Here is a 132,240-nt window from a genome sequence, read left to right as displayed (position 1 = left end):
AAACAAATTACAACACCGCATAACCAGCCATTTTCACTGTAAGAACACAGATCAATCACCAAAATTCCAACAATGCCAGAAAAAACAACCGACACCCAGAAAAATTTACACAACAATCAACAAAAATAAGCAACACCCACAAAAATTGATCACGTAAATCGACGAAATTGAAACAAAAAATCAAACAAAATGAGCACAAAAAAAAATGAAACAGATCATAAAAAATTGTATAAAATGTGGAAACAAAAGATTACCTTGAATTCCGAGTAACAATCTGATGAAATCAAAGAGGAAAACAAAGGTAAAAGAAGAGAGGCAATTAGATCTGAGGTAGGAGAAGAAGAAGCAGAGAAGAAACGGAGAGAAAAGAGAGAGAGAGAAGAGTTAGAAGTTGTGCCGACGAATGAGGAGAAGTAAGGCAAGTGCGAGGTGTATTTATATATAATTGTCCGTAAAATTCAAGTTTTGTTTTAGTTTTTTGCTATTATAAGCAAAGGCCCTTATTTATTTAACACGTTTTGGTGCTTCATTTTATGACTATAGAGTACTCTTTTTGCATAAAATATTGGGTTTTTATTTTATTTGTTAACCACCGTCACCTTATATTAGTATAATGATTTCATGTCTAAACAATAATTAATTGTCGTTTCTTCATTTGTAATATAAAATTAAATCATATCTCACCAAGAAAAAATTGGTTTGGAAAATGCTATATGTTGTTGATTTAGTTTATGTATGAAATTGTGTTGGTAGTGAAATTTCTGATTAACGTGTCCCTCAAATAAAAATTACTTCGTAGTATTATTGATAATATATATTTTGTAACAAATCATGAATAATAAAATGGGTGGGGTATGGCCTATGGGATATAAATAATTATTTCTATTAACTTGGGATTGTTCTCTATATTTATTTATCCTTCATACAAAAGAAATAGCCTTTATAGAAATATCTTATATGATTTATGTCAAAATTAGATTGTTCTACTAAAATGAGATTCTTCTACGAAAGCAATTCATGATTTCATGGTGCATGGCATCCGATATACTTTTATTTAAATGGTAAGATTTAGGTTTTGTTCTCCTTTTAGGTTAATGATGTATAAAGTCCTAAATTCCTAATACTCCATCCGTTCCTAAATTAGAGACCTATTTCTATATTTCTAACGTTTATTACTCACATATATAATTAAGAGAAATGAATTTCTAATAAAAGGACGGAGGGATTAGTTGTATTTAAGGAGTTGAAAGTAAAAATAATACGCTTTTAAAAAAAAAAAAAAAAAGTAAAAATAATACACAAACTTTAAAAAAAATCGGGTGTACAATAATTATTGTACATCCACTATAAAGATAGACTATATTGATCAAAAGTTACCCCTAAAATAAATAAAAGTTACCCTAATATGCATAAAAGTAATCCAATACAAATAAAAATTATTAGTAAAGAATCACATTTTAAATGACTAAAAATCAATTATTTGTGATTAAATGCAATTAAATTACCATTATAAAACTTTTTCTTATTGTCTATTTATATAGAAATTGTATTATGTTAAAAGTTACCCAAAAAAGGCAAAAAGTTACCCTAAAATTAGGTAAAAGTTACCCTTATACGGCTCGATGTACAGTAAAATTAGTGTAAACCGGGTGTATACAAAAGTTTTTGAAAATAATAAGTGAAATAAAAAGTTTATTACCAATTGATGTGTGTTTTTGTCATAATTTCTAAATTTAATTTAATTAAGATTTTTTTTTTGAAGAATTAATTTAATAATTGACATTGTATATGATGGATTGCATACATTATACTTATTTATCTTTTTTAAAATAAATGATGAGCTCCTACGAGTTTAAAAAGTCAAGTTTGTAGGAAAAAGATAAATTAAAAAGTGGTGGAAAGAATAGACATACAATTAACATTTATTACAACGATTTACTCGAGAATTATCGAAAAATTTCCAACTTAATACTAAAAAATGAAATATATTAAATGCTTATAGCATTACCCTATAAGTCAATAGGACTAGTTCTCATCAAAAATAAAAGAAAAGAAAAAACGGTTCATATGGGGGAGTTTTTTTTTAGAGGGTTTCAAAAAGGGAGAAGCAATCAAATTCCTCAATTCCCTCTATTTTTATTTTTATTGTTTATTAATTAGGGCGTTTATTTTAACTACTACCTTCGTTAAATGTTATGTGCAACTTTGCAATATTTTATATCTCACAAATAATACCCCAAAGTTGCACATAACATTTAACGGATGTAGTATTTCTTTCTCCCATTATTTCCCTTCTTGGTTACCCACCCCAAGAGATCATTTTAACTCCCAAACTCCTCTACATCCAACCAATCAACTTTAACCACCACTTTAATCATTCTTTCACACTAACACCACTACATCAACATCCTAACCACTAGCACCCTCCCCCCTCCCCCCTCCCAAATCACTAGCACCATCCCCCTCCAATCACCGGAGTTGCTTCACCTAACCCACGAGCCACCATCCACCACTAAGGGCCTGTTCACATTTACTGAATTTAATTTATTAGAGCTGAACTGAACTAAATTGATTGGAGCTAATTGAACTTAGCTAAAATGAATAATTTATGAGATTAGGAAATTAGGAGCTGAACTGAACTGAGCTAAGCAGAGCTGAACTGAACTGAAACTAAGCTGAATTGAACAGACCCTAAAATTCCACTCAACCCCTCGAACACCACCTTTAAAATCACCATCACCTCCACGCCCACCCATTCCAAAAAAATTCAATCCACCAATCATGAAAACCACCTACTTACCTTAAAAACCATCCACCCTCTTAGAAAAATCTACCTAATAACTCACCCACACAAATTAGCTTAGGTTAAGAGTAAGACCCAAAAAAAAAAAGTAGAATTAAAGATGTTGGTCATCTGGTGGTGATGATTTGCTCATTGTCACGCGAAAGAGGGTGAGTATTTAGTTCTTTGACATCCTTAGCTTGTTGCTAGTGGTGGTGGTACAATGAGAAGATGGGGGTGGTGGTTGTAACCCTTTCATAGATATATGACAGATTCACTCAAATAAACATCATTATTAGAAATTCCAAGGTTTTCATCACCTTTGTTTTTCCCTTGTAACCCTTTCTCTTAAAAAGAAACAACTTACCAATAATTCCATGCATACTTCATGCAATTCTTGATATTATCCCTTTTTAATTTCATACTTCCAATGTGACTATCTTAATATTTTTAATCCATGTATAAACAAAATCATAACAAGTTGATATTTTTATAACAAGATCGATTTATCCAATAACATAGCATATCTTGATTTGTTGTATTTATTGATAAAAAAACATAGTTAAGGTTAGTAAACAATATGGCCAAAGTTAATTTAATATATAGTTGATTTTATTTATTTTTTATTTTTTTTTAAAAGTTCCTAAGTATTAAAAATCATTCGAGTTAAGTTTAGATAAACAATTAATAGGTTTAGATAAGTCTATGGGCGTGTTCGGCACTGGCGTTTGAGTAGCTTTTAAAATATAAGTGTTTGACAAAGTAGTGATTAGGGTAACTTTTAGTGGTGAAAGTAGCTTTTACAAAAAGTTAGAATTATTAGCTTTTGAAGTTAGAGGTAGCTTTTGACGTAGCTGTTGAAAATTTAATCTATAAGTATTAAATATGAAATATTGATTTTTAAATGTAACAGCTAGTCAGCCCGAACATTCATACCTAAATTATCTATCTTCATAGCTAACAGCTTGTTGACAGCTAAAAACTACCTACACAGCCGACAGCTAACTTCACAACTATATTTTTCCGAACACGTCCTATATAACGTAAATTATAAATATGTGTTTAATTAAGACAATTTCAGATAAATAACACACACGATCAAAGTATAATCGGAATTTTCAAACATGGGGTGCACACACGATCATTTTACCATTTAAAGCACTCTTTTGTTGCGTTCACGGGGGTTACATTGGTGTTTTGGTACATGGGTATGGTGATGGGATTGCATCGAAGATTCAAAGGTATGTAATTTTCTCTTAATTGACCGCCAATTAAGCAAATTAGCCGTGCTTTGCCATTTCTCTATAACGCACTTGAGATTTGTTATGCACTGCTTGAGAAGTTGTGCTTGTCCTCGTGGGCCGCGTGATTTTTTTTTCGTTTCTTTTTTTGGTGAATAATTGGTTGCGTCAATTTTTTTTTTTTTTTTTTTTTTTTTGACAACTGCGTCAATTTATTAACAAACAAAATAAGCCACCAGGATGACTTCAATTTAGAAGTTCATACACTATTATTCAGAAGCTTTAACAAAGAAGACTAGTAGAGTCGATGAGTCGTAGCACAATTTGATTTATTTTCTTTTAAAGTTAATAAAATATTATCTTGAAACTCCAAAGAGCACAACCCGCTCTTGTGTGGGTTTGAAATCAAGACCTTTCCTAAGAAAGGTGGAATACCGAATACGTACCAATCTGGATATAGAGTACCCTACAGGTTTCAATTTTTTTAAAAAATTGAGAATCGGAACCTATTGCAATAGGGTCTCCATTTTTCTACCGGCAACCATCCCGATTTTTTGAGCTTATATGTATTGAAACTTAATTGAGCTTCAATACATAACTAATAATAAAGATAAGTAACTCCTTTGACTTATAAAAGTTAGTTTATTCTCCAACATCAACATGTGTGGAACAATACATTAATGCACAAGTTTACACATTTATGTGGTTAATAATGTGTACACAATTCATAATTTCATATCTGTAGCAATTTTGTAATTTATAATTATAGGTTGGTGACAATTAGATCATTTAATAACGGTCCTAGTTATGTCATACAAGTATTATCGTGAACAATAATTTGGTCATATCAACTTGGACTAATTCCAGATGTATAGTACGCCAATTAGCTTATTATGAAAATTATACTGCATATATAACAATTTGAACAATTTTGCCAACTTTGCCAATTGTTGTTTTTATTAACCATGCATATAGTCAATTTGATGTATGAATGATAACATAATCATTGTAAATTTGTTTAGTAAACTTGTTGTTGGGAGTTATTGGTGCAATTAATATGTAAAATGACCAAATTAAGTTTCATTTGGAATAAGTTGCTCCATTTAATTTTTCTTAATTGCTGAATTTAACACTAGTCAACAGGCAATAGAATGAAATTCATCATACTACGTAGTACGTACTAAAATAAAGGTTCTCCTTTAATACAGAGTTAGAGTTATCTATTATGTTTTTTTTTGGTGTTTAGAGAGCCACAAGGGCGGGGTGAGAATCGATCTCAGGACCTCCTAAAATCAGAAGGGAAACTCTAACCACTTGAGCTATCTATTATGTGAAACTAGGTTAGATCCCGTGCCATGCACGGTGGTCGTTATACATAATTAATAGATAAATATTATAATCATAAATTAGTCGAGGAATAATAAAAGTATGTGATGTGTTAAATTTTAATTGTAGCTTCTAATACAAAATTAAAAATAAAAGTAGGCAAAAAATCCGACCAATATTTTTTTTTTATGTAAAACAAATCACAAAATATTTTTAAGAATATACTCCGTAATTTTTGGTTTATAGTTGTTCAATTTTCTGTTTTAGAAAAATTATTTGTGAAATCTTTTTATTTTAAATATACCACATTAATATGGAATATGTACAACAAATAATATTATTTTTGAAATTGATTTGTTTCCTTAATTAATAGTTTTTTTATATAAAAAATAATAACAATATAATTAAGGACACACCAGGAGATGACACGTGTCATTGCTGGTGTATCTTTTAGTATATAGTATTGATTGATTGATGATTATGTCAAAATTTTACAATACCAAAATAAAGGTTCTCCTCTCCTTTAATTACAATTATCTTGGTTATATATGAAATAAGATTGCTTGCCATTCCCAAACTATTTGGAGTTCAAGTAAACTTTTCAACTCTAATTAAGATGGTTGATGTCCTATATTTGGCCTGGCTTCCACCTCTAGTTTTAGTGTATGAATTCGCTATAAAATAAAGAAAAAAAAAATACTAGTTTGATAAATTGATAATACAAGGGTTTTAGTATTAATTCACTACGGAGTATAAAATAAAGGGGAAAAAAAAAACTAATTTTAAACTTCAAAATATTACATCAAATTTAGACTATATATATAGTTGCACCCTCTCATTGCATTATTACTTTATTATATATAATACATACGTACTAAATTTATTCATGAAACTTAATTGAGAAATATAACGAAATAGAAGAAAACTTGAGAATTCAGGAATATAACGTTAGCATGCATCAAGATCGAAGTAAAATGGCGGTTGTGGCATATGCAAAGAGGCAGAAATTGAGTAGGAGCTAAGTCAAGGCACCAAATATAATTAAATGTTTAGGACTAAGTAACATAATTTGGTGGGTCAACGGTCATTAAGTAGATGCATCATTATTCATACTCCATCGCCATTTAAGTTAGCTCATTTGCATTTCAAATAAGCCATAACATACAAGAAAATTAATCTAGGTTAATTAGGCTTGATTTGTTAGGGTCGTTATTATTATTCCTTGTGAGGAGGATTTAAATTCGTGTTATTATAGACTTATAGTGCTAATGTTGTAAGTAATTAATAGGGAACGAAGGAAGTAATTTTTTCGGTTTTTTAATCTATTGTTGGAGTTTTAGTTTCATGCTTGATTCTCAATGCACATTTACACCATTATACATATCTTTAATATGATTAAATGAAAATTGTAAAATTTATATTTGAAAAATATATATCAAAATGAATCAGAAGATTTTACATTACTATATGTTTTTCCTAAGGTATAAATCACAAAAGGCAATATTGCAGATTTCCAATGTTAATTGTAATCATACAAGAATAAAGGAGTGTAAAATCAGGCCCAGGTTGTGTATGCTATGAGTGTGTAAAATTAATTTCATATGTATGATTAGAGCTGTCAAAAGCCGACGCGAACTGAAAATTTTACCTGAACCTGATTATGACTTGACGTAGTTAAACCCAAGAAAATGGTGACCCAAAACTAATATGACCAGACCTCAAACCAACCCCAGACACGAGTTAACCTAAGAATTTGAGATCCGAACCCAAACATGTCCCGACCTAAATATAATCAGTAAATTATTGACCTGAACCGTACCCGACCTGATCCGAGATTGACCCAAACTTGTTTTAACCCCTCGAAACCCGAGTTTAACTCGAACTATTACTAACTCGATTGGATTCAACCCGAACTATAACTAATCCGACACGAACTCAACTCGACTGGTTACTATGAGAAGTTCAATAGTCCATACATACTACTCCTTAGCCTAATTATAGCTATTTGCTCATTTATAAGTGTTAGATTGTATCTATCTTAACCCGATCATGACCTAACGTGTTTGAACCCGAGTAAATGGTGAACCGAACAAATATGTCCCAAACTTAAACCAACCTAAGACCCCGGCCAAGTTAAACCAGGTTTTTGAGACCCGACTCGACTCGACATAAGTGTTAATGGATAGTATATGTGGGGGATTTGTACCTAATTAGCTATCCATTACAAAATGTCAAGTTGATTTACAAATATACGAGTGAGTACTATGTATCTCCAATACTTATGTACTACATATAGGGTATCTCCATTGACAAGCTAATTGTCAAATTAACCTGTATTGCTACATGATACTTTAACCTAATTTACTATCTAGCTAATTTGTACCCAGTTAAGGCATGTTCTTATTGACTGAACTCAGCTGAACTGAACTAAACTGAATATTTTATAAGAGAAGGAAATTGGGAGCTGAGCTGAACTGAACTGAAAATAAACGTATGAGAACAGGCCCTTAACTATTGCAAATTTGCAATAGTTTATTACTCCGTATTTAATTGTGTCCCACACGTTAATAAAATTATTGGGTAGCATTCTTCGCCATTTTGTCAGGCTAATTAGCTTGGACAGGCAATTAAGTTAATAAACTTGGTACAACTAATTTCCATTTTTTTACTCCAAATGGCTAAGTTAGTACCCCTAAAACTTAGGATTGTTTAATTTTCAGTTTTCTATATATAGGAAAAGAAAAAGATATTTCCATTTGTTTGTTGTCAGTTTTCGAAATTATTATAATTTTAATAAGTTTTGTTACATTTTACTTTTTTTTTTTTTGACAGTCGGGAAACAAAGGTAACAAAAGAGTGACCCCTACACCCCCTCCTAGCTCTAATAGCCCGGTCATGGGCTTTGGAGGTTACACTCCAAGGTACATAACAACAACATAAATAAACGAGATTGCTAAAAATTAAAAGGATATCTTCGATCAGATTCTTCATGTCCTTCAGTGCTAAATGTGGTTCTTTCATAGCCTTCACCGCTAGCTTTCTATACGTCCTGATCTCGACTTGGTTATGTCTTGTAGCAGCCTCTTTTATCCCTTCCCTGATGGCCATTAGTTCACATTGCAGGGCTGAAGATCCCATCACCCGCTTGCCTTCTTTCCTTATAACAAATCCATCCTTCTCAATCATCCATCCAATTGCTGCTTCATCTAGCTTTCCATTCTTCCTTTTCCATGCTCCATCCACAGTGACTATTGCAACTTGGCCTGGGTCATGGTTTCTTCTTTGCCAGTAGTTAAAGTTCTCTGCGGCATGTCATGCAGAGTCTTGGCCTTGATGAAAATCTTCTTTTCTCTTTTGGTCCCTACAAACCTTCGAAAGATTCTCTCTACATAACTCTAACATCCTGGTGAGCGAGCAAGAACCCCCCTGTGGATCCAAATGCTCCATATGGTTGCCAGGATTGCCCCTGGGAGCATGGGATTCTCGGAACTACATCTCATGGCATAGCTTATAAGGTTTTTCATCCGAACCTCAATAGGTAGAGAATCACTATGGTTCCTTTTTCCTAATTGACCACATTACCAAACTCTTATGGTTACTTGACAATCCCTAAAAAGATGTGCTGTGGTTTCACGTTCCGCATTGTAGAGGACATACATAGGGTTGACATTCACACCACGTTTCTCAAGTCCTACCTTGTTGCTGCACGCCCTTTGCATTATCCTCCATCCAAGTAGTAGCCAAGTTGGTTTGACATTCAGCTTCCAGTAATCCCTCCAAAACCTAGTCTCACTCCCGTCATTCAGCTCCCCCGATAGCCATTTATACCCAGACTTAACCGTGTAACCTCCATTATCTGTCTCACCCCATAGAATCTCATCCGCCCTCTCTATGTTCGGGGCAATGCATAGGATTTTTTCAGCATCTTCAAAATCAAACAAGCTCCAGAGCTCCCTAACTTTCCACTCCCCTCTCTCATTAATAAGATCAGCTACCTTCCTGTATCTGATCTTGTCATCCTCACTAATCCCATCTTTCATCTTGACCATACCTGGTCCATCTGCCACCTTCAATCCACACATTTCCTCCATTGCCCACCCTGTACTAGAAGGCATTTGTCATTTGACTTGCTGATTTTGTCATTCCCCTGTAAGCCCACGAGCTCTTATGTGGCAAGCTATCCTTTGCTGCTTTCTCGATTGGCGAGTTGTTGTACTTTCCAATTAGAAGTCTACTTACAAGCAAATTCCTCCGATCGTGAATCCTCCATGCTTGCTCTGCTAGCATTGCCTGGTTAAGCCTCCATACATTCTTAAGTCCCAACCCTCCTTCTGCCTTATGCTTCCTTCTTAACCCAATTAGAAGTCTACTTACTACATTTTAATTTACTAGTTGTTGGCCCGCGCGCTACGCGCGCGGTCCCCCAACGTTATTTTGTTTCCGTGATTAGTGTGTGATTAGGCGTAACTTATGTATTCATGTAGGTTAATTTGGCTAATGATTAGCTTAGTTGTAGGAAAATTTTTAAAAGGTTAGCCTGTACAATATCAATTTATTCATTATTTTTTTTTTTTTTGCATTTTATTTAAATTCTATAATAATGTCTATAATATTTTTGTTGCTTAATACAAAAATATTAGGCCCAAAATATTAGGCCCAAAGGCAACTAATAATCCTACAACATGCAAATTTTGGAAATCATGTTACTTTGTAGTATGATACTCCTTATTGATTAAGATGATTTGTGGTTATCTTAATATTAGCTTAGGTGTGAGTAAACTTAAAATATGAATGAATGAAAAGAAACTTAAATTGTAGGCAAATTGTAAAGTAATTCAATAATAACAAAGCACTATCAAATATTTTTGACATGGATAATAATTGCAATAAAGTATTTTTTTTTTCTTTCTGAAAAATGCACTAATTATCGAATACAAATTTATATTGATCGTAAAATACAAATTCTTCATATTCCATACAAAATCTCTTTCATTTTCTCCAAACATGCAAATTCCTCAAAATTAAAGGTTTTTACATGTTGCCGCAATTCTCCCAAGTTTTTTGGTAGGAGTCGGGTGAATTTGATGAAAGTTAATTCCATTTGTTTCATGTAAACACCGACTCCATTTGCTTTAACGCTCAACTTGGGCGTTATTAATAAATTCTAATACAAATATATTGTTGACGAAGTCAATTTAACCGGTTGCAACATAATTGTACTAAAGAATATTTTTAGGGAATACGTTACCACGAACTTTGGTGCTAACTCCCTATTCTACCACTAACTTTGTTGCTAACCGTTTATCCAATGATTTTATGTAATGGTATTTTGAGGTAAGCTGAAATTGATCTTTGATTGATGAGAGGAAGGTGAGAGTTATTATTTTGTTTGATTATTTTTTGAGTATTTTGAAACTTAGGTAATGTGAAGGATATGTGTATGATTTAATTTTGGCTTGAGGCTTTTCTTGTGGCTATGTACTTTGTTATTGCATTGTTGTGAATAAGAAAAGCAAGTGTTGTATTTATAGTAAGAAAATAGTCTTCCCCCCCCCCCCCCCCCCCGTCCCTTACATATACTACATTGGCATTATTTGATGGTTAGTTTTTTTTTTTTTTTTTTTTTTCAAAGTTCTTGATTTTATTTGTTTTTTGTGTATAGCTTTGTCTGTCAAAGTTTTAATGAGTAAATGTGCTTATCTACATGAAGTGTACCATTGTGGAGTCAATCATTTATTGGTTTTTCCTATTAAAGCACTATTTTTTGGTGTGGGTTTTTTTTGCTTTTGCAGTAGCTTTAATAGCTTTTTCATTGTAAGAGTTATGCTTGTATAGATTTTAAGCATGTTTGTTTCATTTTTTCTTTGAAATGAAAATGGTTTGTTCTTTCCTAAAGCTGCCTTAGAGATTTAAAAAAAAAAGGTTTAAATTAATGAAGAAAGAAAATCAATTAATTTAGTGTTTATATTTTAATTAGTAGTAGTGTAATAGACTAATTGGACCCAATTAAGCTAAGTCTTACTTAATCTTTATTTCGAATATACGTTAAACTTGAACGTAACAATATAATGAGATTAGTAACAAAAAAATTTGTCTATGTACACAATTGTAAATATTACATTCTTTTGCTAAAGTGTTTATACATAATATTGATAGAATAGGCAAGTAGGGTATTTTATATAGTTGTTTAGTATGAATTATTGAATAATTCAAATAAAACATATCTTATATTCTGATTAGGGGATTTATATGTACATGATTTTTCGACATTGCCTCCACCGTAGCTTATAAGTCTCTTTCATAATTAAACACTAAGAATGGTCTCTTGAACTACTTCTCACCTCTTCCTTTTTCCATTGTCCAATAGCATCTCTCTCTCTCTCTCTCTCTCTCTCTCTCTCTCTCTCTCCTCTTCCTTTTTCCATTGTCCTATAGCATATATATATATATATATATATATATATATATATATATATATATATATATATATATATATATATATATATATATATATATATAGTCTTGTCCTCCTGCTCCCTCTTTAATGGATTTGACAATTATAGGTCATACTTGCTCCCCCCTTACTTAATCCTTCCTTTAATGGCTCATATTCTTTCTCTCACTTTTTTTTATTCCTTCTGATCCTTATTACATCCTGTAAAAAGCAATGAAAATTATAGGTTGCACTTGCTCCTTATCCCTTTTTTGTCCCGCGATCCCTCTTATTTTTCTCTCTCATATTATCTCTATCTCTAATTTTCTTCCAACGTCCCTCTCTTGCTTTTGTTCTCTCGTGGTCCTTCTCTCTACCCATCTCCCTCTTTATCACACAATCTCTTTATCGGCTACTTTCTTTTTTTATCGCCATATTTCTTTCTCTTTCAACCCCTTTCTCTCTCATCACCTGTCCCTATTTCTCTTTCTTTCCTTCTTTTCTCTCCAACCCTTCCAGCCATCCCTCTTTTTTCTTTCTCTATCTTTTACCGACCCCTTTCCCCTCTCTCCTCTCTCTTATTTCCTTCCTATCCTTTTTTTCTCTCACATTCTCTCTTGCCCCCTCCTTTCTTAGCCCCTTTCCTTTCTCAGCATGCCCTTGCCCTTTCCTCTCCTGACATGCCCTCTCTCTTTTTCGACATGTCATCTCTATCTTCATTACTCCTCTTTCAAACCATTTTTTTCTTGATTTCCTCTCATTAGGTCCCTCCCTCTCTCTCTCCTTCCCATTCTCTTCTTTCTCTATCTCTCTCTTTCTCTCCCTCCTTTTCTCTCCATTTCATTCTCCTAATGTATCTTCCTCCTTTTCTCCCTCTCTTCTTCCCTCGTCTTTTGCTCTCTCCAGCTCCTCCTGCTTTCCTCCCCATCCTCTCTCTCTGTCTCTAAAGCAATTCAAAGTATGATTTTACAAACATAATTAAAAACAAAAAAAAAACTGATCAAAAGTGGTCTCCCAATTTCGTGATTTCGCCTCGGTGATTAGTGTGTAATTAGTCGTTGTTTAGGTGTTAATGTAGTTGGTCGCATTTTGATTATTGATTTTTCTTTGCTTTGATTGGTCATTGTATAATGATCACTTTAGCTATAGTTAATAAATAAGTGCACAAAACTAATGCTTCAACTAAAATTGGAGCAGTTTATAACGTAATGTCAAAGAATTGTGTTTAAATTATACGAATTTTGCATAATATACAGCATTTCAGAGTGTATTAAACCAAATTAAGTAATGATGGGAAGTAATACACATAGCTTATTATAAGTAAACAAATAAGTAATGTTACGGAGGGAAAAGATGAGAGCGCGCGGTCCCCTTATATGGTGATCTACTCGGTACGCGCGCGGTCCCTCAATTTGGTGATCTATACTTGGTGATTAATGTGTAATTAATCGTAGATGTATGTGTAGATCTACTCAGTACGCACACGGTCCCTTAACTTTGTTTATGAAAGAGGTCTTAAGGCTTTAACCAGTAAAGTAACACGTTAATATATATACTCCTCCTTCCGCCCTTATTTTATTGGTCTCCAAGATACAATTTAAAACGTACATATTTAATTCCATGCCCAAAAAAATTATAAAATTTTGATATTAATAAAATACACAAGACAAATCAAATAAAATCCCTCGTGACTATATGATCTTTTATACCTCAATGGCAATTAATGGGCTAAAGTATTAAAAGTTTGTCCCAATTCTCCCAAATATTGGGAATGGAACCCAAAAAAAAAAAAAAAAAAAAAAAAAAAAGGATGGAGGGAGACAGGGAGTGCATCTAAAAGCAAAATAATTTCAAATTGGAAACTGTTCTTTTTAATGAGGTTAAATTAAACTTGAACTAATAAAAATTGTGAACAAATATAGGCATATAGCCCAAAAAATTACTTAAATATTAACTTAGCCTCATGTATTAAACTAAAGAGAAACCAACAGACCATTAATTATATCAAAAGAGAAATAAAGCATCAACTAAGGGCCTGTTCTCAGCGACTGAACTCAGCTGAACTGAACTGAGCTGAGCTGAAATGAATATTTTATAAGAGAAGGAAAATAGGAGCTGAGTTGAACTGAGCTGAGCTGAATTTCATCGTAAGAGAACAGACCCTAAAATAAAAATAGCATTATGAATTAGATTCAGGCATTACAAAAATAAAAATAAAAAGAAGGAAAGATCATGGATTATAATGAGGTATTAAGGGAGTATTATTGAATATTTGCAACATGTTAAATATACATATGACATCATTATTCTGTTGCAATAAACATCAATAACCAGTTGCATTTCTGAACTACTTAATCAAACACCCATTACCTATACCAATATATATTTTCTTATCAGACACTGCTCTAAATTGTATGCCAAGGAAGCACGACTCATTGCTACAAAATCCAACTCTTACAATAAATCATACTTTAATTGTTCTCTCAATATTTGCTTCAATCGTAGAATCCAAGAAGAATTTTCACCAGGCTCACCTGCCAAATAATTAGGTGAAAAAAGTCTATTAAATTGACAACAGAAAGTTGTGCCGTTTAAAGCTTTCTTAAATAGTGAAACAAAAGTATTTAAGCAAAGGAAATACGACACCTTAAAAAAGAGGATTGACGGTACGTTGAATGGCTTTTGAGAATTGTATCCTTAGCTTTTTCTAAACCGGCATTAATTCCCTCCTTAAGAACCACGCATATAACCAGCAAATTCAGGACCACCTTGTGGTGGAGAGCAACGCCAACTGCCGCAGTCTCCAGCACCCTTTCATCAGCCTGGTTGCATGTCCTCTCAGGTTCTCAATAATTTTAACAGAATTGGTCTGCACCAAACAAAAAACTTCTTATATGTATAATGGTTATTTTATAAGCACACCATCGATCACTCTACCCAATCATTACAGTACGAGTTCAGTAGGTCCAGAATAAACTCATAGATTTAAACTTTTAGATTCAACCCAAGCTACCTGTTGCATTTGAAGTCATAATTGTCATCGATCCGCTTGATGCAATGAGCTGCAGTTGCTGGCTTAGTATTAAACAGAAAGAGTCAGACCAGAATTCCAATTAAACAAAACCATATATTTTAGTTGAAAGTCATATGACCATTAATTATATCAAAATAGAAATAAAACACCAGTTAAAAAATAAAAATAACATTATGAAGTAACATATTCAGGCATTAAAAAAATAAAAAATAAATAAAAAGAAAGAAAGAATGATCATGGATTAAAATGGTGTATTAAGGGAATAAGAGGATTAATAGTGAAGAGCAAGCTAGATATGACTGAATTACTGCTAAATACAGTCTAGCCAATCTTTCAAGTGTATTGGCACTCTCCCAAAGCAATAAACTAATCAGTCATCACAATATTCAACATGACTCCTCTCTATCATTAGCTCTATTTATAGAGCTCTCTTTCTAACTAAATAGCTTATTATTTAAGACAATGACTCATGATGTAACTACTTAAAATGCCCCCACCCTATCATTAAAATGCCTTCCCTGGCTCCCCTATTACTAATTCATAGCAAGTGGTCAGATTGGAAAGATAAAAATAAGATACCAGTTATAACGAAAACTAATGAGCAAATGAGGGGAAAAAGAGATAGACTTTCTAGTTTTTATAAGCAGCATTTAAGATACTAAAAAATCTAGCACAAAGAAAATCACTAAGGAGTAGTAAGGACAGCTTCAGGGATTCATCAATGCATATATATCAGTGTATTAATGTTCAAAAACACTGAGGACCCCGCAGAACTTAGTAGGCTTCAGTTCATTGAGATCCTCGATATCACATCCTGTAAGCAGAATGCAGAATAGAGGTGTTGGTTGAAGGTGTGAAGGATCGGAAAAAAGAGCAAAGAGTACTTAAGAAGTTAACCAACACTAAACTGATTGACTATTAGAATAGTAATAAAATTTTCACTTGAACTCGAAATCAAATGAAAATTGTTGAATGTAAATAAAGAACATTGTCCTAAGTGAACAGATTCAGCTCTTTTCAAAACTTAAAGGTCAATAGATAAAATAAGAAAGCACTTCAACTTTTAGTAAATCCACGTTCTTCATAAAATTAAAGTCCTTCAATGTCTAAATTGTAGACAAACTGTAAAGTAAGGGCCTGTTCTCATTGACTAAACTCAGCTGAACTGAACTGAAATGAATATTTTATAAGAGAAGGAAATTAGGAGCTGAACTGAACTGAATTAAGCTGAATTGAACTGAATTTCAACGTAAGAGAACAGGCCCTAACTCAATACAAGAAAGCTCCATCAAATACTTTTGATATGGACACTAATTGTAGCAAGAAGCAATAAAAATAGTGGTCATTCCTCACTTAGAAGCTATATGACTAAAACAAAATACCCCTTTCACTGTCACATGCTTCAACTATCATCCTAGATTTGATAATCACGGCTTCCAAAGAAGCAATCCTTTACCTCCCACTTTTTCTCTCTGAAGTGACTGTATTTTCAAGAACCTAGATTATGAATGGATAGTCGACTAAAAAAATGGAAAATCTTAAACGCTAAATCATATTACAAAGCCTAAACCTAATATAGACGACAAATAAATTAACAACATGCTCTAAATATTTTGCATTTGTGTAAATTGATGACGTTGAGTATAATGCATTGACACGCCCATCCTACATTTTTTTAAAAAAATTATACCAAAGTGAATGCAACATTTGGAGCAGATATAAGCAAAAGATGAATAAAATGCTCGATACAAATCCACTGAGCTAACACTGGCACTTGTCTTTATAGGGAGAATACAAATACGAAGTATATACCAAATTAACATAATGGATAAATTTGTCCATCTGTCTAAACCAGGAATTGGCATACTGATATCTAAAATCTTCACCCATGGTCCACATGATATGTTCTGTCCTAGTCACATTAGCCTGTAGGAAATAGGAAAATAATAGTAAGTTATCTCCTTGATTGCTTAACATTATACAAATGCACGATACAATACAATACAATACTGAAGAAAATACTACTTTGCGTGTTAGTATTTGATCAGGCTCCAATAACGATGGTTAGAGAATAATTGCTATCAGAATATGAGAATTAACAAGATGGCTGGCTTGTAATTAAAATCTTTTAGAATTATAAGAGACTACAAATCAAATTACCTTCTTAAGTCTTCACTATAAGTAAGAAATGCCAAAGGATTAAGGACTTCTATCACTTAAGTTAAAAGTCTTAAAACAATTGTTGTAGAGGTCATTACATTATCCTAACAATAGAAGGGCTATAAACCCCCATCCCAGCCTAAACAAGAAAAAAATATCACTTACATTTTTTGATGATGAAGGAAAGGCAATTAAATTTACAATGGATGGAGATAAAAAAATAAATGAATAAAATAAAATAAAAACTCTTTTTAACTACTCAAATAACCTTCGGATGAAGAACAATAAAGAAAAATTAAAGGGTGTAAGAGCCACAATTGATGAAGACCTCATGAAAAAGTACATTTGCCCAACAAATTATGCACATTCAATTAGTCTAGCAATTTTTTCTCCTCCTTTGTTATGCTAAGCATCAGATTCTTTTCTTTCTTTCAAATGAAGATATAGTTTAATAAAATGTTAAGCAGCGGATATGGTTTAAGGACCAGAAGCTCTTTATCAAAACTGAAAAAAGCTAATAAAACAAATGTGATGCAAAATTGTCCAAACACCCCCACCATTATGAACCTTAAGCAAAGCAAAGAACATTACTTAATCCCATCAACCAATCAGAAGCTACAGTTTTCTAATACATTTTCCTTAGCAGCACTAAAAGACGCTTCATTTTAATAAGGACTCTTTCAATTTTGAAGAAATACAGAGCACCAAGCCAGTACATTACCCATGAACACATAATCTAAGACTTGTTAACATTTTTGGTTGAGATCTCTTAAAAACTAAAAACTCAAGATCTCTTGAAAATCAAAGACGTGTTGATCCTTCACACAAAGGAGACTGCCCTCCCCCCCCCCCCCCCCACACCTCAGAATTACCCCTCCAAACCCTTCATCCCAACAAAGTCAGATACAAATCATCTTAAGTCCTATCTATCCTTATTGTTGTCACATCACCAATTTTAAGTTAGTTTTTGAATATTATTGAAGAATGAGGATGGTGTTGAACAAAAGTATCCTATTGCCATTTGACCAGCATCAGGCAGAAACAATTGGTCCCTTATGCTTTGGAAGGCTATATACAACTTTATTGACAAGAACTGGCTTAAATTCATCATCTTAAGTGAATGGATCATTCTTAAGTTAAAAAGTCTTAAGAATCATAGCGTCTTGACTCGCTCTTGGACATTATAGTCAAATAGTAGTGGATCATCCTTCAACCAAAAAAAAAAAAAAAAAAACTTGTATAAAGAAGACTTTGAGTGCAGCTAAGTAACCTTTGAAGAGTTTGAACTACAGTCAAGAAAGTCGGTAAGATAGAAAATTTCAAAAAAAAAAAAAAAACAATTAAGTTACTGAAAATTTACATACCTGAATAGGAGTTGACACATCATTTACTTCAAATTGAAATCAATTCCAGATCATAGAAAAAGGGGAAGAAATTATTTCACCAGCAAATAAAATCTGGAAAAAAAAATCGAATTGAAAGTAAAAATCAATGAAAGAGCAAAGTCACAAACAACCCAAATTCATCAGAGTTTCACTACTCTTTCATAAAAAATAGTCCAAAAATTACATGAAATCCACCTAAGAAGAACCCTAATTTGACTAAATCAACGATAGAGTGAAATTAAACCCTAGATGGTGAAAATTATATAAGATATTGAAAAAAAGAAAAAAAAAAAAAAACATTATACCTCAGAAACTGATCCAATGGAGGAAAGAAAATTCAAATTAGGCTTCAATGGAGCTTAGAGTGTTCTTTAATGGAGAACTCAGTGCGCTTCAGAAACTGATTCAATGGAGGAGAGAAAACTCAAATTAGGCTTCCATGGAGAACTCAGAGTGCGCTTAATGGAGGAGAGAGAGAGAGAGAGAAATTTGAGGATGCTTAGAAGAAGAGTGAGGAACTGAGGATGAGAGGAGCAAAAGTAGGAGAGAGAAATGGGCAACTCGAATAGACCAAACTACTCTTGGAAATCTGGTCAATCAGGGAGGAAGGGTGCTAAGGGCAGGGGAGGGCAGTAACGTCAATTTCCACCCCTGAAATTTTGGTGCTCCAGCAAGGGAAACAAAGGGCAAAGGCGCCATTTCTCTGTTCCTAATGAACAGTAAAATTGGAAGCAACTTTGGTGCAACAGTAAGTTGCTTCGGGACTTTTATAAGAGTTAAGGATTACACGACCGAACAAAAACATAAAAAATGAAAACCACAATAATGTAAAACAAGTTTTTAGAGTTTTAAAATCACAAATAAGTCTTTGACAAAAATGAAAGCAGCCAAATAGCATAGTTTCACGTGGCAACAAATCATTGAACATAGTGGAAACTTTCCACACCCTCCCCAAAAAAATTCACCATCTTCTTCCTCCTTTTCCCACACAAACAATCACAATCTCCATTTCCATTTCTTCCACTTTCTCTCTCCTCTGACCAAAAATGTCAACTCGAAAACTCATACACCACTCTCTCCGCCGCACCCACCACCACCCCTCCACCGTCCGCCACCATGCCACTCTCTCTCCTTCCCCTGCAACCCCACCTCCATCAACCCCCTCTCCTCCTCCTCCCACCGCCATGATCTACGATCGATTAGCAGAATCCGTCAAATCCAAGCTCAAAACTCTCCAAAATCCCGACCCACGATTCTTACGCTACACCTCTCCACACCCAATTTCCGCCGATCATTCCCAGATCCTTCAGTTTCCTGCTACTCAGATCACTACTCTTCCTAATGGGCTTCGAGTTGTTACTGAGTCACGACTCGCTTCTGGGTCGGGTTCTGTTGGGGTGTATTTGGATTCTGGGAGTCGATTTGAGTCTGATGAGAAGAATGGGGTTGGGAGTTTTTTGGAACGCGTCGTTTTGACGTCGGAGAATGAAGATGCGGCGAATATTGGGGCTGAATTGGAGGGGTTTACAGGGAGAGAGATTTCTGGGTTTTTGGGGAAGGTTGCGGCGCAGAATTCTGGGAAATTGGTTGAGGTTTTTGGGTCTTTGTTGCAGAATTCGGATTTTAGTGATGAGAAGATCGAGAAAGTTCGGAATGCTATTCTCAGAGAAAAAGAGCTGGTAATTTTTCAAATTCATTATTATTTAATTAATGTTTATTTAAAATTTTTGATCTTGATTGAACAAAGTTATGGATTCTGGAATTGTTGATTGTGCTATAGTGGAATGTTTTAGTATATTAGGATTGGATATTTTTAGATATATATTGCAATTTTAAGATGATGTGATTGTTGTTCTGGGATAGAAAGAGAAGCTATTTCGTCTTATTTATGGAAAATTTGTTTCTGTAGCTGTGGCTGTAGTATAGGGGCAGGAAGTGAGGCAACTGTAAAAGTGTCACATATGTTGTAAATCATTCTCTTCGTTAGAAATGGGGCTTTGAATCTTTGAGAGTGTGATATTCGGAACTGGTTGTAGTCGATTTTGGTTGGAAGGGTGAGGATTGAGAAGGAAGAGGAGGAGGAGATGTCCCTGACAGTTAGGTGATCACTATACGATAATTGTGAGTTGGGGAGAAATTTTGGCGGTAAATGGTCTTTTACATGTCTTATGTTTGCAAATGTTCTTGTGAAGAGGAATTGCAGTTGACTTGATGGATTTGTTATACATATTTTGATTGTTTTACTTTCAGCAAGATTTCCATGAGCAACTCCAATGGCGCTTGTCATGCCCCATAAGCTTTTAAGCTAATTATCACTTTAGCTACTTTTTGCTCCAATGGCTAGCTATTAGCTTAATAGTAGTTGTTGGATAGAAAATACCTGGAAAGAGCTGAATTGGTGTAATGAGCATTTTATTTTGGCAAGTTTAATTTTCAAGCAAATTAGCTTGGCAAAGCTAATTTGCTTAGCCAAGCTAATTGAGTTTTCTAACTCCAATGGTCAAGCTAGTAGTTAGGAAATTATTGAAATTGCAATCAAGTCCCTAGCTATAACCATTGGAGTTGCTTATGTGGTGTATGTTTATGCTACCTCCTTTTGTTTAAGTACTTCTTAGATTTGCTACTTAGATGAACTTGGTGATGCTTGAAGGAAGACATTGCCGTGGGGTAGTTATTAACTTATTACCCTCATTTAGAGGCAATCTATTAACCTTGGAGAGATTGAAAATTTGCTTTCATTTCGAAACATATTACTTCTTCTCCCTCTTTCCTTAACTGTAGCTCTACTCTGTTTAGGAGTTATATAAAATACTAAACTTTGTAAAAAATATCAATTAAGGTACTGAACTTTCATTTGTATCAAATAGAGTACTATAACCTTGATTGTAGGTAAACTTTCCGTTTGCCACCGATTGTAACCGGTTTAATACAATTGCCTTAAATTTTTTTTATTTTTTATTTTTATTTCTGAAAATAAACCAAATTACAAAAACAAATTAAAAAAAAAAAACTCATACCTGGAAATGAACCCAGCTCCTTCAATTTTCTCTTTCTTTCCTTTTATGGTGGACAAGCCATTCCTAATACCATACTTCATAATCTCACAACCACCCACAATGGTCTAAAATTGAAAACATTAGATTCGAAAATAAACAAGAAATTAGCCACAAAATAAAACATTAGATCTGAAAATAAACCAAATTACAAAAAAAAATCTAAAAATATGCCCATTGTAATTTGCAAACCAGCCCCGCCCCACCCCCACTCACCGCATGAACCACGTACAACCGCCGACCCTCCCCTACCCCTGACCCCTTTATCTTCCCCCTTTATTTCCTCCCAAAAAAAAAAAAACTATACCCACCTCAAATTCCAACCATAACCACCAAAATTTCTCCCCATATCTACCCAAAACCCAACCCTAACCACTGAAACTCACCCCAGTCGCTCCCAATCAACCCAAAACCCTAAAACTTGTAAAATATAATTAGAAAGAGGAGAGGAGTAGAAGCGGCGGCGGTGTACATGGTCAGTAGGGTGGGGTTGTTCTACGGTGGGGGAGGGTGACTTTTTAATTTTATATAAAGGAGAGTGAATTTGAAGTTGATGATGAATGAAGATGAGAACCCAGAAGTTGGAAGTGAGAGAAATTAAAAAGATTTCTTTTTTTCTTTTTCTTTTTTTTTTTTTTTTAATTTTATTTACAATGTTAAGTGGTTAAAGAGAGAGAAATAAAAAAGATTTTGTTTTCTTTTATTTTGTTACAATGTTAACCGGTTATATTAGGTAAAAGGGAGAGTTTACCTGTTTCAGTACTCAAACTGATACAAATGAAACTTTAGTACCTTATCTGATACTTTTGCCAAAGTTCAGTACTCTCTAGTGATATGAATTCCTCTGTTTAGTGTAGAGCTATGGCTTGTGTAGCAATCAGGTAGGAGCTCTTTCAATACCAAACCTTTGTTTGATTATATACTAATATGAATGAATGTATTGTTACCCCACTCTAAGAATATTTTTATTGTAATAGCTATGCCTTTTGGTAACTGGTGATCCTGGTGAGAAGACACGGCTTAGCTATAACTGTTGTGTGTCCAATTGGTTGAATTGTAAGAAATGGTAAATAAACCGAGTCCCATAACTGTATTTTGCCATAAAATTGTCTATAGCAAAAAAAAAAAAAAAAAAAAAAATGGAACTATAAAAAGTACTTTGTAGTTGCCATCTTTATGTTGTCAATTCGGAACCCCTGATGTTCTGTTTCCATGTTTGTGCTGTGGCTTCTCATCTCCCTTTTGAATGTTCACCAATTCCCACCTTGATCCACGGAGTATGTTCTTTGTATTTAAATTTGTAAAATATCGAAATAAGTAATCGCTTGTCCATTTTGAATACCAATGTAATATTCAACAAATACTTGATCTGTAAGTGCTAACCTTAGCGAACTCTATAGATTAGTAGAGTATGTATTTTTTTCCTAATTGTAATTAAAATTAGTTCTTCTACAGTTGTTGGTGCTTTGATGTTTAATGTAGTTGCTGTTTCCACATTTCTTCCAGATGGGTGTAGAAGGTGACCAAGTTATCATGGACCAGTTACATGCTACTGCATTCCAGTATACTCCACTTGGTAAAACCGTTTCGGGATCTGTAGATACTATAAAATCCATTACTAAAGCCGATATTCAAGACTATATGTCCTCTCACTGTGCTGCCCACAGAATGGTAATTTGTTTTGTCCACTGGATATGTTTTGCTTTTTTAATTTCATTTAGTCTATTTTAGAGGAATCAGTCATAGATGTTGATCCACAAGTGAAAAATTCTGTATGATGGATGCTAGATTAATTATGAACGGTTCCAATTTGATATTCTTGTTAGGTGATTTCTGCTTCAGGAGGTGTTAAGCATGAAGAGGTTGTGGAACAAGTGAAGAAGGTCTTCACTAAATTGTCAGCTAATCCTATCACAACTTCTCAGCTAGTTGCAAGTGACCCAGTTAATTTCACTGGATCAGAGGTTTGTGCATGTAGTTATTTTCCCTACGATGTGCTTTTATAGCACATGATGACCTATCAGCTGCCTTCTCTCTTAATCATTCCAGCAATGAATTTAGGTTCGCATGATTAATGATGATCTTCCCCTTGCACGATTTGCGGTTGCATTTGAAGGAGCTTCTTGCAAAGATCCAGATGCCATTGCTTTAATGGTTGTGCAGACTATGCTGGGTTCATGGAGCAAAATGGAAGAAGGTGGAAAGCATGTGGGGTATGCATATCCATCATGATGCATAAGCTCTTTAGCATGTTATTAGCTCTGAGTGAAATTTTCTGTTTATCCATTTTGCATGACATTGTGATTGCAGTTCAGTATGAAGAAATTGGATACTTAGTTTCTTATTTATTAATTTGGTAACATGTGAACAGGTCAGAGCTTGTTCAAAGGACCTCCATTAATGAAATTGCTGAGAGCATCAAAACATTCAATATTAACTACAAAGATACGGGTCTCTTTGGTGTCTATGCTCTGGCTCAGGTGTGTATACACTTAGTAGCTTACAATCAAAGATATTTTATGAGGTGATACCTTTACTTATAGCTTCTGGTGTTGTCTTTGGGAATTTGGTATTTATAGCCTCTTAAAGACAGCTTATTGCCATCATTGTAGAGTTTTGAAGTGTTTGCTGATGTTTTATAAATGAGATTTACATGTTTTCATTATCTTACACTGACAGCCTGACTGCTTGGATGATCTGTCATATGCAATTATGCATGTAATAAGCAAGTTGTCTTATCGAGTTTCAGAGGAGGATGTTATCCGTGCACGTAATCAGGTACTTGAATTATGTTATATTCTAAGATTTGCCATCCCCACCCTCCCCCCAAGGGCCTAAAGAGTTCTGCAGCTGTTACTTGCTGTTGCCATGCAATATTTATTATTTGTTTTCCTATTTAGCTCCATTAGTCCCTCTTGAGTAGGGTCTCTGAATGTTCCTTGTTATTATGTATGTATACATACGCGAATTCGGGATGTTATTAAAAAGTTAAATATTAGGGAATTTTCTTTAGTGGTCCATATAACTCCATAAACATCAATTTTCTGTCATAAATATGTGTGTTAATGTGGCAAAAGCCTGATTGAGCTACATTTTATTTATATTTCTCAGCGATGGTAACTTGTTAATTTATCATTGGACTCTTAATTTTTGAAGTCAGTTTCCTCCTACCTTTTAGTTTGTGACTTTCATGCATGTCATCAAACTTGTTTATCAATGTTTGTTTCTATATGACATCTTTAAGGACGTGAAAATATTTTCTCGTTCATTTGAATTATACTGTTTTATTGCAGAGATAAGTCATTGCTCTTGATAATCAAAGAAGGTTTATAACTCCTTACCTTGTATTCATTATCAAGATACCATTGTGAATTAAATATGTGCTTATATGCAGCTGAAGTCCTCTCTTCTTGCTAAAAGTAATGGAATCAGCAGGGCTGCTGAAGATGTTGGGCAGCAGGTAATATTTCTCGTCTTTTTCTCCTTTTTCACATGTTCGTAGGGAATGGGATGTTGGTGCATAAGTACATCATAATGCTGTATTGACTGTTTGGCAAGCTGTATATGATAAATGCTTAACTAAATGAGACCATAGAAAAGCTACCGTTTCTAAGTCTGCAAGACTTTTCTTGATTAAAGAGTTTAAGCTTGTATGGTTTTTTCTTGCTCCACGATTACTATTTCATGAGCTAAATTAGAGTTGCCAACTTTCTCAATGCTCCTTTTGGTGGGTTATTTGGCATGCAAATTGTACTTTTTCTCTTCATGTTTATAACACACGACAATGATTTGAAGAACTCTATAGGTCTGTAGAGTGTCCATGGGTCAGATATTTGGATTTTATTTTCTTAATAAATTTAGACAGGTGGCCATACTTAATTTTTTTTTTTCCCAACTTACTGACCCAGATAAATGTCACCCTTATTTTGGGTGATTCTAAAATAAAAAAAAGTAGTATGATCTTTTAGTGAAAATTCCTCAACAAAAATTTATAAATAGAAATTCTTTGCACTTTCTCAATTTGAGATCAAAGTTAAGAATTGAAACTTAAATCTTGTGGGATATATATATATCAAGTGGAGATTCAATCTGTTGGTGCTACTCAATAGCCATGAGGTTGGTGGCTGCTGCCTTTTGGCAGCTTTCCCTGCTGGCCATTTCCATGAATTGGGTCAATTGCTTTGGTTTTGCTCTCTCCAATTGGGTCTTTTGTTTAGTTTTGATGGAAAAAAAAAAAAAGCAATCGCTGTTTGGGAAAGGACTTTGTTTCTCTCTGATTCCCTCCTCCCTATTTTGCGTCTTGGCCTCTTGCTATGATTCTGACTAATTTCTTTGATGCTATGATTCTGACTCCTTTCTTTGATCAAGTCAGTGTGCAAGTGCAACTAATGGCTATTGAAGTAACAGTTAAATGACTTGGTTAAATTTTATGCTTCCTGATTTATCTTATGGGAACTGTAATTGTGACAATCTGAATTATTAATTCCTCAAAGAAGTTTTTGTCATAAAGGGAAAATTAGAGAAAAAAAACTTGATAAATCCTTTTAAATGAATTAAACTTCTGAAAATACTGTATTTGTGAGATGTATGATCATATTGCACTGAATTTCTTACGATGTTTGTATGAATATATATGAACTAAAATTTGCCAACTGGATTTAGCCTAAATTTAGTACCCTATATCTGAAATCTGCTAGTACTTGATAGCAATTTGCAGGTATGGCTCCCATGATCAATCTTAAATTTTCTTATTTTAATTGCAGTTGTTGACCTATGGAAGAAGAATACCCTTCGCTGAATTATTTGCAAGAATTGATGCAGTGGACGCCAGTGCTGTGAAACGTGCAGCTGACCGTTTCTTATTTGATAAGGTAAGTCTAGTTTTTTTTAAGCTGCATTTTTTTCATTGAGCTTTAGGGGCCCAAAATGTATCTTTGCCAGTTGCCACCTCATCCTATCCATCAGAATTGGTTTCTGAATAGATCTTTCCCTTGTATGCTATGATGGCCTTTTTTATGTGATAAATTAACTTGTATACCGTATAATTAATTATTGGAATCCCTAGTTGTTTATACTCCCTCTGTCACCTTTTTTCTGCTTCATAACTCATAAGGGCGAACTTTTTAGTTTTTTGTTAAAAGGAATTGATGAGAGAGAAAAGGGGTAGGAATACATGTAGTGGTTGTGAGAGTAAAGGTTTGGTCCCCTACAATCAGAAGTGTTATGGGTGCAAGCTTCAAGGGGCAAACTAAAAGGAAAAATTGGGCAAACATCAACGTTTTGTTTGGATAGTAAAGAAGGAAGGAGAGGAAGGAGAGGGAAAGAGGAGGAAGGAGAGGGAAGAGATAGGGAGGGGAAAGGTGAGCTCCATTTTCCCTCCAAATCTCTACAATTTTGGAGGGATTATGCTTATTTAAGAGGGGCGAAATGGATCCATTCCTCTTCTTCCACTTCCTTCCCCCGATCCTTTACCCAAAAACAAGATAAATTGTCTTCCCTTTTCTCTTCTCTTCTTTTCCTTCTATCCAAACAAAGTGTAAGTAATGGAGGGAGTAGATATGCTTATTATGCCTTTAAGCCAGACTTCTGAAGCTTGCTAGTGAGTTGAGCAAATGTGCAGTATATTTTCACAGAATGTTTTTCTCTCAATATATTTATAGGTCTTCCATATTTGTATACTTATCATTATTTTTTTACTACCTTTTAGGATATTGCAATTGCTGCTATAGGACCAATCAAGAAACTACCCGACTACAACTGGTTCAGGCGCAGGACATACTGGCTACGTTACTAGATTTATTGTGCATTTTGGTTATTTGAAAGTGTAAGGAATCCAATATTTGTCAAGTTCAAAATAAGTAATATTTGTTCCTCTCTAATGCTATATGATTATTTTATCAGATATGTTACACCGTCGTGGTTGGGTGAGAAAAATTGGTCATCACTGACAGCCGCTTCAAGATAAATAAGCTTGAGAAACATTTTATGTACTGCAGTGCTTGGACACTGTCTGATATGAGTACACACTATTTTTTGGTAGATTATGGGCTCTGTGCTCTAAAATATCTGTACATTTCACTAAAACTACTGTCAAGACTCAAGAGGAATGATACTGCCTCATTTCTCGTTTTTTGCTTTTCATCAATAAATGCGAAAAACGAAGGCGCAATTTTGTTGTCTATTTTGATCTTACACCCTATATACAGCATTCATACACTAATTGGATTATCTTTAGGACGAATTATGAAAGCATTTTGATCTTCAATTCTTGCAGCCTTCATATTGCAGTTCAGGTTTTTCAGATTTGTGGCCAATCAAGATGTGTAGCTGAGAAGTATGCATATCCTTCCTAAAAAAGACGAATTTTGTAACCTTGATTAGTACATGTTTATAGTACTAACAACCTCTATTATGCACCTAGTTGTCTAGCTATTTACTCCCCGATAGACTTATAGTCACACTGTCGCAGAATATGCTGCTCATGCACCATTGCTGCCGGTTAGGACATAATTGACTATGATGAATTACCAAGTATGGAGTATACTTAAATATTTCAATCTCAAACTTGCCTATAACTTTTTCACTAGACATAAACGCGAATACTTGAAGATGATTTTAATTACTCCGTTTTACTTAAAAAAAAAATTGTATCTTCCATGTTGAAGCAAAAACTATTTATGCTACTATTTCTTTTTTATGCGGTAAGATGCGGGGAGTCTCCCACCCTATCACAGGAATGGGGGATGATAAGAATCGAACCCCCAACCACTTGGGGGAGATCCTCCATTTCTTATGTCCTTGTTTATGCGACTATATGCCAACTACAAAACGACTAAAGTTTTATTGAAGGGCAATATAAAAAGAGGTCCTACCGGGAGTCGAACCCAGGTCGCTGGATTCAAAGTCCAGAGTGCTAACCACTACACCATAGAACCTTTGATGCTTAATTTGGCATCTAAAATTTTATATATAAACATTAATAAATTACATGCATATTTTAAAACAGTATCTTCTCAAAGCAGGAATAAAATTTACAGTAGATAGGAATTAGTATTGCGCCTTACAAATCTATATCTATACTTAGTTAGTATTTAAAAACACAAATCATAAATTTTTCATATGACACATCATCACAAGTCACTCACTACCATATATGACACATGTCACCTCTTTTAATCTTTTGTTTAAGTCTTTATACATTCTATAACTTGCAAATTCAATTAAGAAAATGAAATATTTCATTTCCATCATAATAAAATAATGTTGAACCAATTAATATACATCACATAAACATATGAATTGATTCATACAAAAATTGTCTTTTCAACTCCTAGACTTAAAATATAACTTAAACCAATATGTCATTTCATATCCTACATTCTTCATGTAACTAAATTCCTTTATCTTTTTCCACAGTTCTACCCTCATTCTTTTTTTTCCTTTTAAGTTTTAGCAATGAAACAATTACTTCGTATTTCATATCAAAAGTTTCAACTATTAGAAAACATACCTACATATGAAATAACCTAGGTAAGAAGCCGTGCATCGAACGGGCCAAAAGGCTAGTTAGAGAAAAAAAAGAAAACCGTAGCTTCATAATTTTTACTCTCTGCTCAAATTACTTGTTCAATACATTTTGTGACATTATATGATTTCTATCTTTACATTTTTTTCTATTTATTAAAAAAAAAAAAATTGTGTTTTTATAGCATATCGAATTTTGCGTCTTTATCCTTTCACGCTTCACTTTTTTAAAACATGTGATCTATCGTAAACGAATCAAATCGTAGTCTAACCATTAGATCAAAACCTTGTTATTACATTATTGATGGCTTACAAACTTGCAAAAATGTATGCTAGCTGTATAGAGTTGGTAATTAATCTTGGAAGTATTAACCTATAAGTTTACTCTACAATAAATATATATTAAAAAAAAAAAAAGCCAAAAAATAAGGATTATTAGTTATTAGTGATGCAAACATATTCCTAAGAACTCAATTAATTATAGAACAGACAAATGACTTACATAAAAATCAACTTGTCTTTTATGTATACAACTTATGCCAGCAAAGTCAACACTTAAAAAAATAAATAAACACTTATAATTTGTTACAACTGAATTTCAACATTAACCCCTTTTTTTTAAAATCATTTTACAAGAAGCCAAATGAAGTTACATAGTTATATGAGTTAAAGCTTTAACTGATTAGAAGACTTTCTGTTCCAGTAACCACCAATTTCATGAGTGAATTCTGTGAAGTCACAACTTTGTTCCTATTTCTCCTACAATATATTGGTACATTAAATGTTTTTTTTTTTTTTAAACACATTAATTAAGGGTCTGTTCACTTCAACTTAATTTCAGTTCAGTTCAGCTCCAGTCAATTCAGTTCGGTTCAGCTCCAATCAGTATCAATTCAGTTAAGCTTAGTTCAGTAAATGTGAACAAACCCTAAATGTGTATTTATAATTTAACGTATGTCAATCAATTTGTTTTATTTTTCTTTGATTTGTGATAGACTTTATTCGCTTTACCTTAATCTTTCCTTGTTTGAACTAGTTTATTTGTACCCAATTGAATTTGATAGAAATTCGAAATTTATGAATCTATATTTTAGTTTTGTACTGTGTATTATATTGAGCTTGAATATAATTCTAATATGAAATTTATGAATCTTTCCTTGTTTGAGCTTGTAATGCAATTGAGAGTTATGAGGAGAGTAATTTTTACGAAAAATAATCTATCTCTACGGCATTGTGCTAACTTATACGTAGTTAAAAATTAAATTATATTTTAATTTTAAATTATAACTTTTTTTGTGTTTCAATCATCATTCTCCATCAGGAGTCCAGGTTATCATATCACCAAACTTGTAAACCATATACATTGATCTGTAAGATAAAAAGCTGTTATATTAATTAGATATTAGATTCACAGTAATTTGTACTTGCTTTATATAAAGTGTTCATAATTTTTATGCGATGAAAATAAAGAATTTTTAACGATTAACAAAAGCAAATAAAAAAAAATGATCGTTTAAGAACAAATCATTTATTTTTTTCCAAGAGTCACACAAAAAATAATGTAGACAAAATTCAATTTATTAGCTGACGTCAACTTTTGAAAGCAAAAAATTTAAGGATGTACAGCTACTTGTTAATTAACATTTTGACAAAAAAGGAAACGCATCAACTATAGGTCACAAGTGTTTCATTTTTTTTTTCTCCCTTATTAATTAGGAGTATCAAGAAAATTTTGATTTTCCACCTAGGTAAGCAAACTTGTAAAGCAATGTGTCTATAAATACTTTGTTTACTTAGAGACATTTCTACACATGACATATAGAAAACTTCAAATAAAAAAATAAAAACTAAAGAGAGAGAAATAAAGAAAAAAAAAAATGGGTGCTAAGTTAAACATCACTTTAGTCCTTATGCTACTTACAGCCATATTTGCTATTGATGCTAAAATTGAAAATGAATGGGAATCTGCCCATGCAACCAACTACGGTGGCATGGATGGACGTGAAACCATGCGTGAGTTTTTCAATTCCTTATTTTTTTCTTTAATAATCCATGCCTTATTTTATTTTACTTAATGTTAATTAGTAAAGTTGACACGTTGTGACTGAGTGTAACAGTTCCGCACAAATTATCAAAAGACGTCAGCATTTATAAACAAGATTTTATGTTTTAAAATTGAATTTCATTTAAAGTGTTAGATTGGAACTTTTTGGGAAATATTGGATGCATGGTAGAATTAACATTTAAAAGATATAGCCAAAGATAATTGGATTGTCACGCCTTGTCATTTTTACTTTATATATATATATATATATATATATATATATATATATATATATATATATATATATATATATATATATATATATATATATATATATATATAATTTTTCCAATTTGCAATTTTGCATGACTTTTTGAGTTTTTCAATCCCAAAAAAAAATTCCAATGCGAGTATTTTTTTTTTTAATGTCTATCATTTATTAATGTTTGAAAAAAATCAAAGATATAGAAATGTAATTTCTTAAAGCTTTAACAACCCATGCATGAATTTTATCTAACTCTTTGCTTCAATTTCTTAAATATCATCATCGATAAGAAAATAACAAATTGATTGTAGAGAACAATAATGTTACAATTATAGACTTTATTTGCATGCATGCATGCATCATTCTAGGCAATAATTAAGTTATACTCTCAATTTGATTTTTGTTTGATTATATATGCTACAGGACACCCTAATCTAAATTTTAATATGTTAAAATCTACACAAAATTAAACTTGGCTTTTTTTTTTTTTTTTTTTTTTTTTTTACTATGTACACAAATTGGCCTGGTGATCATATTCTGATTTATGTGCACTACTTGCAGAAGGAGCTTGTGGGTATGGAAATCTCACAGAGCAAGGCTATGGACTCGAAACGACAGCATTAAGCACGGCCCTCTTCAACGACGGTCTAACATGTGGTGCTTGCTACCAAATCATGTGTAAAGACTCAAAATGGTGTCTTAATGGTACTCAATCAATCCATGTAACAGCCACCAACTTTTGCCCTCCTAACTACACTAAGCCTAACGAAAATTGGTGCAACCCTCCCTTGAAGCACTTTGATCTAACACAACCAATGTTTAGGAAAATCGCGGTGTATGAGGCAGGCATTGTCCCTGTGGCTTATCGCCGTGTAAATTGTGTTAAACAAGGAGGCATTACGTTCGAGTTTAAGGGAAACCTGAATTGGATCGTTGTACTCGTTTATAATGTGGGTGGTGTAGGGGATGTTAAGGATGTTAAGGTTAAGGGTTCCAACACTACTAGTTGGTTACAAATGAGGAGGAATTGGGGACAAAATTGGGACACTAATGCTACACTTGTTGGACAAAGTTTGTCGTTTCAAGTGACTACTAGTGATGGTAAAATGGTGCAAGCTGATGATGTGGCTCCTGCTACATGGAAATTTAATCAAACTTATGTTTGTAAAAGACAATTTAATTAGGTAAATAATATTACCTTCTTGTAATTTGGTTAATATGTATTATGTGCAATAGGATGAGGGCTCTAGATGATGTATAATTTGAAGTTAATATGTATGATCGAGCTCTAGATAAATCAAATTTAACCGAGTTATGAGAAAGTTTAATTATGTTACTGGGTTTATGTATTTCATGAGGTATGCATTTAGAATCACTTCAATGAATCTCGACTCTTAAATAAAAAAATAATAATAATATGGTCAATCACTTTTGAAATAACTAACGGATTGATTAGTTAACCCCCTCAAACATTCTGCTGGAATCTTTAATTTTTATTATGTAGACAATGGATTGTATGACTAATTTTCACTCTTTGATATAACAATCAAAGTTTCTTACTACTCCGTATGTATTTGTTAGTCAGTAATTGTGTGTGATGGAAAGCAAAACTTAATGAAATGGTATTGATTGCAACAAAAATCTTTTAAGGGTTGATCTGCTGATGTGATGTAAAAATTAGTTATGTGTGTTTAACCCTTTACCTATGTATATATGTTGTGTTATGGAGTGCGGACGTGTGGTCATTCTATATGTCAATTAACTTAGTTGGTTAAAGTGTCTTGGAAGTGGTGTCAACCAAAAAAAAAAAAAAAAAAATCATGATTGGAAAGTAAATATAGAGTGCAAAATAATGTGTAAGATTCAGATTTTATCAGTACAAATACAATTGGAAGAATATATAGTCACATAAACACCCTTTGTTATTTCTTTTCAATATTTCATTTGAATATTTCACAGTTTCAAATTCAGTTTTCAGTCCAAATTAATATATACAAAGAATGGTTCAACAAGCTAAGAAGTTCTTAAACCATTGAACAGAATTCTTGGCATATCTCTTTTGATTGTTCTGGTAATCCACATAATAAAGACCAAATCTAGAAGTATATCCTGCTGCCCATTCCCAGTTATCCAGAAATGACCATGCAAAGTATCCTTTCACATTACACCCATCTTCCCTGCATTTTTAACAAACACTCAACCTTGTAAGTGATTCGGTCCGAAATGTATTAGACTTAGCTAATTAACAACATGATGTACTTCCTTGGATATGATCATTGTCACTTACTTGATAGCTGCAGCCAAATTTTCAAGATAGCCTGTGTAGTATCGAATTCTTTTCTCGTCTTTAAGCGAGTCATTCAAGGATCTGAATATATTGTTACCATCATCCATCCCTGCAACAATTCAGATTTTTAGTGCACTATATTTCAGAGTTTTAAGTGGTGTAGCAGTATGTTCTGATACACTGAGATAAATATTGGTTATTTGACAACGGCGAGTACTTGACTCCCTGACCAATCTCAGGGGTCCGAGGGTAGCTCCAACCACTTGAGCAGTCCGCACACTCTATCTTATAAGAGTTACATCATGTTTTAAAATGATGTTACAGAGGACTGTAACACATATATATAGCAGATTGTATGTATGCTTACAATAAGCCAAGCCCAACTATTTTGCTAGAATAGCAGATTTAAAATGCTAGTTTTAGTATGTACCATTTTCAGTTATGATGACCATAGGATTTCCATATTTGTTCTTGATATAATTCATCAATTCTCTCATTCCTCGAGGTACAATGTACAACCATATCGAATTAGCCCTCTCTCCGATAGGTTTACCATCATGACCAAATGCTGAAAATGAACCAAAAAAAACACAAAAGGTTGAAATTCTAATATAGTCAGATCAAGTAGCAGCATAAATTGGTTAAGTAGAGTTCAAGAAAGATTTACGCGAAGTCACAGTGCCAGAATCAGCAAGAGCATCATTGAGCAGAATCCCAATGATATCAGTCTTGTTGTTCCTTGCATAATATGTAGTGTAATGATTTATGCCAACAAAATCTAGTGACCCTTTGAGAAGAGCTGACTCTGCTGCAGTGAATTTTGGCAGACGGTCCCCTACTCGCTGCCTCATTGAAGCCGGATAGTCTCCAAACATCAATGGATCAAGAAACCTAACAATGTTTCATTCCACTTAGTTATCTCATTTTATTCGAAAATGTAGCAAAACTTATACTACCTCCATTTCATATTATTTGCAACGATTAGACATTTTTCCTCTCTACTTTATGTCAAATCGTTGCAAATAATATATAGCGGAGGTAGTAGCTAGAATAAATATAATACTCCAAAACATTATCAATCATACCAGCCAAGCTGAAAATCTTGTGCTCTTTGAGCTGCTTCAATATTTTCTGTTGTGTTGGTTTCAGGCTCATACCACATCACATCTAACGCTGCTCCAATTGATCCACGTTGTTTTCTCTGCCAATGTCATGTAATATATTGAATTTAAACGACTAATTAAACACATCATTAGTACTTGAATCAAGTTAGCTCATCATTTACATGTACATGATATTGTTAAAAGCTGATCTTTACATCAAAACGAAGTAGATAATTCAGAATAGAAGTACATGTACCTGGTACTTTCTCCTGTAAATGTCGACTGCATTAGCATGAGCAAGAAGCAGGTGATGAGCAACAATATAAGGCTCAGTAGCAGAGTTCCCTGCCCTGCAAAACAAATGGAGGAGGATGGAGCATCGCCCTGGAGCGAAAATGCCTATGTCATAGCCTTGAGATGCAACTGTATGGGGCTCGTTTAGTGTTATCCAGCGCTTAACCCTGTCCCCGAACTTCTGATATAGAGTCTCCGCGTAGATTCCAAAATCATTTCTGAAAACAACATGAACAACATGAGCAACATAAACTCACCATATTTTAAACAACTACTGTAAAATTTACATAAACATGTATGAACTTCAAGTTGATATATGACCGAAAATTACATGATCTGAGGGCTAAGCCAACTTTTGTAAGCATCCTCCAAGGCTTGAGGAGTGTCCCAATGGTACATTGTCACATATGGCTGAATTCCTATAACACACAATTAAACCACATTTCAGTATATATAATAGCATTCGAAATCTATGATAATCCTATCAAAATCGATTAATAATTATGTACCATTAGCTAGTAATGCATTGATTAGATTGTTGTAGTGATCAACTCCGGCTTGATTTATCTGGCCAGTTCCATCTGTTAATCAAAAAATTTTGTATGATTTAGCACTAGGGTTCAAGGACTAATATTTGCTAATCAAAAGGAAGTTTCATTAGTAGAGCAATGAATTACTTGGAAATATCCGAGTCCAAGATATCGAAAACCTGTATGCATCGACTCCCATGTCCTTCATAAGTTTTACATCTTCCTGTATATGTGCATAAAGTTTAATTACATATAAAAACATAGAACAACATTTTTGATTTTATGTAATGAACATCAAAGTGAGAGTGGTTCTTACAAGGTATTTATGATAATGATCATTTGCAACATCAGCGTTACTAAAATCAATGACTTTGCCTGCACAAAATTAACAAATTTTATTAACCTGATTATTGACTATTGAATTTGAATCTTATCTCATGAATAGTTTATCCTTGTTCAAAGACTAAATTTTGTAGGAGGAGACAACTTCAATAGACGGCATTGTACTTGTCTTTTGACTCGATTGCTCAATACTAGCCTGCCTAATGGCTCTCATTCGATGGGACTAATGGGACTATATGATACGAGTACTTAGTTCGGCATTGTACTAAAAATATATTTACTCCATTATATATATACAATCACAATTTATCTTGAATACATGAGAAAAAAGTATCACCATAACTATTCAAAATATCACCACAAATGTATCTATAATTATTTGAGACGCGCCACACGTATCTCCAATGGCAAATTTTGGCTTGTTTAGCAAATCCCGGAGATATGAAAGCTTTCAACATGCAAAGTTCTTAACAACTTAAAAAGTGTTGCAAAATGTAGTTATGACTTTGTGTGTTAGACGAAAGTCACGTTCATACTTATACGAGAATAACGTCCCAAATTAAGATTAGTCATCATTTATATGTCATGATTCTTAGAATTTGAGACTTTAATAAATCACCGACTCCTCCTATAAAAAGGGAGTGCGACTTTTTTTATTTATTTTTTATAAATAAAAGGTAAGAAAAAGAGAAAATATTACGACTTTATAGGCCAATGTAAAAATGAATAAATGGCCTAAATAGTGTGATATGTATGTATTCTACTACTACTTCCATTATATATTAGATTATTAGTTGCAATTTTAAAATATTTTATATCTCATAAATATTATCCCCAAATTTGCAAGAACGTAATACGAAAAAACGAAAAAAAAAATTTACCAAATTGGTGTGCAAATTTATCCCAGACAGAGGGTCCCCTGCCGTCCTCTTTTACAGCTCCTTCGTACTGCAAAATTAATATGCACCCAATATTTCAAACTTCATTAAAATCATCCACTTTGTGTCAAATGCCAAATACAGTATATGGCTAAAAGCAGCATCTTAGAAATTAGAATAGTCAATATCGACTGTATTTATTTATTGAATGAGTTATAAGGAAAAATTTAATTAAGGGGTTTGAACCTATGAACTTACTCGGGTCTCTCAATTCTTTGAACAAATGACCTTTGCGTTACGCTGATTTTTATACTATGTTAAGACATCAACCCAACCAAAAACTTGACCTGATAGTTGAGACTCGGGAATATGTTTTATACACTATCACTTTTGATTGTAACGGAGATTATTTAGTGGACACAGGACCTAGCTAAAGCCCAGACAGCCCATAATTCCACATTGACTTCTCAGTTTTTCACATCTCTTCACCTTTTTTTTCCCATCCAAACACATTACCAACCCACTATACTTAGTGCAGTAGATTAAAGCAATATTCTTCACTTTTTTTTCCTTGAAAAATGTTTATAGAATTGAAAATTACTTGTATATTTAACAAAAAAGTTTATATTCTGAAATGTACACGAGTACTAAACATTAAATTTATAAAGTATAAGACTTCAATCTTCATATTATAGGGTACGTTCTAATAATATGATGTACTCGTATAAAAAACATACAAGTAGTAATTACTCATAATAGACATTCAAACGCTAAAACCGTACTCAACTACGTTATTTTGTATGGAGTATGTTATGTGATATGTAGTATGAATAATCCCAAAGTACTCCACCACCTATTTCAGGCATACTTTCTAGTTTCTACCCTAATTTCTGCGTTACGTCTTATTCACCAACTTAGCTATTGTGCCTTGAAGGAACTATTTATAACTATATAAGGAATTTCTTCTAAACAAAGCTAAGTTTACACCACCATTTTAGAATTAATTATCATTATAAGGTTGGACCCACTTTGCTTTTTTGCCCTCTAAGTGAACATCCACATCCCCATTGTTTAAAAATAAGTCAATAAATTAATACATAAAAATAAAATATTTCTAGATTCAACACTGCTTATACAAGTATATTTTAACAAAAAGTCTAAACTAATTCGTACTCGTACTAATTATACCATAATTATCAATTAATAATCAATGTCATTTGTTAAAAAAAAAAAATATCGTTTTTTTGCCTTTGGCTTTATGCTTTAGTTTCTTTTAATTGGCATTCTCCGTTTTATCATCAACTAGAATAAGCTAGAAGCAAGGAATAAAACTCGCAAGACTTCCTCCTTTAAAATTTTAAAGCTTTTGTCTCATTAACAAAGTTTATCCTTTGTTTCTAATTTCCTCCTCTAATTATTCTCTGTCATCTTACATTCTCTCTACCACATATTTCTTTTTTTTTTTTAACAAAAATATATATGTATATATATATATATATATATATATATATATATATATATATATATATATATATATATATATATATATATATATATATATATATATATATATTCTTCTACGACCTATTTTGTTTTTTTATTTTTTTAATTACTCGTAGTTGTAATGTTAGTGACATTTTCAGTTGTTGTGGGATTTTATTAGACAAGTCAAATTCATCATGTATTTACGATATTTAGTAATCAATACAAAATTCAAATATATTAATAGTTGAAATTACGCGACAAAGGTTGATAATAGATTTGAAGAAAGTATTAAAAAAAAGATTACAAACATACAAAGACGTATCACATGACTAAACTAGCTATCTCCTGCAATTTCCTTCATTTCTTGTGACGATTAAAAAAAAAAAAAAAAAAAAAGCAGCGTACCTGATAGGCAGAAGATGCAGTGCCAAAAACAAAGTTCTTTGGAAAACTCTTTCTACTAACATTTGTAGAACAATCACAATTTATCGGTTTAATAATCGCGATTAATACAAGAATCAAGCTTATAATTAGCCTGTTTCTATGATTCATAACCATGATTTCTGAATGAAATTCAAAGAATGTATGTAGTCTTGAAATTGAGAGGAAATAAAACAATAAGAGAAAAGAATAATAAATGGGATACTATATACTTTTATAGTAACACAAACAATATGGTTTTGGGAATTAATTAAGGCTAGGATAAGGAGAAATGATTAAATAATTTGACTAAGTTAATTATAAAAGGTAAATGAAGTTGTGGTTGGAAAGTTGAAATAAAATTGAAAAATGGAATGATTATTATGATATGATATTAGTGAGTGCTTAATTAACTGTTTAGATTGGAGTTTAATTTTGTAAGAGGAGAGAGAAAATGAGAAAAGTTGGAACGGAAAAGAAGAGTGGTAGGAGTATTTATAAGTGTAAGAGAAATTCAAGGGGTTGAGGAATGAAGGTGATTATGCGTGTGAATACTATAATTACGTTTACACGTTATCTAGTTTATTTTGTTAGACATGTTATACAAGCATATCAACTTTGTGTTTTAAGGGTTTTTTTTGTTTTTGTTTTTACAAGTTTAGCTTTTACTACTTTTGTTTTTAGTTCGAATGTATACTCAGTGTATCGAAATGAATATATGATTGTGAATTTCAGAATTTGTGAATTGTGATTCAATTATTTGAACATCGTGTCATGTTGAGTTTTTCTGTTTAAATAATGATGTTTGAATTTTCTTGTTGAACTTGTAAGGCGTTATAGGTCAAATAAATACCAGTATCTTAAATTGACCGGCAAATTTACCAATTAAAAACCCTTGCATTGGCTATATATATATCATGGGTTAAAATAATGATTGAACTTATTCTAAGGAGTGTTAAGAATACAAATGACTAATTGTATAGTGTAACATTTTTCTAGATTAATTAGTCAAGACACATGGTGTATATTCATATAATATCAATGTTTTTATTAAAATTTTAATTTATTATTAAATAATTAAAGATATTAATAAAGGTCAAAATTATACATTGACATATATATCAGATAAACTGATATGGAGTACATTTATTTTAAAACAAACAAGGTATGATTTTTTTTAATGTGAAGGTTTGTTTGATTCATGTGCCAACCAAATAATATGGCATATTTGCAACTTTGCATTGGCTATTTGGCTTTGTTTAATCCATGTACCATCTCCCATCCGTATTAATTAACATGTTTGCATTTGGTTAATTCATATGTCAACTCTATTAATTTTTCCTTTTTTTCCAAGATAAAGAATAAAGAATAAAAATAATGAAAATCAATGTAGCTTTCCATTTTATTTTACTTTTTTAATTTTTCGTCTCTTTTATAGAGTTATATATATATTTTTTTTTTAATTCTCCTTCTCTTTACCCTCTTTGGCTAATGGCTCTATCTAATTCTACATTTCTACCATCTCTCTTCTGTTTATTGATACAACGGACTTGTGCATTGCATGGACAACAATTATTAGGGATATTATTGAGCATCAAGATTTTGATAATAAAAAAAGTTATTACTACTAATATTGCAATTGTATCAAGTCAAAGATAATGGTATTTTCCCCTTCTAGTATTGATAAATATCTATTCTTGATTATCAAAATCTTCATGCTTAGTAATATCCTTGATACACAAGACAAAGTAAGGGTCTGTTCTCTTAGGTTGAAAGTCAGTTCAGTTCAGTTCAGCTCAGTTCAGTTCAGCTCAGCTTAGTTCAGTTCAGTTCATTTCAGCTCAGTTCAGCTCAATTTAGTTCAGTTCAGTTCAGTTTAGTCAATGAGAACAGGCCCTAAGTTGGGATCAATTACGGGAAAGTTTTCCAGACGACATTTAACTCAAAAGTGGTAGCCTCTGATGCACGGAAACGTTAACATTCACTAACGTATCGTTTCCGAAACGTACTAGGTTTCGAAACGCGTTTCGAAACGCCTGTGAGAGTTTCCTTCCTTCACGATACGTCTCTTACAATTTCGAACTGTGGAAACCTTTGGAAAACTTAATTAAGGAATAGATAAGCGTTTCCCCTTGCTTTGCCGCTGTAGCCACCTTGCCAAAACAATGTCAACGCAAGTACCATCAACCAATTTCTCTGATTTGAGGTTAATTTTGGTTTTAATTTGAAGAAATAAAAGAATTCCTCCATCTTATCGTCATTGGCCTTTGCTTGACTGCATAGTAGAAGATTAATTTTGGTTTATGTTTGCAATTGAAGTGTCTGCATAAATTATTGCTTGAGAGGAAGATGAAGATATTGAAGGTGGGGTCGTGGGGAAGTGGGGACATGTGAGAATTAAGGAAATTTTGGAAGCATTTTTGTTTTTTATTTTTATTTTTTATTTTATTTTTATTATTTCTCACAATTGGTATTTTGTTCTAATTAAAATGTATTTTATTTATTTATTTTTCCGTATCCCCGTTTCTCAATATTTTAAAATATCTGTTTCCCCGATTCCCCGTTTTTCCGTTTCTGTTTCCGTTTCCCGTTTCCGTGCAACCTAGGTGGTAGCCATTGTAACGATTTAATTTTATTTTAATTTTACTAAAGTACTTATTATATATATAATCTCTAATTTTCAATTTTGTTCATCTTTTAGTAGTCTTATAAATTATTAATTACTTTATCTTCTTATTATATCAAAATGGGACATCACTTTCATATATTGTTTGAGAATGTTATTTCTTTACAATTGAGAAAATAAAGTAGGACGACAAATTACACTTATAGGTGGGAATTGGCCTGTCCAATTGTCCATGGATTTCTGATTTCATTTCATAGTAGCCGCAACCTCTACAGTGTGAAATGAGGAATAACGAAAACAAAGATTAATGATAGATGGCTGTTAGCTTTGTCATTCTAGCTACTCTTGTACATACTTTGGCAGACATATCCAAGTCCTTTTTAATCACAAGAATATTATAAATTATCAATGAAACGGGGAAAGAGATTTCGAATATGTGACATCATACATATGTTTTCCGATAATTCTGATTATCTCATGTCTCTAACAACAATAGAGTTTATTGTTATATATATTTAGATAATTTCTTCCATTTATACATTTCCTGGTTTCATTTATGATGTCGGACCATTATTAGTCTTTAATATAATTATTGACCATACATAGTTTGACTCATTGAGGGAGAATTAGAGATCCAAATCATCCAATAGTAACTATCCAACTATCCAAGTGGAAGTAGACCTTTTTTTTTTTTTTTGTTTTTTTTGGGTTTGGAACGGAAGTGGATGTAGACTTTTGTCAACTTAATTAGGCTATATTTAAATCTGTCATAATTAGTACTAATCTGCTTTGATCATCTTATGCACCACTCAATCGTTATTTGGGTCAAAAAAATGGTGGCCGAAAACTGATTGCTAAACACGCTATAAACCTGCTAACAAAATAAGTACCAATTAAGGATCATATGTTATACGGAGTATAAGTTAGTTTCTTACAACATAATCAATGCAGATTGCATTAAAATTCATACGTATATCGGTATATATATATAAACAACAAATTGATACATACAGAGTAGTAGTTAAAAAAAAAATAGCTAACCTAAGGTCCTAAGGCACATTGAATGATATATGGTTAGTTGTTTTCTACGGTAGAGGTTAAGTAAAAGCATTTGATATAGAGTAGATTGTTTTTGAGCTTGAGGCGGAACTGATTGTTGTAGTAATGTCTGAATGGTTTCAAAATCCTTGTTTAAGTTTCTCTTGTGATTCTTTCTTTGTTGTTATGAGTTGTTTAAACTTCTTGTAATCCCTAATTAATGGCGTTATATGAAAGGTAGTCTACCTTAATTTGGAGGGTACTTGCTATTCATTTCATATTCCCAACCTCATTGATTATTTATTATGAAAATTGAAGCATCTTGTTGCGGTTACAAACATTCTACTTGTATATATATATTACATAGTCATCAATTACTTTTATTCTCATTAAGTAAAAATTATAAAAATTACGTTGTAAGATAGTATAGTAAAAATATACGGAGTATGTTTTTTCCTACATAAATTCACTAAAATGGTCAAAGAAAAGGGTATGAATAGTATAAAGTCAAAGTGGGTTAAGTGTAAACAAATGGAGAAAGTATAAGTTTTTCTTTTGGCTTAAAAAAGTTATCTCAATGAGGGATATCGGTTAACATAATTGCCAAAGTTAATTCAACTTATTTTTAGATGTGCAAAAGAACAAATTGTACGTGCAAGTCTTAACTTTTGATATATAACTAGTTTTTGGGTCCGGGCGATGCCTCGGATTATTACATGGAACTGATAAGTAATATATGTTGTAATTTATGATTCAGATTTCTTCTAATTAAATTTGTTGTTCATAATGTCATATATTATATATTAATATTTTGTATTCAAAAGATCATATAAAAAATCACATAGCTTGCATGGTGACGTGGCGTAATAAGGTTAGTTTACGTGACACGTGGACGTTGTTATAAACGCCTTTTAATATATTAGTATAGATGTCATACTAGTATTTTGACTCCGTGTTAGCTAACCAAAAGATTTGTCAAAATGATAGTTCCATCGCATGAGTCCGTTCTACGCAAAAGCTTCTCACGCAAAAGCTTCTCGATTATAAAAGATATATACATAACGTTTCATTTATTAATACAATGCAATACATCCTTCTACCATTGTGTAATGTTTTATTTGTGTAAGTTAAATTAAAGTTGTTAAAAAGGTCACATCAATTGTACAAAAGCAAAAAAGGTAGAGTTGAGCATGGAAGAAAGGAAATTATTCAACTCGATTGCTTGTGTAATCTGTTCACTCCAATCTGCATCAATAATATAAATGTATATGTACTAATGTACTATATAGAGTATATACACATATAAATGAGGGAAATTCAATTTGATGTTACATTCTCTAACGACGTGTATGTTCTTGTTGTGTCAACTTTGTTGAGAGTTATGGCAACCCATGCAAGGCAAAGCATACATGGGTTTGTAATTGTAACGAACCAACTCGTTGAGTATAGGATTACTTACGAGTTTGTTGTTGATGTCTTGCTCATAACTCCGCGAATACAAGATCTATCATAACTTGCTATTACGAACAAAAAAAAAGAATTTTTTTTTTTTTACAAAATCTACTTTCATTTATTATCTAGGTAAAGAAAATAAATTCATAAAACGTTGTTGTCAATAATAATAATACTCCGACACTCCGTAATATAGAGGGTAAAACCATAACTAGCTAGTAGAAAAGGCAATAATTTTGCTAACATCTTTTAACGATCATTGCATTTTAGACATAGATCTTTTTGAGCTAACGCTGCGGTAAAAACTATAATCTGTCAATGCATGGAGGGTATTGTGGAAAATCTGCTTCGTCAAATTTAAAAACGTCGCCTGAGAGATTCGAACTCTCGCGGGGAAACCCCATGTACTTAGCAGGCACACGCCTTAACCACTCGGCCAAAGCGACTTGATGATGACAAGCAACATAACATTTACTAGAATTAAAATAAAGAGGGTAAGAATTCTCCATGCTTTAGAGAAGTTTATTTTTTTTTTATTTTTTTTTTCAGGTAAGAAAAAGGAAAAACATTACTTTAGAGAAGTTGATAGATTGTGGCCGTGTTTGGGGAAAAGTTGAAAGCTAAAACTAATTGTGTTAGTTGATTTTAAGTAGCTGATTGTATTAACTGATTTGACTTACTTATTATATTAGCTTATTGTTGAAAAGTGTTTGGTAAATAACTGATTGTTTAAAGCTGATTGGTTATGTGAAATGACCAATAAACTAATTATGGGGTAGGTAGTTCATAGAGGATTTTTAATTAAATGGGGGTATAAGTGTCATTTCACCATAAGAATTGAATAAGCTAATTGAAAAAGCTCCTTAAAAGAGCTTATTCCACTAAATAAGCTCTTTAAATAAGCTTCCTACCAAACACCTTGAATTAGCTTATTTAATAGTCAATAAGCTAATGTTGATCAAACAAGCTAATTTTGCTCAAATAAGCTAGTTGTCAAACACAACCTGTATTATTATTGTAACATTTGTAAGAGAAGCTATTACTATTCTACTCTGTATAATTATGATTATCGTTTAGGTTGTGTGAATAACATTATCATTTAGGTTGTATGAGTAACATATCTCTCATGATGTTGCATATAAAACAAGATTAATTAATGATATTTGAGAAGTTAAAATCTCGTCTCTCTTGTCTCCTTCTCTTATCTCTCATCTCTCTCTCTCTTCGTCTTTCTTTTCACTTACTTATTCATTTCTCTTCGCTCAGCCTGCTCTAATTTATATACTTCATCCGTTTTTTTAGTTGACACGTATTGACTTTTATTTTGATACTATTTACAAATTTTATTTTGACTAACTTTTGTAATTTATAAGTACATTAAAACATATTTATTTAGAATTTTGTTTAAATTGTTGCAATATATTACCTTTGTTCCAAATTAGATGATGACATGTATATATAGACTTTTGACTTAGGGCATGTTCACATTTACTTAATTTCAGTTCAGTTCAGTTCAATTCAGCTCCAATCATCATCAGTTCAGTTCAGTTCAGCTCCTAATTTCCCTCTCTCATAAAATATTCATTTCAGCTCCAATCAGTTCAGTTAAGTTTAGCTCTAATTAGTTCAGTTCACTTCACTAAATGTGAACATACCCTTATTCTTAAGCATTGTTTTGACAAACACTTGTGATTTATATAGATATATAAAACATAGTGATCATGTCGATCATGTTAAATTTGTTTAAATCGGTCGGTAATTAATTAAAATTTGTTATGATAATATCTAAATATGGATGACTATTATCCCATGTACAATCTAGAATATTCTAGAGTTGGGTATTTGGTCTTATCCATTGATGGAACCCTAGGAAATGTACTTTATATATATCCAGTACTACATGGAATATGAAATACAACGTAACAATCTTCCCTCATCTCTCTTTATTTTCTCTTCCATATTTAACATGTTATCAGCACCATTGCTAGTCAACTGAGTAGGATTACCAAACATTTTTCTAGAATCCCATATTATTATTATCATGTAAGTATGATCGTAGCCCATAACAATTATGATTTAACATTTATCTAATTTTGCATGCTTATTTATTGGAATATCAACATATATAACGAATACAGAGCATGATAAATAATTTAAGGTTCCATTCTTATTTTTCTCCATGCTAACGTTCTCATCTTCTATTTCGTTCTTATTTATGCATGACTTGTATCAGGATTATTTATGAATGATTATAACGTTTAGTACATATTTTGGATACTATTTATATATACTTATCTTTTAATATTATTTTGTATAGTGAAAAATGTTGAACCTTGCCAAGCTCGAATTTGTGGCCCTTGATATTACCGGAAAGAATTATTTATCATGGGTGTTAGATGCTGAAATACACGTAGATGCTAAAGGGCTTGGTGAAACAATAAAAGAGGCTAATAAGGCAACACCTCAAGATAAGGCTAAAGCCATGATTTTTCTTCGCCATCACCTCCATGAAGGGCTCAAAAATGAATATTTAACTGTGAAAGACCCACAAATCCTTTGGAGTAATCTAAAGGAAAGGTATGACCACCAAAAAACAGTGATACTCCCTAGAGCTCGTTATGAATGGTTGAATTTGAGATTACAAGATTTTAAATCTGTTAGTGAATATAACTCAGCTATGTTTAAAATAACTTCTCAATTGAAATTATGTGGAGAAAATATTACTGATGCAGAAATGCTTGAAAAGACATACTCCACTTTCCATGCTAATAATATTGTCCTGCAGACACAATATAGAGAAAAAGGTTTTAAAAAATATTCTGAATTAATATCTTTTCTTCTTGTGGCTGAGCAAAATAACGAGCTATTAATGAAAAATCATGAATCACGTCCTACTGGCTCTACTCATTCCCTGAAGCGAATGTGACAACCCATAATGGGAAAGAAACTAAAAACAGAGACCATTCCAGCAGTAGTGGTAGAGGTAGAGGTCGTGGTCGTGGCCAATGGCGCGGCCGGGGTCGTGGACGTGGATATGGTAGAGGTCGTGGAGGTCATTTCACAAACTCACATTCCCACCAGAAGTGGGAACGTAGGGATGAAAAAGAGAAAAGTGATAACAATATATGTTACCGTTGTGGAGGAAAAGGTCATTGGTCTCAGGTTTGTAGAACTCCAAAGCATCTTATTGAACTTTACCAAGAATCATTGAAGAAAGGAAAGAAAGTTGAGGCAAACCTTGTTCTTGAAGATGGTGAAGGTGATTTTGATTTTGGCAATGCCAATCAATTTGATGTTGGTGATTTCCTTACTTCCCCGGAAGGGAATAATTTTGATTTTGGCAGTACAACTCATTTAGAAGTTGCCGATTTCTTCACTGCCCCAGAAGGGAATAATTAAAATTATATTGTTTTATGTTAGTTTTAAGTATTAGACTTATGTTTGCTTATTCTAGTGATTTATGTAAGTTTATTTCTTTCGTTGTAATAAGGATTTTTGCTTTATAAATTTATGAACTATTTGAGTGTTTTTATTGATTTATTTGTTTTATCATCTTTATTTTTATGCTTAATATTTTGATATGTATTTTATTTCATGAAGAACATGGATATTACTCAAGTTCAATTTGCTATGAATGGTGAAGAATTATGTCTTGCTGACAGTGCAACTACACATACAATACTTAAAAATAAAAAATATTTCTCTCGTTTGATGATGAAAAGGATTAATGTAAGTACCATATCGGGTAGTACAAATATCATTGAGGGCTCCGGAAGAGCCACTATAAAGTTGCCTTGGGGAACTGAAATTAAAATAATTGATGCTTTATACTCCCCATTGTCTCAAAGAAATTTATTAAGTTTTAAGGATATTCGCAACAATGGTTATCATATTGAGACAATCAATGAAGAAAATAACGAATTCCTTCAAATCACAAATATAACTCAAGGCTCAAAACATGTTTTGGAGAAACTACCTACATTCTCTAGTGGTTTGTACTACACAAAAATCAATGCTATTGAAGCTCATGCTATAGTAAACCAGAAGTTTACTGATGATTTTGTTGTTTGGCATGACCGGTTAGGCCATCCCGGTTCAATAATGATGCGAAAAATAATTACGAATTCATGTGGACATTCTTTGAAGAGCCAGCAGATTCTTCATAATAATTTTTCATGTGCTGCTTGCTCGGAAGGCAAGTTGATTATTCGCCCATCACCAGGTAAAATTAATTTTGAATCAATTAGTTTTCTGGAACGTATACAAGGAGATATTTGTGGGCCCATACATCCCCCATGTGGACCATTTAGATATTTTATGGTTTTAATTGATGCATCAACTAGATGGTCACATGTGTCTTTGTTATCAACTCGTAACCTGGCGTTTGCGAGATTACTTGCCCAATTGATTAAGTTACGGGCACATTTTCCAGATACTCCCATTAAGACTATTCGGCTTGACAATGCTGGTGAATTTACATCTCAAGCTTTTAATGATTATTGCATGTCCATTGGGATAAATGTTGAACATCCTGTAGCACATGTTCATACACAAAACGGTCTAGCAGAGTCATTAATAAAACGTATTCAGTTAATTGCTAGACCATTGCTTATGAAATCCAATCTCCCAATTTCTGCTTGGGGACATGCTATATTACATGCAACAACACTAATTCGCATTAGGCCAACAAGTTATTACAAGTTCTCCCCATTACAATTGGTTTATGGTCAGGAACCAAATATTTCCCATCTAAGAATTTTTGGATGTGCGGTTTATGTTCCAATAGCTCCACCACAACGCACTAAGATGGGTCCTCAAAGGAGGTTGGGGATATATGTTGGGTTTGAATCCCCGTCAATAATTAAATATCTTGAGCCTACAACAGGGGATTTATTTACGGCTCGTTTTGCAGATTGTCATTTTAACGAATCACTTTTCCCAACATTAGGGGGAGAAAAGAGAGAGCTGGAAAATGAAATTAAATGGAATGAATTATCATTATCCTATCTTGATCCTCGAACTAAACAATGTGAACTGGAAGTTCAAAAGATAATTCATTTACAAAGTTTAGCGAATCAATTGCCAGACTCGTTTGCTGACCCAAAAAGAGTGACCAAGTCACATATTCCAGCTGTTAATGCTCCATTTAAAATAGATGCCCGGAAGGACAAAATAAAATTGCTAATGAGTCTAAACCACGCCAGAAACGTGGAAGACCAATAGGTTCCAAAGATAAGAATCCTCGGAAAAGAAAAGGAGCATTGATTGATGATGGTCAAATTGAAGAAACAATTTCCGAAGGATTTCCAGAAGAGACTTTAGACATGATACAAGAAGAAATTCAGGTACCTGATAATGAAGAAATTTCAATAAATTATATCATGTCTGGAATTACATGGAACCGAAATCAAATCGACGTCGATGATGTTTTTGCATGCAATGTAGCATTAGATGTTATGGATAATAATGAGGATCATGAACCAAAATCCATTGAAGAATGTAGACAAAGAAATGATTGGCCAAAATGGAAAGAAGCAATTGAAGCAGAATTAAAATCTCTCGGAAAAAGAGAAGTATTTGGACCAGTAGTCCGTACACCTGAAGGTGTAAGCCAGTGGGATATAAATGGGTCTTTGTGCGAAAGAGAAATGAAAAAGGTGAAGTTGTAAGATATAAGGCACGCTTAGTTGCACAAGGATTCTCACAAAGACCTGGTATTGATTATGAGGAGACATATTCTCCTGTGGTGGATGCAACTACTTTTAGATTTTTGATTAGTCTGGAAATAAGAGAAGGACTTGACTTACGTTTGATGGATGTTGTCACATCTTATTTATATGGCCCACTGGATAATGACCTTTACATGAAGCTCCCAGAAGGATTCAAGCTGCCGGAAGCAGCAAAATCTAGTTCTCGAGAACATTTTTGTATTAAATTAAACAAATCTCTTTATGGATTGAAACAATCTGGGCGTATGTGGTATAACCGTCTAAGTGAGTATTTGTTGAAAGAAGGTTATAAGAATGATCCTATCAGCCCATGTATTTTTATAAAGAAATTTGGATCAGGATTTGTTATAATTGCAGTGTATGTTGATGATTTAAATATCATTGGAAGTCCTAAAGAGATTTCAGTGACTGTCAATTATTTAAAGAAAGAGTTTGAAATGAAAGATCTAGGAAAGACAAAATTCTTCTTGGGGTTACAAATAGAGCACCTAGAGAATGGAATCCTTGTGCATCAATCAACATACATAGAAAAGGTTCTTAAAAGATTTTCTTTGGATACAGCACATCCATTGAGCAGCCCTATGGTTGTAAGATCACTTGAAGTAGAGAAAGATCCATTCCGACCTCGGGAAAATGATGAAGAAATTCTTGGTCCTGAAGTACCGTATCTTAGTGCAATTGGAGCACTAATGTACCTTGCAAGTCATACACGACCTGATATATCATTTTCAGTTAATTTATTAGCAAGGTTTAGTTCATGACCAACCCGAAGGCATTGGAATGGGATTAAACATTTACTTCGTTACCTTCAAGGTACGAAGGATATGGGTTTATTTTTCCCAAAGTTGTCCAAAGAAAATTTGATTGGTTTTGCATATGCAGGTTATTTATCTGATCCTCATAATGGTCGGTCACAAACTGGATATGTGTTCACATATGGTGGTACTGCCATTTCTTGGCGTTCCATGAAACAAACCATTGCAGCTACTTCTTCCAATCATTCTGAGATTTTAGCAATTCACGAGGCTAGTCGTGAATGTGTATGGTTAAGGTCGGTAGTTCAACATATAAAAGAAGTTTGTGGTTTATCATCTGGGAAGAGAGGCACCAACAACTTTATATGAGGATAACGCTGCTTGTATTGCTCAACTTAAGGAAGGATACATCAAAGGCGACAGAACAAAGCACATCTTACCCAATTTTTTCTTCACTCATGATCTTCAGAAGAATGGAGATATAAATGTATTGCAGATTCGTTCAAGTGAGAATTTAGCAGACTTATTTACTAAGGCTCTTCCGACAGCAACATTCAAAAAGTTAGCTTACGGCATTGGATTGAGTCGTCTTAAAGATCTCAAGTGATGTAGTCATGAGGGGGAGTTAATGCGCGCTGCACTCTTTTTTCCTTAACCATGGTTTTTTCCCACTGGGTTTTCCTGGTAAGGTGTTTAACGAGGCAGCATATTATGCGCATTATAATGTATTATTTTGTACGGGTTTTGTAGTAAATGTTAGTTATTGTTTTATTCAATATATAGTCATCCAAGGGGGAGCGTTATGATAATATCTAAATATGGATGACTATTATCCCATGTACAATCTAGAATATTCTAAAGTTGGGTATTTGGTCTTATCCATTGATGGAACCCTCGGAAATGTACATTATATATATCCAGTACTACATGGAATATGAAATACAACGTAACAATCTTCCCTCATCTCTCTTTATTTTCTCTTCCATATTTAACAAAATTCAATTACTAGTATAATTCTAAATATTTTTGATTAAATTTTGCAATGGCAAACGTGTCATATAATTTGATTAAAGGAATTATATTTTATTAATATAAACTTTTTATAATTTTTAATTATTGCTAATTAGTGATATTAATTGTCAAAGTTGTGCATTGAAAAACGCGATATATATGATGAAGAAAATGTTTCAGCTAAAAATAGAATGACGGAATTATATTTTATACGTTGTACCTAAATTGTTTTTGTTTTATTGTTGGATTTTTTTTTTTTTTTTTTTTTAATTTTAGTATTTGTTTAATGCCATTTTCTTTTCATTATCCTTTTTTTTTAAAAATATTCCTGCAATTCTATAATATTGCATCTACTTCATTTTATTCAATGTTTAAGATGCATAGTCTTCAAGTATTTTAACCATTAATATCTTTAATTTTGCATTAACTTAAAATTTTTAAAAAATGTTACTAAGGTCACGTTTAATTCACCTTTGTATCAAATTAGAAAAAATAAGTTATGAAATACTTTAGCTTTATCATTTTATATATGTGTAATTTTTATCGCTAAATATATTCAATTTCATAATTAAATTTTTTTATAATTACATATTAATAAAATAAGATACTTGTTTGTTATTAATTCCTCGTTATAGTATTTTCTGTGTGTATTCGATTGTCGTCTCTCGTTTTCGTGACATATTTTCCATGAGTATTATTACATAAGATTTATTCATCAAAATTTGATGCTTTATGTTTATTGAACAAACTATTCATTATTTACAATTTATTTAATACAATGTTTGGATGATGATAGCCAAACGAATGATAAAAAATAGTACACGAAGTCAGGTCGGGCAAATATTTTTGGCCATTCGTAGAAATGGTTGATCTAAAACCCATACATTAGAGTGGGTTTTCTAAATCAGGTAAAAAAAAAATTAACTAAAAAGTAATAAAATGCTTCTCTATGACAAGTTTAATAAAAATAATTTTGTTCCGAATTTTTATTTACAAAATCCGCCTAAATTCGGGCCGAACCCATCATGATCACTCCTACTCCACATAAAGATATATTATTTTTGTGTTCATACCATTATCCTTATAATACTGAATTTTTTTTAAGGAAAAACAAGAGAATTAACTTCGATAATAAAAAAAAAAAAAATAATTATTCCAAATAAATTTAATTAAAACTTCCAATTGCTCTCGTTGAGAGTCGAACTCAAGACCTCCCGCTTACTAAACGGGTGCTCTAACCAACTGAGCTACGAGAGCTTTGTATTAAAATAATCCAACAATATTATTTGTATTAAAACAGTTAATAAAACCAGGCCGTAAACCCGACCCGACCCAAAAAATCAAAACTAGAAAAAGAAGCAGAAGAAAGAAGAGAGAGAAAGAACTGAAAAGAAAAATGGAAGACGACGAAGAACCACCGGTAGCCATTGAAATCGATGAAACCATCTCATACCAAAACCTACAAAACGACGAAGTTTCAGTCGTCGGCGTCACCGTCATCACCGGTTACCTGGGTGCCGGAAAATCCACTGTAAGTTACAAACTAATAATTATTATGACTGGTGTTTATTTTTTTCATTTTTAGTAAGAATTTAAAGTTAATATGAATACTAATTGTAAAAATGATGGAATTTAATGTAGTTGGTGAATTATATAATAAATTCGGAACATGGGAAGAAAATAGCAGTGATTTTGAATGAATTTGGGGAAGAATTAGGGGTTGAAAGAGCTATGATCAATGAAGGTGATGGTGGTGCTCTTGTTGAAGAATGGGTTGAGCTTGCTAATGGTTGTATTTGTTGTACTGTTAAACATAGTCTTGTTCAAGCTTTGGAGCAGCTTGTTCAGCGTAAGGAAAGGTATCTTATATTTCTTCTTGTTATTATATAATTTACTTGTCCCGAGGTTTGTTCGGGATTAATAGTCACGTTGATCGTGTAATTTGAACTTGTAATGTGATTACTATACGCGGTTGGATATTGTTTGGTAATTTTGTATTGAATTGTTTTGATATTGGGTATAATTTAAACTAGTAATGTGATTAATATACCCGGTTGGGTATTGTTAGGAAATGTTGTATTGATTTGTTTTGATGTTGGGTATAATTTGAAGTGTTGTAGGGTTAGGTTGATTAGCCGGGTGTTATTTGTTAGAGTGCCAGGGTAAATCATGTATTGTTGATTTGTCTAGTTTTTATGTAAATATTTGTGTTTATGTTTCTTTTGAATTGTTCTGCTGTGCATTTTGTTCTAATGTTACCTTGTTTGAACGTAAGTAATTTGATGAGCGCGGTGTAATAGTTATTTATGTATAGGAAAGTGTTTGTTGATGGAGTCTAGGAAGAATAGCAAGGTCTAGAATCATGCACAACAAAGGACAAAGGACATGAACACTCATAGCTAGGGAATTGTATGTTAGGTTAGAATGGACAATCATTCATTTGTTAGTTACCTTAGCTTTCACAAGTTACGTTCTTGTTGTTTCCTTGTTAGATAAGAGCTTAACCATGATCGATTTGGTAGGAAGTTGCTGTCATATCTCTTCTTTCCATTTTTCGATCTATAAAGTATATGTGTTGTATTACTTGAATACAGTAGTATGAATTGAGTAATTGTTTCTTTACCTCCTTTTGATTTTCATAGGCTTGATCATATATTACTCGAGACAACAGGCTTGGCAAACCCAGCTCCTCTTGCATCTGTCCTTTGGTTGGATGATCAGCTGGAGTCTTCTGTTAGGCTTGATTCGATCGTCACTGTAAGTTCCAATTTGTGTTTTTTGAAAATATTTTGATATCACAAAAGATTTTACTGTCCAGAGTTCTGGTCAATATAAGTAATCTGCTTTCTTTTCTCCCTTAGGTTGTTGATGCCAAAAATCTCCCTTACCAGCTCAAGCAACGAGATGATTCATCTTCTTTTCCTGAAGCTTATTATCAAATAGCCTTTGCGGTAATTGTAGTTCTTCCCACATCGGTTTCTTTATGCCTGGATTTTTCTAGTGTGGTTGCCCTGGTTGGGTGTTCCATAACAGTCATGCCCTCTGCTTTCTGGCTTCTTAGTAGGGAAATAAAATGTACTCACTTAATCTCTGGTAACCTGGAACTTGCAAAGTGATGGAAGTTTACAAAGATTTATTTTATATGGTTGCAGGATATTATTATACTGAATAAGGTTGATTTGTTAGCTCGAGAACAACCTGAAGGTACTCTGGAAGACTTGGAGAAGGGGATACATAAGATTAATTCTCTTGCTAATGTCATCCATTCAGTTCGTTGTCAAGTTGACTTGTCTAAGATATTGGATTGCCATGCTTATGATGCTACAGTTAGTTACATGCGTCTGATTTTCCATACCTTGGTAGGCTATTTCATAGTGATGGCATAGGTTTGTGATGTTTTCTAGCTTATCATTTCAGCATGCCTCTCATTTGGAAGCCTTATTGGAAGAAAACAAATCTTTATCTACTGGGGATCTTCATGATGCTAGTGTCAGGACCCTATGCATATCTGAGCCACAAGCGGTGTCTCTTGATAAGGTACTTTTCTTACCTGTAATTGCAGTTTTTACAGAAGGCTATTTGAACAAACTCTTCCATCTCAGTATTTATACAAATTTCTTTATAAAAGGCCTTCAGAAAAGTTGTTTGAAAAGGAAATAAACAAAACAAAGAGCTTTGTGTAAATAAAATTTGACCAACTATTCAGCAGGAGAAACCAAAATGCAAAATTGAACCTTTTAATGTCCGCTGGAGTGTTAATATGGACATTTATGCTACTTGTGCTGTTCTACTGCAATATTGTTGTTTTTTCTGAACATCTTTGTCAAAAACTGGCTTAGTGGCCTTAAAACTATCATGGATGGGATCTTCGTTGAGTATTGCTGGCACTTGGCAAAGAATATCAGAAGGGTGCTTTTTTTTTTGGGGTGAGGGTTGGGGGGGGGGGGGTTTAGTGGCTTAATAGTTGAACATCTGAACACTTTTTTTTATTTTTTAAATGAATTTACATGAAGATTATATAAATTATTGTTTCCCTTTATATTATAAGTATTAAAAAAAATAGTACGAAGCTAGCAAACTGTGGCAGAATAATTCATAAGAATTTGTGGGCTGCGATAAAGTCATAACGGTGATACTCTGCTATGGATCAATATTAAGGGAAGGGAGACTTTAGGTAGTTAGTTGTCAAGCTTCTTGAATGCTTGAATAGTCAATACTTTGCTGTAATTTCAGTGTATAATCAATCACATCACCTTCTTAAAGCTTGATTCTCACATTCAATCTCTGGATTCACTCCATATCCATGAAAATTATTTAATTGCACTTGATGGTTTATTGCCATAACAAAGACTTGTTGCTTAGTATTGGGCCTATAGGCATTCAAAATTTACTTGTAATATTTGTGAATATTTATCCAGTAATAGTCTAGTAGATGATGAATTGTCAAGTCAGCTAATGAAGAAAGGAAAGTAGCAAGTAGTACTTAAGTTTCTTGAGATGTTGGCTATCAGACTATATAATATTGCACTCCCTCCGTTTCGCAATAATTGTAACACTTTCCTTTTACATCCGATTCATAATAATTGCAATACTTCCTTAATTGAAAAGAACCCACTATTATTATATTGTTTCTCTCTCCCACAAACCCCGCTTTCACAAATATTTTATTAATTTTCTTTTGTACGATCCCCACTTACATTACTTTCTTTTAGTTTATATTATTTCTCACCTCTTCTAGCTATACTTATATTATAACAAATCTTATATTGGTCCCCACCCTATAATTTTCGTAAAACTTTGTGCACACCCTTGTGTTGCGATGATTATGAAACGGAGGGAGTAAGTGTTATTGGGGTTTGCAATATAGCCAATTGGATCCTTTTGATCTTATCTCTAAGATATATTATATTATGTGATCTAGTTTGGGTGCTTCATGTGGATTAGACTTTTGAAATAATTCTCATTGTACCTTGTGATGCTTGATTTAGCTTTGAGAGATGTGTTACTTTCCTACTAGCCTATGAAATAGGAATTCTGCATAAAGGCAAACACTTCTGATATTTTGGTAGAGAAGTTTGATTGATGTCAAGATGGTATAATTAAGCTATGTATGAGCGAGAGAGTGTGAAAGGGAGAAGGATAAGAATATTAGCAAGATTTTTCTATTCTCCCTTCCTCCCTCCAGGCCTGTGCATCTATTTTAGTACTCGGATATATATTTGCTTCATTGCCAACTCGTGAAATGTTACATTATATGACCTTGCAAAAGTGATGGTAATGCGGCTATCATCATCAATAACCAAATTCTCGATTTAGTCTGTACAGCTGTACTGTAAAACTTGTGATTTTCCATCTGATGCCAAAAAATCATGAATACTCTCTTTTTTTGTTCTGCATGTTTCTTTTATACTTTGATTTAGTGATGGATTAGGTATAGGTCCAGTCTCACTTTTCATTATTATACATTTAAGGTTCGCATATGGCTTGAAGAGATTCTTTGGGACAAGAAAGGTGGTATGGATGTCTACCGCTGCAAAGGAGTTTTAAACATTTCAGATTCTGATGAACTCCATACCCTACAGGTAATAATTTCTCATATTATTTATGCCTGTTGGCTTCTTATTCCAGGATCTTGATCTCCTTTGTGACTCACAAGAGTCACAACTCCATATTATTTTCTTTGGATATGACTCATTTAATTTCTTCTATGGTGATCATTAAGAATTGTGTGCTGCTGAATGTCGTGCAGGCTGTGAGAGAAATATATGATATCGTTCCTTCCCGTGCATGGAAAAATGAAGAAACTCGAATGAACAAAATTGTATTTATCGGTAATGGAAAGTCATATCATACAAGACATCTTCAGTATCTCAAACCTTTTCTCACTTTTTCCTGTTTCATGTTCAGGTCAATGCTTAGACGAAGAAATTCTGGCTGATTCTTTTAAATCCTGCAAGGTAACCAGCTAAGATTTGTGTTTCAAGTGTTGCTCAGTTGAGGATGATTTGATATTAAATAGGTTGACTAGAAATACTTCTACAATATGAGTTCATACTTGCTTGACTTGGTAGTTCTCTGCCTTCATTTTGGTTGCTGTAGCCTTGAGTATTGCTATGATCCTTTGCAATACAGTTATACTGTAGCTTTGAATACCATGGATAACACAGAGTTGTACATTAGTTGTTTACCGGAGATAATTGTTGTTGACGAATTTTTTACCTTTTCAACGTCTGCATTGGAAGAACTCTTGGACCAAAATTTCGGAAATGGATCATTTGATCATGCATGATGCATCCATACCTACTTGTAAATAAAAAGAAAATCACTAGTATCCTTATCTACGGTGGCCTTGTAATCTTGTATTAACCAGCTTCTTCAAAGATTAAAAAGTAGTAGTTGTGAACACTTTTATCTTTTTAGGTAATGTTTTGAAAAAAAAAAGAAAACTTTAGGCTGGCTGGTAAATCTTGCTCTGTGTAAGGCATCTCACGTCAAGCAAAAGTACAAAGGTCATGGTTTCGATTCTAATGTGAACCTTGTCTTTTCTTTTCTCGTTTACCTTCTTGCTTCGAGAGGGAGTTTTTGGGTGAAGCTGTATTTGACATTGTTGCTTACCGAGGTACGTGTACAGCTATGCAACACAAATACAGAGTATATAATGATCAATATAATCCTCAACTCTGAAGTCCGACTGTTCTTAAGATTCTTGATTGGCTGGATGAAGTACCTAATGTGTAAATCAATGTGAGCAAATGAATGCAATTTGATTTCTTTATTGCATATTTGCATGATTAGTTATATTGTTTGAATCTGTCGCAAAGCATGAATGGCTGATCAAGGAAGCTGCTACTAATTTTTTTTAGCTTTGTTAGCCTTCGTCACTTGACAAATTCTAATATAAGACGGTTGTTACATAAAATCATGAGCATGACTCCATAGTTTCTGATCATGAAGAACAATCCTGTATTACTTGTATAAGTTGTATTGCACAAGAGTTATTTTTTTTTTGCTTTCTTTTAGTCAACCATATAACAACAAGAAAGAGGGTGATTTCCCTTACCTTCCTAGGTTTTAACTTTTAACCACATAAATAGAAATGTTAACATCTTTGTTTTCTCTTCCATTCCCCTCCATTCCTATCATTTTTTGCCTTCTTAAAAACCCAACCAAGTTGCGGAAGAGCCTAGATGGAGCCACTTCATCAACATCTCTAGAAGTGGATTGAGAAGATGATCTCTGCAGGCGCGATGAGAAAGAGGAAGAAGATAGCCTTCGAGAAGATGGCATTGTAGACCACCGGGCCAACTTCTCCAAGTAGAATGCGTAATCCTTAACACATTCAGGGTCCAACTCCAACTTCAACTTCAACTTGGGTTTAGCCACCTTGGTTTTCTTTTCCCATCTCCACCTTAACCACGACTTAATGGGGAGGCAACGATTCTGACTCGAAACCAACTCAAGTCGGGTCAAAGAAGATGAAGGGAATTCTTGCTATTGGAAGAAAGGCTCATGGACTGAACACTTCCTGTTTGGAGTTCCTGTGATGGTGAAGAAGAAGAGGAGACGAGTCTAGATGATGACGATGATAATAACAATGATGGTGGTTCGGGGCTTTGATGTGGTTGGAACTTGGAAACTCCGGGTCGGATTTCCCAGTTGAATGGGATTGCTGGTTTCTTGATTGAATCATCTACTACAATTGCCATTTTTGTTTCTTTACTCTCCATAAACATAGTTACACATGAACACATATATATAATTCAATAGTTAAGCTATCAACATCATGGTGCTTGCTGTGGTAAAGAAAAGGTTCCAAGATACATGCCACTTTCCAAGTCACAGTCATGCATGGGTAGAGATCATGAATCATTCCACTATTTTTTTTTTTTTTTACTTCATATGTTTATACAACACAATAATTAGAACTCCATATAACATAATAAATAAATAAATAAATAAATAAATAAATAACAACAAACACACACACACATTCTTATATATGGCTGGATACAACGTTTGGCTAGTCATTATGTGGATTACTTCGTTAGTGTTATAGGTGTTAATCGATCAGTGTTAACAAGTGAGTAATAACAATGTTTAAAATAATTAGTAGATGTAATATTCCCGTTACTTGGGCCACTTTTAGTTTAGCTTAATTAAATTAAATTTGTTTATTTAGAAAAATTAAATCAAACCAGACTATTCTTAGAAACGGAGTGAGAGCTATTTTAGATTTTTAGAAACTTCATTTAAAGTATATCAATACCAAAAATAAAATAAAAAAAATTGCAAAGCATGGATTTTTTTTTTTTTTTTTTCAAATAAAGGAAGCATTTCTCTTGTTTTATATGTAAATTGCAATGTTCAGAATTTTACATAATTCACTCAATTTTTTTATTGTCAATAGTGAGAAATAGAGAGTGAGGGATAACTTAAGTGATTAGAGTTTTTCTCCCGATATTACAATTGCTCAAAAAAAAATTTTTTATGGAAAGTTAGAGTCATGCTTAACAAGGATTTCCTTATTATTTGTGCGCTCTATATATTTTTGCTCTCATGATGAATACAACTATACAAGTCACATTTTCTACATTGCGAAGCTATAGAAAAAAGCGTCTCCAGTTCCCTGCTTTCTTTTCAATCTCAGGTCTTTTTCTTGCTCTATTTTCTGTCCATGAATTTGTTCCTTGCTTTTTAATTGCTATTTTCTGTCAATTCTTTCAATTGAGACTTTGTTAATTGATTTTATACTTCTACCCAATTGTTCAAGGTTTCTTTATGATTCTTTTTTTTGTATATTAACCCTCTTAATTTAATTATATCTTTTGTTGAAGCCAGAATCAAATTTGTTGTTTTTCTCCCTTTATATGTTTTTCCTTGTGAAATTTTGATCATATGAAATTTGCATATTTTTCATTTCGTTGTTCTTGATTATCTTTTATCTGTTCATCCTATATTGCTGTTTGCCTACATTTTTGTTGTATCAAATTTGTTTTAAGTCTGAATTTTTCTTGTGTTCTGCAAATTTTAGTAACAGACATTGTTGTGTCAAATTTGTTATAAGTCTGAAAGTTTATCCGGTTTTTTTTCTTGTGTTCTGCAAATTTTACTTACAGACATTGTTGTATCAAATTTGTTTCAAGTCAAGAAGTTAATCCGGTATTTTTTTTTTTGTGTTCTGCAAATTTTACTTACAGACATTGTTGTATCTAATTTGTTTAAGTCTGAAAGTTAATCTTGTAATTTTCTTGTGTTCAGCAATTTTTACCGACAGACATGGGAGACAAAGAGGTGTTGAAGTACATGGATGTTGTTCTGCGGGATTCAGACCTGGACACTTTACGAGGACCTTGCTTCCTCAATGACCAAATCATTGCATTCTACTTTAGCTATCTGTTCTCTAGCAGCAAATCTGATGACATCCTGCTTGTTAAACCTTCTATATCTGTCTTTCTTGCAAAATGCGAGGATGACAAGTCTGTTGAAGAGTTCGCTCAGTCTTGCAGGCTATCAAGCAAGAGACTGGTCCTTTTCGCCATAAATGACAATGATGATTATGGTGGAAGTCATTGGAGCATCCTAGTGTATGACAGGACAAAGAACTCGTTTCTGCATTACGACAGTATGGAGGGAGTGAATAATTTTCATGCCATGAAGCTGTATGATGCTGTTAAAGAATTCATGGGGCCAGGCGGTGAGGTTTCAAAGCCACAAACCTCATCGTCTTCACTAAAGAAGCAGAGGAATAAGAAGAAGAGTGTGCAGTCTGTATCAAAGCCTCTTAGAGCCGCGAAACCTGAATCAGTTGCTGTTACCACACCAGCTGTTTTCGTAGAGTGTAAGACCCCTCAGCAATCAAATGGATACGATTGTGGTCTCTATGTGTTGGCCATTGCTAGGGCAATCTGTCAACGGTGTTCACATGAAAACAACAAGGGCGACGTGATATCAGTAATAGAGAAGCATGTTGATGATTCTGTGGAGATCAATATGCGAAGTGAGGTATTGGAGATCATAGAGGAGTTAGCCAAGAATTGAGTTATTGTACATCTGTCTCAAGTAGGAGTGAGTTACTTATGTTGGTCCAGACTCCAGAAAATATGAGGGTTGGATCATCATAATTTACACTTTGAAGATATGTTAGTCTGAAATCTGAATGATCCTATGATTTCTGCTTTGCAGGATGAGGCACCTGTGTCAACCAATGTGAACAGGTGACGTAGTAGCAACTAGCAAGTACATGGTTTTACATTAATCATTAGTCGATTTCGATTTCTTCGTGCTTCATTAGGAATCTTATTATTTAATACAGAGTATACTAGGTGAAACTCGTGCAATGCACGGTTTGAATTTTTTAAAACCCTTTTTTTTTTTTTTTTTTTTTTTTTGTCATATATTAAGATAAAATTCATAATATCAAAAGATAATACTCCGTAGTTTATATTTAAATAATTTAAACTTAAAAATCTCATTCGCTAATTTTGCTTACATGTCATTTAAATTATTTAATTCTAAAAAAATTAATAATCTCTTAGGGCCTGTTCACATTTGCTTAATTTCAGTTCAGTTTAGTCCAGCTCCAATCAGTTCAGTTCAACTCTTAATCAAGGCCGGCTAAGGCCCTGTGTAAACCGGTCCTCGGCACAGGGTCCCATGACCCAATACATTTCAAGGGCCCCAAATGAAAATGTTTAGTATAATTATCAAGTTTGTAAATTAGTTAATGCATAACCTTGATGGCTTGGTGGTAGAATAGTTAGGCTTTGTTATACTTGGTAATTGGTATGAGGTTCGAACGTAAAGGAAGAATTTTAATATATTTCACTCTTTTAAATTAATAAATGTAAAAATTATTATCATGTACGTGTCTTTTGCCATTGCACACAATTTATCTATTTTTTTTTTATTAACTAGCTGATTTTTTTTCATTACAATAATATAACATTATCTACGTCTTACATAGTTACATAGTTACATGTATATCACTTACAAAGTATATGACCGTATATCATTAAGGCATAAATTCACAGTTAATTTACTTGAATATTTATGTCATTTAATTTTCTTTTCATTATTAGCGATATTTTAAACTATTAAACATTGTAATGAAAATAGCACAGGGCCCCAAATTTGCATGAGACGGCCTTGCTCTTAATTTTCCTCTCTCATAAAATATTCATTTCAGCTCAGTTCAATTCAGCTTAATTCAGTAAATGTGAACAAACCCTTATTTAATTTGCTACCACAAATTTATAATCCTACGTGGCGAGCATTGCACGAGTTTCACCTTGTATACTCTGGATTTAAATTACGTAATAGTAATGACTAATAATAATATTGGTGAAAATGTTTGATTTAGAAAATTATTATTATTTTTTTTTTAAAAAAAAGAAAAAAAAAAAGTAAACAAAAAAAATTGTGATTCTTGTTGAGTTGACATTAGGAATGGCAACGGATCGGATTCGGGTCGGATGTGGCTAAATCCGAATCCGATCCGTTTAGTAAACGGACCCTGGACTCGGATCCGAATCCGAGTCCGAATCCGAAAAATCCAAGTTCGAATCCGATCCGACTCGTAATTTTCGGATCCGAATCCGGTCCGTTTATTCGGACCTCCGAAATGGTCCGAATATTTTTTTTTTTTTTTTTTTTTTTTTTTTGTAATGTCATATACCTATAATTGCTTGTATTGTCATACCAATTAAAGTATAAACATAACATATTTAAATTATAAACTAAGTTACATAACAAAATTTTGCTACAAAACAAGCAAATAATTGTCCCAAGTTATAGAGCATATGCTTATATTCTCGGATTCGGACTCGGATTAGACTCCGTCGGACTTTGCGTAGGGTCCAAGTCCGATCCACCTCCTATTCGGATTCAGATCTATTTTATCGGATTCGGATTCGAACTAATTTTAAACGAATTCGAATCGGATTTTTTCCTTCGGATCGGATCGGATTCGAATCGAACTCGCATTAAATTGTCATCCCTAGTTGACATCTAATGTGAACATTTCTTAATTAACCTGAGACCTGAAGTGACTCGATACAAAATGACCTGTGACCCGACCTGATTAACAATTCTACATGAAGTAATAAAATCATTTTAGATTGTGAAGTATATTATTTCAATCAATTAGGATATATTATAAACAAATATTATGCGTTTTGAATCACTTCCTTTGCAACTCTAAACCAACAATTTTATCCTATAAATCTAAACTAATTTTTTTTATCCTACGGGGTAGTTTTTATATATCCAATTAAAAAAAATACTTTTTAATTCATAAAAAATACATCCAAATAAATCCTACGCATCAAACTAATACATAATTGTTGCATATGTGGCAACACTTGACGGAAAGCGACACTAAGTTGAAACGCCAAGTGTCGTTGTCTCGTGGCTTGACTAAAAGTTTAACTTTATATTTTAGTTATATATGACTAGTTTTGTGCCAGGGCGATGCCCAATAAAAGTTTATGATAATCTTTTTGGCTTGAATGTTAAATATGGTCATATATCCCGTCAAAAAAAAAAAGGTCATATAATCCCTTTTGATAATTTGTATAGTAGGGCACTTTTTGTAGTTTTGTTTGTAAATAAAAATCTATTTTACTGATTAGAACTTATTTTTACATATTTTCTATTTTTTATTGAAAGTATTTTTTTTACCAATATTTAATATTATTTTTTAAAATAAATTAATATATTATAAATGGCTCTAATTTTAAAGAACTTTTTTAAACGAATTTTATGATGGAAATAACACCGAGTTATACGGTATTTATTAAATATTATGATTAATTTTGTATCTATGAAATATTAGAAGTATATTATTGAGCATCATATGTGTCACAATTAAAACTCTATATAGCAATTTTATCTTGAAAAATCTATCCAAAATTCGCTTCCTGAGCATTATATAGATGTGTCACAATAAAACCTAGTTTTTGCCTACATGGCGAATAACTTGAATGTCAAGTGTCATTGTCTGTTGGGCTGGCTGGGAGACCGGCTTTATGTATATATATATTATATTATATTATATTTTTGTAAAAGATTTGTTTCTTTAATACAATTTTATTCAGCAAAAAAATTAAAATAAAAAACATTCAAGTCATATCAAGAGATGACACGTGTCATTAATGGTGCGTCTTTTAGTACATAGTTATTGATTGGTTGTAATACTACTCTTGAATACTGTATTACGTCAATTGTTAAACCAACTCGATTTCGAAATGAACTCGAATTGGTTTAAAATAACGTAAATACAATAAATATATATTATATAATATACTATGAACACTGTAAGAACACCACCCACCAAACTACATATCCATTTAACCAATACAATTGCCGGAACTTCGTGGAAGTTTTCGAGTACATTTATGTTGTAAAATCACTCTCTGATCCAAATACTACCGGAATCAGAATGGAAAAAATGAACGCATGAATGAATTTACCTTTTTTTATCATTACCATGACGAGTTCTGTTATAAAAATGTAGAAAAGAGATTTTCTTACGCTTAAAAACTGAAATTCTTTTCTTACAAATTTATGGATTGAATTTAGGTTGTTAAGATGTTGTTTCTTCAGTCAGGTTTTCTAAATTTTAAATTGCGAAGGTTGAGTGGACAATAATATACTATGAACCCCGTAAGTACACCACCAACCAAACTATATATCATTTTAACTAATACAGTTTCAGATCTTCGTGGAAGTCTCTAGGTATGTTTAGATTATATAATTCACCTTTTGATTCAAAGACTACCGGAATTGGAATGACCGACGAAAAAAAGAACATAAATGCATGAATAAATTTATCTATATTATGGTTGTTGTTTATCATTACCATGACGAAACAACCAGTAACGAGCCAGTGCCGGATCAACCTTTTCAACAAGTGAGTTCAAATCAATTTACGCTAATTCTTAACCAAAAGTAGATAAATTTATTATCCTAAATCATTAATAAAAACATTTATATAAACTTTCATAATGACTTAAAATTCATAAAGACAACACATTATATAATATATTATATATTATACATATATTGCACATATATACAAATATTAGATGATGCCCGTGCATCATTTCTATTTTTTGAAAACGAATATTTTTTGCATCAATGTGATAAAATTTGTTATTTTATTCGTTTTATGTAGTATATCATTTAATATTTTTATTTGAAAATAATAAATTGTGAGTTTTCTCTAAATCATTAAATATTTAGATCAAATTCTTAATCTCAAAAAATAATATTTTATATTTAATTCATTTAAATTTTAAAATCTTATTTGCCAATTTTGCTTATATGTGGCATTTGAATTATTTAATTTAAAAGAATTTACAAAATTCTTTTTTGATTAGCTGTCACTAAAATTTATAATCTTACATGACGCGCTAAGAAAATTGTATCCTACATGGCTCTCTAAAAATTCGGGGAAAAACTTCCCTTTATATATATACTAGTTTTGTGTTCAGGCGATGCCCGTATTGTCCAAATTTTTTTAGCTTGAATGTTAAATACGATCATGTAACCCCTTTTGATAATGTAAAATATTTAGACATACGATATTATATCGCTTATTTATATAATAGTGTAGTTATTGTAGTTTTATTTGTAAATAGATATCTATGTTATTATTAACTTGATATTTTTTATTGCACTTAAATTATTTCAAATGAACTGAAAGTATTTTTGCCAAACTAAAATTATTTTTTCTGATTAAAATTAATTTTCTATTTTTTTATTAATATATATTATAAATAGATCTTTAAAAAACAAATTTTATAATTAATATAGTACTGAGTCATAAGATATATATTAAAAGTTATAATTAATTTTTTATGTATGAAATATTCGAAGTATATTGATAATAAAACACTACACAACATTTTTATCTTAAAAAAAGCTATCGAAAATTCGCTTAGTTAGCATCTTATGTGTCACAATAATACCTATTTGTCGGCTACGTGGCTCGACACGACACTTGGTGAAAAACTGAAATACCTAGTGTCGATATCTTGTGGCCTGGCTGCGAGACCGGCTTTATATATTAGGGATATGATATATTAAATTTTATTTGGTTAATATTTTAGTCAAATAACCCTTTAATTTGTGTTTAAACCTAAGTGAGATTTTTTTTGTTAAAAGTTCAAATAATAAGATGAACTGTTTAATTTTTCTTCTATATTATAGATGTTTATGTATGATCCGATAACCCGGAAACCCGAACCTGAGATCCTGATACTTCTATCGGCAAGCTGAGAACCTACACAATGAACAGAAGTCAGCTAACCCCGGGGTGATCCGGGGATAACCACTCCGATGATAAAGTTAGAAAATGTTTATGAGAAGATAAGTAAGAGAGAGAGAGAGAAGAAAGAGAAAGAGAGAGAGAGAAAGTAGAGAGAGAGTAATTAATGCTTACCATTTAATGAAGCTTAACCTACTATTTATAATAAATTTTGTGACGGGTGGCTATAAGGCATGCAAGGCTTTTCTCGCCAAGTATCAACAAAAAGACTGCCACGTGCCAAGTACTGTAGGGCCCAATATGGCCGATATGTCTTCTTTTTAAAGCTTATCAGCCCTTGCCTGGCCGATATGTTTCCTTTTTAGATGATATCAGCCATCGTCATATATCATCCCATACAACTAGCCCCCCAAGTGAGGACGTTAGATTATCGATCGACGTTCTCACTTTATATCATGCTAGGTTTTTACTTTCTTTTCATATTATAAAATTATGTGATCAATTAATTTAGTTTAGTACTATGTTTCTTGCACTCTGTTAAGTGTATCTATTATAATATTTGTTGTAATTTTCGTGGGCGTTTTACAAGTGACCTTGTGTACCAATAGAACACAAGGTCTACTTAATAAATGAACTGGGAGCGAAAAACTCCGTTTTCCCCCCAAGTGACCTTGTGTGCCGACAGGACACAAGGTCTACTTAATAAACTAATTGGGAGCGAAAAACTCCGTTTTCCCCCCAAGTGACCTTGTGTGCCGATAGGACACAAGGTCTACTTATTAAACTAACTGGGAGTGAAAAACTCCGTTTTTCCCCCAAGTGACCTTGTGTGCCAACAGGACACAAGGTCTACTTAATAAACTATCTGGGAGCGAAAAACTCCGTTTTCCCCCCAAGTGACCTTGTGTGCCGATAGGACACAAGGTCTACTTAATAAACTAACTGGGAGCGAAAAATTCCGTTTCCCCCCCCCCCCCCCAGTGACCTTGTGTGCCAATAGGACACAAGGTCTACTTAATAAACTAACTGGGAGCGAAAAACTCCGTTTTCCCCCCAAGTGACCTTGTGTGCCAATAAGACACAAGGTCTACTTAATAAATGAACTTCTAAAACGCTATCGTTTAGGAGATGAATCGTTTGCTAGGTTTTAAGCGGGAAACATGGTATGGGGTAGGACACGTGTTGCTAATCTATCAATTTGCATTTAAATTCTACAAATTATCCTAGCCATTGGATTTCTGACTCAAACGTCACATCAGTTTCTTCCTTTTTACAAAATTTGCGTTTTATTTTTCACATCTCATTTATTTTAAAAGCGAAAAGTCGGTTTAAAAACTGAGATTTCAGGAAAAGGGCTTCCATCTTCATCTCCATCGCTGTCATAGCAAGCCACCGCCTATTTGTCTGCTCGTTATTTAGAAGCGCAATTGAAGTTCTGCACTCTGGGCGAATAGCTTTAAGGTATTTACATAATTTTAATCATACTTTTTGTTAGAAAAGGATTTACATGCTTCATAATTCGATTTTTTATATCTCCCTTTTTTTTTTTAAGTTTAGGATTTTAGATGTCCAATAGTAGTATTGATGAAGAACTCCCTTCCCTAAGCACTGTTAGGCGTCGTCTTATTAGACAATCATTGGGTAAAGACCTCGGCCGTTCTGGAGGGACAGCTTCTTCCCTATCTGACAATATTGACGATCCGTTTCAGCCGTTATCTCCAGAAGAGCAAAAGAAAGCCTTTTATCGTCACAAATTACTAGCCGACTGTGAGAAGGCTACTCGCCCTGTTAACCCATGTATTCCGGAGGGTACGGAAATTCTTGATATCGAACCAGTTAATGTCCGTTATCATATGAGGAGTTTTGACAACACGCGGTTCGACCAATACGGCTCTAACGTTGGGAACATTGGTGTAAATACCACATTTATGCCGAGAATGAAGCAAACAAGTTATCAACCCGAGGTTGCGGCCAGAGAAGCTGCTGAATCAAGTAAAAAACCTGGGAAAGGTCAGGTGGTAAGTCCTAGCTCTTCCGATTCCGACAGAGAAGAGTGTCCCCCCACCTCGGCCTGAAGACCAACCATCTCCCGTTCATGAATCCGCAATAAATTCGGTTGAAGATGACGACAACTCTGACGGCGAGAGTAGGGACGATGTCATTGACTTAACCACAGAAATAATTCAAGAGGAGAGATTGGATGAAGAGTACAACTCTGAGACCGATGACAATGATTTTCGGCAACCTCTTGTCTTGCCGAGGAGTAGTAAAGTAGGGAAAGCCATAATAAGCGAGAAATTCCGAAAAACCGCAACAGAGAAAGATTAATGTCGTCGTGCCAAGCGATTTTATAATCTTCCTAACGGCTATGACCTTTATCTTCCGGCCGCAGGATCTTCTGTTCTTGATTGCCTTGCTGGTCATGTTGCCGTTTATGCTAAGCATTTTGATTTTGGTTTACGATTTCCTCTTCACCCATTTGTAGCAAAAATTTTAAAAGCTTGGAACGTCTGCTTAGTTCAGTTAACCCCTCCCACAATTCGTGCTGTAATCGCTCTTGTGTGGGTTTTGCTGTATAGAAATTTTCCTCTAACTCTTAATGCTTTTCGGAAGCTGATGACCCTAAAAAGAGATGGCCAATCTGAGGGTTGGTGATCTTTGTATACTGCTTCTAGAAAATATACCGTTCACCCTAAGCTATCTAGTTGTAAAGGGTGGCAAGAAAAGTTTTTCTTTTTATCTGTTCCCGATGATTATCCTATTCGGAGAACTTTTTATCATCCACATCCTCGATTTGACACTATTCCCGAGAGGGAACTCGGTCGCCATGAACTTAGAGTTGTCAATTACTTTGACATTATTGAATCCCAAGATGATGAAGGTAGACCTCGCCTTGCTCCAAAAGTGTGGGTTCCTAATGTGGGATACATTCTCGGCAATGCCCCATTGTCACATGTCGGTTGACAGGGTAAAGTCGTATCCCCTAATAAAAAATAATTACCTAAATCACTAACTACAGTAGATAGGGAAGTAGGGTCGAACTCCACAGGGAAACAAGTCTTTTTAATTCTAATTAATTATTATAATCTAAATTATCCAAGTAACCAATATTTTTAGGTATGAATTCTATACTACGAAGAATAAGTTTAGGGAGAAAAGAATCAATAATAAGGAAGCCTAGGGTCACAGGTTCACCAATAATTAATATTCCGGGATAAAACGAAGTAATTAATAATTAACAATGCACAGATAACATGATTAACAGGTTCTCGCAATTTATTAATCAACATAGATCTAACAGGCTCTCGCAATTTACTAGACCTAAGTTCCTATTGAAAATAGCCTTTAATATTAAATTAACATCTGCTCGAATCATCAATTCAATATTGCTAAACATTCACAATCAAATTACATCTGCTCGATTCATAATCTAATTGCAAAGAATTAAAACAATTCAATAAGAAATTATCATGCAATATCAATAATCAATAATAACAAATTATCCCTTCATATTAATTATGGATCCCCATAAACCCTAGAAAGAAAATTACTCACACATAATTAAATCTAAATTAAACAAAGCAATTAAATAAGACATGATCAAGGAAAAAGATTAAATAAAGGATGGAATTAAACCAGGAGTTGTAGAGAGAGAAACAAAAGAGAAAGAAATACTAGGAGTTTAATTAAGAGGAGAGAGAAAGAAAAGTTAGAGAGAGAAAGAGAAAAGAAAACTAAAACTAAAAAACTAATCTAAAACTAAACTAAAAAAAACTTATGAAAAGAAAAACCTACCCCCCGTAATACTACTACTACTCCTCTTTATAAGGAAGAAAGAATCCTATCCTCACTAAAATTCTTATTTTATTATTCTTCTTAACAAAAGTCTAATACTACTACTTCTAACTCCAAACCCTACGTACTACTACTTTTCAACAAAGGAAAGGCTATTGGGCTTTAAGAACAAAGCCCAATATTAGTAGAACCCCAACTCATGAAGGCAGTAATATCACGCCAGCAACAATGCGGTAGAAATATATGCACCCGATCGGGCCCGGTCACCATAGCAGCGAGTTGGGCCTTTTTGGCTTCGTTTGCCTTTGGCCCGAAGCTTCTTTATTTCATACTTGATCTGCAACACTAATTTGGTTCATGATATTAATTAAACATTGAAACTTTGGACCTCTTTATTGAATCGAGCCCTTAATCACCGAACCAAATTCCTTTAACTCGGTCTTGGGCTTAAATTATTCGATCATAAAATACGATGAAACTCAAATATCTTTGTAGTGGTCTAATAAGCTCTGAAATTGTCACAATTCTGCAAATTCCTACAAAATAATACCAACTCTACAAAAACGCTAGAAAACGTATATTAGTAATAAAAATAGCTTCGCAGAGCTCAAATAAGCACAAATATGACCGTGGGACGGGGAATAAAATATATATAAAATAGACTCATCATCGGTCTGTGCTGGACTGACTATTATGGTACTAACCCACTATTTGTAATTATGTTTATGATTTGATTTTGTGCTGTCTTTTATCTACATAATACCAACTTTATCTTAACCTTAACCCCCCTTTATATGTGTAACAGGTGTTGACAAGCTAGATAATAAGCAGCTTGGATTGTCAGCTGACGGCAAAAGGGTTATTCGGAGGTGTCCTAGAGCTCCCAGCCCCAGTTACGACACACTTGCTTCATATTGCAGTCGCGCTTCCCCAGTCAATCCAAAAAGAAAAGCTGAAAAGATGGCTGATGATCAGTCAAAGAAGAGAAAACTGTCCACTTTGAGAAATCGTCGAGGTGGTAATGTCGCAGCAGCGAACACCAGGGTATCCGACATCCAGGCTGAGAAGAAATCCAGGGCAGATGACAATAAAACCACACGCTCCTCTCAGCCTTCCAAGCCTTCTACTGTCGAAGACAAGACAGTGGTTCAAACCGAACCAATTACCAAAAAGATGGCCGAGAGGGTGGAGATTGAAGATCTCACTCGAACTTCCGAATCTCCCCCGCCGCAACCTACTGAGACAGTTCTACCAGCTGGTCCAAACATCCCCATTACGACTGGTGGATCTGATACCAGCATTCCTGGGTTCATTTACCGATCTCAGCAATGGATCGAGCGCCCAGAAGGGAGGTTTCCGGAAGTTGTTCTGATAGGGTTCTCTGTCCCCCCTGGCCATTCTGGGGATCGATGGCAGCCAAACCTTGACGTGTACCGAAATGAATCTCTTTATACCGACGATCCGATGCAAGGTGGTAATCTCGGATATCGGCTTTTATGCAACTTGGCTCCTCCCCTGGATAGACCGATGGGCGAAATCAGTCCCCTTGCTGCTGTTCATATGCATAATATGATGAAGGTACTTATTTGTTTTACTTTTACCGTGATACTTTATTTGTACGGGTAAAATTGTTATAACTCGGCTACGAGTTTATTATTATTTTTTAATTATTTTTTATTTTACTGTATTATGTTCTTATACTGAGACAACTTTTATACGTAGGCTATCATGTCTGGTACGGAACTAGTTGAGATGTACTGCTACTATCAGGAGCAACATCATCAGTCTTCTGCCAACCAGAATGCCTTACAAACTGCCTTAGACAATGCTGACAAGGCTTTAAATTTGCTGAAAGAGGTCAAAAAGAGAGATGACCTGGAGTTGGCGTCTCTGAAGGACAAAGCTGGCAAGGCTGAAGGACTTGAGAACGAGGTTCAACAGCTGAAGAGCCAAATTTCCGAAAAGAACCTTGCTCTTGAGCGTCTTCCTATACTTGAGAAAGACCTCAACGATTCTAAGGCAAAAATTCAAAATCTTGAATAGAAGGTTCAGAAAATGGAGGCTGACAAGCCAGGTATTCGGCAAAGAGCTGTCGGTCGCTACTTGGCTTCCAAAGAATTTTGCACACGGTTACAAGATCGCTTTGATGGCGGTTGGACAGCCGCGCAGAGATGTATTGCCCAAGCCGCCGGTTGGAAAAAGGAAGACTGGGCTAAGGTTGAAAAAGCCTTTGATGATGAAGCCTTCAAGATTCCTTCCGGCTTTGAACAACAGGAATTTGCTGAGGAGGATATTTTCAACGCAGAGCCAAGCGCCAATGAAGGCCTCAAAGATCCTAGCATTTTGGATTCCCCGACGTCTGATAATAAACAATCTTGAAGGGGCGGGCAGTCATCACCGACATCTTCTTGTGGGTCTTGTGTTGTTGGACCTTATCGGTCTTAGTTTGAAGTGTTTTTTCCGTTTTTATCAAACTATTTTTTGTATATTAAAGCTGCTTTATCGGCATATGCCCTTTTTGTGGTGGTGCCTGTCGATTGTTCTCGTACTATTTCCAACATTTAATCGTTTTTTTCTTTTTAGTAACTTACGCTATTTTTATAACTGCCAACGTTATTTATTATTGATAACTTATGAACTTTATATTACTACTCTACTAGTCTTAACGCCCTAATTTTAACATTCTGAGCTCAATATTTTATTCCCATTTTTATATCCATCTCGTCAGTAAGATAAAAGTTGAGACAAAAGATAATTTGAAGCAGGTGCTTATTAAATTAAGCTTTTTCCATACTTCTTGCCTCCTTAGTGCATATGCCTGCTGTACAGCCATATGCACTACAATATATCATGTGTTACTGATTCAGAGCATAATACCGGTCGCTTGCTGCACTAATTTAGTCAGTCAAGCACCCTCCCGGTTATCATTATCAGAGCTACGCCTCTTGTCGGCGTATACTCGATTTGATTTTACCGGAATTATATTTTGAACCAGCAACCTCGTAAGGTAATGAATACAACTGATCAGGTTGCGTTTTTATTACCCTCACGGAAGTGGTTTTTAGCTGTCCGTCCTACTTAACGATGTTTTGTTAAGTAGAGGATGCCTTTTCAATCGGTAGAATTTACGATAAAACACATATGTATTCCCACTGTAATTATTGCCGTTATTGATACAAAATTTCATTAAACTTATACATAATACTTTTTCAATACCGCAGTATTCCATACATTCTTCAACGGTTTTCCTTCTATTGTTTCTAAATAAAACGATCCTTGCATCACCATATCCCTTATTCGGTATGGTCCCTCCCAATTAGCTGTCAACTTTCCGTCTTCATTTCCTTTCCCTGTGGCCGCTGTTCGTCGCAGCACTAGATCTCCTTTATTTAACGGCCGATATGCGACTCTTTTGTTATAGGCCCTCGACATTCTATCTTTGAAGGCGGCTGATCTGACTGCTGCTTTCTCCCGTATTTCAGGGAGAAAATCCAACTGTTGCCGCAGAAGCAAGTCATTTTGATCCTCACAGTAATGTTGAATTCTGAACGTTGGCAACCCTACTTCTGCTGGTACAACCGCCTCTGTTCCAAACACTAAGCTGAATGGCGATTCTCCTGTTGCTTCTCTTACTGTAGTTCTATTTGCCCACAAAATTTCCGGTATCAAATCGGCCCATAAGCCCTTTGCATCCTCTATTTTCTTTTTGATCGCCGTTATTATTTGTTTGTTTGCCGATTCCGCTTGCCCGTTTGATTGCGGGTGACAGACTGCGGCAGATGCAAATTTCACTTTATACATGGACAACAAGTCCTTGACCGGCTTTCAGTCAAACTGAGTTCTGTGATAAAAAACCATCGCCATAGGCAACCCAAATCTTGTGAAAATATTTTTCCAGATAAATTTTTTCACTTCCGATGCAGTTATCTTTACCACTGGGTCCGCCTCTATCCACTTTGTAAAATAATCCACTCCTACTATGAGAAACTTCCTTCCACCCGTTGCTGAGGGAAACGGACCTACTATATCCATTCCCCATTGTGCAAAAGGAACTGGATTAAGTATGGGTGTTAGATCGTTGGACGGCAAATTAATAGCGGGTGCAAATTTTTGACATTTTTCACATCTCTTCACGTACTTAACGGCGTCTTCATTCATTGTTGGCCAGTAGTATCCCCTTCTCATTGCTTCCCGGGACAACGCTCTTGCACCAAGATGATTTCCGCAGGTGCCTTCATGTATTTCCTCAATTAACTTTACAGATTCTAGATCCGTTATGCACCTTTGTAATGGCAGCGAAAATCCTCTCTTATATAGCTGGCCTTGATACATTATGAACCATACGCTGTCCCTACGTATTTTTCTTGATTCTTCCCTATTTGGTGGCAGAACTTCATAGAGTAAGTATGCTAGTATCTTGTCAAACCATTGTACGCTGTTATCAACACAGCACACCTCTGATTTCTCCTCTATGCTTTTCTGCTTTAAAACCTCAACCATAACTGTTCTTTCCAAGTCATTAAAACTTGAAGATGCCAATCTTGCCAAAGCATCAGCTTGCGCATTCTGTGCCCTTGGCACTAGCCTGATTTCGAAATGTTGTAACTGTGCCGTTAGCTGTTTCATTTTTTCAGTATATTTCATCATTGCCGGCTCTCTTGTTTCATATTCTTCTGAATACTGGTTGGACACTAGTTGAGAATCGGTGATCAAAATTATTCTCTTTGCTTCAGCTGCTATTGACAATTGGATCCCTGCTATGGCTGCCTCATATTCAGCCTCATTGTTGGTGGCTTTAAACTTAAATTTGATCGCATACTCAAAAGTTTTCTGATCTGGGGCCGTTATGACTATCCCTGCCCCTGATCCAGTTGATGTTGCGGATCCATCTATTGATACCTGCCACATTGTAAACTAATATTATATATGTGATATTTCGGTATCTTAAACATTTAACCTTGACATTTATAAAAATTTATTTATTTATTATTTTTTTACAAAATACATCATAAGTATAGGATTATAAACCACTAAAACCTGCCAAGTTCCCAATTCTTCTTCCTCATCATTGTAGGTAGTTTCCACAATGAAGTCCGATAAGGCCTGCGCTTTTATTGAAACTCTCATACTCCGATAGCTCTACAGCCCATTTCAGCAGTCGACCTGATGTATCCATTTTATGCAGCGATTTTTCCAACGGATGGTTTGTCAGGACATCTATTGGGTGTGAATCAAAATACGGCCTCAACTTCCTAGCCGCTATGACCACTGCCAATGCCATTTTTTCTATTACCGGGTATCTTCTTTCAGTTGCACTCAGAACATGACTGACAAAGTATACCGGCATTTGCATCTTCTTTCTTTGCACTAGCAACACTGCAGCTATCGTCTTTGGGGAAGCCGAAATGTACAACTGCAGCAACTCCCCTTTTTCCGGCCTCGCCACTGTTGGAAGAGATCTTAAATGGTTCCTTACCACTTCCAGTGCATCTTTTTGCTCTTTTCCCCACTGAAATGCCTTGTTCTGCCTCAAAGTTACAAAGAACGGAAGTGCCTTGTCAGCTGATTTGCTGATAAACCGAGTTAACCCTGCCATCCTTCCGGTTAACCTTAGAATATCTCGGATTGTTTTTGGTTGTTTCATCTCGATCACTGCACTCACCTTATCTGGATTAGCATCTATACCCCGCTCGCTAACCATAAAACCCAGAAACTTTCCTGACCGAACACCAAAGACACATTTCTCTGGGTTCAACTTCATCTGATACTTCCGCAATGTCTCAAATGTTTCCTTCAAATCGGCTATGTGATCCTTCTTTTCCCTGCTCTTAACAATTGTGTCATCTACATACACCTCAACATTTCGGCCTTTTTGCTTCTCAAAGATTTTGTCAACTAACTTTTGATAAGTTTCCCCTGTATTTTTCAGTCCAAATGGCATTGCCTTATAACAATATACTCCCACATCTGTAATAAAAGCCGTTTTCGGTCTATCTGCTTTATGTAGACTGACTTGGTGATAACCCGAGAAAGCATCCAAAAAACTGAGCATTGCATGACCAGAAGTGGAGTCTACCAATCGATCTATCCGTGGCAGCGGATAGCAATCCTTAGGACAAACCCTGTTCAAGTCGGTGAAGTCCACACACATTCGCCACTTTCCCGTTGGTTTCCTCACCATAACGACATTTGCTAACCACTCTGGGTATGTAAACGGCTCTATAAACCCTGCCGCTAAAAGCTTATTAACCTCCGCTTCTATGGCCTCTATATTTTCCGTAGAGAAATTCCGTTTTTTCTGCCTTACAGGCCTAAAACCTCTGTTAACATTCAATTTATGCTCCATTACTCCAGGATGAATTCCCGGCATTTCACTTGCCGAGAAAGCAAATACATCACCGTTCTCACGCAACAAACTTATCAAATGACACCTCATTTCTACATCCATGTCCGCCCCAACCTTCACCGTTCGACTGGGATCCCTTGGCTGCAACTCTATCTGCACCGTTTCTCCTCCCGGCAACGGCCTAGGTGTTGCTTCTGGCCTGGTATCAAAGTTACTCATTGCTAGATCTCGCACCGTCGGCTCCAACTCTTTCTTGGGGTTACTTACCACATCTTCCCCAGATGGGTTCTTCAAAGCCGTTACATAACAAGACTTTGCCATTACCTGCCCTCCGTGAACTTTTTCAACAGCTCCCAAATTCGATACGTAAGCTATTGTCAGATGGTACGTTGACACAACCGCTTGTACATCATGTATTATCGGTCTGCCGATAATGGCATTATAAGCCGACGGGACATTGATCACCAAAAACTCCGCCATTACATCTCTTGCAGTCGGCCCATCACCCAATCGCACTGGCAAGATTATGCTTCCTTCTAGTCTCACTGTTGACCCATTAAACCCAATAATCGGATAAGACACCTGCGTCAGATATTGCCTTCCAATCATCATTTCGCTGAACGCTTTCATGAACAGGACGTTTGCAGAACTGCTCCCATCCACCAGGACTCTCTTAACATCTGCTCCGTTAATCTTTGTTATGAGTACCAATGGGTCATCATGTGGAAATACAATACCCCTGGCGTCTTCTTCCGTAAACACAACATCTGGGATCGACGCTGGCCGAGGACGATTGTTGGTATCTAGGGCATTGATTATATGTCGGTGCTCAGACAAATGTTTCTTAGCTCCACTAACAGTTCCCCCATGAACCGGCCCTCCAGTTATCACATCCACCCCCCTTCCAGTTGAGAGGGGAGGCATTCCGCCACTTCCCTGTCGGACTACTCCTCCTTGCGACCTTTCAGGCCTTGCCTCCAGCTGCTGCCTTTCTATTTGCCTAGGAGGTGGCTGAGTCCCTCCTGCCCCTAACCGATATTGAGTCAAGTGACCTCTCCTTATCAGCTCTTCAATGTTGTCTTTCAATTGTGTACATTCTTCGGTATAGTGACCCACGTCTCTGTGAAACATACAGTATTTCTTAGCATCTCTTGGTTTTGCCTTCATCGGAATCGGCCTCGTCCATACCTCCTTGCTCTGATTAACTGAGTAAATTGCTGCCCTTGGTGTATTCAAGGGTGTGTACGTACTGTACCGCATTTGCGGCTTTGTAACTCTGAACTCCTGCCGATTTCCCCTCCCCTTCCTGGTAGGGGTGTTCATAAATAGGTCCGGACCGAAAAAATGGACCGGACCACCCCGGACCGAACCCGGACTGGACCAAACCGAATTAATCGGGCCGGTCTTCGGGTCTTGAAATTCATTTTTCCGGTCTTCGGTCCGGTCCGGTCCAAAACCCTATAAAAACCGGTTTTGGACCGGACCAATTTTTTTATAAAAAATATGTGTGAAACCTTAAATAACGTTTAAAATTATCCTTAATAAGCTTAGAATACTTTAATTTTATAAGTTTTTTTGCACTAAACATACAAAAAAAGACGCAAAAATGACGTTACAATATCGTTTTTCCAATATTTTTTTTGTGTTTTCCTTGACTTTATTAAAAATTAATATTCTTTTTAAAAAAATTCTTAAATCGGTCCAAAATGGTCCGGTTCGGGTTTTGGACCGATTCTTTCGGTCCGGTCCGGGTTCGGTCCTAACTTAATCGGTCCGGTCTTCGGTTCTTAAAATTCTAATTTTCGGTCTTCGGTCTTATCCGGGTTGGTCCGGTCCGGTCTTGGACCGATGAACAGCCCTACTTCCTGGGGTCTGAGCTCTCGGCCTCCCGCTTCCAAACGCCAACCCTTCAAACTGCTGCTGACCTTTACCAGTGGTCATGCTCCTACTACTCGTTTTCATCAACTCTTCACTCTTGATATAATCATGGGCCTTGTTAAATGCAGCTGCCAGCGTCGAGAAATTCTTCCGCGTAAGATAACGCTTGAACTCAGAGTCATTCAGACCATTCATTAAAGCCATTACAGCTATCTCTTGTTGCAACTTTGGAATTGTGTTTGCTTCGTTGTTAAACCGTCTGATATAGTCCCTCAAAGACTCATCTGCCCTTTGCTCCACCGCCATCAATTCCCCTGATGTCCTCTGCCGCACACTGTTGCTAACATACTGCCCTATAAACATTTCGGTTAACTTTTCAAAACTATCCACCATTCCATTTTCTAGGTTGTTGAACCAATCGGCTGCAGCCCCAATCAATGTGGTTGGAAAGACCTTGCACCACACAGCATCTGTATTTGTGTAAAGCATCATATGTCCTTCGTAGGACGTTATGAATCTACATGGGTCTCCTCTTCCATCGTACCTACATGTCGGCATCTTGATCTTTTCCATCGGTTGATTCAAGATACTCTGTGCAAATGGCGATGCCCTTAATTGTACCACAGTTCGCAGTACCTGCCCCCCAACCTGGGAGCTCCCCTGCTGATGGGTTCTTGTTATGACAGTACGGCTTGATGATTGCCCCTCCGAGTGACGCGGTGTGGTATGCGTCCTTACCGGCGTTTCTTCATGGCGGTGCCTTGGCGAGCTTATTGCTCGGTTGAATTGTTCACCACGATTGGCTAACGGCACCTCCCCTTCTGCCTGAGCCATTTCTGCCTCTTTTCTTTTTTTGCTCATTGCAGTCATTACTCGTGCTGCCACTTGCAATTCTTCTGGCGTAAATTCAGCCATGGGATCTACTGTCGTTCCCCCTTGCCTTTCTGGGGTTAATGGCATGTGGAACTGATTTTCTTCTAATGTGTGTGTTTCATCCTCTACTTCGATTGTTGGTTGCGTTATAATCGGTCGGTTTACCGTTTTGCTTATTATTGGTGTTGCATTGTTTTCAGCCATTGCTATTGTTACTTTTGTGTGTGTTAGGCTCTTAGGCGATAGAAGTGATCACTGTCCCCTCCTTCTAGCGCCAAATACTTTTTGTTGACACTTGGCGAGAAAAGCCTTGCATGCCTTATAGCCACCTGTCACAAAATTTATTATAAATAGTAGGTTAAGCTTCATTAAATGGTAAGCATTAATTACTCTCTCTCTACTTTCTCTCTCTCTCTTTCTTCTCTCTCTCTCTCACTTATCTTCTCATAAACATTTTCTAACTTTATCATCGGAGTGGTTATCCCTGGATCACCCCGGGGTTAGCTGACTTCTGTTCACTGTGTAGGTTCTCAGCTTGCCGATAGAAGTATCAGGATCTCAGGTTCGGGTTTCCGGGTTATTGGATCATACAGAAACAATAGATCATATCTCAAAGAGTTTTAAAAATGATGTATCACTCTTTGTGTTTATGGTATTAGCCATATTTGGAGCATATGTTTTAAAAGCTCAACAAAGCATATAACAAGCACACCAAATAAAACTAAATTTGGCACATGAATCAAGTCGTGTTGGATAACCTATCGCCTAGCCAACACCAAGGCACTTGAGCACTACCCATCACGAATTGAGCTCTTAAATAAGCAAATTTGTTAGGAAATAGGTGATTTTGTGTGCTTGTGTTTAATTTACGTTGGGAGATTTGAAAGCTTCACTTCCCTTTAGTAGAGAAATGTTGAAGAATAAACCTTTCAAGTGTTACCACATGTAAGTGTCCCATACCTCTCAATTTGATCCTTTCTTAGTTTCTTCATTATCTAGGTCCCAATCTGGTAGGTTTGGACTAATTTGTTGCCTAATGACAATAAACAGAAAGATTTTTCTTAAAGTTTGCTCATTAATGTGACCATGACTCTATGGTCGATTGTATTAATTGGAATTCCATTTATTGTCTGCTTGTCTTGCTGATATTATTTCCTCTTTACACTGCAGCTGAAACTGATTGTCGAAAATGGAATGAAGATCGCAATGAAAAGGGTGAAGCAGCATATGATGAGAATGTCTTTGAAGATCTAGTGAGAATAGATGGGATTCGCCTGCCATTGTAACATTGCTACATTATTTTGTTCACTCTAACATTTTTGTTCAGCATATTTCTGTTATCTCTATGAAACATATTTATTACCACAAAAGTACTGTAATATTTGTTACAAAAACTACAGTAATAGGCAATGTTTCTCAGCTTTACAGGAATACATAGTACGTGCCGGCCCCAACGAGAGTATTCTGTATTCACATGGTTGCGGTTATAAAAACAGCTCAGAATAAGCACCAATTTGGCTGTGACATTAAGAATCTTTGAGCTTTCGCAATCCTGATTCTACCTTTTTGTCTATTTTAATTTTTAAGCTGTACTTGTGTTCTTGTTGGAGTAATGATTTAAGCCTCGCTGCTTTATAATTACACTCCTTTTTGAATAGATAGCGTTGGCATAAACTGCACTAGTTCTTATAATTGCCATCATATATATTTTAACATGACAATTGCATTCACTCTTGCATGCGCGAGCTTGAGCGTATGTGTGCACAATTGTGTGGTTGTGTGGGAGAGTCTATTATGTACATCCGCATGTACCGTACACCTGAGGTCATTTGCTTATTCACTTAACAAATGAGTAAAAATATTACTTGCTCATTTGTTAATTGAATGAGCAAATGACCCGTGTGTATATATCAAAATCTAGTTGTGTGGATTTTCTTTGTATTGTTTAAATGCTCTATACGAGTGTATGAGCACTTGTTTGACATACCCTCATGTACGGTTACTGGTATTATGTAATTCGAATTCGTCTTGAAAACGTTTTTTGCTTCTTTGAAAGTAAATAATTAAAAATACCTCGAAAATGCCTTCAAAAATTGGACAAGTGAACAACTAACCAAAAATAAATAAAGTACAACATTATAAGACAAGATATGCTAGTTAAATTGAAATTTCTCCTTTAAAGTAGAATGATCAATGATCCAATTAAAAAGACAAAGTATGCTTTTTATAAGTTTGAAATTTCTCCCTAATAGGAAGGTTTTGATGTAGAAACTTTAACAAATTGCTTTGGCTTTTAACTTTTTAAAAAGCGAATTCATATCCAAGAAAATACTTTGGCTAGCTTGTTGTAGATTGGCCTACCAAGCTAGTCCTCATTAATATTAATGGATGGTGCATGGAAGAGTGGTTCCATTTTCCATGGCTATATGATGAGCATAGCACAATTAGTGATAATCCAAGCATAATGTGTACTGTAGATTAACAAAAGGTGTAATATTTTCGGGATATAAAAAATATAACGTAAATTATTGAGATTTAATTATACTCCATATATATATATATATATTACAAATTCTTAAATGGACCTGGTTCACACTAATTTATTGTGGACCACTAACATTAGAGAAAGTATGGTTGTTTTATTAATAAAAAAAGGGGTCACTATAATTAAAAAAAAGGTCACTATATTGAAATAAAAATCATTTCGGTAATATATAGGCCTAAGTGGTTATTTTTGTAATGAAATATTTTATATACTGATCAATATGAATAATAAAGACCACTATGTTAAAATTAGGGTAATAGCATCGTATTTCAAGTTCAAAATATTATTAAACGTTGTAGTAGTTTTAATAAAGGTTTTTAGGTTAAAAATAAAGTTACTATGTTAAAAATAATGGTCACTATGTTCAATATAAAGTCAGTTGCGTGTGTATAGATCTCGGGTCCACAATAATATTATTGTGGACCAGGTCCACGCAAGTCTTTTTGTATATTTATATTTGAATAGTAATTATATTCCGTATTTGACAACTCATAAAACTATTGAATAACTGCAAATGGTGTTTAATGGTTCTCAAATTCACATATACTATTCTTTATTTTTTTGTTTTTTTTTTTTTTTAATTAAAGTTAAGTATGTATAAAAATAAAGTACAATTATGAAATTATAAAGTATCATGCAGATTATTGAAATTTAGTTCCCACATTTGACAACACACAGATCTTGAAAAAAGTAATCCGATATTGTATTTTGTTAAAATACCCTATTAATACACCTATTCCATTAATACGCTAAAAAAGAAATAAAAGAAAATGGGTCCCACAAGAATTCTTCCGTTGTGGTGTACCATTTACACACTGTGAATGTGATAGTGATTCCCAGCAAATGGTCCAACGTCTAATAATACACCATTTATTTATTTACGGTTATTATTATTATTATTATTAATTAAAATCTCTTGCTTCTTACTTCACCTACTACTACAAGTAGGAGTATTAGACTGAAGTATGGAATCATAGATTTCGTATTCCGTAAATTACATATTTTCCATATTTGGCGCTAACATATTTCTCATTTTAATAGCATCATTTCCCACTTGTTAATTAACTATCATTGAATACAATACAAGGCTTCTTAGATTTCTTACTAGCTAGCTCCCGGACCACTTCTATTACATCACATTCCAAACAATATAATGTTGTATTCTTCTTTTAGGTATACAAATGGCCTTGCTTGCTTGGTATAGAGTACTACACGTACTATTTATTTATCGGCCTGGGTTTACTAGATTTGTTTAATGATGTTGTTATTTTAGTTATCTGTATTAAATACTTGTAAAAGTCATTTGTTAATTGTTGACTGTTTTACGAGCTAATTAAATATAATAGTTATTTTAGTAATTAACTTTTTAATTATAGCTTAATACGTGTACTTAATTCACAAACATAATAAACAAGGCTTGCGGATGCTAGTATTAAAAAACAATTAAGAAATGGTCTTTAAACCAAGATTTTAGGCATTGATACGTTTGGTTATATAACTCAAAAGCCTCAAATATTGTGAAATAGTAAAAAACCTAACTTATTAGACTGGAATTAAAGTTATGCGTATACCTGATTGGACGTGATCAACCTTAAACATACTCCGTACATGATTAGTTTTGATTCCAAGGATTGTTTTTAGTAACTTGGTAGTATCATTTTTATCAAATCATCATACATCATATAACTATTTATAACCTATAAATACGTTATGTTCCAACAATTAAATTTGCCAAAAACACCTATAAATAATTGATTTGACATTTACAGCACACCAAAAATTAAACCACACTAACAAACATTGAATGAAAAATCACAATCAAAATAACAAATTTCCAACAAATTCTATGCTTTCAATTATATAATCCCTAATCATTCATTAATCAATATTTAATCTCATAATTTTGGCCCTAATCACATTAATAAACAATTAAAATTGAAAAGAAAAAAAAAACAATAAATGTGATACGATTTAGCTAGCTTATTATTATTATTCCCTCGTCTCTCTCCTAGATCTGAAACACGCACACTCACTCACTCACACACTCACACACCCCAACATAATCATAATTCCAACCAAAAAAACTGATTAATCCGATTTTTACTCTTTCTCTCTCCTCCCTTTCTCTCTCTTCGTCCGCCATTGTTGAATCCTAAGCTTTCTCTCTCCTCCATTTTCATTTCTCTCTCCGTACTATCTGTATTTTTGTTTCTGTTTTTTATTTTTTTGGTACATTGAGTTTTTTCGAACATTGATCACTTTTTTTTCGATTTTTTTAAGGATTAATTTGTTCGATCCTAAAAGTTGGAGATCACATTTTCGTGAACCCTAGGCGGAGTTTGAGGTTGTAATGTTTGTTTGAGTAATTAGTGTGATTAAGTGAAGAAGAAGGAAGACTGTGATCTGGAATTCCGCTGATTTTCAGGTTAGATTTTGATTTTTTAAATGTGAAATTTAATGTTGTTTTGGAGATTAGTTAATTTTTACGAGTTTGATTATTGTATGATTAATTGCGTAATTTTGATTGAGATCTGTGTTTGTGGAATTTTTTATCTATTGTAGGTGGAATTGTTGGTGTTTGATTTGAGAGGTTATGCTTTTCGAAATTCTGGGAGATTTGGGATAATTAGAGTATAAATTGAATTTTAGTTTAGTTTTCTGGGAAATTGTTGGTGTTTTCAGATGAATTTTTGAAGGCGAAGAGGTAGAAATTGGACATGAGAAGCTCTTGGTTTAATAAATTGTCGCTCATTTTTGGTCATAGAATTCGGCATAATTGGTTCCTTTTGTGCCTTATTAGTATTGTTGCATTAGTTGTTATTATAGGCTCTTCATCATCGTCATTGAGAGAATTCGATTCGATAGGACCTCCTCGATTTCCCAATGTTTACACCAATTATAGAAAGTTGAAGGAGCAAGCAGTAGTTGATTACTTTGATTTGAGGTTTCTTGCGTCGGGGAGTAATCCTAGGCAAAAGGAGCTTTCCCTTTGTGGGAAGGAGAAGGAGAATTATGTACCCTGTTATAATTTGACCGCGAATTTGAAGGCGGGGTTTAAGGATGGTGAGGAGTTTGATAGGCATTGTGAGTTGTTTCGGAATGAAGACCGGTGCTTGGTTAGGCCTCCGAAGGATTATAAGATTCCCTTGCGATGGCCTGCTGGCCGAGATGTGATTTGGAGTGGAAATGTGAAGATCACGAAAGATGATTTCCTTTCTTCTGGAAGCATGACTAAAAGGTATAAATTTATCTTTATAGTGCTACATTGTGTTAGGTAAAAATGGATTGGCTCACTAATTGTGGTGAACTTATTTAATTCACTAGGATGATGTTACTGGAAGAAAACCAAATTGCTTTTCACAATGATGACGGGTTGATATTTGATGGCGTGAAAGATTATGCTCGCCAACTTGCAGAGTCTATAGGGCTTGGTAGTGACTCAGACTTCCTTCAAGCTGGTGTAAGCCTTCCACTGAATTACTTCTGATGAGATGTGCTTGAAATGAAATGCTTTTATTTGCGCCAGCCTTTTGAATTGAAGGGACTAACTTCTTTCAGACACCTTATAAGTTTGCCTCTCTTCTCAATTACAGGTGCAAACTGTGCTTGATATTGGCTGTGGCTTTGGAAGCTTTGGGGCCCATTTAGTTTCTTTAAAATTGATGCCTATTTGTATTGCTGCATATGAAGTGACTGGTAGTCAAGTTCAATTGGCCCTTGAGAGAGGTCTTCCAGCAATGCTTGGCAATTTCAGCTCTAGGCAACTTCCATATCCATCATTGTCGTTTGACATGGTTCACTGTGCTCAATGCGGTATTGATTGGGATGGAAAAGGTAATGAATGACGTTGTTCAATTGATTACTGCTTGGATTTAAACCTTTTCTCTGTATTTTTGGACTGTTAGTTTGGCCTATTCTTTTCTATGTTATAGTCATATTGGAATAAAAGCATAACAGGACTATACTAAATATATAATTTCTTCCTCCTATAGCCAAATAAAATTTGTGTTCCTCAATTGGAAAAGAATATACTTGAATTATTTTCTGTAGGAGAATGGAGAAACATAATGTTGATGGTATATTCTATTTTTTTGTTTGCTGATATAACTGGTTGCAAAAATTTAACTAAAAGGATAACTCTTTAGAACATTAACACAGAACCGACTTTTCCCGTCTGTATTTTTGTTTGGGGTGTGGGGGCAAGAGGCTGATATACCTTGTTGATGCTTTATTAATTGAGGCATTTTCTTTCTGCTTTGTATGCTCTTCTATTTTCAAAAGTATCTGTATCAAAGATTTATAACAGGACTGTACCAAATATATATATTTAAAAGCATAACAGATATCTGATTATTTTGTATAAGATATCTGTATGGTCTATCTTCAAATGAGCAAAAAATTATTCCATGAGCAGAAAATACCCTTGGGGCTTGGGTGCACCTTACACTCGTGAGTATATAAATGTATTCAGATTGAAGGTGTGAAAAAGGTTTTGCCTGTGTTCAGGCTCTTGCTGCTGTAGAGAGGGAAAGTTCCCTGTTATTAATGTATGGGTTTTAATGTACCTTTTTTTTTTTTTAATTTTTTTATCTCACTGACCTCAATTCAGACTATATGAGATTTTTTTATTAGAAATTTCACTTTAAGCTATATCAGTTGGTCTCCCTAGATTAGGATACAACCTGCTATCTGTGTCAAATATTTTTCTAGTCAAGTGGGTTTATCAAACTGGATGAGGCTCTCATTACAGATCTGTTGTGATGGCAAGAAGTTTAGTGTTGAGAATTGTAGAAGTCAATTCTGAGGACCTTGAGATTGGTAACTAAGATAGTAGTGGCTAATAATGGTATTCCTGTGTGCTTTGTGCTGCATAAATGTTTATGTCTATCTGATGGATGGCACAAATGTGGAACTTGCTATGATAATGCTTTTTACTTTGGGCATATAATGACATTTATTATAACATCTCAAACTGATTTAGTATTCAAAATCTTGCCGGTTTAGCTTCTTTGTCATTACTATTATAAGGGTATGGAAGCCCAATTGTGTATTCCATGTTTGATTGATGTAATTTTAGCATGGTGGAAATTTTAATCAGTGCCAATCCCATAGTGGCTTGTGGTAAATACTTTAAGGTAGACCGTTATCTGCTATCGTTGGAAAGCTTAAATTTGATTGCCTTTGCACAAGTATTGTTCATCTTTCCATCCTAACAATGGCTGTGAACAGATGGAATGTTCATTATAGAAGTGGACCGGTTGCTCAAGCCTGGAGGTTACTTTGTTTTAACCTCTCCTACAACCAAACCACAAGGAAGCTTGTTGGCAACAAAGAAAGGCAATATGTTGACTCCAGTTGAAGATTTCACTCAAAGGATTTGCTGGAGTCTTCTGGACCAGCAAGATGATACTTTAATCTGGCAGAAAACTGCTGATGCACATTGTTATGAAGCTAGGTAAGGGGAAGCTACATTGAAACTTATTAATATTCACTTTGGTTTTTGTGGATTTATTATCAAGTTGTTTATGTCAGATCACGTTAACTTCACACCACTATGCTCATGTTGTTATGATTTCATGGTTTCGTTGACACACCATTCTAAAAAAAAGGCTCATTCTTCTTTTCTTGGATCTATAGGAAACAGGGGCTGCCTCTTTGCCAGGATGAGCATGAAAGTCAATCATATTACCGCCCCCTTGTTAAATGCATCAGTGGAGCACACAGTAAAAGATGGGCTCCCATTCGTAACAGGTCCAATGGTTCTCGGTTAACCTTGGAAGAACTACAAGTACATGGAAAGTATTGCTTTAAATAGATTCTTGCCAAAAGTTGAAACATGTCAGTGATCAGGCATACCGAAATATTGTTTTGCTGACCTTCCCTCCCCTCCTGCAGGTGTTCAATATGGAGAGTTTTATGAAGAGAGGGAATATTGGAAGTCGGCCCTTAGAAACTATTGGTCGTTGCTTACCCCCTTGATATTCTCAGACCATCCAAAACGCCCTGGTGATGAAGATCCATTACCTCCATATAACATGGTACGCAACGTAATGGACATGAATGCTTTTTATGGGGGTTTCAACGCTGCACTTTTGGATGGAAAGAAATCAGCATGGGTCATGAACGTAGTTCCCATAGGGAGTCGCAATACACTCCCCCTTATACTTGATCAAGGATTTGCTGGTGTTCTGCATGACTGGTAAGGCTCTATGTCTACAATCATAATCTCTTAACACTCTGTGGACCAATTTATCATTATCAAAACTATTTATAGGTCAGACTTTGACCTTTTACTGATCTCAAAATATGTTGTTATGATTGTACTTTAAATACAAGTCTTAAGTATGTACTCTGTAGTAGTTTCTATAATCTTAATGAATATATGCTGAGAAGTTAATGGTCAATATTGGACCTTGAATAACATAGTGTTGTCTGTTGTATATGCAAAATGGAAGGAGTGTATCCCTCTGGACTCTGGAGAGTAGAGTCTTGTTATTAATTATTTACAACCCCAAGTCCCGAACTGGCTAACTCCCTTTGCTCTCTTATAGATGTTTCAGTTGCTTTTCATGGTTTTCAATGCCCTCCTTTGACATTTAATACATGTAGCTACATTAAGAACAGTTTTCTATTTTGGTGTTTTGGAAATTACACATCGAAATGAATTTAAGAAGACTTTACATGTATACAGTTTGTGTGTATACAGCTAATACTAGTGCAAAATTAAAATGGATTCATCTATGACCTTGAAAAAGCTACTTTGAAAACAACTATTGGAGAATGTATGAAGGGTTAGTACTTAGTTTTCACAGCTGACTAAAGATTCTTAATTGTGAAGCTGTAATTTTATATAATAAGATTCTCTTACGTGAGGTCTGTTGCTGATTGGATGTAAGTTCTGGGGAGAGTGTTTAAAAATGTTATACGTTACCTATCTCAGTATTAAATCACAAGGAATTTGTTAATATTTGCTTTACTTTTGTTTTGTAAAGTTTTGAATTGCCTTGTAAAGGGATGTTAGCTCTTATGCTGAAATATATGAGCCTGCTTCATTGGAGTAGGATGTGGCTGTTTCTTTAGTATTATATATTGCAACAGATGACAGTAATTTATTTTTAATTTGGGTGCTTATCATTTTAATCGATTTTTCTAGGTGCGAGCCTTTCCCAACTTATCCTCGAACCTATGACATGCTGCATGGCAGTGGGCTTCTTTCTCTCCTCAGTTCAGAGAAATGTAGTATGATGGACTTGTTTCTGGAAATGGATAGAATTTTACGGCCAGAGGTATGCCTTTCTGTTATTGCTTTGTTTATCTGGAAATGAATTTGTTACATTCTTTTCTATTTGTTTGTATTTATACCTTTATAACACTATGAAGAGTGGAGTGAGGATGGAAAGGTTTTCTTCCCTTCCTTTGTTGTTTAGGTATGGGTGGGAAACGTAGTATTAGGAATTGTAAATACATTTTCTCTGTTATTTATGTTCACGTGTATTTATGCAGTAGTTTGTGTAAGCTGATGTTTGTCGATTGTGTTGTTGCTTACGAGTTTTGCTACACACATGGCATGAAGTTTGACAAAAACCTTGTATTTCCTACTAGGGTTGGGTTATTCTTTCTGATAATGTTGGAGCCATAGAAATGGCAAGGACACATGCCACTCAGATTCGCTGGGAGGCCAGGGTGATTGATCCACAAAATGGAAGTGATCAGAGGCTTCTTGTATGCCAGAAGCCATTCTTGAGAAAATAATCACTTTATCATTTAGACTTCCACTGCAGGGGCCTCTACATTGTCAACTCTGGTAATTTATCTGAACTGTTTATGCTTTGTGCCATGATTTATTTTACAATGCAAGTGCATGGACCCTACTGCTAAAGAGATTTTTTTGTAGCCATAAACTTGTGCTTAATATTTTCTCGGCAATATTTTTAGATGAGTTCTATTAAAACATTCCTGATGACTTGAACACTTTATTCAAGGGTTCCTATTTAGTATGGCATTACAACTCTTATATACTTATACTGATGGCTGATATGCCAAAGTTGCTATGTATAACTATTAATACTGGTTGCAACTGTTAATATTTCTGGCTTTGTGCTAAGCTGTGACTGAATTGCTGCAGAAGGATGTTATTAGTGAATGTGTTACTGTTAATTACTCATTTATCATATGTGTACAGATGAATAAATCAATTCTATGTTCATTTTCTTTCCTACTCCGGTATTTAGTACGTCTTCTTGAAAACTATAAGATCTTTAGTTTTTAAGCAATATAGCAGTATTCTTCAGCAGCATAACTGACGCACTGATCTACTCTTTGCTTATTGTAGGGCAGAATTCACATGAATATAGTACAGAAGCTGCTTGGGCTATTGAGTATTAGACGAATTTGGTTGTCTTCATCCTTGACAACGGGCAGGTTGAAGTTGTAGATTAGGAGAATATATATTCATTGCAGAAAAAAAAAAAAGCTGCAAATTTTTTTGGCCTGGCATTTGTAGCAATTCATTCTTTTTTTATTTTTTACCACTCGTCCCACAAGTTTTTGTTTCCGCTCCTGTATCTTATATTTTTCATTGATTTTTTTTTTTTTTTTTTTGGTATTGATCGTTGTAACGGTGAATTATTGTCTATCTGAAGAGAGCATAGCAATCGACGATATGTAACAGGTGATATCCTTTATGATTGGAAGAGCGAAGCTATATCTTTCTAATCATCCTACTGTTAATTGCTCAGAGCTGAATTATAAATATCACAGATTTACAGTTATCATATGATTCCTATCTTATCCAAAATGGTCTCACAAGTCACAATGCTGTGAAACTTTTGTCAAGCAAGCAGACATGATCTCTCTCTCTCTCTCTCTCTCTCTCTCTCTATACTTGTATTTGTATATGCTTACATTTTATACTAGTACATTGTAAGAATTTAAAAGGGTTATCAGTTGACATCCTCGTTGGTGACCGACATACAAGTGTTGTAGTTTATTGTATTCAAACAATCAACCTGGGCAAATTATGAATCAATTAAATGCTTCAGCTTCAGCAACCCAATTGTTATGTTCTGAAGTCCTTAGATTTTTGGAGCGCTACTGTCATTTCCTTGTTCATATTTGATACTTCGTATTTCTTATTCTAGTAGTCATTGCAGAAAAAAAGTCTAAAAATTCCAAAATTGAATTCTAATATCCGCGTATTTTGAGAAATTTTAAAGATTTCGGGGCCCATTGACGAAAAGCCTTGAGATTTTAGGGCATACAACTTGGGGCCATATAATGCCGTTTGGAAACATATATAATCCTTCTATGTTGTCATAAATGTTCGTGGTAGGCTTGAATTAATGAAATCGGTGCAAGTTGTAAATCGGTAAATTGGTCGTTTAAAGGCAAATTAGTTGGTTCCACCTACCCAATTGGACTGCCGGAGAGTATTAAGGACTAAAAATTTCGGCAATTTTTATTTCCAGGCGAAAAAAGCCAAAAAATATTAAAATTGAAGGCTAATATTCACACTTTTTGAGAAATTTCGAGTGTTTGGGGGCCTAGTGTCGAAAAACATTGAGATTTTAGGGGATACATCTCAGGGTCATATAATGCCGTTTGGAACCATATATGATAATCATATTTTGTCATAAATGTTCGTGGTAGGCGTGAGTTAATGAAATCTGTGCAAGTTGTAAACCGGTAAATTGGTCGTTTAAAGGCAAATTGGATGGTTCCACCCAACCAATTGGACTATCGGAGGGTATTAGGGACCATGGTAATGATTTCGGCAATTTTTATTTCCGGGTGAATAAAAGTCAAAAAATTCCAAAATTGAAGGCTAATATCCACGCTTTTTGTGAAATTTTGGAGGTTTCGGGGCCCGGTGTCGAAAAATCTTGAAATTTTAGGAAATACATCTCAGGGTCATATAGTTTTGAACCATATATGATCATTATTTGTTGTCATAAATGTTCGTGGTAGACTTGAATTAAAGAAATCAGCGCAAGTTGTAAACCGGTAAATTGGTCGTTTAAAGGCAAATTGGATGGTTCCACCCACTCAATTGAACTCCCGGAGGGTATTAGGATCCATAGTAAACATTTCGGCAATTTTTATATCCGAGCCAAAAAAAAGTCAAAAAAATTCTAAAATTGAAGACTAATATCCACGTTTTTTGAGAAATTTCAAATGTTTTGGGGCCTGGTGTCGAAAAGTCTTGAAATTCTAGGGGATACATCTCGGGGTCATGTAATGTCGTTTGGAACCATTTATGATCATTATATGTTGTCATAAATGTTCGTAGTATGCTTGAGTTAATGAAATCCGTGCCAGTTGTAAACCGGTAAATTGGTCATTTAAAGGCAAATTGGATGGTTCCACCAACCCAATTGGACTCCCGGATGGTATTAGGGACCATGGTAAACATTTCAGCAAATTTTATTTCAGGGCAAAAAAAGTCAAAAAATTCCAAAATTTAAGACTAATATCCACGCTTTTTGAGAAACTTTGGAGGTTTCAGGGCCCGGTGTCAAAAAGTCTTGAAATTCTAAAAGATACATCTTGGGATCATATAATGCCGTTTGGAACCTTATATGATCATTATTTGTTGTCATAAATGTTCGTGGTAGGCTTGAGTTAATGAAATTGGTGCAAGTTGTAAACCGGTAAATTGGTCATTTAAATGCAAATTGGATGGTTCCGCCCACCCAATGGGATTCCCGGACGGTATTAGGGATCATGGTAAACATTTCGGAAATTTTTATTTCCGGGCGAAAAAAAAAAGTCAAAAAATTCCAAAATTAAAGGCATATATCCACATTTTTTGAGAAATTTTAGAGGTTTCGGGGCACGGTGTCGAAAATCCTTAAGTCGAAAAGCCTTGAGATTTTAAGAAATACATCTCGGGGTCATATATGACGTTTGGAACCATATATGATCATTATATGTTCTCATAAATGTTCGTGGTAGGCTTGATTTATTAATGAAATCGGTGTAAGTTATAAACCGGTAAATAGGTCGTTTAAAGGCAGATTGGATGGTTCCACCCACCCAAGTGGACTCCCAAAGGGTATTAGGGACCATGTTAAATATTTCGGCAATTATTATTTCCGGGCGAAAAAAGTCAAAAAATTCCAAAAATAAAGGCTAATATCCACGCTTTTTGAGAAATTTTGAAGGTTTCGGGGCTCGGTATCGAAAAGCCTTGAGATTGTACAGAATGCATCTCGGGGTCATATAATGTCATTTGGAACCATATATGATCATTATTTGTTGTCATAAATGTTCGTGGTAAGCTTGAGTTAATAAAATCGGTACAAGTTGTAAACCAGTAAATTGGTCGTTTAAAGGAAAATTGGATGGTTCCACCCACCCATATGGACTACCTGAGGGTATATATTAAGGACCATGGTAAACATTTCGGCAAAATTTTTTTTTCGAGCGAAAAGATTTTAAAAAATTCTAAAATTGAAGGCTAATATTCTCGATTTTTGAAAAATTTGGGAGGTTTTGGGGCCCAGTGTATTAAAGTCTTGATATTTTAGTGGATAAATCTCGGGGGTTATATAATGTCGTTTGGAACCATATATGATCATTATATGTTGTCATAAATGTTCGTAGTGTGCTTGAGTTAATGAAATCCGTGCAAGTTGTAAATCAATAAATTGGTCATTTAAAGGCAAAATGGATGGTTCCATCCACCCACTTGGACTCCCAGAGGGTATTAGGGACCATGATTAACATTTCAGCAATTTTTATTTTCAGGCGAAAAAAAAATTCAAAATATTCAAAAATTGAAGGCTAGTATCCACCTTTTTGAGAAATTTTGGAGTCTTTGAAGCCCGGTGTCTTAAATTCTTTAAATTCTAAGGAATACATTCTAAGGTCATATAATGTCGTTTGGAACCATATGTAATCATTATTTGTTGTCGTGAATGTTCGTGGTAGGCTTGAGTTAATGAAATCGGTGCAAGTTGTAAACCGGTAAATTTGGTGTTTAAAGGCAAATTGGATGGTTCCACCCACCCAATTGGACTCCCAAAGAGTATTAGGGATCATGGTAAACATTTCGCCAATTTTTATTTCCGGGTGAAAAAAAGTCAAAATTAAACTCCAAAATTAAAGGCTAATATCCACGCTTTTTGAGAAATTTCGAAGGTTTCGGGGCCTGATGTAGAAAAGTCTTGATATTTTAGGGGATACATCTCAGGGTCATATAATGCCGTTTGGAACCATATATGATCATTATATGTTGTCGTAAATGTTCGTAGTAGGCATGAGTTAATGAAATCCGTGCAAGTTGTAAACCGGTAAATTGACCGTTTAAAGGCCAATTGGACGGTTCCACCAACCCAATTGGTTTGCTAGGGTATTAGGTACCATGGTAAACATTTCGACAACTTCCTAAAGAAAAAAAAAGTCAAAAATATATGATCATTAAAGATTTAGTTTCTATCTTGTTCTGGATAACAGATTAGGGAGCTTGTTTAGGGCCGGTATGATCTGTTGTCCAGTACTAGAAATCTACCCAATGAAAGATATCAACTTCCCATATGGTAGTTCGAAGAAACCCGTTCCAATAGTAGCCAATGCAGTAGCCATTGCAGGAGTACAATATAATGATATATGATCTCATTTGAGACGACAATGCGCCCCAGCCCAAAAATAATGTGCCTTAAAGTGGGTTTTATGATGATTGAATTGACAAATATGAGTTCAACCAAAGAATTTGTCACCTAAATATATACTTCCTCCAGTTTTTTTAGTTACAACACTTTTATTTTCATGGTCTTCTAGGCAATTTAAGAGGAGAGAGATAGAGAGAAAATAAGTGGTATTCATATGGGTAAGAGAGAGAAAGAAATGTCAAAAATGAAAAGAGTTGCAAGTAATTAACAATTTCCAAAATAGAATAGTGTCACAACTTGCAACTAAAAAGAAACGGAGAAAGAAAGCGATTCGAACAATATGTTGCCACCTCTATTAGCCGCGAAAGGCACTAGGACATGTTGCCAATTAAACATTAATTATTATTATTATTATGATTATTATTAATTATTAACTATTAAATAACTATTAACTATTAATTATTACTGTATTATTATTATTATTATTATTATTATTATTATTTATTATTAATTATTTTCTGCTTAGCAGAGTCTGACTCAGTAGAGCATAATAGAGCAGAACAACTCAAAAGAACAGGCCTAATTATATCATCTCATAATACAATTTTGATCAACTGCTATGAAGTCCTAATATGTCAAAACTCAAATCATATACCATAGGTCTATAGCGTCTGTTAAGTTATAAATTCATATTTTTAGTGTTGGGTTTACTGTTATGTTAGCAATAATTGAACTTAGGGCTTGTTTTGTTCACCTTATTTTTGCTTATCTAAACTTATATGATCTGGTCTGATCTGATCAGAATCTCATATTTGACCAAACTTTGATCTTAAATATACGATAATGTATACGGAAAAATATATCAAGTGGGTCATGTTAGATTCGTAATTATGTGTATTTTATTAATATGTGATTTTCATAATTTTTTCATTACGAAATTAAAGATATTTAGCAATAAAAAACTGCACAACGATAATTTAATCTGAACTTTTTTTTTTTTTAAAATAAGTAAAAATAAGGTGAACTAAACGCTTTAGACACTTTTTTTCGGTGTTACGTAATTACGTTATACCTTGAGTTTTGACTTAATCAATACATATGACCTGCATAGGAACCATGCTATTTTTTTAAATTGGCATTATACACACCATTTATTCGATTTTATTGGTATATATAAGTTTTTTACAAAAGCACACTAATTATTGATACAATAAAATACTTAGAAATTCAAACAATGTAATCCAACTTTTTGTCCAATCCATATTCATGAGCATCAATCTGATAGTTTCTTAGGAAATACTGGTATACTTTGTTCAGACCTGAAGAAATTGCTCGGATCAACCTTAGCCTTAACTTGCAACAATCTCTTGACATTGTCCTTAAAAAAGTCCTTAGCAAAAACTAAGCTCCCACCCTTGTTAGTGCCAACATCAATGTCCCTATAATTCAAGAATGCTTCTCTTGGATTCTTAGACACAAAAGGGGTGAATGTATCATGAAGATCTCTAGTCAATTCGATATTCCTATTTAGAGCCTCAACACTATCATCTTGCCATGTTGTGATGTATTGTATCTTAAAAAGGTTCCCTGCTCGATGTGGGAAGGCCGTTGCACCCTCAGGGATCTCGCTCATCCTCCCACCATAAGGATTCCATTGTAGGAGCATAATGTTATTAGACTCCACCTCGATCATCTTTTTCCATATAGTCTCTAGCCCTGCCCTTGGGATAGGTTTTTTCACATAATCAGACTTGTGTTTGCTAAAGGAATGGGGCGGTGTTGGTGTCCTTTCTAGTAACACCTCAAGTGGAGTACCTATTGGATTACCATTCCAAAATAAAGTTGTTTCTATCCATGGCATTTCAGAGCAATCCTGTTTTTTTAAGCCCAAACTCGAAAAGCTCGTGTTCATCAAAGGAAGAAGCTTGTTGGCACGTCCTAGGTATAAACCAATGAATGAAACTTGGACCGTCTTTTTGCTTCCTTGTTGCATAACTTGTGGTTGAACTCTTATGAAGAGCTTCCTATCGATGGTAGAAGCCACTCGTTGCCATTGCAAGACTATATCCGTAGCACTTTGTTCTAAGGTCTTTTGGACATTAAAAACGGTTACAATCTCTGGAACGCGTACTAGTTTGATTTTCCATGATAATATGACACAAAAACTAGCACCTCCACCACCCCTTATAGCCCAAAAAAGATCTTCACCCATAGTTTCGCGGTTAAGGATCCTACCATTTGCATCGACAACTTGTGCATCGATAATGTTATCGACGGACAAGCCATATTGCCTTAGCATGTTCCCATAGCCACCCCCACTAAAGTGGCCTCCGGCGCCAACAGTAAAGCACACTCCTGCAGGGAAACCATGGACCTTACTCTTTCGAGCAATGTTATAGTAAAGTTCACCAAGAGTTGCTCCGGCTTCAACGGTAGCAGTCTCACTTGGTATGTCAATATCGATGGATCGAAGATTGAACATGTCGAGGATTACAAAGGGATTATTTGAGACGTATGAGAGGCCTTCGTAATCATGCCCTCCACTTCTAATCCTGATTTCAATCTTACTTGTTCTAGCACATGTCACGGTTGCTTGGACGTGGGACACGTCCAAGGCCGTGACTATTGCTAGAGGTTTTGGAGTAGTAGTCATGTTAAAACTACTATCGCGTATATAGCTATGAAGAACATTTAAGAACGAAGGGTTTGTACTAGTATAGATGGCATTTGAGATCGAATTATTCGAAGTACTCGAGTTAGATTGAAGGCATGCAAGGAAGTTGTGTATGGGTGAACTTGAAGTATAATTTACTTGGGAAACAAAAAATAAAAATAGAAATAGGTTTAGGACTTTCATGTTGTTTTTACTTTGTTTAATTTGGTGCTTCAATTCTAATGGTTTGTGTATTCTATATATATAGAAATTTTTATAGGGTAAAATAGCGATAGAACTGAAAATGCATGGTGTTTTTATTTATTATTCAATTTGGACTGCGATATCGAAATGCCGTGTTTAAAATTAAAATCATGTAAACGATATCATGCTAGAGATTAAGGAGAAGATTCAACGTTCAAATTTTAATGCTAGGAATTTAGGAAATACTTGTAAGTTTCAATTTTGAAAATAAATTCATCATTCACCAAAAAAATATTGGTGTAATCAAAGAATAATCACGTATATAAAAAAATCAGTTTTAGCTGTCATTAGTCAATTCTAATTTATGTAACTCGTTATGTAACAATCTTTATAGGAACTTAGGAAGACAAATTGAAAGATGTTATTATTTTTTTTTTTTTTATATTTCGTGATGTAAGATATAATAGAGATAAGTAAGATAGACATGAGCATATGACTTTTGTCAAGTTATTAAATGAGGGGAAACACAATTACTTGTCTTGTACTCCAAGTAATTACGTGGAAAATGTTGATTTTGGTTGAAAATCAAAGAGTTGGTACGAGATAAGCAATTATTTATGTAGTATCTAACAAAAACCAAAAGGTTTAGAATAAATAAATAAGTTATCTAAAAAATGGTACGGAGTACTAATACAGATTAAGTCTCTTGGTGCTCTGGATAATAAATTAGGGAGCGTGTTTAGGGCCGGTATGATCTCTTGTCTAGTATTAGAAATTTGCACAATCAAAGATATCAACTTCCTCGAGCTGAGGAAACCCGTTCCAATAGTATATGATAGGATAAGATTACACAGTACAGGTGAATAAGGTTTTTTTTTTTGGGAAAGAAGTCTTAATTAAAGGACATTATGTTTCATTAATCGGAAAAAAAAAAAAAAAAAAAAAAAAAAAAAAAAAAAACACATTATGTTTCATTAATTATAATTATACGGCATCTGCAATTGACAGTTAACGATAATGAAAATATATTTAACAAAATCAAACAAGAATTAACCGGGAGAGGGCTAAGAATCCAAATACATAGATATACAATTCAGCACATTCTCGTTCGTTCTCTCATTCAAGGTTAATCCGTCTCTCACTTTATAATTTTGTGAGAAAAAAAATTCTTGTACTGATTTCGTAACCCGACTCTGAACAATTATCAATTGCAGGCCCGCACAACTGGACACCATATTAAGCGCAAATAAAACTTTGTCATTTGAAGGAATTCGGAAAACTTTGTCTTTCGAACAAAATAAATCATTTCTTTCGAGGGAGACATTGTTATTACATAAGAAACAAAAAAACTTAAAAGTAACAAAATTAGGGTTGTCCACCAGTGAAATCCGATAGAACCTCCTTCAAAATTAACAATATAGGCTAGAGTGTAGGAGAGAGATGAGATAGAGGGGCCTAGGGTTTTTATTGTGCACCTTTATAATGTGTATGTAGTGGCTTGGGTGTTTACAGAGGTTCCTAAGCAAGTGTCAAGCAAGACAGTAGGGATGAGTCATGAGACCAAGTGCCTATTTGGCAATGCTTGTCGTGAACTATGCCTTGTAAGTTGGAAGGACATAAGGTTGGTACTCGGTAGTTGTTAAGTTATGTGATTCAAGAGCGGAGGCCCAAGGGCGTATTAGTATATCAAATAATGTTATCTAGCATGTTTATGCCGATATGATCACTCATACACTTGGAAGTTATTTATAGTGTATTAGGAATTTTCATTGTGATGATGGCTTTTTAATGTTTAATTTTTGTTACCTTTACACGCACAAAAAAAAATAATAAAAAAAAAATAAAAATAAATAAATATAAATAAATAAATAAAGATAAAAATATATTTATATTATAGCTACTAGTTCAATATAGAATTATAGATTAAGGACCATCAAGAAGAACTTTATTTATGAGGCTACCCTAATAACTAATAAGTTGATTTTGACCTTGTAAAGATGATCAATAGTACGTTGAGAAAATTAATAATTTTTACTATATTTAATTCCAAAATGTGGAAATACTACATGATATGATCATCAAATTAAGAGGGTTTTAAGGATTTTTTTTTTTTCAAACAAGTCGTAATTTAATTTTATTATAATGAAAAACTAAAAATGTTTATCTAATGGCAATTCTGTAAATAAATCAATAAAAAAAAAAATCAATCTACCAGGCATATTCATAAAAAAACCAACATTTATGGGCCCACGTTTAATTTTAAATCATGGATAATGAAAATGACACTAAATTAAAAAAAAAAAAAAAAAAAAAAAAAACAAACGTATATTGGTTCAATTTTGCCAGCTCTAGACCTTCGATCGCAAGATTATTAGACGATAGGCTCCTTCATGGAGCCCATCTTCTAGATCCTCTTCTAGTTTACTTTGTACTATCGTGTAAATGGTCCCCTAAACATCAACTAAGCAAAAAAGTATCCAAATGATACCAAGCATGAACCATGTACAAGTTGGAGGGGTAAAAAAACATGGAGATGCGGGGGATCGAACCCCGTGCCTCTCGCATGCAAAGCGAGCGCTCTACCATTTGAGCTACATCCCCTTTTTATTAAATTGTTGCTTTTTATAATTTTTATTATATACTTGTACTTCGTATATATTAGTCAAACTCCGCATTAAGTATGAAAAGTACTTTGTCCTAAATTATTAGACTCGGGTCATAGTTTCATTGCATCTGACTTTAGAAATTCTGGCCATATTTGGGATGATTTTTGAATATAAATTAGTATTACTCATATGATTAAGATTTTGTTTTTTTAAGAATTAAGGTTGGCTAGTTAGTTCGACTCTCACCCTATTTTGTGCGGCAAATAGGCTAATTGATGCTAAATATTCAGTATTTATAATTTTATACTACTTTAGTACTTTGTAATAAAGTATTTTTTATTGAGACATAAAAATATATCAATACATGTGGATAAATTTTATTTTTACTTGTTTACTTCACCTAAAATTTGTTGAACAAATTTTTATTACTGGACTTAAATTATTTTAACAAATTAAAACTATTTTCACCAATTTACTACTGTATTATATTAGTTCTCTAGAGTTACTACTATTTAATATTAAAAAAAATTACTAAACTTAAATTATTATTTGAATAAGGGGAAAGAACAGGGTCTTCAGTCACCAAAGTATTCCTTATGTAATATAATATAGAGTGTATTTTAGAATATAAGATAACAACTAATATTTTGCAACAACTAAACTTGGTAAAATTAACTCATATATATTTGATGATCCAAATCAAATGATGCTTAATCAAGACTTAATTTTGACCTGCATAATGATGACTCAATATTAAACTAATCTTAAACCAAATCAAACTGACCTTATATCTGACTCAAAATTAGCAAGGAAATACATAACAAATTAATCTTTCTAGAAACCAATTTCTACGTTGGTTGGTCATTGATCTAATTGACATGTTACATCGCATGATTAGTGACTTGAACTCGAACCAAGCACAACACTAACCCTATATATAATCCAATCACAAGCTCCTCCTCGACCCTAATCAACTTTTGTGTAGATTTATTTTTAACATTTGTTTTTCACAGCGGTTGGTTGGTCTAATATTTTAATTACTTTGCTAAGTACGGTACACGCTATGATTGGGAGGTTTGTTGTCTTCAACTAACGAAGGCTTAACAAAAAGCTGATGTCTATATGTAGCCCTAAGAGAGTAAGAGCTATATATATACATTAAATACACTATTGGAAATTGTATAAAATTAGAAATTCATGACAATATCACACGTAAAATCAATGTAATTAGTGGTTTTTATTTTAATAATTTCTTAACTTTTTACGGTTTTCAAGTGTAAATTTAATGTTTATATGTAGCTCTCATGGCTACATATAGCATTTTCCATATAATAATACTATGTCTATCTTTTAATGATTTTGATTTTGAATTTTGTTTTAGATTATTATGAAGACATTCAAATTTCAATTTTATCAAACTAATGGATAATTGTTTGAGGGTGATAGAATGATAGTGGTACCTAACCAACCGTTTGAATTTATACACAAACTTTAGTCAACAAAACCAACAGAATGATATAAATAAGCTAAGTTAATTGGACAATATTTTTTCCAACTAGAATTACCTTGACCTAAGTAACAAACCTGATTGGACAAATAACTAAAGATGTTTAAGCTAGCTTGGTTTTCATATATGGCCATATCTTCCTCATTCTTAAATTAGTTGTTATATCTAACTTCTTACAATAAACCACTTTAACCTTAAATTTCATTACTCCGTACGTTAAGAATAAATAGTACACCATATCATATGAATTCTTGCGTGCTAACTTTTTGTGGTCATATATTCGAATGGAATAACTGAATAAGTAATTTAAGACAAAGCTAATGTCATCGACGCTCACATCCATATTAGGAAATTCCTAAAACGTCTATCGAGTTCCAAATTAAACTAATCACAATATATTACTTCCATCGAAAGGAATAAAAAGGAAAAAACGATATGAAAACAACTAAAAAGACGACACTAGCACCACGTATTCCACAAATCTCTACATGACACATGTTGGATTTCATACTTATAAAGTACTCATAGAATATTCAATCCAATTATCTTTTTGGTATATATTTTGTAGTACTATTTTTTTTTTTTTTTTTGAAAAATTTTGTAGTACTATTTAATTACACAAAGATTAATTAACAGGAACATTAGGCATAAAGTACTCCTACTATAAATAGTAAAAAGATAATCCTACTTACTTATTTTAACTCCACCACAATTTTAATCTCAAAAAAATGGTCTTATTTAAGAAAAAAATCGAATAAATCAACCAAATTCTCCTGAATCCTCCGATTTTGGCGCTCCTCTTTGAAAACAATCAAATCCAACGGTTGAGATTCAGTCTTCTCTTTGACTTGCTCTATCCTTTACAATTATTTTTAAAACTATATAATTCTCCTATTTCTTTCTCCCTCTTCCTTCATTTCTCTCTCCTCTTTTTTTTACAGTTTCGAAACGTTTCGATTTTCTGGGTTTTTTTTTTCTTCTTGAATTTCTTCAACAATGTCGACCGAAAAAGAAAGAGAGACTCAGGTTTATCTTGCTAAGCTTGCTGAACAAGCTGAACGCTATGAAGGTATACCCTAATTTTTGATTTTTTGTAAATTTTCAATTTTTTAAAAAAAATGTTTTTTTTTTTTTTTTTTAATATTTGAATATATTTTTGTGTAGATCCGTTGTTTTTGAGATGTTTGATGATTGATCTGTGTTTTATTTTGTCGATTTGTTTGTAATATTTGTTTTTCTCGAATATTTGTACTTAATTTTACAGGGGAATTGAATAGTTTGAATTGCGAGCAATAAGTGTGAATTTTGTTGTGATAATCGTGTAAATTAAGAAAATTAGAGGAAAATTTCTTTCTTGATCTGTATAATGTGATTATGCGAGTAGTTTTTATTGTTCTGTTGATGTAATTTGTGATGAAAAGTGTTTTTTTTTTTTTTTTTTTTTTAACCCTAATTTGAATTTTCTATTTTGTGGTTTGAAATGATCAATCGATTAGAATGTGCTTAAAGGGGGTGTGATTTTACATTTGAATGTCGGATTCGAGGATTTACATTGTTATAGGCAGCCATTACCTTAGAAAAACATGGATTGTTTATGAGAATAACATGGATCCTGGTAGATTTGGCATTGCATGCTGCAATAACATGGATTACTGATGTTATCAGTCAAATTAGGTTTTATTAGTATAATTCTTGTATTAGGCTCATGTAGTTTAATATGGTTATTGCATTTATGCTATATTGTGTTGTATAATGCAAGCCAGTTTGATTGTTGGTGGTTGAAAGTTCTATTCATTTAGTAAAAAGTATTGGTATCAAATCCCATGTAGCGTGCAACTTGGTTTGACAGTTCTACATGACTACATATCAATTGGGTATGGCTTATTTATTTATTGCTTCCAATTCAATGCCCTTTATGATAATAAATCTAATGATCATAGAAAATTGGAATAGTCAGTCGCTTGTCAATATCTTTATTGTTTGCATTGGGTTGTTCCTCTTATTTCGATCTCCATCTCCATTGGTTTGAAGTTCTCTATCTTTAGATACAGTAGGAGAAAGAAAAGATTATTTAGTAGTGTTTGTACTGATTTGAAAATGGTGAAAAGGGGGTTTTTTCGGATTCCTTTCATATGTTTGGTAGAGTCTCAAAGCAATTATTTTTGTGGTCCCATCAAGTGTTTAGGACAATTTCTGAACTATTAATGGAAATTTCCTTTGCTCTTCTCCCTTTTCCCCCCCAAGTTATTATACAAAATGAAGGGTGAGTCCCCTCACACACCTAGCACCTTTTTTGGTCTCCTTGTTTTGTCTCCTGAGTTCCAATTGTAGCAAGAGTTAGGACTTAGGAAGGTAATTAAAGTTTTTTGTATTGATTTTTTGTCTTCATGGAAGCTGAAATATAAGGGTTCCTTCAGTTCCACTCACCCCAAAGGAAATTTAAATTTTTCGGTACTGAATAAGGGCAACTCTTGGCAATTTTACCCCTTCCATTATTCAATTCTGTTCACAAAGACAATCTTTTCAGAGAAGATAGGTCGAGGAATTATAAAAAATGGAAAGGAAATTATTTTCTGTGATTCCCTTTGTGGGAGTTTTAATTCAAATTTCTCACAAATTCATTGCTCTTTTCTTTTTGAATGGGATCAACCTCAAATGGGACCAAGCCACACTTTCTGTTGCTCCACTTCAGCCTATACACAGAATTTTCCAGCTCCACAGTCCTAAGTGTAACGGTTTTAACCCTACCACACCTAAACTGCCACCAGTTTATAATTTTTCAACCGCCTAAGTTAACACCATCATAATGGCTTTACTGGACTGGCCTAGGAGTTTCTTTAAGCAAATTCCGCTATCTAACCCAACTCTGTAGTTGAACTGGTAGTATTTCCTTTATGACCCAATTCAAAACCAAAGGTGGAGGTCTATGCTCAGATTAACACTACTTGTGATGTTAATAAGCCACTGACATACTTGAGTGTTGGTGATGATGGAAGGAGGCTGTGATAACAGGAGGTAAGCAGTGTGGTGACTGTGGAAGTAGATAAACAGAGGAATTGGATTTTGGGTAAAAAGGTGGGGAGAGAATGATTGAATAAGCTAGGGTTTAACTTTTGTATAACAAATAGACGGTTTTCTTTCCTTTCCTATCTCTCTTTTATCCTTTGTGCTGAACTCAATGTCTTAGTTTTGCTGTGAATTATATTCTATATCAACAACTTAATTGACATCTTCACCTCAAACATATTTTTGCCAAAATAATGCTTTTACTAGTTCCTTTTTTTCCAGAATGTTTGGTTTACTTGAGAAATGGCATCAAGATCATTTTATTAAATGTGTGTTCCTTAATCCTACCATGGGTTATATTAGTAGATTTTCTCACCACAACTCTTGTGGTATGTGCAGAAATGGTTGAGTGCATGAAATCAGTAGCAAAATTAGATGTTGAGTTGACTGTGGAAGAGAGGAACCTCCTTTCTGTGGGTTACAAGAATGTCATTGGTGCTCGGAGGGCCTCTTGGCGTATAATGTCTTCAATTGAGCAGAAGGAAGAATCTAAAGGAAATGAGAACAATGTCAAGCTCATTAAGGGTTATCGTCAGAAGGTTGAAGATGAGCTAACTAAAATATGCCAGGACATCTTGGCTATTATAGATGCACATCTAGTTCCTCATTCCGGCAGTGGAGAAGCCACTGTATTCTACTACAAGATGTAAGTTTTCGCATTCAATGATGATCTCCATTGGCTTAATTGCTCACAATTTGAACTCAGGTTGCCCTTCAACTGACGAAATCGTCTAAATTGCTTACAATTTGAACTCTGGTTGCCTTTGTACTGATTGAAATTTGTCCTGGGTTTTGTGTCTTTTAAAATGTATTGGATAGAGATCTTTTAAGCAATTTTGTTTTGAAATATTTTATGTTGCTGTGTTAATGAGAAGTAAGATGCATAATTGACAGCAATTTGGTAGTTCTCTAGTTACTTTAGGGATTAAATTTAAATTCCACCAAACCCATTCCTTGTTCCTAAGGAGTCATTATAATGATTGCTTAGTGACATATACACTTCTTTAGAAGTAAAGATTTATTCAGTTTTGTCTGATGATAGCGCCTTTACCTCCCACCAAATAGAGTAATTGGAACTATTCAAGGGCTGTAGAACTCTCTGTATTTTACTGAACAAAATTGGCACATGCTAGAAAATGAAATATCTACAATTTACAACTTCTTGGGAGGTTTTGTTTCTTTAACTAATGACTATTAGTTTTTTTTTTACTTTTTGTGGAGTATTTGCTTATAATGCTGCTTACTTATGTTATGGTGTAAAATTACAGGAAAGGTGACTACTTCCGCTATCTAGCTGAGTTTAAGTCCGATCAGGAAAGGAAGGATGCTGCAGAGCAGTCACTTAAGGGCTACGAGGCATGTTATTTTTTCTCCATCTGCATAGTTGGTTTTAAAAAACTAAATTATTCTCTCTCATTGCTTGTTTATTTATACGTTTTTTGTGTCTTACTGTGCCAATGTTTTGTTTAGGCGGCTTCTGCCACAGCAAATACAGATCTGCCTTCTACCCATCCCATTCGTCTTGGTCTTGCTTTGAACTTCTCTGTCTTCTACTATGAGATTATGAACTCTCCAGAAAGGTGATTACCTTAAATTATATATTCTTACAGTTCCTTACCTTCTGAATACATTATGCTCGTATTAACCATTTTACTGTATGGTATTGCAGGGCGTGCCATTTGGCCAAGCAAGCATTTGATGAAGCCATTGCAGAATTGGACACATTGAGTGAGGAGTCATACAAGGATAGCACCCTAATCATGCAGCTATTGAGAGACAATCTCACTCTATGGACTTCTGATATACCTGAAGAAGGAGGTATAATGCTTTAATAATTATTAGTACACTTTTACTCTGTTAGTGTTGCATACTTGCCTTATTAATATCCAAAACTCAGCTATTATGAGTAACTTAGTTCTCCGAGGACGCGTGATCCTCAAGTGGAAGGCCAAGTGTGGATCCCTTTGCATGTAGTCACATAGATTTAGTCCATTTAGAATTCTTGCTTGTCAGTTTTACGAGTGCATGTTTTCAAGCAATATGGCAAAAATACTAGAGGGTGGAGTAAGGGTTATAATTTGGCAATATATGTATATACAATTGTATGTTACAATTTGTGCATGACACAAGTGACGCAACCAATATGATACTTACTGTTGTTCTGTAGGTGAAGAAAATTCCAAGGCAGAGGAAACAAAACCTGCTGATGCAGAAGTAAGTTGTTAAACTTCGGTGGTCTTGTTAACTTTCGTTCACAATGAAGTAATTTGTTTTTGTACTTGTAATTTATTTCCATCTTTTTTTGGGGCAACAGTGATGTCTTATTCAACCGCGTCATTATAACAAGAAGCTGCCATAAGAGATAGCTCGGATCCTTAATATCTTCCCGAAAAGCAATTGTACTGGGGAGCATATAAATTATTGTTGCTGAAATTTTGTGCTATAATAGCTAGAAGAGAATCAGTTAAAGGTTCTCTTATCAGCTTTTATTGTAGATTGTTCGTTGCACTTTCTTTAGATTGTGGTGTAGTATCCAAACAATCTTTTCATTTTTTGTTTCTTATATGCAATTGTAAGCTCTTTTATATTGCAATCGTGATGTTTCTCTAGTCTTAATATCGAAAATTCTGATTGTGTTGATATATGTATTTCAATGTTCCTTGGCGAAGGAATTGTTTTTTGGATTGCAAATTTGCTACCATGTCCGCCATTAAGGTTGGCATTGACCTCGACCCATATTATTGTTCTTTTAAATGGACTTTGTTTATATAATCATCTACTCAATTGAGGGCACAGTTTCTTATACTTTTAATTTGCTTAAGGTGAATAGTAAATATATGAACTAGAAATGGAACAAAATGTAGATCTAATGTTGCACTTATAAAAAAATTTATGGGTCTGTTTTGATTGACTGAATTGAACTGAATTTATTGGAGTTGAACTGAGCTTAATATTTTATGGGAGAAGGAAATTAAGAATTAAACTGATTGGAACTGAACTGAAAATAATATGAAGTGAACATACCTTAAGTACAGTCTAATACAATTTGCACAAAACTAAACCTGAACTATCAATTTACCACCTCTATGTATCAAGTATTAAATCCCAACTCTATGTGTCAAATTTTAAAAATTAATCACAAAATTCCCTTAACCTTGACTCTACATGCATCAACTATACATACAAATGTGTTCAATTGAGATTTTGCATCTTTTATTACTAGGGTATCTTTTGTGCGGTTGGCCAGCTTACCAACGCGACCTCCGTGTATGTAGTGTTGGTTGGGGTTGGTTTATGTGCTGTTGTTGGGTTGTTGTCTGAAATTTTGATGAAGAAATTGCCATTGTTACATTGAGAGAGCAAGAAGGAAAAGGAAGACAAGGAGGAAAAGGGGTGAGTTAGCATTGAGATATGTTTCTCAATTGAGAAGATGGAGCACACAGCTAACTCCTAAACTATATCTACGAGAGTACAAGCTTATTATTGGAAGATGTGGTAGAAAACGAAATAACCAAACACTTGCTACCGGAAACATGCTTTTATCCAACCAATCAAGCTGTAAAATCTTCGAGCAAGCGCCTTCATGCTAGAGTAAATTCGAAAAAAGATCCTACATGCCATTGATTATGATATCAACGTTTAATTAGACAGGCTTTTCACCTAACAATAATGACAATATTGAGCTGAACCAAATCGCCGAGAGAAAGATCTAACAGAGATCAATAGCATCAAAACACCACAAAAGCAAAAGAACCAGCAAAAGTGATTACCACCTCAAACATTGGGATAAAGCCATGGAACAAACCCTTCATTGTGAATGATAACAGAATGAGCACATTTTACGGCCATTTACAGGAAGTGCTTATGATATGATATAATAGGATAGATTCAAAATTTTGGTTCAAGATTGACAATGTTGATGAGCTATTAACTAGAACAAAAATGTACATGTTCATCTAGTTTAGTTGTTTAAGATTCATCCTTTGCAAAATAGCTTTGTGGCAAAGAGAACTCCTCCTCACGATGCGGGAATTCTGCATCTTCATCATCTCCTCTCTGAAATTGTCAATAAAACAAGATTGATCACTTAAATTGAGAAGTTATATAAAATTAAATACAATCTCCTAGTTGTAAGCCTGTAACTGAGGAATTTGCATGTAGAGCAATAAAATATCAAGGCCATACTGATTACTGAATTAGAAGGGTAAGGTAAATCAATAAACCTCCCATCAGTCACTGACTGAGTAAATTCATCCTCAACAGCTTGCTTACCAGCATCTCCAAGTTGTAGAAACGGTCAAGCAAGCGCATAACCTCTTCAGAAGAGAATTGGCGATCAAAGCTGTTTGAATTAATATGGGAAAGCAATGTAACATGGTTGAATTTAGTATAACCATTTATAAATAATTCATGAAACATATACATAACAACAATAACAGAGCACATACCTTCTTCGGAGAAACTCCATCACACCATAAAGGACGAAGTGACGATGAATGCCTGAAGCAGAAAATCCTATTATGGTATTCTTACAAGTAATTTAAGATAACCCATATTAAAAACAAACTGCATAGATATAATGCAAGTGCTTCATAGTAAACTTATTCGCACAACAGAAAGAAGTGATCAGTGATCAATTACAAGCATTCATTTTTAGAACTCTAACACTGGACTTATACTATATTATAGCCCAACACTATCTTTTGTTTTAAATAAGCTATTTAATTCTTTCACATAAGCAAACAGATTAGGTCTTTTAAACCATATCCAAGGAAGATCAATGATGTATACACTGCATGACTCATTACTTCATTAGTCTCAGTGAAATGTAAAAAGAAGAGTTTTTTTTCGGGTGTACCGTGTCTGTGTGGAGCAATCTACTGTCTAATTGCTATAAGATAGAGGCTTCAGATTTTTCATAATTATGTACTTCCTCCGCTTCCTTAAAATTGCAGCACTTGATGTTGGCACGTTTATTTAGAAAATAGGAGAGACTCGTCTAAATTACCTATCTAACCTTTATTTACTCTCACCACCGCTCCGCTGGACGCTGGTCCACTCCTACCACCCATCCACGACAGCCCCAGCCAAGCTCACCATAGCCCCCCGCAAAAGAATCCATGTCCACTACATCCTCCGTTGTCAATCCCAAGTATTCCCAACCACCACAACAACCTACACCTAAATCAATGAGAGAGAAGAGATTAAGAATCAAGACATTCACAGCAACTTCACTAGTGCATGTCTGCATGATGCATAAGAGAACTTTGGTGGTCAAATCCAGGGTGAGCGTTCCAAGAGCCACCAGAACACTGATAGGATCATGCAGGCAAGTGGAGACATCAAAAGCTTAATTGGAGCCATCATTTTTCTTTTTCTTCAATCAACTATCCTACTTCATTCTCCTTCTTTGATCTCCTAAATTGTTCTTCTTCATTTCTAGATTTACGGCATTGCTAGAAAAAGGGAAGGAAAAAGGAGACATTGGAAAGTGTTGCAGAAATACAGAAAGAGATGAAAATGGGAAGATGCAATGGGAGTAATGTGGCTAGAACAGGAGGGAGGAGGAGGTGATGGTAGTCTTTAAAGGAAGCAAGAATGACCTGGTAAGGAGGCAGTTATAAAGAGGGAGATGGAATAACGGTATTCAAAAAAGTACGAGGAATGGTGATGTAAGGACATTTGTTATATTTTGTAAAACTTAACAAAAAAGATGTGTTATGATTTTTTGGAAGCTGCTCATTCAGGAAGTATTGTAATTTTAAGGAGAAAGTAAATAATAAGTATGCACATACTAATAGTTGTTGAGCTCAGACAAATAGCTTAGAGGACGGCATTGTTTTAAGGTGCAGTCTTCACAGAATCACAGTCTATTATGTGTTTAGTTGAGTAGTTTTTGTTTTGCTGAAATGGTTAAGCATCATATTCAAGTCAATTTCTGTCAAAAACCTATTAAGCTGGAATGACCGTAGATCAGAAGTCCACAGGTTCTTCAAAGTCATCAGGAGATTCTGGACTCATTTCCTACAACAGCCTTAATCCCAATATGATGGGGTTGGCTGCATGAACCAAAACTTTATCTCTAGTGATTGTTGACAAAGGTCCTCTCTTTCCATTTCCTTCTATCAAATGTTATATGTTTATGTAAAAGCTTTTAGACCCAATTTCTTCAGATCATTTTTACTTCCTTCAATTATATCCAAGTCATCTTGGCCTCCCTCAAGTTTTTGTGGAATCCCTATCATCCCAACTCTACACTTTTATTACCTGAACATCTTTTGATTGCCACCTCACATGCCCATAGTCCCATACCAACATAATCAATCCCCCCTTATATTATTCTTAATATCCGCAATACTAACTTTCTTTCAAGTATTTTCATTCTTAATTACATCCTTTAAGGTGTTCTTACACATCCATCTAAACATACCCATCTTTGCTACACCCATTTACCTAATATGATCATTCCTAAATGCCCAACATTTTGACCAACATAGCAGTCTTGGTGTAATAATTGTCTTGTAGAAGTCATTTGGACTCAGCCCCACCTTAAATATAACAAATTGGAAGATGGGCTTCTATTAAGAATTCACTGAAAACATGCTATCTAATTGAGCATGAGTCCACTAACCGAGCCTTAAGAAAGAGAGAGACTGATGATAGGTTATCAATTTCATGGATGTTCAAAAAGGGACCGAGCTCAGACATAAGCATAACATGTACTTCGTACTTGTATTTTCTAGATAATATCAAAAGCAAACTATGTTAATCTATGTAAATAACAAGCTCAAACAGTCCAACTAGAGTAATAATTTAGACACTGTTCATTGAACAAGATGATTAACTACCAGTTTATTTAAATGTGATTCTAAAATGTAGATATATATACATGCCGCGCTATTCTTTCATCATTTTGCATTGCTATTAGCCTACAACCTTGATTATGATTAAATTACGGTTTACATAAATAGAACATGATATCCGAATTAACAACAAAGGATTCACCTTACATGCATTTTTACATATATACCATGATCATTGTAATTAACTACAATTTCTCAGAAGATTTAAAACGAAAAAAAAAAAACAGAATATAAAAACCCCAAATTAAACAAAATGATGCAGAAACTTTATACAAATTGAAATGGGAAAAAATTAAACATGCCTTTCAATTTTCCAGGAGGATAAATTTCAAGTGCCTCCAAAAATCTAAGCTCCAATTCTGCTTGTGATTGCTCCTACAAATTAAAATCCCAAAAACAAATTTAAAAATTAAAAAAACCCAGTTGAAAAATCACATAAATAAAGCAAACCCAGAATCATAAAGAGGAAGAAAGAGAGCAACCTTGGAGAGAGAAGAAGCAGAGGAAGGTGGAGCCTTGCAAGGAGAGTGTACAGACATTCCATCTTGTTCTTCTTCTTTGGCTCCTCCTCCGCCCATTTTCAGAAAATTATGAGTAAATTTGGGTTGATAATTATTCTTTAGGTTTTTGTTATTGCAGAAACTGAGATTATATGCTCAACATTTTAGTAGGGTTTATGGTTTTGATCCAAATTCTTCACCAATAGAAGTTGTTTGTGGGGTTGGGTTTTTTGGGTAATTGGCTGAGTTGCTCTAAAAGTTGATCAACTTTAAATACTTCTGGGCTTCTATTACTCTTAATTTCCTAATCTATATTGGGAGTTTATGTTAATTTTTCTTTTGAGTTGGTCCGATCGAGAGATCACTAGTCTCGTAACATTTTAAGTTAAAATTGAGTAATGCCGAGATCTCAATATTAGTAGCGGTTTTATTTATGAACAATAAAAAATAACACAATTTAAATTGCTAATTAAGAAGACAAATTTGAATTTTGTTGATACAATTTGCTAATTGTTTTTTGTTTTAATTAGTAAATTAACTCAAAAAATAAATGTACTCTAATTATAATCGATATAATTAGTGAAATCGTCCCGAATTACTCACATCATTTTCTTTGACAGCCCTTAGAAGGCAGCAAAGCTCCTTGGCTCCCTTTTATGTTGGTTGATAAGAGAAGGTATACTTACTGTTCTAAAATCTGAGCAAATTAGTTGTCTGATGTTTTTTTTCGAAATTGATCCAGATTCATACTCAGCACACTCTATCTTATGTGCAACGATTACTTCATATGATGGATTAATTTAAATGTTTTAGGGGTAAATTTTCATTGATGACCTTGTGTTGCACAGAGAATGTTGAAAGACTTGGAACAATAGGAAGTGGAGAGATAATGGTGTTACATAGGAGCATTTGTGCACCACTAACCACCTAAACTAATTAAGTGCAAAAAATTGATAACATACAACAGTCAAATCAATTGTGCAATAACACAGGATTACCAATGAATTTCATAAACTATTACTTCGTATTAATAAAATTATAAAGTTACAAATTCGGAGTAACTAGAAGAAATTTTACCACTCAAAGGTAATTTCCCTACATTGAAGACCTAGGGTTCCATCACTAGTCACTACAACTCTCAACTTGGCAAGGGATAAGAATTGTATAATTTGAACTTTAGGATTAGTTTTGTATTATTCCTAAGCTGTCAAAATTAGAAAATTTAATTGCAAAGAAATGTCCCAGAGAAAAAGAGGAACAAAATCGGTACATGAAGAAAAGGGGGAGTATAAATAGAGCTCAATCCTAGGCTCAACCAAAAACTCAAAATACAATAAAATTCTTTACAAACAAAAGGCGACCTGGTTGCTTAAAAAGGAATTTCCAATTGGCATCAGCGATGGCGGACTACGAGGCATACTCAGTGCCGTACTCCAGATTAAACAAAATGTTCCTCCGATTATCAGAGCCCAAAAAGATTTTGCTCTGCTTGGCAAGAGATATTACTTGATTACTGCTATCAAAATCCATCTCTCGATCACATCGTCTTTTGATCTTCTTTAATGTGTCTTTTGATGGTTCAAAACCAGCTTCCACCTGCGAGGGGGTAATTCCAAATTAGAGGTTGGTTAAATAAGCCACAACAACAGAAAAATCTAGTTTGGGGCAAGACAAAAGGACGCTTTTACAACATTTTCCAAATTAGAGGTATGAACGCCTCAACAGAGACATTAATCACTATTGGTTCATGTAGCCGACCCACTTATGGGATTTAAGGCTTTGATTGATTGATTGATATGAAAGCCTCAAAGGTCTTTCTTGAGAAATTTGAAACCAAGGGAAAAAAAATAATGGGGGATTGTCTATACCATTGCATTTAGAACAGTAAGAGCAGCCTTTGGATCTCGGTTGATGAGGTGAGCATCGACAAGCAGACTATATGACATAGCATTTGGTTTCACACCCAGACTACATAGATGTTCAAATACCCTTGTAGCTTCAAAAGTCTGCAACCAGAAAATGTATCTCATGGTGCTAAGTTTTAGCAATAGGAAAGAGCACATAAAATAGAAATTTAAATGAGTTGTAGACCAAACCTTTCTCAATTTTGCAAAAGCAGACATCAAAGCATTGTATGAATGTATATTAGGGTCCAATCCAAAGGTTGAACTTATTGATTCAAATGTTTGGTAAGCACGATCAAGGTCCCATATATTTGCACAGCCCAAAATTACACAATTTAAGGCAGCAACAGATTTGTAGGGAGGGTCTGCACGACTCAAATTCTCTAGTTGAAAATACACCTAAGAAAATTACAAATATAAAAGGTTAAAGATAGCACACTATTTTCAAATACAAAAGTGAACATATGTACATCAATAGTAGCCTCTAAAAACAAATTTCCACCTGTCTTCCTCACACACTGACCACAATATTTCCTATACGACTATTAAAATGGATTCTGCAGAGCTCACTGAACTAGCTCCAATGAGTCCATGACAAACATGCTAAACAATACTCTCTCTCTCAATGAAAGGAGAAGCTATTATGCTAATCTTGCAACCTTAGAGATCAAATGTTCAATTCTCACAAATCACAATCTCATGGGTTTTGGGGGTGGGGGATACCCATGACAATCAAGAGGAGATCAAGTAATTAAGCTTTAACCAACGACAATCTCATGGTTGGAGGGTGGGGTGGGGGGGGGGGGGGGGGGGGGATACAGAATATGATGTGTGAAACTGTCAAACACTTTATAAAATACATTCACCTAATTGAGGGATATGACACCTTGTTTTACCTAGCTTGTTTTTGTTAAACTGAACATATTTAACTAAAAAAAGTTGAATTGCTAAGTGCACAACAAATATCTTTCAAGGAAATCAATAATGATTAATGACAATGGTCCCACATGATAATGTTTTCTCAAACATATTAATAAAGATCAAGGTCAAAATTGATAAACTTTTAACCTTGTAAAAGAAAATTCAGAAACACTATTGAATAACTAAATGCTAATATAACCGTCAATAATGGAATATAACACTGCCTATGATGTCTATCAGGTCCAAAAATATATTTCATCTGTATACCCTTAGGAAAAGGGTAGATAATCGGCACCTCCGGAATTCAAATGATAAGAAGCCAAATCATCAAAATAGAAAGGTGCAAATCAGAAGACTTACCAGATCTAAAGTTTCAAATCCTTGCTTTGAACATGCCACAACTAATGGATAAAGAGAAGTGAATGGTGACAGTAGATCCTCCCCTGCAGAACTTCCATGTGTTTTTTCAAGTTCATTCAGAGTGCTAAAAGCATTTTGCAAGCTTCCTAGGGAAGCTTGGGCATTTATCTTAGCCAAGTAGGTTTCTGGATTGGGAGGCTTTCTTTCACGCAAGGATCTCTTTAGGATGGCCCATGATGCATCCAAAAGAGTTGAGTCATAAGTCCGGGCAGCTGTAGCAATGGCAGAAACAACTAATCCTTCATCAACAGAGTGAAAAAAAGGGGGCCTCCCATTTTCACCCAGTTGAATCCATCTTGCCATAAATCCTAAAGCTAGAAAGGCCAGCTTGCTATTATCATTCTGTATTGCTACATCTGCAAGATTGTTGCACAAGTTCCAGCTGGGGCTCAGAGCTTTATTTTGGTCCATAGCCTGATGATGCATAGAAATAGTCAAAATGAGAACACAAAGTCATATCTCACATGAGTCTTCAAGCAACAATCAAAACAATACCTTGCACTTCTCTATAATCGTCACCAAACTATCCAATCTTTTCTTGTCAACACAGCTTTGGACACAATCAACAAAAACCTTTGTTGACAGCATATAACCAGATTTCAGAGTTAGATCTATATATTTTAAGGCGGTATCAATCTGGCCTTGTGATAACAGCATGCTAATAACCAAAACATATGACTCCTCATCAGGCTGAGACTCTTTCTCACTTTGCAGCATCCTAGATAAATTTAGAATAAGATTCATCTGTCAACGGGCTAATTTAATTACAGCAAGAATGAAAAACAGAAAATAAAGCAAAATCTAAAAAAGCCATTGAGTATACATCAACTGAAAATTACTAAGAGATGAAACAGTATTATCTAAGAGCAGCAAATTGATTCACTAGTGTTATTGTGACATAAACACTTTACCGTTTTTACTATCTCAGACCAATTGCAAACGAAACAGCTTCAAAATTTTGTGTATAACTCATAGAAGGACACTCTCAAATTGAAAGAGAAAGTGATTTAGTGTGTCTGTGCAGAGATAGAGACGGAGGCAGAGGAAGGCGGAGAATAAAACTATAAAGGTAATAAACTAAAACATCATGACTCAAATACCATATGATTAAGCATCAGTGTCAAAAAAGCTGCACATGGCATCAACTCCATAAACAAATTCACCAATCAGCAACCTCAAAGTAAAATGATAATCGTAAGGGACCACCAAACAACAACTTTGACTGTATGCCCAAAGAATACAAAACCTGCAATTTCCTAGATTCTCACTGCAAAATCTAAGGATTTATTAAAACATCCACAGTCAAGATAGGCAAACAAACAAGAGAACTATGATTTATTTCATAGGAGTGCTTGTACTTCCTTTCAGACCCGTCATTTTCCAAAAAGTCAGGGAATGCATTCACTAAAGAAGCTCTAGAGATCAGAGTCCTAATAGAATATCATCCAGTCAACTCAAAGTATTAGCTACCTACTGCCAATAAAATGGGAAAGCTCTAGGGCACTTCATCTGATGTGTAATAGCATTAGGGCAACATCCTCCCCACTCTACACACGCATACACACTGATGTGAAGTGATGAGAGATCTAATAAGGTTCTCGTAACAATAGATCAGCTTATTTAAGGTTTTTAGTCACAAGGATGAGCTTCCATTAACTTCCCTTGGTTCAAAAACCCTTTTATGGACACCACGCGGAAAAGAAAAAAAAAATATCACAGAAATAGATATATGCCTAAGAGGCTAAGACAAAGCTCCTTTTGGGTGTCAACATGGACACAATGATTGATAAAACTAGGACAGCGATGAGAAGCTCTCTTCCACAAGCACCAAAATCTCCATTCCTGATCAAATTCATCAACTTTCAAAATGGAAACCCAATAATGTCCAAAGCAAAAGTATATTAATCAGTTAAATGAAGCAGAAATTAGTGCACATGCAAAGAACACGACAATTGAGCTCTAGTGCTCCATCGTCATTAGAAGCATGGTGGAAGTAGTGAAACTTATGCCATAGGTGGTAGGGGGCTAATGCTGTTTTGAAATCATTCACCAATACAGAATCCATACTTATTGCACATCGACACTTAAAGATGAATACATTCATACAAGCTCACAGTGACCAAAACAAAATCAGCTGCACAACAATAAGAATTATTGGTGATATTCCAATGGATGAAAAGTGAAATGTTCATCATGAAGAAAAACCATCTGCAGATGGGCTTCCAAAGCAACTTTCAGACATAAATAGGTAATGTAGACTTGAACGAAAAGGTAACTAAAGAGATCCAATGTCTAAGTCATTGCCAAAGGTGCTCTAAACAATGTGAAAGCTCATAAACCAATATATTGCAAATAGGCAATGCCCAACAGCATCTCTCTGTCTGTCCTGACCAATTGAAGCAGCTACTATAGACATCTCATGTGGCTCTACAGTAGTACAGTGGTATCATAGAATATCCTTTAGAAAATGCGATGTCCTTTACAATTTGGTTTGGTTTGGGTACCAAACTGGACCGCAAACACACCAAAAATAGGACGTAAATTTGGAATTGAAATAACAGTTTCATGAAAACTTACAGGAATCTACTGCCAAGGCACTATTATATGAAGCACCGCAGCAAACTATAAGTGAAATCCAAGGAGAGTTTATGAGGTTCCGAACCACGACTATCACAAAAACCTAAAAAACCTTCCTTCTAGAATCGATCAACTAAAGAGTATATATCTTCCCTCAAGTTCGAAAAGGGAGGCAATACTGGTGTCAATATAAAATCTACCCATGTTTAAGTCTTTTCCTTTACAATATCAGCTCCCGTTGCCAACACATAAAGTACTACCATCTCAAATTTTCCATTACCCTTTACAAAAACTAATGTCATAGTTCCCAATGCACCATAAAAGCATGACCCTAACATTAAGCCCCAAGCTTCTTCATTCCCAATTAGATTCATTAAGTTATAGCTATACATATCAAATATATAATCCATTTCTTTTAACTATGAGCACATTAACATTAAACAAAATTAGCAATTAACACCACAAAATTAAAATTAATGCAATGTAGATTAATCAGCAAAATTTAAATCTTTGAAAATGTAACCTTTCAATAAGCTTTTCCGCAGCCTCATATTCTCTAGCCTGATGCATAGCCTTAAGCACCAAATTAAACGACGCGGTATTCGGTTCGACAGCGAAACCCTCCATTAAACTAACCACATCAAGCAAGTCAGCAGCAGTAGCACCATCACTAAAATGCGCCCTCAAGTAATGATTAAACAATTGCACATTCGGCTTATTAGGCTTCCCATTAACATCCAACGATTTGATCCAAAGCTCAAACAGATGCTTTATATCTCTCCATCGTTTCGCCGTAACCCAATCAGCAAACAAATTCAAAAGAGAATTAGCATCCTTCTTCTGCGCAGCCGCTTGCATAAGAGCAGCAGGGCTTTGATAGAAATACCCAGATGGAATTATCGATTGATTTCCAGTACCATTGTTCGGAATAGGGCTTCGCCAGTTCTCGTTGTACATGGGGCTGCCGGAAGAAGGGTTCGGCGGAAGAGGCGACGGAGATTGCGACGGCGGTTGTTCCGCAAGCTGAGCTTCTTGATTGAGGAGAGAGAAAGTTGAGATTGATTTGAGGGTATTGGGGTTTAGGGTTTTGAAAAGGGATCGTGATTTGGTAAGCATCGCCATTTTTGAATGCATCTGAAGCAGAGAGGAGAGAGAAAGTGAAGGTTGAGGAAGAAGATGAGAGAGAGGAGACTAACTGGCTAGGGTTTAGCAGAGGGAGAGAGTCACCGAGTTGCGCATTTTCTCGCTCATTAAGTCATTAGTGTTGATAATAATTTTTTAGGAGGTATTGATGAATGATGATCTAGGAGATGGAGGGATGGCCCCCGAGTGACGAGGGTTCGAACCTCATCCCCCTTGTAAAATTATGGTCAATTCTAATGCTAAGAATGCTAACACTCGAAATTGATATGAATAACCCGTATGTGTCTCGTGATGAATGTGTTAGGTTTATGATAGCCAAGAATAGCCCGTCCGGGCTTGGCTTACTAAATTATCGAGACGAGCCAAGTTTTTATTGAGTTTTGACCAAACTTTGCATCGACCAGTTCACAAGCAAGCTCGGCTATTTGTATTTTTATTATTTTGGGCGGGTTTGGGCATAAATATTTTGGTCCAAGTTTGACCCGACCCGACCCGAGAAATGTGAAGAAATTTTAGATCCTATCCAATCATCACCTCTACTACTAAAACAAATAGAATTTTTTTAATTAAAAAAAAAAAAAAAAAAAAAAAAAAAAAAAAAAAAAAAAAAAAAAAAAATTGTGTGGGTAGGATGTGTGGTAGGAAATACAGAGTACAAAATTACACTTTTTAACTTTAGAAAAATTTGGGCTTGAAGCAAGCCGGGCGGCCCACTAAGTTGTTAAGAAGACAACGTTGTTGCTAATTTTTTTTTGAGTTTTTGTTGCTAATTTGCTATAGCTACAAGTTGAGCTTCTCAATTTGGTTCCATCGCATAAAACTATGAAAGTATAAAACAACTTAGCTTCCATTAGCTTTCATGCCACTGCCACCAAAATCTTGAAATAATAGCAAGAATTATGCCCAACTTTAGAATTATGCCCAACTTTTATAATTCTCTTATCTGATCTTTTCTTTTTTAAGGGTTGTGTAACTTATAAATACAACATTTTTTTTGTAAGGATTGTTTTTATTAAAATATAACAGTTTTTGTAACAAATTTTTTTATAATGATTGTTTTTATTTGAATGTAACAGTATAATCTTATTGCATTATTTCTACCAAGGCTCCCACTCTAACCCCACATTCATATCGTTTATTTTATTCTCTCTTGCTTAATTCCTCGTGGACGACGATCATCTTACAAAACAAGTCAAACTAGCTTAGACATAGTGTTTAGAGATGAAGGAAATACTATTCTATAATTTCTTTAACTCTATCCATCTACAAACCAAAAAAAAAAAAATTATAATAAGTAATTGTTAGATTCAATTTGGTCATTTTGGTGTGGGTGTATGGTGGTATGGTAGATTGGTATGGTAAGTTGGTAGAATTGTGTATGGAAGATATGTGAAACGGGCTGACATCTTTTGTAATATGGGCCTTAATCTAGTTCAGCTGGTAAATAAGCTGATATGTTCCACAAGGCAGACATATCGGCCTGTCAGTACTTGACACATGGCAACAGAAACTTGACACTTGGCTCAAGAAGCTTTACATGGTTGAGAGCCACCTGTCAAGGAAGATCATTATAAATAGTAGGTAAGACCTCATTAATGAGGGCATTAATTACTCTCTCTCTCTCTCTCTCTCTACTTTCTCTCTCATATCTATCTTCCTTTCTTCTTAAACACTTTCTGACTTTACCATCGGAGTGGTTATCCCCGGATCACCCCGGGGTTAGCTAACTTCTCTTCACTGTGTAGGTTCTCAGCTTGCCGATAGGAGTATCAGGATCTCGAGCTCGTGCTCTTGGGAGATCAGATCCAGACAGAAACAAATTGTAACATCGCAAATTGGTTTTATTGTTGAAATAAGTTACAGGCCTAGAACGTCAATCAAAGCCCAGGCATTGTCGGATTTTATTGTTGAGACGACATACACTGATGAAGAAGAGGAGTTGGGAACATGGCAGGTATCAGTTGATGGTTCGGCCACAGCAACGGGGGTAGGGGCTGGAATTGTGATAACAGCGCCAGATGGGAAGATATTTGAGTATGCCATGAAGTTTAAATTCAAAGCTAAAAACAATGAGGCCGAGTATGAAGCTGCAATAGCTGGGATTCAGTTGTCAATAGCAGTAGAGGCAAAACGGTTAGTTTTAACAACTGATTCCCAGTTTATATCAAGCCAGTATAGTGGGGAATATGAGACAAGAGAGCCAGCTATGGTGAGATACCTGGAGAAGGTGAGGCAGTTAGCGGCGCAGTTGCAATATTTTGAAATTAAGTTGGTACCGAGAGTGAAAAATGCTCAGGCAGACGCCTTGGCAAGGTTGGCAAGCTCGAGCTTTAATGACCTGGAGAGAACAGTCATGGTAGAAGTCTTAAAGCAAAAGAGCATAGACGAAGTGACAGAAGAAGTGCTGTGTATTGATAACGGCTCTCAATGGTATGATAAAATATTGGCATACCTTCTTCATGGGGCACTGCCGATAGATAAGGGAGAATCAAAAAATCTGCGAAAGGACAGTGTTTGGTTTGTCATGCACCAGGGTCAGTTGTACAAAAGGGGGTTTTCATTGCCGTTACAGAGATGCATAACGGACTTTGAATCTGCAAGGTTGATCGAAGAATTACATGAGGGCAGTTGTGGTAACCATCTCGGTGCAAGAGCTCTGTCCAGGGAAGCAATGAGAAGGGGGTATTACCGGCCGACAATGAATGCAGATGCTGTAGCTTATGTGAAAAAGTGTGAAAAGTGCCAAAAATTCGCCCCGGCTATCAACCTGCCTCCAAATGATCTGACGCCGATATTAAATCCGATCCCTTTTGCACAGTGGGGGATGGATATAGTTGGACCGTTTCCATCAGCCACGGGTGGAAGGAAATTTCTGTTAGTGGGGATAGATTACTTTACGAAATGGATTGAGGCAGAACCGGTAGCAAAGATAACGGCATCGGAGGTGAAGAAGTTCATATGGAAAAATATTTTCACGAGATTTGGGCTGCCAATGGCAATGGTTTTTGATCATGGAACCCAGTTTGATTGTAAGCCAGGCAAAGATCTTTTGACGATGTACAAAGTGAAGTTTGCTTATGCAGCAGTATGCCATCCGCAGTCTAACGGCCAAGCAGAGGCAGCAAATAAGCAAATCATAATGGAAATTAAAAAGAAGATTGAGGATGCAAAGGGTTTATGGGCAGATTTAATACCGGAAATATTGTGGGCAAACAGGACCACAATAAGAGAAGCAACAGGTGAATCGCCCTACACTTTGGTATTTGGAACAGAGGCAGTGATACCGGCAGAAGTAGGATTGCCGACATTTAGAGTCCAACACTACTGTGAAGATCAGAATGATTTGCTGTTGCGCCAACAGTTGGATTTTTTGCCAGAAGTAAGAGAGAAAGCGGCAGTTAAATCGGCCGCATACCAGGAAAGAATGTCAAGGGCATATAATAAGAGAGTATCTTATCGGCCGTTAAACAAAGGTGATCTGGTTCTACGGAGAACAGCGGCAACAGGAAAGGGAAACGAAGATGGAAAGCTGACAGCAAGTTGGGAAGGACCTTATCGGATTAGAGATGTAGTCATCCAGGGATCATTTTATCTTGAGACTATGGATGGAGCACCGCTAAAAAATGTGTGGAACTCAGCGGTGCTAAAGAAGTACTATGTATAGAAATGTATAAACCTTTTCAATGATATGAAGCTGATATCAATAGAAGATGTCAGTGATGAATGAAAAAATATTCAGATGACATGTGTTGAAAATAGGCATCCTCCATTTAACAGTACATCGTTAAATGGGACGGACAGCTCAAAACCGCTTCCGTGAAGTTAATGAACCTACAGCCTGATCAGTTGTATACATTAACTCACGAGGTTGCTGGTTCAAAATATAATACCGGCAAAATCAATTCGGGTATACGCCAATGTGAGGCGTAGCTTAGAAAGTGATCGCCGAGAGGGTACCTAACTGGCTGAAAAATCATAGCAGTAGGTGACCGATGTTGTACTCTGAACCAGCAACGCGTATCATCTCCTAGTATACATAATTCCTATAGGAAATATGCATACTAGGGGGAGTAAAGAGTTAGATATCGTATACTAATAGTCTTTAAATGGTAATTGCTGGTACTACTATAATGCTGATATTACTATGTTGGATGTTGTTGGAAGTTGTTAAATGGTTGTTATACGCACAAGGGGGAAGGGGTGAGATAGTAAGAAATGAGATAGGATAAAAGCATGATAAGTAGAATTTTGCAAAAACAGCCTTTATAGTAAGAAATGAGATAGGATAAAAGCATGATAAGTAGAATTTTGCAAAAACAGCCTTTTTATTGAAATTCAAACATTTACTTTTTAACAAAGATAGTAAGACGTGAATAATTAACATAGCATAATAGTTAAAGGTGCAAATGAGTGTTCATAATAGTTAAAGATGACAATCGACAGTCATCACCACAAAAAGGGTATATGCTGATGAAACAGCATTGTCAAAAACAGTTCTGAACAAAAGTAGAAATTTACATATGTTAGGCTATAGCTGATAAGGCCCGATTATGCTAGAACCACGGGAAGATGTCGGTGATGACTGCCCGCCCCTTCAAGCTTGTGTATCTTCGGGAGTTGGGGAGTTTAGTATGCTAGGATCCTTGATGCCGTCGTCACCGCTGGGCTCCATATTGAAAAGGTCTTCGTCCGAAAACTGTTGCTCTTCAAAGCCTGAAGGGATCTTGAAAGCTTCCTCGTTAAAAGCCTTTTCAACTTTAGCCCAATCTTCTTTCTTCCAACCAGCGGCATGGACAATACACCTTTGCGCTACAGTCCATCCACCTTCAAAACGATCTTGAAGCCGACTGCAGAATTCCCGAGAAGCCAGGTAACGGCTAACTGCTCTCTGTCGGACTGCAGGTTTGTCGGCCTCCAACCCTCGAACTTTGTTTTCAAGGTTGCTAATGCAAACCTTAGCATCATTGAGATCCTTCTCAAGGGTAGGGAGGCGTTCGATGGCCTGATTTTTCTCAACAATTTCAGTCTTAAGCTGTTGAATCTCTAGCTCAAGACTTTTGACTTTATTAGCTTTGGTCCTAAGAGCAGTCATCTCAAGGTCATCTTTTGCCTTAATTTCCTTCAGCTTCTTTAAGGCCTCGTCAGCATTATCTAAGGCTGTTTTCAGTGCATTCTGACTGGTAGAGGATTGATGATGTTTTTCTTGATAATATCGATGCATCTCTACGAGCTCAGTACCAGACATAACAGCCTAAATAAGGGCAAGATAGGTGCAAGTTAGGATTGTATTAATAAACGTGTAATAAGAAATAAAATTATACGAAAGGCACAAATGAAAATGATGAGTATATATAAACAAAAGTAACAAACGCAATGATTTCGGTACATACCTTCATCATATTATGCATATGTAGAGCGGCAAGAGGACCGATAGCACAAGCAGGCCTATCCATTGGAAGGGTAAGGTTACTCAGCAGCCGATATCCAAGAGTCCCACCCTGCATTGGGTCATCTGTGATCATTGACTCATTCCGGCATGCGTCAATAGTGGGCTGCCATCGGTCTTCAGAATGACCAGCAGGGGCAGTAAACCCTTTAAGAACCTCTTCAGGAAATCTCCCGTTAGGGCGTTCAATCCATTGCCTGTCTCGATAAACGAGACCCGGAACGCTGGTATCGGAACCACCAGCGACAGTAGGAATAGATTGAGTTATTAGTTGACCGGAAGTGGGGGGCTGAGCAGGAGGAGTTTCGGGTGTGTTGGTAAGATCCTCAATCTCCACCCCATCCGTCACCCTTTTGACGGAGGGTACAGTACTTTGAACCACCGTTTTGTCCTGAATCTTTGGGGAAGGGGGCAATTCCTTGTCCTTGGCCTGGTTTGTCTTGGCAGTAGCACCATCAGATCGCCTAGGGCTGTTAACTCTAACACCGCCACCACGCCGATTTGCAAGAGAGGATAACTTTCTTCTCTTTGCACTGTCATCAGCCATCTTTTCAGTCCTTCTTTTAGCACTGACGGTAGGAGCGCGGCTACAATAAGTAGCAAGGGTGTCGTAAGAGGGTTTGGAGGCTTTTGGGCAGCGTCTGATAACTCTGTTGCCGTCAGCAGACAACCCGAGCTGTTTGTTATCCAACTTGTCGATACCTAAAATATTGATAAATAAAAATGTTAAACTAAATAAAAGAAGAATACGACGGTAATTCCAAAATAAAAAGAGAGTGAAAATGCGAAGGTATTAGATATAAATAAATTAATACCATGGAGGTCAGTCCAGCAGAGACCGACGCGTGATAGAGGTGCGTTGCCGAGAATATAACTCACATTCGGCACCCACACCTTGGGGGTTAGACGGACTTTACCGTCACCGTTATCAGATTCCAAAATATCAAAATGGTTAACCGCCCTGCGTTCATGTTTACCGAGGTGCGTTGCATTAAGAGTCAATGGATAATTTCTATATAACATGACCCACACCGTTGCAATAACGGCACGGATAGTGGGAGGATTTAACTGCACTAAACAAATGTTCCAAGCCCTTAAGATTTTAGCAATGAAAGGATGGAGAGGAAGACGAAGTCCGAAATCAAAATGCTTTGCGTAAACGGCAACGCAACCTACCGGACAGTCTAGGACTGAAGATCCGGACGGAGGGATAGCCAATTCATACTCATCTGGAAGGTTGTAAAAAATTTTGGCTTTACGGCAATAATCTTTTCCAAGTGCCGTCTTCCTAAAGGTTTCATTTACCTTTGCCTTAGCAACTTTGCTGTCATCAGCCAGGACAAGAGGTTGTCGGAATTCCGCGTCATCTGCCTCGGAATTGTACCCTTCGTCCAGACTCTCCTCCTGGATAACCTCAGCGGTTAAGTCAATAACATTATCCCTACTATCGGTGTTGTCACTGTCAGCCTCAGTCTCATCATCACCTTCAACAGAGTTAACGGCGGATTCATGCACAGGTGACGATTGATCCGCTTGTGGGCTTGAAGGAACTTCCTTATCACCCGATTCAGAAGAGCTTACAACTTGAGTCTGACCGGGTTTTCTACTGGACTCAGCTTCCTCAGCAGCAGCAACATCACGCTTTACTCTCGGCATAGTGCTTACACCTATATTGCCAACGTTAGAGCCGTACTGGTCAAAATGTTGATCCTCAGCAAAGCTGCGTAAATGATAACGGACACTAACAGGCTCAACGTCCAGAATTTCGGTATCGGCAGGGATATTAGGGTTGTTTGGATTTATGTACTGTTCACAAAAAGCAATAACCTTATGGCGAATGTAAGCACGCCTTTGCTCCTTAGAGGTTAAGGGTTCAAAAGGGTAGTCAATGTTGTCGGATAAAGATGATGAATTACCCTGATCCCTACCGACATCTTTGCCTAAAGACTGTCTAATTAAACGGCGCCTAGCATTGCTAAGGTTAGGCAAATCTTCCTCTTTGCTATTTTCAGACATTTTTTATAACCTAATATTAATAATAGCCCAAAAATCGAGCAAGCAAAAATAACAAGCAAAATAAAAATTAGAGTTTGAGAATACCTTTGGTGAATAGGAATGCGGGAGAGACGAAAAAAGCGACAAACGACGAAAAGGATGTTCTGTGTTACTGGCGCAAAGAAGCAGAATACTAAAAGATGCTGAAAATTTGTTAGCAAGTGACTGATAAAAACCAAAGGATGATCGCTCAATAAGAGTATTTAGGGAAGAAGAAAAGATAAACCTAAAAAAAAAGGGGGAGAGTGTATTTTTGATTCAAAAAAGGGGAAGTTGAGGAGACGGTTGAAGTGAAAGGCGGTTCAGAGATCCAACGGACGAAATGAGAGTAACAGTTCAAAAAGCAACGGTAGGATAAAGAACACGTGTCTCATAACCTGCATAACCTACATTTTCCCGCCCAAATAAAATGTAACCCCTCAACTTCCACTTAATAGATTCCGGCGATATTGCCCCTAATATTTATTAAAGTAGACCTTGTCTGCTATAAGCATACAAGGTCACTTGGGGGGGAAAGGGAGTTTTTTCCGCTCCCGGATATTTATTAAAGTAGACCTTGTCTGCTATAAGCATACAAGGTCACTTGGGGGGGGGGGAAACGGATTTTTTTTCCGCTCCCGGTATTTATTAAAGTAGACCTTGTCTGCTATAAGCATACAAGGTCACTTGGGGGGGGGGGGAACGGAGTTTTTTCCGCTCCCGGATATTTATTAAAGTAGACCTTGTCTGCTATAAGCATACAAGGTCACTTGGGGGGGAAAACGGAATTTTTTCCGCCCCTAATATTTATTAAAGTAGACCTTGTCTGCTATAAGCATACAAGGTCACTTGGGGGGGAAAAACGGAGTTTTTTCCGCCCCTAATATTTATTAAAGTAGACCTTGTTTGCTGTAAGCATACAAGGTTACTTGGGGGGGAAAAACGGAGTTTTTTCCGCCCCTAATATTTATTAAAGTAGACCTTGTCTTCCATAAGCATACAAGGTCACTTGGGGGGGAAAAACGGAGTTTTTTCCGCCCCTAATACTTATTAAAGTAGACCTTGTCTGCTGTAAGCATACAAGGTCACTTGGGGGGGGGGGGAAACGGAGTTTTTTCCGCTCCCGGTATTTATTAAAGTAGACCTTGTCTGCTATAAGCATACAAGGTCACTTGGGGGAGGAAAAACGGAGTTTTTCCGCTCCCGGTATTTATTAAAGTAGACCTTGTCTGCTATAAGCATACAAGGTCACTTGGGGGAGGAAAAACGGAGTTTTTTCCGCTCCCGGTATTTATTAAAATAGACCTTGTCTGCTATAAGCATACAAGGTCACTTGGGGGGGAAAACGGAGTTTTTTCCGCTCCCGGTATTCTCACTTGGGGGAGGAAAAACGGAGTTTTTTCCGCTCCCGATATTTATTAAAGTAGACCTTATCTGCTAACACTTTTTAATTCTATACGTACAAGAACAACATAATAATATTCTCAATTAAACTTTTGGAGATAACATCCTAGATATTCCAGTTCATAATCTCTTTAAAGTGCTCGACAAAGTGCAAGAAATGAAAGCCTGAACATATCATAATTTAAATAGTTAAAAGTGAGAACGTCGTCTAAATAAACGAACGTCCTCACTTGGGGGACTAGTTGTATGGAAAGATATGTGAAACGGGCTGATATCTTTTGTAATATGGGTCTTAATCTAGTTCAGCTGGTAAATAAGCTGATATGTTCCACAAGGCAGACATATCGGCCTGTCAGTACTTGACACATGGCAACAGAAACTTGACACTTGGCTCAAGAAGCTTTACATGGTTGAGAGCCACCTGTCAAGGAAGATCATTATAAATAGTAGGTAAGACCTCATTAATGAGGGCATTAATTACTCTCTCTCTCTCTCTCTCTCTACTTTCTCTCTCATATCTATCTTCCTTTCTTCTTAAACACTTTCTGACTTTACCATCGGAGTGGTTATCCCCGGATCACCCCGGGGTTAGCTAACTTCTCTTCACTGTGTAGGTTCTCAGCTTGCCGATAGGAGTATCAGGATCTCGGACTCGTACTCTTGGGAGATCAGATCCAGACAGAAACAAATTGTAACATCGCAAATTGGTTTTAATAAAAGTGTAAATTATTCCTTCAAAGTTTGCGACTCACAAATGTGCATGCATGGCGGCATTCTTTCATTTGAAGTTTGACTTGCTTGATATTTAAACTCCCATTTTTGTTGACTGTTCCTACCATTTACGTACAACAACTAAACCCTCACTAATAAGCAATATTCCATTTACAACCAACTTGTTATATGTGGTTTCAAAAAAAAAAAAACTTGTTATATGTAATTCACCACATCTAACTTAATGATTGCTTAATTTATGACAAAATTAGTATTATATACTTCTTGATTATGTACTCCATACTAATTATGTTTGAGTTAGTTTGCCTAAACCTTATGAGTGAAATGATTGATGTTGAATATTAAAAATAATAATAATAATAATATATACTACTTCCGTTAATTGTTATATGCAAGTATGTAAAATAACATTAAAATAACATAAATTTTATAAACCTGGTTTGGAGTAGGCGAGTAGCATAGAAATTGCGTTCATACAAAGGACAGATGTAGTAGCTTAACGACAACTTTTCCCATTATCTCTTAAAAACTAGGCTCTTATTTATAAAATCTAACCATAATCATCTATCTCAAAAATCTAAAGTACATACACCTATTGTTTCATGCCTCTTAATGGCTAGGTATAACACAAGAAATTTTAAAGTTGAGGTTGTAATTTTATAGTTATTTTATCCGCTCTTATTAGCCTAAACATATTATTGTATTTGTATATGGTTTATCACAAGTCACAATACATGTTATAGCTTAAAAAAAAATGTTTCTGGTATAAATAGAAAATAATTAAAATTCATGAATGAAGTAACTACCACTTTTAATTTGTTTGACTCAATTTATGAAAATGTTTTCAAAATTCATCTCATACTTAGGGCTTGTTCTCATTGACTGAACTGAGCTGAACTGAACTAAACTAAACTGAGCTGAGCTGAGCTGAATTGAATTGAACTGAACTGAAATGAATATTTTATAAGAGAAGGAAATTAAGAGCTGAGTTGAACTGAACTGAACCGAACTGAACTGAACCGAACTGAACTGAGCGGAACTGAACTGAACTGAACTAAACTGAGCTGAGCTGAACTGAACTAAACTGAACTGAGCTGAACTGAACTTAATTTCAACGTAAGAGAACAGGCCCTTAAATTAAAATGATTATAACATGCCAATAATGTTATACTTCATACCAGTATCATTAAGGGCCTGTTCACATTTACTGAACTGAACTGATCGGAGCTGAATTGAACTGAAATGAACTGATTGGAGCTGAACTGAACTGAATTGAACTGAGCTGAAATGATTATTTTATGAGAGAGGGAAATTAGGAGCTGAACTGAACTGAACTAAACTGATTGGAGCTGAACTGAACTGATTAGGGTTGAACTGAACTGAAATTAAGTAAATGTGAACATGACCTAAACGCAGGCTCACATTTAATACATTTTTTTTTTTGAGGAAAGCTCACATTTAATACATAAGGCCTTATTCTCTTGGACTAAAATTTTTGAATTGAATTGAAACACAAGGGCTTGCTCCGATTAACTAAAAACAATTGAAATGAACTGAATTGATTGGGGATGAACTGAATTGAATAGAGCTGAAATAAATTGTGTATGAGAGAAAGAAAATAGGAATTGAGATGGACTCAATGGAACTGAACTGAAATCAAGCTGAACAAAACAGGCCCTTACTTGTACTGAAATAAACTAAAACGACTTGAAACGATCTAAATTAAACTGAACTGAAATGATCTAAACTAAAAAAGTCCGAAAGAATAAGGCTTAACAATGTCATCAATTTTACATGTTATCAATTTCACTCGACAAAGAAATCATAAAACATTAAATTAAATCTTAATAACAAAACAAAATGAAACGAAAGGAGTTTGTAATCAGTAATCCCACCATAATAAGTCTCGAGAGCCTCTTGAAGGCTCAAAGTTAGTATAGGTCCCACATGCAAAATACAAACCAATCTTAACCAGGGTGAAGTTAAGGTGTGGTTAGATTCTAATCTCGCACAACCCAGATGAGTTAAAGACCGTTGGAACGGCCACTGAATTACAGACACAAAACATAAAACACAGTACAGTTGAACCTTTAATTTGCATTTTGCTGACAAGGAAAAAAGGATTACTTAAAACAAAAGCCATGTTCCCAGAGTCCAAGATCTTCCTTGTAACTTAAACTACAGTAGTATGACTAGTCTTTTACTTAAATATTGTCTTCAACTTCCTAAAAAACAACAATTCCTTGTTTTTTTAACTGCTTGAATATATCTGCTCTTTAACCTTTTCGAGATGTTCTCTTCTCGCCTTTGTTCAGCCTTCAGGGTCTGGAATTTTGTTTTAACGTACGATTATTCACGGATAAATTTTCGTTTTACGCTTTCACTTATAACATTATACGAAGTATTTCGTATAAAGTTAATGAACACCTTAATTAATTGTAGAAATATGGAGTATTAAACTAAAAATAAATATTAATTACACCGATTGACATGTGATTTTGTCATGCATTTTTAAATTAATACATATACCATTTTAGGTGATATTTTAAATGCCTATGTAACGCCCCAAACAGTCATTAGCAAAATCCAATTTATTTTAAAGGCCAAATTGTACATTAATGTGTATCAATATTTATATACGAATATAAGTAAGAGGAAGCTTCAGTAAAACAATATACTCGTTTATGATAAGTCAGCATGATATTTTTGTAAATATATCAATAATAGTGGGACTTAGGCCTTGTTTGGTTCACCTTATTTTTGTTTATCTGATGTGATATCATTATCTTATTCGACCAAACTTTGACCTTAAGTCTACGATAATCTATAAGGAAAAAATATATCAAGTGGGTCTTAGATTTGTAATAATGTGTATTTTATTAATATGTAATTTTCATAATTTTTTTTTTCATCACGGAATTAAAGATAATTAGTGATAGAAAACTACACATAATTGATGATCTGATATGAACTTATTTTTTCTGATGTGAACTTATTTTTCTTAAATAAGTAAAAATAAGGTGAACTAAACAAGATATTTTATTTAATAAAAGTTGATGATTAATTTATGATTTTACCACTTAATAAACAAATTTATCATAATAACAAACTTTTATAGGTTATACAATTATAGTTTACTACTCTTAGTTTTTATTTTATACGAGTATTTAATTTAAAAATGAATACGTGCATTAAATAATTGTACTAGGAGAAGTACGTTTGTACAATGGTTGCATTGATTTTCTTTCCTTTATTTTTCTTCTTGTTTGTTTCAATTTGTGATATTTTTGACTTGGGTATTCTCTTATTTCATCATATTTACACCGACGTGCACCAAAAAATTCATATTTACACCGACACTTTAAAATAAATAGATTTAAGTCTCTTATTTGTGTGCCGAGTAATATTTTGTAAAAAGAATTATTCAACTTGGCAAATTAAAAATCATATGAAAAGAATAGTCTTACTAAAACATTCAAATTAGACTTTGTTCAACACATCTTGCTATGTTTAATTTGTCTAAATTTATCTTATCTAAACTTATTTAATGGAGCATTTTACATTAACATATTTTAGTATTTTTATACTTATTTCATTCTATCTAAACATATTACAGATTATATTTTATTTGACCTTTCTTTCCTTGAATGTTTATGTACTTATTTTTTTCTTCTAAATTTGTCTAAACATATTACTTTGTATTTTTTACTTCTAAAATAAGATAAAATTAATTAAATTAAGCTGAAA

At 34.6% G+C, this 132,240-nt stretch overlaps 10 protein-coding genes, 1 long non-coding RNA gene, 4 other non-coding genes and 2 pseudogenes across 21 annotated transcripts in view; 5 read left to right on the top strand and 12 right to left on the bottom strand.

The window, feature by feature from the left end:
* LOC145559054 (UDP-glucose 6-dehydrogenase 4-like) overlaps nucleotides 1–416 on the bottom strand; it is a 3,433-nt gene extending 3,017 nt beyond the window's left edge. Inside the window, exon 1 of the mRNA XM_081620461.1 lies at nucleotides 255–416. The gene's annotated coding sequence lies outside the window, so the exon portion shown is untranslated. The remainder of the gene's footprint in view (nucleotides 1–254) is intronic.
* A 13,582-nt stretch (nucleotides 417–13,998) lies between these two features.
* LOC145620874 (uncharacterized) lies at nucleotides 13,999–19,137 on the bottom strand. 2 transcript variants are annotated; one of them, XR_014108322.1, is made up of 6 exons: nucleotides 18,667–19,137; nucleotides 18,341–18,433; nucleotides 16,629–16,742; nucleotides 14,796–14,857; nucleotides 14,429–14,651; nucleotides 13,999–14,316 (listed from the first exon to the last, which is right to left on the bottom strand). It is a non-coding gene; the product is annotated as an uncharacterized LOC145620874 (long non-coding RNA). The 2 variants fall into 2 exon arrangements; XR_014108313.1 differs by having other exon boundaries at nucleotides 14,796–14,853.
* Nucleotides 19,138–19,276: 139 nt separating this feature from the next.
* LOC145559047 (putative mitochondrial-processing peptidase subunit beta, mitochondrial) lies at nucleotides 19,277–27,595 on the top strand. Its single transcript, XM_081620451.1, has 10 exons — nucleotides 19,277–20,040; nucleotides 22,921–23,085; nucleotides 23,241–23,378; nucleotides 23,476–23,627; nucleotides 23,786–23,894; nucleotides 24,094–24,192; nucleotides 24,809–24,874; nucleotides 26,178–26,285; nucleotides 27,122–27,238; nucleotides 27,316–27,595. Exons 1-9 carry the CDS (start codon nucleotides 19,408–19,410, stop codon nucleotides 27,206–27,208), a joined length of 1,557 nt encoding a protein of 518 aa, XP_081476577.1. The 5' UTR covers nucleotides 19,277–19,407; the 3' UTR covers nucleotides 27,209–27,238; nucleotides 27,316–27,595.
* A 682-nt stretch (nucleotides 27,596–28,277) lies between these two features.
* Nucleotides 28,278–28,349, bottom strand: TRNAQ-UUG (transfer RNA glutamine (anticodon UUG)). The gene has a single exon. It is a non-coding gene; the product is annotated as a tRNA-Gln (tRNA).
* A 2,466-nt stretch (nucleotides 28,350–30,815) lies between these two features.
* Nucleotides 30,816–32,553, top strand: LOC145637079 (expansin-A25 pseudogene; annotated as a pseudogene).
* A 528-nt stretch (nucleotides 32,554–33,081) lies between these two features.
* LOC145620779 (beta-glucosidase 6-like) lies at nucleotides 33,082–39,037 on the bottom strand. Its single transcript, XM_081675526.1, has 12 exons — nucleotides 38,572–39,037; nucleotides 36,685–36,751; nucleotides 35,778–35,836; nucleotides 35,609–35,684; nucleotides 35,441–35,512; nucleotides 35,263–35,350; nucleotides 34,894–35,149; nucleotides 34,620–34,735; nucleotides 34,202–34,425; nucleotides 33,965–34,102; nucleotides 33,535–33,643; nucleotides 33,082–33,424 (listed from the first exon to the last, which is right to left on the bottom strand). Exons 1-12 carry the CDS (start codon nucleotides 38,722–38,724, stop codon nucleotides 33,253–33,255), a joined length of 1,530 nt encoding a protein of 509 aa, XP_081531652.1. The 5' UTR covers nucleotides 38,725–39,037; the 3' UTR covers nucleotides 33,082–33,252.
* A 5,029-nt stretch (nucleotides 39,038–44,066) lies between these two features.
* TRNAS-GCU (transfer RNA serine (anticodon GCU)) lies at nucleotides 44,067–44,148 on the bottom strand. The gene has a single exon. It is a non-coding gene; the product is annotated as a tRNA-Ser (tRNA).
* An 8,232-nt stretch (nucleotides 44,149–52,380) lies between these two features.
* On the bottom strand, nucleotides 52,381–52,454 carry TRNAT-AGU (transfer RNA threonine (anticodon AGU)). The gene has a single exon. It is a non-coding gene; the product is annotated as a tRNA-Thr (tRNA).
* A 100-nt stretch (nucleotides 52,455–52,554) lies between these two features.
* Nucleotides 52,555–61,618, top strand: LOC145620681 (uncharacterized). Its single transcript, XM_081675419.1, has 10 exons — nucleotides 52,555–52,728; nucleotides 52,839–53,056; nucleotides 53,840–53,954; nucleotides 54,059–54,148; nucleotides 54,350–54,523; nucleotides 54,615–54,734; nucleotides 56,669–56,779; nucleotides 56,947–57,028; nucleotides 57,105–57,154; nucleotides 60,456–61,618. The coding sequence occupies exons 1-10, from the start codon at nucleotides 52,594–52,596 to the stop codon at nucleotides 61,233–61,235; spliced, it is 1,875 nt and encodes a 624-aa protein (XP_081531545.1). The 5' UTR covers nucleotides 52,555–52,593; the 3' UTR covers nucleotides 61,236–61,618.
* Nucleotides 61,619–73,452: 11,834 nt separating this feature from the next.
* On the bottom strand, nucleotides 73,453–74,061 carry LOC145637073 (uncharacterized). Its single transcript, XM_081688585.1, has one exon. The coding sequence runs from the start codon at nucleotides 74,059–74,061 to the stop codon at nucleotides 73,453–73,455; it is 609 nt and encodes a 202-aa protein (XP_081544711.1).
* A 24-nt stretch (nucleotides 74,062–74,085) lies between these two features.
* Nucleotides 74,086–75,168, bottom strand: LOC145637067 (uncharacterized). The gene has a single exon (XM_081688581.1). The coding sequence runs from the start codon at nucleotides 75,166–75,168 to the stop codon at nucleotides 74,086–74,088; it is 1,083 nt and encodes a 360-aa protein (XP_081544707.1).
* Nucleotides 75,169–83,916: 8,748 nt separating this feature from the next.
* On the top strand, nucleotides 83,917–90,617 carry LOC145559028 (putative methyltransferase PMT5). The gene is made up of 10 exons (XM_081620432.1): nucleotides 83,917–84,327; nucleotides 84,465–85,140; nucleotides 85,227–85,362; nucleotides 85,496–85,736; nucleotides 87,132–87,357; nucleotides 87,540–87,698; nucleotides 87,799–88,101; nucleotides 89,056–89,188; nucleotides 89,505–89,706; nucleotides 90,235–90,617. The coding sequence occupies exons 2-9, from the start codon at nucleotides 84,620–84,622 to the stop codon at nucleotides 89,652–89,654; spliced, it is 1,869 nt and encodes a 622-aa protein (XP_081476558.1). The 5' UTR covers nucleotides 83,917–84,327; nucleotides 84,465–84,619; the 3' UTR covers nucleotides 89,655–89,706; nucleotides 90,235–90,617.
* A 5,038-nt stretch (nucleotides 90,618–95,655) lies between these two features.
* LOC145559038 (berberine bridge enzyme-like 4 pseudogene) lies at nucleotides 95,656–97,375 on the bottom strand (annotated as a pseudogene).
* A 2,523-nt stretch (nucleotides 97,376–99,898) lies between these two features.
* Nucleotides 99,899–99,971, bottom strand: TRNAA-UGC (transfer RNA alanine (anticodon UGC)). The gene has a single exon. It is a non-coding gene; the product is annotated as a tRNA-Ala (tRNA).
* Nucleotides 99,972–102,376: 2,405 nt separating this feature from the next.
* LOC145559018 (14-3-3-like protein GF14 iota) lies at nucleotides 102,377–107,187 on the top strand. Its single transcript, XM_081620420.1, has 7 exons — nucleotides 102,377–102,552; nucleotides 104,889–105,195; nucleotides 105,818–105,905; nucleotides 106,020–106,129; nucleotides 106,219–106,367; nucleotides 106,717–106,763; nucleotides 106,864–107,187. The coding sequence occupies exons 1-7, from the start codon at nucleotides 102,480–102,482 to the stop codon at nucleotides 106,864–106,866; spliced, it is 777 nt and encodes a 258-aa protein (XP_081476546.1). The 5' UTR covers nucleotides 102,377–102,479; the 3' UTR covers nucleotides 106,867–107,187.
* A 1,210-nt stretch (nucleotides 107,188–108,397) lies between these two features.
* Nucleotides 108,398–112,209, bottom strand: LOC145620294 (uncharacterized). 6 transcript variants are annotated; one of them, XM_081675254.1, is made up of 5 exons: nucleotides 111,895–112,209; nucleotides 111,715–111,787; nucleotides 108,998–109,064; nucleotides 108,735–108,891; nucleotides 108,398–108,605 (listed from the first exon to the last, which is right to left on the bottom strand). In XM_081675254.1, the coding sequence occupies exons 1-4, from the start codon at nucleotides 111,988–111,990 to the stop codon at nucleotides 108,783–108,785; spliced, it is 345 nt and encodes a 114-aa protein (XP_081531380.1). In that variant the 5' UTR covers nucleotides 111,991–112,209; the 3' UTR covers nucleotides 108,398–108,605; nucleotides 108,735–108,782. The 6 variants fall into 6 exon arrangements, with proteins under 6 accessions (XP_081531380.1, XP_081531313.1, XP_081531247.1 ...); XM_081675187.1 differs by having other exon boundaries at nucleotides 108,742–108,891; nucleotides 111,895–112,208; XM_081675121.1 differs by having other exon boundaries at nucleotides 108,773–108,891; nucleotides 111,895–112,206.
* A 708-nt stretch (nucleotides 112,210–112,917) lies between these two features.
* Nucleotides 112,918–118,981, bottom strand: LOC145559010 (pentatricopeptide repeat-containing protein At1g26460, mitochondrial-like). Its single transcript, XM_081620409.1, has 6 exons — nucleotides 118,258–118,981; nucleotides 115,653–115,875; nucleotides 115,098–115,571; nucleotides 114,009–114,215; nucleotides 113,781–113,918; nucleotides 112,918–113,508 (listed from the first exon to the last, which is right to left on the bottom strand). Exons 1-6 carry the CDS (start codon nucleotides 118,866–118,868, stop codon nucleotides 113,320–113,322), a joined length of 1,842 nt encoding a protein of 613 aa, XP_081476535.1. The 5' UTR covers nucleotides 118,869–118,981; the 3' UTR covers nucleotides 112,918–113,319.
* Nucleotides 118,982–132,240: the final 13,259 nt, after the last annotated feature.

The sequence above is a fragment of the Chenopodium album genome, chromosome 1 (assembly GCF_948465745.1).
Source record: "Chenopodium album chromosome 1, dcCheAlbu1.1, whole genome shotgun sequence".
Classification (NCBI taxonomy): domain Eukaryota; kingdom Viridiplantae; phylum Streptophyta; class Magnoliopsida; order Caryophyllales; family Amaranthaceae; genus Chenopodium; species Chenopodium album.
The sequence above is the reverse complement of the archived record's forward strand: the minus strand, read 5'-3'. Positions and strand labels throughout refer to the sequence as shown.

Coding starts and splice junctions, on each gene's coding strand:
- LOC145637067 (XM_081688581.1), bottom strand. CDS start 75,168: ATGTGGCAGGTATCAATAGATGGATCCGCAACATCAACTGGATCAGGG.
- LOC145620294 (XM_081674972.1), bottom strand. CDS start 111,990: ATGGGCGGAGGAGGAGCCAAAGAAGAAGAACAAGATGGAATGTCTGTA. Junction 109,065..111,714: donor TCCTCCTGGAAAATTGAAAG/GCATGTTTAATT, acceptor ATACCATAATAG/GATTTTCTGCTTCAGGCATT. Junction 108,892..108,997: donor ATGGAGTTTCTCCGAAGAAG/GTATGTGCTCTG, acceptor TAATTCAAACAG/CTTTGATCGCCAATTCTCTT.
- LOC145559018 (XM_081620420.1), top strand. CDS start 102,480: ATGTCGACCGAAAAAGAAAGAGAGACTCAGGTTTATCTTGCTAAGCTT. Junction 105,906..106,019: donor AGTCACTTAAGGGCTACGAG/GCATGTTATTTT, acceptor TGTTTTGTTTAG/GCGGCTTCTGCCACAGCAAA. Junction 106,130..106,218: donor ATTATGAACTCTCCAGAAAG/GTGATTACCTTA, acceptor ATGGTATTGCAG/GGCGTGCCATTTGGCCAAGC.
- LOC145620681 (XM_081675419.1), top strand. CDS start 52,594: ATGGAAGACGACGAAGAACCACCGGTAGCCATTGAAATCGATGAAACC. Junction 53,955..54,058: donor GGCTTGATTCGATCGTCACT/GTAAGTTCCAAT, acceptor TTTCTCCCTTAG/GTTGTTGATGCCAAAAATCT. Junction 54,735..56,668: donor AAGCGGTGTCTCTTGATAAG/GTACTTTTCTTA, acceptor TATACATTTAAG/GTTCGCATATGGCTTGAAGA.
- LOC145559028 (XM_081620432.1), top strand. CDS start 84,620: ATGAGAAGCTCTTGGTTTAATAAATTGTCGCTCATTTTTGGTCATAGA. Junction 85,737..87,131: donor TATTGATTGGGATGGAAAAG/GTAATGAATGAC, acceptor GGCTGTGAACAG/ATGGAATGTTCATTATAGAA. Junction 88,102..89,055: donor GCTGGTGTTCTGCATGACTG/GTAAGGCTCTAT, acceptor CGATTTTTCTAG/GTGCGAGCCTTTCCCAACTT.
- LOC145620779 (XM_081675526.1), bottom strand. CDS start 38,724: ATGGTTATGAATCATAGAAACAGGCTAATTATAAGCTTGATTCTTGTA. Junction 36,752..38,571: donor CTGCATCTTCTGCCTATCAG/GTACGCTGCTTT, acceptor TTAATTTTGCAG/TACGAAGGAGCTGTAAAAGA. Junction 35,685..35,777: donor ATCATTATCATAAATACCTT/GTAAGAACCACT, acceptor GCACATATACAG/GAAGATGTAAAACTTATGAA.
- LOC145559010 (XM_081620409.1), bottom strand. CDS start 118,868: ATGCATTCAAAAATGGCGATGCTTACCAAATCACGATCCCTTTTCAAA. Junction 113,919..114,008: donor CTTTTGCAAAATTGAGAAAG/GTTTGGTCTACA, acceptor TTCTGGTTGCAG/ACTTTTGAAGCTACAAGGGT. Junction 113,509..113,780: donor TTACTGTTCTAAATGCAATG/GTATAGACAATC, acceptor ACCCCCTCGCAG/GTGGAAGCTGGTTTTGAACC.
- LOC145637073 (XM_081688585.1), bottom strand. CDS start 74,061: ATGTATAAAGTGAAATTTGCATCTGCCGCAGTCTGTCACCCGCAATCA.
- LOC145559047 (XM_081620451.1), top strand. CDS start 19,408: ATGTCAACTCGAAAACTCATACACCACTCTCTCCGCCGCACCCACCAC. Junction 23,628..23,785: donor GAAGGTGGAAAGCATGTGGG/GTATGCATATCC, acceptor ACATGTGAACAG/GTCAGAGCTTGTTCAAAGGA. Junction 24,193..24,808: donor TTATCCGTGCACGTAATCAG/GTACTTGAATTA, acceptor GCTTATATGCAG/CTGAAGTCCTCTCTTCTTGC.